The sequence below is a fragment of the Oncorhynchus keta genome, chromosome 2 (genome assembly GCF_023373465.1).
Source record: "Oncorhynchus keta strain PuntledgeMale-10-30-2019 chromosome 2, Oket_V2, whole genome shotgun sequence".
In the NCBI taxonomy this organism is placed as follows: Eukaryota; Metazoa; Chordata; class Actinopteri; order Salmoniformes; family Salmonidae; genus Oncorhynchus; species Oncorhynchus keta.
This window is the reverse complement of record NC_068422.1, coordinates 23,047,683-23,191,861: the sequence shown is the minus strand read 5'-3', so window position 1 is coordinate 23,191,861 and position 144,179 is coordinate 23,047,683. Positions and strand designations below refer to the sequence as shown.

Genomic DNA, 144,179 nt, shown 5'->3' with positions numbered 1-144,179 from the left:
ATATCATTGCAGACAAAAATGTAAACTTTGAATTTGAGGATTTACCGTTAATTTAGTGGTAGCACTTTACATTACAGTGCAAAATAAAGTGGTAATAGCACGGTAACAGACTACAGTTACTCATAATGAAAACATTATATGCCCAGATACCCCATCATTTATGTGTAAATATATAATTTCTCTGTCTGTTTGGTTAGATTGTAATGCTGTTCATGGGCTCATCACTCTTCCTCTTGGCGATTCCCATGAGAATGGATCCACTGGAGTCCTCTGCGGAGAATTTCACCTCTTTTTGGCTAGGAATCCTTGTATGCATTTCTTGCGTGTGTCTATATAAATCTATCATATTGACAATCCAAATGGCATACCATAACATCTAACTTACAGTAACACATAACAAGGAGTCTTAATGATATCTTTTTCCCATGACAGTTTGTGTTTTTGAATCTATAAACCCGCTCCCTCTGCTGTTTTGCAGTTCATCATCTGTGGGCTGTTATACGTGTTCACAGAGAAGAATACTTCAAAACAATTGGTGAGTAACATGAATTGGAATTCTGTGTAAAGGCATTACAGATGTAAGATCTTAATTTGATCACCCTGTTTCAGGATAACTTTCCTGCAGGAAATGTAATTCTCTTGAGTATAAGACGTTTGGTTTGAATTTTATGACCCCTTTAGGTATATATATCAAAATAAAATAATGATTTTATAAAATATTGAATTTGGACTTTAGTACCAAATCTCAGAGAAACGCATTGTATAACACATTCACAAATGGCAAAAAAGACTGTCAAAAAATAAATCATAAGGAATAAGGCTTTGAAGTATCTGTCCTAAATCTAGGCGATATAATAAAGTTTGATGATGCTGTGACACACCGCCCCAGACCATGACGGACCCTCCACTTCCAAATCAATCCCACTCCAGAGCACAGGCCTCGGTGTAACGCTCATTCCTTCGATGATAAATGCGAATCCGACCATCATACCTGGTGAGACAAAACTGCGACTCGTCAGTGAAGAGCACTTTTTGCCAGTCCTGTCTGGTCCAGCGACGGTGGGTTTGTGCCCATAGGTGACGTTGTTGCCGGTGATGTCTGGTGAGGACCTGCCTTACAACAGGCCTACAAGCCCTCAGTCCAGCCTCTCTCGGCCTATTTCAGACAGTCTGAGCACTGATGGAGGGATTGTGCATTCCAGGTGTAACTCGAGCAGTTGTTGTTGCCATCCTGTACCTGTCCCGCAGGTGTGATGTTCAGATGTACCAATGTACCTGTACAGGTGTTGTTACACGTGGTCTGCCACTGCGAGGACATTGCAATTTATTGCCCTGGCCACATCTGCAGTCCTCATGCCTCCTTGCAGCATGCCTAAGGCACATTCACGCAGGTGAGCAGGGACCCTGGGCATCTTTCTTATGGTGTTTTCGGTCCAACTAATCCCAAACCATCTGTTGATTGTGGAGAACCGGTCATCTGATGCAGCACTCCATCACTCTCCTTCTTGGTCAAATAGCCCTTACAGAGCCTGGAGGTGTGTTGGGTCATTGATAGTCCCAGATAGGATATCTGTCACGGCTTTCTTCTGTTGAAGGAGAGGCAGACCAAAATGCAGCGTGGTTATTGTGATACATCTTTAATCAAGATGAAAATAGAACAATATACAAAAACAAGAAACGTGATGAAAGAAAACAGCCCTATCTGGTGCAAACAAACACAGAGATAGGAACAATCACCCACAAAACCCAACACAAAACAGGCTACCTAAATATGGCTCCCAAACAGAGACAATGACTAACACCTGCCTCTGATTGAGAACCATATCAGGCCCAAACACAGAAACAGACAAACAAGACATCCAACATAGAATGCCCACTCAGATCACACCCTGACCAAACAAAACATAGAACATACAAAGCAAACTATGGTCAGGGTGTGACAATATCGTATCGTTGCAGAATGCTGTGGTAGCCATGCTGGTTAAGTGAGCCTTGATTTCTAAATGAATCACTGACAGTGTCACCAGCAAAGCACCCCCACACTATCACACCTCCTCCTCCATGCTCCATGCAATGGTCTATTTGCATATAGGCCTACTTCAGCTCTGATAGATTATGCCACGCAGGTCTGTGTAGAGTATGGCTTGTCAATGCAATAGAATCCTACTCCGATGCGTGCCTTGAAAGAGGCTTTGTCACAAAGTGCTTGCTGTTTTTTCACAATCTTCTTTGTTCTCACCCTCCAGGTGACAGCAAGCCTGGCCCTTAGTATCATCTCTATATTGGGGGTCACAGTGGCTTTCTTTGAATTCCTTAAAGGCATCCTGAACATGCAGTATTACCATTACCGCTATTATTATTCCTACTATGATGACATCACAAACTCTACCAGAGTTGATGTCCCCTGGCGTAAACATCATACGGTAAATGTTGTTGTTGTTGTTGTTTTTGTTGCTGTTGTTGTTGTGAAACTGGATCACTGCTATCTGGAAAAAGTATTATTGGCACTCGTCTCTTGGGTATTTGGTTTGTGACAATCTCTTTAAAATCACATCCAGTAAATGGAATAAAGAAAGAATAAACATCTTATAACACAGCTTTAAACTGTAAACTTTCTAAATAAAGATACACTTAATCTTGCTCTCTCTCCTGACAGGGCCAGTTGCTCAGCCTTGAGGCTGTATTCATGTATCAGAGCTTAGTGGGAATGGTGTTCCTAATAATGATGACAGCATTTGCCAGGGCTGCCTTGCGGTCCAGTAAGACACAGGTAAAGTACTGTGGCAGTGACAAACCTTATATTTATCCTAGCCTGGGGCTTGTAGACTGTGGTAAGTATGCCAGTGCAATTAATCAAATGCATTTAGATTTTTAAGTGCCCTAAAGAATCTGACATAATCTTATCTGTAAATTATGTTATTACAGTGTATGTTTCAGTGGAGGCTGGTGAGGGGAGGACGACTCATAATAATGGCTGGAACAGAGCAATTGGAATGGCATCAAACACAGAAACCATGTGTTTGATACTATTCCACTCAACCGCTCCAGCCATTATCCCAAGCCTGTCCTCCCCATCAACGTCCTGTGGTATGTTTGTACTGTACAGAGTGTACATAATGTTTTTTTGTCTTTCTCTTGCAAGGTGAATGCCTAAGATAAACTCTGTCCTTTTTCTTCTTTACAGGCAATTGTGGTAATGAACAATCTACCATCAGCAGACTGAATGAAGAAAAAGCAAGCCTTTTATGACTGTCTCTGCCATGATGGATGGATAGAAAACTTGCATTTATTGATATAAAATAAATGTATTCAATGTGTAGAACATTTCATTAAATCCGCATATAGAAATTGTCTTTGTATACACTTTACTTTGAAATGAATGTAATAAAATAACACATCCATGTAATACAATAAACAATTAACATGATCATTATATGCCACTCACAGCATTGTCATTTCATAGAACACTGTCAGCTTGTTTACTCATTATTGAAAAATCACTTTTTGCTCAAGTATGAGTAAAGCACTCAGTTAAGTGCATACAAATGTCCACTAGACATTTGTTTTGCTCATCTTGATATAATATCATTGTGTCACGTTCTGACCTTAGTTCCTTTGTTTTGTCTTTGTTTTAGTTTGTCAGGGCATGAGTTGGGTGGGCAGTCTATGTGTGTTTTTCTATGTTGGGGTTTTGAGTTCGGCTGTCAATCGTTGTCCCTGATTGAGAATCATACTTAGGTAGCCTGGGTTTCACTTTTGGTTTGTGAGTGTTTGGGCCACACGGTACTGTTTCGGTTTTCGGTTTGTTCACATCGTTTATTGTTTTGTGTTTCAGTGTTCAGTTCGTTTTGAATAAATCATCATGAACACTTACCACGCTGCGCTTCGGTCTGATCCTTCTTCCACCTCTGAATGCCGTTACACATTGTCTTTCTCTTATGGCAGAAACAAGAGCCAGAGAACTCTCTATCACTGCTTTTAGGTTTCTACAAAGGAGGTTACGTCACTCTACACACAATTTATAATGCCTCATTGCCTAGATATGCGATTTACAAAGACGTTCACTTGTACAGTATAAGTCCACTTGAATTAGAGTTGAAGAGAAATCCATCTTAATGATTCATGGTTCATTTATCTATCTATTAATATATAGTACAAATCTGAGTCGTCTTCACTTCATCAAACGACATTGCACAATAGACTAATGCCAAAAAGTGCTTTCCCAAATTCTTTTAGTGAGAGAGAACATCTGAAAGCATTTCCTTTTCATCAAATGGCTGGTAGCACAGACTGTATTACCAAAAGTGTTTTATTCTTATCAAATAATCGTGGCCAAGATTGAAATAATTAACATATGGATTATTTACCTGCAACAGAGCAGTCTGACTTAGATGATGTGTCCAGTTGGCTCCTTAATAAAGTCTGCTGTCGTTCCTCCATTTGCAAATAAGTAGTAGCTGCAGCAGAGAGAAGAGATCCATCCTGAACTGGTGGGGGTAGTGCCCCAATGTAGATCAATACCAACAAAGACCCCATAATTTCAGTGGAAGGGAATGGAAACAGCAGTCCAACAGTGTACCTTTACTAGGGAAAAGAGAAAAGAGAATCCAGGACGGGACTATAAACTGCCAGGACATTTTGTGGGCCAGATAGAGTTTCCCCGGGTTCAGATTTTGTGGAATCACACAGTCACAAAATATTTGCTCTATTCTCTGAAAAAATGGTTTCCTCAGCAGGGCCACAGCATGCGCCCCACAGCTTTCATCTAGGTTACAGTGTTTTAATTACTTGTTTTAATCTAACTCTTTAGAGTGTGGAGTCTTTTTGTCCAATATATGTGAAGAGATCTGTAGGCTAGCTAGACAATTGCAAATATTATGACAATATAAAACATTTTTCAATGATTCTAGAGGGCTTCTGTGCAACAATAAACACATTTCAAACCTGTAGAAATGATTTTGAGTTTCATGCACACAACAGGTCGATTTGGTCGATTTGACAGGTCGATTTGAAACAAGACAGAATAGCGACATTTTATAGGCCTGTCAATACCTAGATTGTAGACCTATTATTATAGCCTACATGACCAGCATTTGCATGAATTCACTCCAGTGGCAATTGTAGCATGTAGATATTGGTGGGGCAAAAAAGTTATAATTTGGGATGCATGCCAGCAAAGCCACAACACAACACTAAACAATACATTAATTGCACTATAAAGGTGGCAAAGGGTGGCCACAAAGTATTAGGGCCGACATAAAGCTATCCAAACAGCAGAGTCCCAACACCTTACCACAGCTACACCTGGCTATCAGTGGAGCTTTGTCTGGCAGCCGAAACAGTTTAATCTGCCTCATTTACTGCTTTTTACAAAAATATAGCTGATATGGCTGACTTGCTTAAACAAATGTGGTTTCTAATGACAATTGAGATGTACAAACTATGGCATAAGAGGGACGACAAGCGGATAAGAGGCCATCCGTAATTTGAATTAAGACATTAATGAGCGAGCTCGGATAGACATAGTCAATATAATTATTTGTTCAGCACTTTGAAATGTACAGCAACAGAATTCAGAACATGGGCCGTTCTTACATTGTTCTCCCTGTACACCAAGTCAGAGCCATAGGATAAATAAAGGGGGCATATAAGCAGACAATGAAAGCTCTTACAATATTAGATGATTATATTTCTCAAAAACAGGTTATAGGCTACATGTGCACCACCAACTCAGAACAGTAGGCGAAATTAAGAAGAGAAAATAAACAACAGTATTAGGGTGAGGCACATGGTCCACTAACAGCTTGCTACACAACATACAACATATTTCTTAGCTACATTATACATATCTCCCTTGCATATTACATCATTTATGCAGCACCATACACCATTTTGGACTCAACTTGTTATGCTGTGCTCACTTGAACAGAAAGGTGGGGCGGCGGTCCTGTGTGGACAAAATTTTGTCATCAAAGTCTGGCATTCTCTGGATTTATGGTTCTTTCAAGACAACTGGAAACTCAAGAAAAAAAAGTTGAATCATGATGACATCAGTGATCTTCAGGTCGTAGCTCTAGAAAGAGGCCCAAGTTCCAAATGTACAATTTCGAGTTGGATGAAAATTCAACAAGTATTTTCCCAGTCATAGCTCGTTTTTCCCAAGTTCCCAGTTGTCTTGAACTCACTAAAGTCAGATTTTGCAGTTCCGAGTTAACAGTTGTTTTGAGCGCGGCACAAATCATGCTTCATTGACAGCATGGCCAAACTAGGAAAAGAGACCATTAATCTTAGACTTGGGACCACACAGCCACTCCACTGAAAAGCAGGCTAATGATTGCTTTGCAATGCTTGCAGTTAGACACACTGATTCCTTCCAAACCACTCATTGTTGAATATGCGATTTCCAACTTGTTGTGTAATGTTTATATCCAATGGCCGATGAGCACCGATACGTTTTATCTATAATTTCTCTTCATATGACAAGGATTAAAAAGGATTTGTCAGTAGATTGTCGACTTAATTCATGATGATGACTGTTAACTAAGATTTTGAAAGGATGATGTTGACAGCGACTGTAGATATAACGTGATTTGACAACATTTTATCTGTGGCCAATTACCTTTAGCCTTCTTGGAAGGGCACTTCTGATGTAACTCTATGGCAGCACCCAAACGGCTCACATTCTTGATATCTACCCTTACTAAAGGTGGGTGACATAGTGTCCCCATGAGTGACAGAACACTGAGCCAATCACGGTGCAATGCTTCTATTTTCTGCTGTCTTGCCCCATCACCACAGAAAGCATGCGCTAGGCTTACACACCTGCATTTTGGAGCTGCCTTACTCAAGAAAACAATAAAGAAACCATGTTTGTATGCATCTTTATTAACTCAATGATATATGTATATGTTTTTACATTGTTTGCAAACTGATATGTGACTCATATTTTAATGCCAAAATAACATGTAAAGGCTCTACCCCATCTGCCCTTAATGACGGGTCGCCACTGATTCACTCAATAAACTGACTATTAAAAAATCAAAGTAATATTCAGAATGTACAGGTCTACTGTGATAAAGTTGGCATTTGCTGCAATAAGTGTGAAACACTGGATTAAATTCTGAAATAATTACATTTCACATTTTCATTAAGTAGGCCTATAGTTTTATATACTGGTTAATAGCATATAAGATCATCGAAAATCAATCAAATAAGACAAACTTATTGTGTTACATTCATCGTGAAGGCACTCTTCTTAAATAAGTGCATAGAATCCTTGCAAAAGTTACATTTAAATAGAAGCAATAAATCACTCAGGCAGTTGAACTTCTTTTTTCCCAGTTCCTGTCTACTTAACTGGGTGGGTCTCCCATCGACACCAAAGCAATTGGAGTTTGGTCTGGTCTACTTTTATTTTTACTAGGCAAGCCAGTTAAGAACATATTCTTGTGTTCAATGATGGCCTAGGAACAGTGGGCTAACTGCCTTGTTCAGGGGCAGGATGACAGATTTGTACCTTTACCTTCTTAGCTCATTGGGGCGGCAGCGTAGCCTAGTGGTTAGAGCGTTGGACTAGCAACCGAAAGGTTGTGAGTTCAAACCCCCGAGCTGACAAGGTACAAACAAATCTGTCGTTCTGCCCCTGAACAGGCAGTTAACCCACTGTTCCCAGGCTGTCATTGAAAATAAGAATATGTTCTTAACTGACTTTAACTAAAGTTAAAATTAAAGAAAAAAAAAAAATTGACTTTCATTGAACCAAAAAAATGAACAACAAAAAACAGCAAGCGCAGTGTCTCTGATAGAAATACCTGGTTTGTGTGCTTGTCGGAACAAAGGAAACTCTGACATTTCCGATTTGCTTACAGGTTGTAGTTAAACAGTGCTCGCCTTGGGTGCTGCTATGGTGACCAGTGAGGTGAGATGAGGCGGGGCCATTACCTAGCAAAGACTTGAAGACAGTGGGTTTGGCTATGAAGCGAGGGCCAGCCAATGAGAGCTGGCCCTCGCTTTGGTAACAAACCGGCTTTGGTGACAAAATGGATGACACTGTGATAGACCGCATCCAATTTGCTGAATAGAGTGTTGGAGGCTATTTTGTAAATTACATCGCTGAGGTCAAGGATTGGTAGGATAGTCAGTTTTATGAGGGTATGTTTGGCAGCATGAGTGAAGGATGTTTGCGAAATAGGAAGCCGATTCTAGATTTAATTTTGGATTGGAGAAGCTTAATGTGAGTCTGGAAGGAGAGTTTACAGTCTAACCAGACACCTAGGTATTTGTAATTGTCCACATATTCTAAGTCAGAACCGTCCAGAGTAGTGATGATGGACGGGCACGCAGGTACGGGCAGCGATCGGTTGAAGAGCATGCATTTAGTTTTACTTGCATTTAAGAGCAGTTGGAGGCCACGGAAGGAGAGTTGTATGGCATTGAAGCTCGTCTGGAGGCTAGTTAGCACAGTGTCCAAAGAAGGGCCAGAGGTATACAGAACGGTGTTGTCTGCATAGAGGTGGATCAGAGAATCACCAGCAGCAAGACCAAAGTTTACATACACTTAGGTTGGAGTCATTAAAACTAATTTTTCAACCACTCCACAAATTCCTTGTTAACAAACTATAGTTTTGGCAAGTCGGTTAGGACATCTACTTTGTGCATGACACAAGTACTTTTTCCAACAATTGTTTACAGACAGATTATTTCACTTATAATTCACTGTATCACAATTCCAGTGGGTCAGAAGTTTACATACACTGAGCTGACTGTGGATTTTAACAGCTTGGAAAATTCCAGAAAATTATGTCATGGCTTTAGAAGCTTCTGATAGGCTAACTGACATCATTTGAGTCAATTGGAGGTGTACCTGTGGATGTATTTCAAGGCCTACCTTCAAACTCAGTGCCTATTTGCTTGACATCATGGGAAAATCAAAATAAATCAGCCAAGACCTTAGAAAAAACATTGTATACCTTCACAAGTCTGTTTCATCCATGGAAGCAATTTCCAAACGCCTGAAGGTACCACGTTCAACTGTACAAACAATTGCACGCAAGTATAAACACCATGGGACCACGCAGCCGGCATAACGCTCAGGAAGGAGACGCGTTCTGTCTCCTAGACATTAACGTACTTTGGTGAGAAAAGTGCAAATCAATCCCAGAACAACAGCACCAGACATTGTGAAGATGCTGGAGGAAACAGGTACAAAATTATCTATATCCACAGTAAAACGATTCCAATATTGACATAACCTGAAAGGCCGCTCAGCAAGGAAGAAGCCACTGCTCCAAAAACACCATAAAAAAAGACAGACTACGGTTTGCAACTGCACATGGGGACAAAGATTGTACTTTTTGGAAAAATGTCCTCTGGTCTGATGAATCAAAAATAGAACTGTTTGGCCATAATGACTATCAATATGTTTGGAGGAAAAAGGGGGACGCTTGCAAGCCGAAGAACACCATCCAAACCGTGAAGCACGGGGCTGGCTGCATCATGTTGTGGGGGTGCTTTGCTGCAGGAGGGACTGGTGGACAACACAGTATAGATGGCTTCATGATGGAGGAAAATTATGTGGATATGTTGAAGCAACATCTCAAGACATCAGTCAGGAAGTTATAAAGCTTAGTTGCAAATGGGTCTTCCAAATGGACAATGACCCCAAACATACTTCCAAAGTTGTGGCAAAATGGCTTAAGGACAACAAAGTCGAAGTATTGGAGTGGCCATCACAAAGCCCTGACCTCAATCCTATAGAACATTTGTGGGCATAACTGACAAAGCGTGTGTGAGCAAGGAGGCCTACAAACCTGAATCAGTTACACCAGCTCTGACAGGAGGAATGGGCCAAAATCCACCCAACTTATTGTGGGAAGCTTGTTGAAGGCTACCCGATACATTTGACCCAAGTTAAACAATTTAAAGGCAATGCTACCTGATACTAATTGAGTGTGTGTAAACTTCTGACCCACTGGGAATGTGATGAAAAAAATAAAAGCTGAAATAAATCATTCGCTCTACTATTATTCTGACATTTCACATTCTTAACATAAAGTGGTGATCCTAGCTGACATAAGACAGGGAATTTTTACTGGGATTAAATGTCAGGAATTGTGAAAAATTGAGTTTAAATGAATTTGGTTAAGGTGTATGTAAACTTCCGAATTCAACTGTATGTAAATTGTATTTATTTTTCAATAAAGTGAAAAAAATCTATTTAATCTGTTTTGAATTTGGGCTGTGACACAACAAAATGTGGAATGTCAAGTAGAATGAATACTTTCTGAAGGCACTGTGTATCAGACAATATCCCATAGGTATGAAGCAAATCTACTTGTTTGCTGTTATATTCATGTTTGTAACCGATTTATAATTGCAGTAAGGCCGGTATCTGTTTTACATTTTTGGGGGTATATGGCCAATATACCTCACCCCTTCGTGCCTTATTTCTTAAGAATAGTTTTGTGGAGCGTATATAATATTTTGACCGGAAGGATTCTGGAACGCTTTATGTTTATCATTAACTGTTTCTCTTTTTTTTATAAAAAAAAAAATATATATATAGAAGGTTCTGTGCCTTGCTCCAACAAGAGAATTGGCTATTCAAGTAGCAAAGGATTTCAAGGACATGACAAAGAAACTGTCTGTTACCTGTTTCTATGGTGGGAGTTCCTACAACCCTCAACGTGAGTAGTGTTCCTACAAATGATCTGGTAAAAAAATTTGGCTTCATTGCAAAGTGCCTATTATTTACGAGTGGCTGCAGAACCCACCTTTCAGAACCTTTCTTCCCAACAGTTAAAGGTTCCAAAGTCTGCGCATGTGCCCGGACCCTCACTCCACACACACTCGTAGAGATAACGCTACTCTGGCAGATATTGCTTCTTCATTCAAGTTAGATCAAAGCTTAATAAAGATCTCATAAGTATTCTACATAATAGAACAGGATATGGTCCTTCTGTGGCTCAGTTGGTAGAGCATGGCGCTTGTAACGCCAGGGTAGTGGGTTCGATTCCCGGGACCACCCATACGTAGAATGTATGCACACATGACTGTAAGTCGCTTTGGATAAAAGCGTCAGCTAAATGGCATATATTATTATTATTATTATGATATGATACCACAGTATAATGTCAGTGTAAGATTTTCTTTTAAACACCACCCATTTCTTATGAAATTTTAAGATGACTGTGAATGGTCGCATTTTTCTCATGTGGCCACAACAGCGAGTGAGGCAAAATATGTGCTTCGATTGAAACTTAACATTGGTAGGCTATGCTACAGTTTGTTACCACCATCAAAATCACTTCCTTCACATAATTCAAAACAACATTGTAGGCTACTTCGAATTTGTAGCTTATAGCTAAAGTAGATCTAAGTGCATATCCCCATGAAACTGATTGAGATCAAATTATTGATATATAGATGCTGCGTGGATGTTTTACCGGTGAAATTTGAAGAACTATCATCCACGATTGAGAGTGAGAAACATGAAGTGAGGTTCTCTACGGCTAGAGCAAAAGTAGAGAATCCCACACATGCACATAAGCCACACGACCCCAGCCGCCAGGAAGCGGGGTCCAGAAAAGTCAGTGTGACAATACAGAGGCGGATGCAAGATGCAAGCAACGATGGTTTAATGAATACAGTTTACAACAGCAACAGGACAGACAGACTGTACTCAGACGGAATCCGACCCAGGGACTAGGGCGCATCTTCCAATGATAGCGTGCTGCGAAATCCAGGGGAGTGTGTCCGGATGGGTAGGAAGGAGCACAGCAGATAATCCACACAAGGGCGGCGAGAGAAGAGCACAGACACACCCTCAGGGAAGTAACAACGATCTGACAACAAGAAACACTGGTTACAGAACATATAAAGGGAAGATAAGTGGTTCCAGCTGGCGCAGACAATCAGGCCGAGATTGGGAACCACGCCCACACAAACACGGGAGAGAGAGAGAGAGAGAGAGAGAGAGGCAGTGGATTCATGAACCGTGACAATACCCCCCCCCCCTAGGAACGCCTCTTGGCGTTCCCAGGCGAATTTACCTGTCGATTGAAATCATCGATAAGGGAGTGATCCAGAATGTCCCTAGCAGGTACCCAACTTCTCTCCTCCGGGCCGTAACCCTCCCAGTCCACCAGGTACTGGAATCCGCGTCCCCTCCTTCTAGAGTCCAAAATCCAATTGACAGAAAAGGTGGGTTCCCCATCAACAAGTCGTGGCGGCGGGGAACCGGGACCGGCGGGTTAATGCGTGCCTGAAACACAGGTTTTATTTTAGACACATGAAAGGTAGGATGAATTCTCCTATACGCCGGAGGAAGCTTGAGCCGGACCGCCACCGGACTAATGATCCTGGTGACTCTGAACGGGCCGATAAATTTGGGGGCAAGTTTGTTCGAAACGGATCGGAGTGGAATGTTCTTAGTAGAAAGCCACACTCTTTGGCCAACGACATATACCGGAGGCTTCGACCGGTGGCGATCGGCCTTAGCCTTGGTGCGCGCCCCCACCCGGAGAAGAGTCTCACGGGCTCTGCTCCATGCGTGACGGCACCTCTGGATGAAAGCGTGAGCGGAAGGAACAGTGACCTCGGACTCCGTACTGGGAAAGATAGGTGGCTGGTAACCTAAACTACACTCAAACGGAGAGAGACCCGTAGCTGCCACTGGCAACGAATTGTGAGCGTACTCAACCATAGAGAGTTGTTGACTCCAGGAAGAGGGATTCTTAGAAACCAAACATCGCAACACTCTCTCCAAATCTTGGTTGGCCCTCTCCGTTTGACCGTTGCTCTGGGGATGAAACCCTGAAGACAGGCTGACACTCGCTCCCAGTAACCTACAAAACTCTTGCCAAAACTTGGACACAAATTGGGGCCCCCTGTCAGAAACTACGTCCATCGGCAGGCCATGTAAGCGAAAGACGTGATCCACGACAGCTACCGCTGTCTCCTTGGCAGATGGTAATTTAGGCAAGGGAATAAAATGAGCCGCCTTCGAGAACCGGTCCACCACGGTCAACACCACCGTCTTGCCCTGGGAGGGCGGGAGGCCGGTAACAAAATCTAGCGCGATGTGGGACCAGGGTCTCGAAGGGACCGACAGCGGTTGGAGTAACCCATCTGGGGGTCGATTAGAAGTCTTCCCAGTGGCACAAACCGAGCAAGCCAAGACAAAACTGTGAATGTCACGAGCCATCAGTGGCCACCAAAAGCGTTGCTTAACCAAAAGCTAGTGCGGCTGACTCCTGGATGACACGCTACGTTGGAGCAATGGCCCCACCGAATAACATCGGACCGACACCCCTCCGGCACAAACAACCGATTAGGCGGGCAACCGGGCGGAGGCGTTACCCCTTCTAAGGCCGTTTTGACCCTCGATTCAACCTCCCATGTGAGTGTGGATACCACTAGGGTCCCGGGTAGGATGTACTCGGGAGTGGATGGGCGTTCGGAATGGTCAAAAATGCGAGAAAGGGAATCGGGTTTGACATTCTTGGAACCCGGGCGATACGAGAGAGAGAAGTCAAAACGTCCGAAAAAGAGTGCCCACCACGCCTGTCTGGAGTTGAGTCGCTTAGCGGTTCTGATATATTCCAAATTTTTGTGATCGGTCCAAACTATAAAAGGTACCCCCGAACCCTCTAACCAATGGCGCCACTCCTCCAGTGCTAACTTCACTGCCAACAACTCTCTGTTGCCAATGTCGTAGTTGCGTTCCGCAGGTGATAACCGATGGGAAAGGAACGCACAAGGGTGCATCTTGTCGTCAGAAGAGGAACGTTGGGAAAGTACCGCACCTACCCCCACCTCTGAAGCGTCCACCTCTACTACGAACTGACGCGAGGGATCGGGAGCTATGAGGATGGGAGACGAAACAAAGCGGCTCTTGAGTTTGGCGAATGCAGCCTCGGCTGTATCGGACCACCTGAACGGCACTCTGGGGGAGGTTAAGGCGGTAAGAGGAGCGACTATCTGACTAAAGTTGCGAACGAAACGCCGGTAGAAATTGGCGAATCCCAGAAACCTCTGTAGGGCCTTACGGGAATCTGGGCTTGGCCAATCCACCACAGCCTTAACCTTGTCAGGATCCATGCGAATACCTTCAGTCGAGACGATGTAACCTAGGAATGGAACGGATTGTGCATGAAAAATGCATTTCTCCGTCTTGACAAAAAGTCCATTCTCCAACAACCTCTGAAGCACTCGTCTGACGTGCTGAACGTGTTCCTGGAGAGAAGAAGAAAAAATCAGTATGTCATCCAGGTAAACATATATGAACTGATCAATCATATCTCTCAGCACGTCATTGACGAGTGCCTGGAAAACCGCTGGGGAGTTGGATAGCCCAAAAGGCATGACCAAATATTCGAAGTGCCCTCTGGGGGTGTTAAACGCGGTCTTCCATTCGTCCCCCCTTATGCGAACCAAATGATATGCATTACGTAAATCCAACTTAGTGAACACGGATGCTCCCTGTAACCTTTCAAAGGCTGAGGACATCAACGGTAAGGGATAGGTATTCTTCACTGTGATGTTATTCAACCCACGGTAATCAACGCAAGGACGCAGAGATCCGTCCTTCTTTCCCACAAAGAAGAACCCCGCCCCGCTGGAGAAGAGGAAGGACGAATGAATCCAGATGCCAGAGAATCAGAGATGTATCTCTCCATAGCCTCCCTCTCAGGAACAGAGAGTGAATATAACTTGCCTTTAGGCGGAGACTCACCTGGCAATAATTCTATTGCACAGTCATAGGGACGATGCGGAGGAAGAGAAGCAGCACGGGACTTACTGAACACCTCCTTCAGGTCGAGGTATTCAACGGGCACGTTAGACAAATCCACTGCCTCCTCTAGAAACACAGAATCAGACACAGACGAACAGGCAGACACTAAACAGGACTCAAGACACTTGTTACTCCACATGGATAGAGTTATGACCCCAGTCAACTCTGGGGTTGTGTTGGGTGAGCCAAGGGTGGCCGAGAACTAATGGTGCAAGGGGTGAGTCCATGAGTAGAAATGATAGTGTCTCAGTGTGATTGCCAGAAGTGATGAGTGTGATAGGTTCAGTGGTGTGAGAAATGTTGGGGAGTTCTTGACCATTGAGAGCGTTGACGGATATCTTGTGCGTGAGTGAGGTGATAGGAATCTGGAGTTTGTGAGCGAGCTTGAAGTCCATGAAATTACCCTCTGCTCCTGAGTCCAGTAAGGCTTGGGTGTCGTGCGTGTGGGTGGCCCATCTTAGTCTTACCGGGAGGAGAGTAGATGATGAGGTCTTCTCTGTGGTGACACCACCCGATAGTAGCCTCATGTTTACTACCGGGCCTGATCTTTTACCGGGCAGGAGTGGATAAAGTGGCCCGCTCTACCACAGTAGAGACAGAGTCCTTGGGATCTCCGCCTCTCCCTCTCTTCCCGGGAGAGGCGAGCTCTCCCAGCTGCATGGGTTCGTGAGCGGAGGCTGAACTGGCCGTGTTCCCGCCGCTGGCATGCCCGCCCTCCGTGTCGTTATACGGTCTGTTAGGGCATGCTCGGCGGCCAATACGACTCAGACGAGCGTCGACCCTCAAGGCTAGTTCCACTAGTCCATTTAAACTCCTGGGAAGGTCCAGAACATAAATCTCCTTCTGGATCCGGTCCTCCAGCCCATGCAGGAACATGTCCCACTGCGCCTCCTCGTTCCACTGACACTCTGCGGCCAGAGTGCGGAATTGGATGGAGTATTCCGATACTGAACGGTCTCCTTGGCGAAGGTCAGCGAGTAGTCTGGCCGCCTCCCTACCCGCCACGGCCCGATCGAAGACCCTTCTCATCTCCTCGGAGAGTGTCTGGAAAGAGGTGCAGCATGGGTCCTGGTTCGCCCACACCGCCGTTCCCCAAAGAGCCGCTTTGCCTGATAGCAGTGTGAGTATGAATGCTACCTTAGACTGTTCACGTTTGAAGGTCCGTGGCTGCAACGAGAAATGCATGGAACATCTCGTAAGAAAGGCTCTGCAATAGTCAGGATCACCTGAATAACCCTCTGGTGTCGGTAGCCGTGGCTCTAGCTGGGAATCCGGCTCTGGCGGGGCGGGTTGAACTGCCGGTGTAGGTGGCGCAGCGGAACCCCTCAGATGTTGTAATTGTTGGATCAGCTGGGATACCTGCGTCGCAAGGGCTTGTACTGCCCGATCTGTGCTGGAGATGTTCTCCTCTTGTTGATCCATTCTCGTGATACTGCGGGAAATGAATTCGGTCAGACTCGTTGAACTCGCTGCATCCATGGTATGGTCAGATCGTTCTGTGACAATACAGAGGCGGATGCAAGATGCAAGCAACGATGGTTTAATGAATACAGTTTACAACAGCAACAGGACAGACAGACTGTACTCAGACGGAATCCGACCCAGGGACTAGGGCGCATCTTCCAATGATAGCGTGCTGAGAAATCCAGGGAGTGTGTCCGGATGGGTAGGAAGGAGCACAGCAGATAATCCACACAAGGGCGGCGAGAGAAGAGCACAGACACACGACACAACCTCAGGGAAGTAACAACGATCTGACAACAAGAAACACTGGTTACAGAACATATAAAGGGAAGATAAGTGGTTCCAGCTGGCGCAGACAATCAGGCCGAGATTGGGAACCACGCCCACACAAACACGGGAGAGAGAGAGAGAGAGAGAGAGAGAGAGAGAGAGAGAGAGAGAGAGAGAGAGAGAGAGAGAGAGAGAGAGAGAGAGAGAAAGAGAAAGAGAGGCAGTGGATTCATGAACCGTGACAGTCAGATCCTCAGCCTTATTTTTGGGGTGAAAAGTAATACTGTAAATTGCATATGGTGAAGTTGATCATATTTGTGTAAAATTGTTTTTTTCCCCCTCAGTTGATGCAATCCGCAGTGACATCGATGTCCTAGTGGGAACTCCAGGTCGTATCAAGGACCATCTACAGATCTACAGAATAACTGGACCTGTCACAATTGAAGCACGTTGTATTAGATGAAGTGGACCAAATGCTTGATATGGGCTTTGCAGAACAGGTGGAGGAGATACTTTCTGCATCTTACCAAAAAGATAATGAGACGTTTTCATATGGGATTGTTTGATTTAGGCCATATACTGTAGGTTTACCTTAGGTTGGATGGGAGGCTTTGATAGTATACCTCATCAGTAGTACTGAGTCAGACAATAGTAAATGCACACATCTGATCCAATGTTTTCTGTGCGCAGACTCTGAGAGCAATCCCCAGACCCTGCTCTTCTCTGCCACATGCCCACCATGGGTGTATGTTGTGGCAAAGAAGTACATGAGGCCAACTTATGAGCATGTGGACCTCATTGGCAAAAAGACCCAGAAAGCTGCCACCACAGTAGAGGTAACAAAGAAAAAATATGTTATGCTTTCAACAATTGATGTTTTATTTTGATTGACAATGGTTTCCACTTTGGTTTAAACATTGGTCAGACTTCAGATTAATTCAGATGAAAATGTTGACCTTTGAAATTTACATTTTAGAGTAACATGAAGCCACCAGGCTGCTATTAATACTTTTTTTCCTGGTCATGGAAATGTTGTTAATTTCTTAAGCATGATTCTTAAGAAATGTACAGCAAGCTTCTTAAATATCCTACTTGCTGAACCAGTTTCCTCTGGCTAAAGCTATGTGAGCTTTAAAGCTATGTGAGCCACATTTTTGCCACTTCTGACACTCACACGCAAACCAGTTTCCATATAGCAGAGATATTTAACCTGCCGACATGCCATCTACCTTATTCTGTGGTTCATGTCAATCTGGTAAAATACCACACAATACTGACTTGGCAGTCATTTAAAAATGTTTTTCGTTTGTTATGTTTGGTTCAGTTTTGTCGTTATCAGCTAATTATTATGTTCTCGGTCTCTTGCTCCCCACCCAGCACCTTGCCATTGCGTGTCACTGGTCTCAGAGGGCTGCAGTCATTGGGGATGTGGTCCAGGTGTACAGTGGCAGCCACGGCCGCACCATCGTCTTCTGTGAGACCAAGAAGGATGCCAACGAGCTGTCAATGAACACCTCCATAAAACAGGTAGCAGAAACCTGCATAGCGTTTTTATTTTATTTTGTTACACAGTGCATACAGTTGTGAGGTATGACATTGATACCAGGATCAGAGCCAGTCCTGACCTCCCAGGGGCCCTAAGCAAAATTCTGCTAAGGGGCCCTCCTGCCTGACCCGTGAGCCATGTAAACCATTTGCCATTGTCACACCTGACACCCCAGTGCTCCCACTACAATCCTCCCTCCTTTAAAACAGTTTGCTCCATCTGTCGGTCTAAGAATAAGTAGACCTATACAGAATGAGGAATAAACAAACAATATTTATTGAATATAATATTTCCTATAGAATCTTAAGATAAGTGAATATTAACATAAATAAGAAATTGTAGAAAATATAAAATTGAGAAAATAATAAAATATAACACTGAGCTTTGGCTCTGCTGCCTGGTAATTCGTCCAGTCCTCACAATATTATACAATTAGCTTTGTCTATACAATCTGAACATAAGCCTATAGACCATGGCTGCAGCTATAAGTATCAAAATAATAAAATAAAAAATATACAGCTGTGTGATTAACTTTGGTTCCATCTACAGCCTGGGCATTTTCAGTATGGACACCAGTCTATCTGGACTGTCTCGAAGAAATTAAGAAAATATGTCACATAGTTAGTTAAGCAGTCGTTTACATAAATGCACTTCTCCCATACAATCTTAAATGTTACTAAGTGTGTAAACATTTGAATGTTTGAATTAAAATCTTACCATAAAAATAATCCTCTTCTGCACTTTATTGAGGCAAAATCATCAATGATGTCATCATCATGATGGCCAAATGACTCAAACGTTCCTGTGACATGGAAGACCTAGGGTAGCTTTTTGATGAGCTTTAATTTTGAAAAGATCAGGTACATTCTGAATCTGGTGTGCCAGATCCATTCCACTGACGTCACAGTCATCTCTGAAGATTATAGTGTTTTCAACTTCCATGCAGTGAGCCTTTAAAGATCAACGGGACATCTGAGAGGCAGTGCTGAAGTTCAGCAGCACTCCATATTGGGTTTTCACTTGGTTGAGTGGATGTCCATGGATGCCACAGCAGAGTCGTCCACAATGTTGAAGTAGTTGACTTCAAGGTTTTTCAGTGCATCAGTCACTGGTTCATCAGGAGCCTCATAGCTGAAATGCCCCTTGCTGTTTCTCAGTCTACTCTCTTTCAGAATAGCCTCCATATTCATTTCTTCATAAATGCTTTTGGCTGTTGTCTGGGCCTCAGCGAATCCAGTTTCCCGGTATGTAGTGAGCGGGGCCTTTTCTTTTGAGATTAAATTCACTGCAATATCCAACTGCATAGAAGCGGATTGGAGAAGCTTGTTCACCTTGTTTGTCATTCTCATTATCTCACCATACGAAACAGTAAATCAAGAAGCAGTAGGACCTAACTTACTCTGCAAGTGCTTCTGCCTCCACTTTGGCCACAGGATTGTTGATCATCTGTCTGGCTTCCAGTAATGCCTCCCGAACCTCAGAAGCCTGATACCTGATTGCATGAACACTTTGGAGCCTACTCTCTCATCATGTCACTCCGTGACTTCACGGTTATGTTCACATGTTTCTTCAAAACACTCCCATCTTTGTGTGCCAGCTGAAAAGAACATTAAATGCTTTTGCATATGCCCAAAAAGCCCAACAGCATTTTTTGAAGATTTGGCAGCATCTGCAATGACAAGGTTTAGAGTATGTGCTCCACATGGGACGAACACGGCCCAGGGATATTTTTTGAGCAGTCTGGCTGGTACTCCTTGGTGCTTGCCCTTCATGTTGGCCCCATTTATCATAAGCTTGCCCTCTGTAATCTTCAAATGGAATCTTCAGCTCGTTCAGCTTATCTAAGATGATAGTGGACAGATTCAAGCCTGTTGTAACCTCAACATTCACAAAGCAAAGGAAGTTCTCCTTGATCTCTGGCTTTCCCTTTAAAGCCATGCTTCTCAGAATAATGAACATTTGCTCCTGGTGACTGTCAGGTGTACAGTCCAAGATAATGGAGAAGTTCTTTGAGTCTCTTACTTGAGTCACTATTGCTTCCAGAATCTTGTCACTCACAATCTGTACCAGCTCATTCTATGCGCACTTCCCAAGGTAATGAGCATGTGTTTCTCCATCTTTCATTTTGCTGAGATGTTTTTCAAATTTTGCCAGTAATTCAACCTCTTTTAGGAAGTTTCCGTTATCTGGTTGGAAGAGTTTGTCTGATGAACCGCCGAATGCTAGGTTTCTTTCAGCTAGAGACTGAGTGATACTTATTAAACGTGTAAGGACATCCGGCCATCTCTTTCTTTCAGCCTCAAATGGTAATTTGTATCTGGTCAAGAGTCTGTTCCCGACAGGCGCAGATCAAATTCTCTCCACTTAATCATATTATCTGTGTGTTCAAGACTACCCTCATGGCGTTTCAGAATGGCGTTGATATTTGACCAGACATTCAGGCCTTCCTTTATTTTGTAGTCTTTTAGAAAAGAGCTTACAGCAAAAACAATACACAGTGTAGTTTTTGAGTATGAAAGCCAGCTCCTGGTAATCTTTTCCCCATTTGACAGCTGTCTCTGTAATAAGCCTGAATGGAAACCTCTTCTGGACATGTCTTTAGGGTAAGAAAAATTCAGTCCTGGTTTGAATGGACCTCTGCACACTAAGTATGTTAAGACTGGGGGCCAATCTGCTGTGTAATTTGGTGGAGCAGCAACTGTTCTATTAGGGTCTGAGCAGCTTGTATCTGATACTCGCTGCATACCTCTGCTTGTGCTAGTACTGGCTGAGGCTGCCTGTACTTCACCTGGGCCTGTGTTAGTACTTGCTGAAGCTGCCAGTACTGGGTCTGTGTTAGTATTTGCTGAAGCTGCCAGTATTGGGTCTGTGTTAGTATTTGCTGAAGCTGCCAGTACTGGGTCTGTGTTAGTATTTGCTGAAGCTGCCAGTACTGGGTCTGTGTTAGTATTTGCTGAAGCCGGCTGTACTGGTCTGTGTTAGTACTGACTGAGGCTGTATGTGGATCAACAGGATGGATGGACTGAGTCTGTGCTTGAACTGGCTGATGATCCAGCATGTCCTCTACTGACAAACTTAAGCATAGTACCTGTCAATTATAGGTTAAATTAATAATAGTATTGTTATCAGCTGCATCAGGCCCATTCAAACTGGCTCCCCCAGATTTCCTTTTATACCATTTCAAATATAAAATACTGGCTGAATCTTTGATGGTTATTATTTACTGAGTGATGTGCATCCATATTGCTCAGTATGCCCAGCTAATCAACATTTTAAATTCAATATATAAATCAATGTCAATCCATGGCTTTCCGTCTTGCATTAGGCCAGAGTTGTAACTAAACTTTGACTGAGAGACTAGATAATCATTGTCTTGTTTTAAAATGATGTGCACCTATGAGGAGTGCCATCACGCCCATATATTGTCTGGATGGGCCCCACAGAGGTTTCTGCTGGAAAGCGCGAGTTTCATTTCGTGCACATGAATGGTTATCTTTTCCAAGCTGAAGTTTATAAACACCATTGCCCGTTGGCGTTTATCAAACTTAATAAATAGTTGTATTTCACTGTATTTCACTTTTGTCATGCACAAAGTTACAGGACACAGCCCTGGAAGTGGCTGGCAAGCAAGCAAGACAAAGACAGACCAAGTGATGCACTGCCCAGCGAGGTTAGCAAGACAGACAGACTAAAGAGAGATGCACTGTAAGCTAGCACATCAACTTAACATTCATGTTATTTGCTGACATCAATATTGGAGAGGAGAGAACACAAGTTTACCTGATTCCTGTTCCCTCAATTCACTCTCATTGTTTTGTTTCTTATTTTTTCGTGACCAGAAGGATAGTTCCGCTTCATCCTGTCATTGACGTTGGAAGCATTGACACCCACTTTGACACGAGGGGGAGGCGGGGCCCTTCCGTAATTTGCAGGGTCCTTCGCAAATTGCGTAGTGAGCATATAGGGCCACCCGGCTCTGACCAGGATAAACATGGAAGGTTAGACCTTGAGATGTAAATTACATTGAAAATGAAGTGAGGTAGTTGACTTTATTTCTAATGGGTTCATTGGCTGATTTATTATCTGACTGATTGTGATAAATGTTGAATGTTACAGAGTTCCCAGTCACTTCATGGGGACATTCCTCAGAAGCAGAGGGAGATCACATTGAAAGGCTTCAGAAGTGGCACCTTTGAGTTCTTGGTGGCCACCAACATTGCTGCTCGTGGGTTGGACATCCCAGAGGTAGACCTGGTCGTGCAGTGCTCACCCCCAAAGGTAGACAAATACTGTGATAACTGTTAGTTCTCTCTTATACCTGTGTAGTAACACTTTAATCGATCTAATAAGAACAATGTATTAAAACATGAACGTTGCTTTGACCCTCTACCAGGATGTGGAGTCATACATTCACCGGTCAGGTCGCACTGGTAGGGCTGGCAGGGCAGGCGTCTGCATCTGTTTCTACCAACGCAAAGAGGAAGACCAGCTCCGATACGTAGAGCAGAAAGCAGGCATCACATTTCAGAGAGTTGGAGTGCCCACTCCCAGTGACATCATCAAATCCTCCAGTAAAGACGCAGTGAGGTTTTTAGACTCTGTGCCTCCCCAAGCCATTGAGTACTTCCGTGTGGCTGCTACCAAGCTGATTGAGGAGCGTGGGGCCGTGGATTCCCTGGCTGCCGCCCTGGCACACATATCAGGTGCCACTGCTCTGGAGCAGAGGTCCCTCCTCAACTCTGACGATGTGAGTGTTCAGGCTCTACTAACTCACACATTCAGTGCCATTTATATGTATCAATTGAATAATGAATGGCATGTAAATGCCCTGAATGGTTTAAAATGAATCTTGAATGGTTTGAACTTATATTTAATGTTCATGTTTGTTGTTCAAACCTTCCAGGGCTACACCACAATGACAATGAACTACTCCCAGGAGCTGCACAACATTGGCTGCGCTTGGCGTGGTCTAAAGGAGCAGCTGGGAGAGGAGATTGACGATGTGATGGGGGATGACCTTCCTCAAGGGAAAAATGGTAGGCTTGTCATTTAATGTGCCTCAGGTCGGGAGGGGACAGGTGACGTCTCTGTTTTCACCTTTGAAATAAAACCACCCTCATTCAATGTTGGTACTATAATGACAATACTATTGAGACTGTAATTGACTTGCCTAATGTTAAGTGAAAATATGTATATTAAGAGTGAATTTTGTTTTGCAGGGAGTCTGTTTTGATGTTCCAGCTGACAAAGTAAAGGAGTACCAAGTAAGTAGAAAGCAGAGATACCTTTCCTCTTAACTGTGAGCAATTGGACACATGTAAAAGGCTTGGTGTAAGGTGATTCAAAGCTAAGAGGAGCAATTATCCAAGCCCTTTTTTCACACTGAATTTTCATTGTGTGCAGTTTGGAGTATTATTTCCCCAGCCGTACTGTCAAGCTTTGTATGAGTGATGCTACTCCTCAAATTTCACAACAAAAGCAATCCCTCATTCGTAAAAAACAAAACACTTAGATAATGTGGTTAGTAACACAGAGACACTATTGTACTTGTGGTGACCACTCCAGTTTTATTTTCCTCAGGATGCATGGCAGGATGGTAGGCGTTGGCAGCTGTCAATCGCCACAGAGCTCCCTGACCTGGAGGAGAAACAGTGCATGGGTGGTGACCGTGGATACGGACGCTCGTTCGGTGGATGTGGTGGTGGAGGACGGGGGGGTGGCCTTGGCTTCAGAAACGGCGGCGGTGGTGGTAGCAACTGGAGAGGAGGTGGAGGCAGTCATAAACGCAGTTTCAGCAGTGCATTTGATTATTAACCACAGACTTCCCGTTCTCTGGACTGATGACATGGCTGTCTGTTTCCTGCACAGCAAGCTGGTGGTTTTTACTGGTGTTTGTGAGACTGGCCATCCCTGGCTAACCTTGTGCCCGAAAGTATATCCCCAAAATATGTATGAGCTGATTGCTTTGCAATTATATATTTCTCTATCTCTACTTGTGTCATGCCTTGGTCTTAGTATTTTGTGTTTTCTTTATATATTTGGTCAGGCCAGGGTGTGACATGGGTTTATTTTGTTGTGTTTCGTATTGGGGTTTTGTAGGCATTGGGATTGCGGCTGAGTAGGGGTGTAGCATAGGTTTGGCTGCCTGAGGCGGTTCTCAATCAGAGTCAGGTGATTCTCGTTGTCTCTGATTGGGAACCATATTTAGGTAGCCGGGGTTTCACTGTGTATTTTGTGGGTGATTGTTCCTGTCTCTGTGTAGTTGTTCACCAGACAGGCTGTATAGGTTTTCACGTTCCGTTTGTTGTTTTCGTATTTGTATAAGTTTTTTCATGTATCGCTATTCTACATTAAAGAACATGAGTAACTACCACGCCGCATTTTGGTCCGACTCTCTTTCGACAGAAGAACGCCGTTACAACTTGATAAACTCATTCATTGGAATGAGATGTTTTTTCATTAAAGGTGGTCTGAGGAATTAAATGGTTGTCTGCTCTATTTTATTTTTTTATTTTGTATTTTTTTGTACCTGCTCCTTTTTATCCTAAAGAAAGAAATTCCTCCATGGACATTGCTTCATGCATCTCGAAGGGCATTTCCTGAGATACTGTGCTAATACTCTCAATTTAAGTTTCTAGAAGAGTTTGTAGTTATAATGAAAACAACTTTAAACATATAGGCCTTTTGTCAATTTAAGTTTAATAAAAAGGCAAACATTTTAGGGGGAAAAAATCTATTCTACAACGACAGTTCAGCTTAATGTGATTAACTCTTAACTTTTAATGCACTGTATGTGCTCTCAACTGCTTGGTCAGAGTCTTACAGTTCATCTGATTACAGCATTATAGAATTGGGCATGGCTTGGAAGAAAAATGTCTCCACCTATTTCAGGGATTTTAGCATGGCAGTCTGTTAGATGCATGTTGCTCCCACTCGTCTTATAGAAGTGGTCTTTGCTGTGCACTGTGTGTGTAGCAATCGGTCTGTACGGGATACCCCAAGTAATCCATATCCTCACCTGTAGAGTGGAGGATAAACATATTGAGAAGAATTTCCCACCCCAAAAAGTTAACCATATCTGAGGAAATTATTTGAAAAAGTTGTCCGTTGAGAGAGTAAAGAGAAAGTAGGCAGTAGCCAAGTGCCTTACAGTAACAGTCCACCCAGCCGGTGGCTGCTGCCCTCCAGCTTCTGTTTTCATTAGACTGGCTCCAGTGCTCTATGGTTTTTAGGTGATCAACTATCTGCAGGAGCACATGTCACTGGTTTAAAATTGTAGATGCATGGAATGTCATTTTAATTTGTGTATATTAAATATATATTAGCCATATTAACGAACTTACAAATGACAATTCTGAAATCACAGAAACTTCAACTGCTAGTTTACCTTGAATACAGCCTCTGCTTGCTCATTGTCGTCAGTGGTAGTATCAGATCTTTCTGTGTACGTAAAAATAAGGCCATGCATAAAGTTATTTCTAGAAAGAAAAAAAGTAATGCGCTTGAACTACTTTTGTATGTACATACATTGCCACTTTAGCTATATACATAGCAGCTCTTACCATGCACTTCAGGTGTTAAGGACGACTGGTGAGAGTAGGACTGTTCTGGTGACTGTTCATCCTTTATGGTGTTGTAGGGAGGGTAATTGTCATTGGCATGAAATATACCAGGGCTGTGACTGGCCTGCCCACCTCTATACTTCAGGAAAACCTCTATGGAAACAGAGGTGACAGATGCTTAATTAAACATTGAATATTTACAGAAGGCTTGATACCAAGAGAACCTAATCCATTGATCAACACGCCATAAGAGAATGCAGGACAGTGACTTTGCCAATACACTGTAGTTAGTTGTTCCTACCTGCAAATCTATCCAGTGGCGCACAAGAACCTGCGTGAGTTTCTGAGAGGGAGATCAGACTTTGTTTTATGGAAACATCTGACTCCTTTAGTCCTAGACAGCAACAAAGTAAATGGTAGGAAATAACATGACTGTCATTATTATCACTGGGCTATATTCCGTCATTGAGATGTTTACTCTTGATAGCTTTCTAAAGCTACTCACCTTTTCTTTGTTTGGTCATTTTAATAACAGGCAGCATCATGTAAACCCTGAAAGCATTACTGCCCTTCTTGATGCTCTTGTCTTGTAGCTCTTTCACATCGGGTAAAGAGTTCAGGGCACATCGGAAGTTGGCTTTCCATGTCTTCGGATCAGGTTTGTCTATTCCAGGTTTGTATCTGCCTTGAACCAAAGGGATACAATGAATTAATCTAAGGAAAACTGTGAACGGTGTCATTTTACATACAAGCAAGGATGAGCAAGTATTGTTTTATCCCAAAGGTTCTCACTACTGACTTGGAAAACATGCACAAATAGGTCAATTTTTTGCCCTTGTCAGTACAGATGATTTTTTTTTAGCAAATGATAAAATCATCCATATTTACAACAATGGAAATGCATTTTCCCATCCATAGATCTGAATACATCATAAAAATGTTGTTTGACTTGTGTGACGTGTTTACAGGCAGATGGCTTTTCAGTGTTTCAGTTGCTATGGCCATTGAACATTGAAGATGAGAATAAGGCTCAAATCTTTGATAAGGTTTAATCCACAAGGGTGATGTAAAAATGCAGAACTCTGTTCTTTAGGTCCATGAAGTGGATATTTAGTGCTGACCTGGATGTATTATAATTTATAATATCAAGTATCAGTGACAAATATTGGAGCAAGCAAACTGATACATTTGCTGCTATTCTAACTTGCTTTAGAGATGTGATAAATGCACTTTATCAGCAACGGACCATGAGAAACTTGGGTATACATAATACCTTCATACCATGGTGGAAGAGAGCTTTTCATGGTGCAATCAGAGAGCTTTGTCCATTGGTGTCTGAACTTGCTTCTTACCTGTGTGTATCGCCCAGTTTCGGAACAAAGTGGCGTCCTTGTCTATATTCCAACCATGTCGAGCCGCATGCTTCCAAGGAATCTGAAAAACTTGAGCTGTCTAAAGTTCAAAGCAGAGTAGTCCAAATGGTAAACCTTTTGTCTTTTCATATCTGGACTGTGACAAAAGCAGTATATTCCCAAAAGAAAGAAGTGAGACTTCTATTAGAAAGGGGACTTAAATTATATTGGTTATAACCAGAAAGATATTTCACTTGAGATATGAGACCTGTTGGATATGGACATTTTCTGGTGTGAGTGAAGTCTTACATAACAATCTTGCTTATGTTAGATATTTTGTATCAGACGTTGGACCTAAATGCATTTAAGTGTCCAGTATAATCATACTACAAATGTACAAGAACAAAAGCAATGACAATCTGGATTATGACATTTTTGTTGTAAAATTATTTAAACATCTGAAACCATGTTTTACCTCATCACGCCAGGTGACCCCTGGGTATTTCCCTGACTGTATCTGCTCCTCAAGCCAGGGTCGCAGTCTTAGACGACCTTGATGCATCTTCTAATGAACCTAGGGTTGCAGTCTGCCTTACTTCACACCTGACATTCAATAAAACACATTTTGTACCTAAATGTATTTGTATTATGTTCAACTATATCAACGTCTTGTCCAGTGGATTCAGCATTCAGAACTGTGCTTGATAAGTGAATATGTGTATGTTCTGGTGATTATAAAATGAGGTGAGGAATGACCCTAAATAGTCAGGTGAATCTCTAAAAGATTATAACAAATAGAAATAAATACTGCATGACAGCTTTTTTCTGAAACGATCCCACTCAACTAGTTATACTACTGACTCAATTCTGCAATCACCACACTGTTTAGAACATGCACGATTTTGTCCAACTAGACTGCTTTTCAGAAATGAACCAATAATAATGACTGATGTCTATGTTTTTTTATCCTTATCCTTTCATATTTGACTATAATTGATCCCCCAATTGATCCCCCCACTGTTTAGAATAATCCTGATAATAGCTATTTCACTAACCTGCGCATGGAATCCTCAAACCTCCTGTGTGCTCACACTGACAGGTTTCCTTAAACTACCGGTGCACACACTGACATGTAGCTCGGTTTCCTGAGAAGTGCATTGTAATTTCAAGGAAACTATATTACACCCACACAGCACCCTTTAAGGCCCCTCCTCTATGTACAGTGGAAAGAAAAAGTATGTGAACCCTTTGGAATTACCTGAATTTCTGCATAAATTGGTCATAAAATTAGATCTGATCTTCGTCTAAGGCACAACAATAGACAAACACAATGTGCTTAAACTAATAACACACAAATTATTGTATTTCTTCTTGTCTATATTGAATACATCATTTAAACTTTCACAGTGTAGGTTGGAAAAAGTGTGTGAACCCCTAGGCTAATGACTTCTTCAAAAGCTCAGTCAGGAGTCAGCTAACCATGAGTCCAATCAATTAGATGAGATTGGAGATGTTGGTTAGAGCTGCCCTGCACTATAAAAAGCACTCACAAAATGTGAGTTTGCTATTCACAAGAAGCATTTGCCTGATGTGAACCATGCCTTGAAGAAAAGAGATCTCAAAATACCTAAGATTAAGATTTGTTGACTTGCATAAAGCTGGAAATTGTTACAAAAGTATCTATAAAAGCCGTGATGTTGATCCATTCACGGTAAGACAAATTGTCTATAAATGCAGAAAGTTCAGCACTGTTGAAACTCTCCCTAGGAGTGGCCGTCTTACAAAGATGACTGCAAGAACACAGCACAGAATGCTCAATGAGGTTGAGCAGAATCCCAGTGTCAGCTAAAGACTTAAATCTCTGGGACATGCTAACATCTCTGTTGACGGGTCTACGATATGTAAAACACTTAACAAGAATGGTGTTCATGAGAGGACGTCACGGAAGAAGCCACTGCTGTCCAAAAAAAACATTGCTGCACGTCTGAGGTTCGCAAAAGAGCACCTGGATGTTCCACAGCACTACTGGCAAAATATTCTGTGTACAGATGAAACTACAGTTTAGTTGTTTGGAAGGAACATACAACACTGTGTGCGGAGAAAAAAAGGCACAGCACTCCAACATCAAAACCTCACCCCCACTATGAGCATCGTGGTTAGGGCTGCTTTGCTGCCTCAGGGCCTGGACAGCTTGCTGTCATCGACGGAAAAATGAATTCCCAAGTATATCAATACAATTTGCAGGAGAATGTAAGGCTATCTGTCCGCCAATTGAAGCTCAACAGATGTTGGGTGATGCAACAGGACAACAACAAAAACACAGAAGTAAATCAACAACAGAATGGTTTCAGGATAAGAAAATACGCCTTCTGGAGTGGCCCAGTTAGAGTCCTGACCTCAACCCGATTGAGATGCTGTGGCATGACCTCAAAAGAGCGGTTCACACCAAACATCCCAAGAATATTGCTGAACTGATATGATTTTGTAAAGAGGAATGGTCCAAAATTCCTCCTGATCGTTGTGCAGGTCTGAATGGCAACTAGAGAAAATGTTTGGTTGAGGTTATTGCTGCAAAAAGGAAGGTCAATCAGTTATTAAATTAAATTAATTCACATACTTTTCCCACCCTGCGCTGTGAATGTTTACACGGTGTGTTCAGTAAAGTCATGAAAACGTAACATTGTTTGTGTGTTATTAGTTTAAGCAGACTGTGCTTGTCTATTATTGTGACTTAGATGAAGATCAGATCACATTTTATGACAAATCTATACAGAAATCCAGGTAATTCCAAAGTGTTCAGATATTTTTCTTGCCACTGTACATTATATACAGAAATATGACTCCCACACAAAAAATACTGGGTTGTAACAACTTGTAGCCTTACATAGACTGAGTATACAAAACATGAGGAAAACCTTTCTAATATTGAGTTGCTATCCCTTTTGCCCTCAGAACAACCTCAATTTGTCGGGGCATGGGCTCTACAATGGGTCGAAACCGTTCCAAAGGGATGCTGGCCCATGTTGACTCCATTGCTTCAGACAGTTGTGTCAAGTTGGCTGGATGTCTTTTGGGCAGTGGTCCATTGTTGATACACATGGGTAACTGTTGAGCGTGAAAAACCCAGCAGCGTTGCAGTTCTTGACACACTCAAACGGGTGCGCCTGGCACCTACTACCATACTTAGTTAAATATTTTGTCTTGACCATTCACCCTCAATGGTGCACATACACAATCCATGTCTCAATTGTCTCAAGGCTTAAAAATCCTTCTTTAATCTGTCTCCTCCCCTTCATCTACACTGATTGAAGTGGATGCAACAAGTGACATCAATCAGGGATCATAGCTTTCACCTGGATTCACCTGGTCAGTCTTTGTCATGGAAAGAGCATGTTCTTAATGTTTTGTACACTCAGTGTATAACAGCGCTTTGGTCGGCGAAGCTTTATGCTAGAAACAAGCTGTAAAATACCCAGGACATGACTCCAATGCATATGGAGATATGATTGATTCATTTCTTTGACATTCAAATTCTGAGCTACAACCATAGTGGAGGAGACAAAAAATGCAATCTAATTCTGTCACCTTAAATTGATTAAGTTATTCACTTTCTGATTAAGCTATTCACAGGGTGGTGAAAGTGCAAATACTGCTCAGTGGCCAGGATGTGGACCATCAGACAAGACAAAGCTCTACGTGAGCATTTCTTAAATTTATGAAGATAGTTTGATTACTGGCATATGCATTGAGAAGAGAAAATACCATCTTGAGATATTATTTAAATTAATAGCTTGCATGAATGTTGTGTGATGAGGATGGATGGATACTGTGCCATGATATTGTTTGTTTACCTAATGGAACTTCAGTGTTGTGATAGAGTGTTGAGAGCTTGCAGTTTGGCTCATTGTGGCATACGACAAAAAACTGTATCTTGTCTCCATGTGTCCGCTTTCTGCTCAAGATTAATGGCCAGATTTAGTGGAGGCTGCTGAGGGGAGGACGGGTCAATACACTCGATTCTAGTCAGTATTAATCCAAATCAAATCAAATGTATTTATATAGCCCTTCGTACATCAGCTGATATCTCAAAGTGCTGTACAGAAACCCAGCCTAAAACCCCAAACAGCAAGCAATGCAGGTGTAGAAGCACAGTAGCTAGGAAAAACTCCCTAGAAAGGCCAAAACCTAGGAAGAAACCGAGAGAGGAACCAGGCTATGAGGGGTGGCCAGTCCTCTTCTGGCTGTGCCAGGTGGAGATTATAACAGAACATGGCCAAGATGTTCAAATGTTCATAAATGACCAGCACGGTCAAATAATAATAATCACAGTAGTTGTCGAGGGTGCAGCAAGTCAGCACGACAGGAGTAAATGTCAGTTTCATAGCAGATCATTAAGAGAATCTCTACCACTCCTGCTGTCTCTAGAGAGTTGAAAACAGCAGGTCTGGGACAGGTAGCACGTCCGGTGAACAGGTCAGGATTCCATAGCAGCAGGCAGAACAGTTGAAACTGGAGCAGCAGCACGGCCAGGTAGACTGGGGATAGCAAGGAGTCATCATGCCAGGTAGTCCTGAGGCATGGTCCTAGGGCTCAGGTCCTCCGAGAGAGAGAAAGAAAAAGAGAATTAGAGAGAGCATACTTAAATTCACACAGGACACCGGATAAGACAGGAGAAGTACTCCAGATATAACAAACTGACCCTAGCCCCCCGACACATAAACTACTGCAGCATAAATACTGGAGGCTGAGACAGGAGGGGTCAGGAGACACTGTGGCCCCATCCGATGATACCCCCGGACAGGGCCAAACAGGAAGGATATAACCACACCCACTTTGCTAAAGCACAGCCCCCACACCACAAGGGGGGATATCTTCAACCACCAACTTACCATCCCGAGACACGGCACAACCCAAGGGGGGCGCCAACCCAGACAGGAAGATCACGTCAGTGACTCAACCAACTCAAGTGACGCACCCCTCCTAGGGACGGCATGAAAGAGCACCAGTAAGCCAGTGACTCTGAGCTCCTGTAATAGGGTTAGAGGCAGAGAATCCCAGTGGAGAGAGGGGAACCGGCCAGGCAGAGACAGCAAGGGTGGTTTGTTGCTCCAGATCCTTTCCGTTCACCTTCACACTCATGGGCCAGACTACACTCAATCATATGACCCACTGAAGAGATGAGTCTTCAGTAAAGACTTAAAGGTTGAGACTGAGTCTGTGTCTGTCACATGGGTAGGCAGACCATTCCATAAAAATGGAGCTCTATAGAAGAAAGCCCTGCCTCCAGCTGTTTGCTTAGAAATTCTAGGGACAATTAGGAGGCCTGCGTCTTGTGACCGTAGCATACGTGTAGGTATGTACGGCAGGACCAAATCAAAAAGATAGGTAGGAGCAAGCCCATGTAATGCTTTGTAGGTTAGCAGTAAAACCTTGATATCAGCCCTTGCCTTAACAGGAAGCCAGTGTAGGGAGGCTAGCACTGCAGTAATATGATCACATTTTTGGTTCTAGTCAGGATTCTAGCAGCTGTATTTAGCACTAACTGAAGCTTATTTATTGTGAGCCGTCCTCCCCTCAGCAGCCTCAGATTTCATTTGTATGTGTGTAACAGTATTTATTTCGTCTCTCTGAGTGGAATCCTTTAAGAAACCCTAAAGCCTAATGCTGTTTTTGCCATTTTTCATGACCTTCACATTTTGGCTTCTACAGGCATTTATGTAATAGGCACCATCAACTGTTTTATGGATTCAGCACACTGTCAGTGTGACACTTACTGTATATGACTGATAATGTGCCATAAAGGCAAAAAAAATCTAAAAACTCATATTGAAATTCTTTGTTTTGTATTTGAAAAGCACTGCAAACTATAATGAACAAGATATCCAACACCAGATTGTGGTTCACCCAGGTCTTGAGTACATCTCTAAGTTTTAGGGGGGAAAAATTTCAAACAAACCAACAACTATTGTCCACTGTCCACAACTGCTGAATACTGTCTACATCTGCTTTTCAACAGAACAAAAATCCCAATCACACAGAATTGTCATGTCTTTCACTCACATGTTATGCCACAGTTGGAAGCCATTCCTAATGTCACATTGGGTCACCTCATTAGTGGGTCTAGTTCCCCATCTACTGGCCTTTCATGTGTATTGCGCCTTAGGGAAAGACTTTATAGGCATTGTTGTTGTATATGAAGTTGCAGCTGAATTTTGTTGTTGTTAAAGGGTCCTGTACCATCTCTTGGGGGGCACAGTGTAGTACCAAAGATTTTTACAACTACACCAAGATGGTGCTTCCGAGTGGTGCAGCAGCATGGTCATTCTTTAAAAGTAACTTCCTCACCATTTTAGATTTAACATTTAACATTTAAGTCATTTAGCAGACGCTCTTATCCAGAGCGACTTACAAATTGGTGCATTCACCTTATGACATCCAGTAGAACAATCACTTTACAATAGTGATAAGCATGCTCACTTCACAATAGTGATAAGCATGCTCCGTCCAAAAAATGCAGAACCAAGAACAGATACAGCCCTTGGTTCACTCCAGACCTGACTGCCCTCGACCAGCACAAAAACATCCTGTGGCGGACTGCAATAGCATCGAATAGCCCCCGTGATATGCAACTGTTCAGGGAAGTCAGGAACCAATACACACAGTCAGTCAGGAAAGCTAAGGCCAGCTTCTTCAGGCAGAAGTTTGCATCCTGTAGCTCCAACTCCAAAAAGTTCTGGGACACTGTGAAGTCCATGGAGAACAAGAGCACCTCCTCCCAGCTGCCCACTGCACTGAGGCTTGGAAACACGGTCTCCACCGATAAATCCATGATTATCGAAAACTTCAATAAGCACTTCTCAACGGCTGGCCATGCCTTCCGCCTGGCTACTCCAACCTCGGCCAACAGCTCCGCCCCCCCGTAGCTTCTCACCCAAGCCTCTCCAGGTTCTCCTTTACCCAAATCCAGATAGCAGATGTTCGGAAAGAGCTGCAAAACCTGGACCCGTACAAATCAGCTGGGCTTGACAATCTGGACCCGCTATTTCTGAAACTATCTGCCGCCATTGTCGCAACCCCTATTACCAGCCTGTTCAACCTCTCTTTCATATTGTCTGAGATCCCCAAGGATTGGAAAGCTGCTGCAGTCATCCCACTCTTCAAAGGGGAGACACCCTGGACCCAAACTGTTATAGACCTATATCCATCCTGCCCTGCCTATCTAAGGTCTTGAAAGCCAAGTCAACAAACAGGTCACTGACCATCTCGAATCCCACCGTACCTTCTCCGCTGTGCAATCTGGTTTCCGAGCCGGTCACGGGTGCACCTCAGCCACACTCAAGGTACTAAACGATATCATAACCGCCATCGATAAAAGACAGTACTGTGCAGCCGTCTTCATCGACCTCGCCAAGGCTTTCGACTCTGTCAATCACCATATTCTTATCGGCAGACTCAACAGCCTCGGTTTTTCGGATGACTGCCTTGCCTGGTTCACCAATTACTTTCAGACAGAGTTCAGTGTGTCAAATCGGAGGGCATGCTGTCCGGTCCTCTGGCAGTCTCTATGGGGGTGCCACAGGGTTCAATTCTCGGGCCGACTCTTTTCTCTGTATATATCAATGATGTTGCTCTTGCTGCGGGCGATTCCCTGATCCACCTCTACGCAGACGACACCATTCTATATACTTTCGGCCCGTCATTGGACACTGTGCTATCTAACCTCAAACGAGCTTCAATGCCATACAGCACTCCTTCCGTGGCCTCCAACTGCTCTTAAACGCGAGTAAAACCAAATGCATGCTTTTCAACCGATCGCTGCCTGCACCCGCATGCCCGACTAGCATCACCACCCTGGATGGTTCCGACCTTGAATATGTGGACATCTATAAGTACCTAGGTGTCTGGCTAGACTGCAAACTCTCCTTCCAGACTCACATCAAACATCTCCAATCGAAAATCAAATCAAGAGTCGGCTTTCTATTCCGCAATAAAGCCTCCTTCACTCACGCTGCCAAGCTTACCTAGTAAAACTGACTATCCTACCGATCCTCGACTTCGGCGATGTCATCTACAAAATGGCTTCCAACACTCTACTCAGCAAACTGGATGCAGTCTATCACAGTGCCATCCGTTTTGTCACTAAAGCACCTTATACCACCCACCACTGCGACTTGTATGCTCTAGTCGGCTGGCCCTCACTACATATTCGTCGCCAGACCCACTGGCTCCAGGTCATCTACAAGTCCATGCTAGGTAAAGCTCCGCCTTATCTCAGTTCACTGGTCACGATGGCAACTCCCATCCGTAGCACGCGCTCCAGCAGGTGTATCTCACTGATCATCCCTAAAGCCAACACCTCATTTGGCCGCCTTTCGTTCCAGTACTCTGCTGCCTGTGACTGGAACGAATTGCAAAAATCGCTGAAGTTGGAGACTTTTATCTCCCTCACCAACTTCAAACATCAGCTATCCGAGCAGCTAACCGATCGCTGCAGCTGTACATAGTCTATAGGTAAATAGCCCACCCATTTTCACCTACCTCATTCCCATATTGTTTTTATACTGTTTTTTTTATTTATTTACTTTTCTGCTCTTTTGCACACCAATATCTCTACCTGTACATGACCATCTGATCATGTATCACTCCAGTGTTAATCTGCAAAATTGTATTATTCGCCTACCTCCTCATGCCTTTTGCACACATTGTATATAGACTGCCCATTTTTTCTACTGTGTTATTGACTTGTTAATTGTTTACTCCATGTGTAATTCTGTGTTGTCTGTTCACACTGCTATACTTTATCTTGGCCAGGTCGCAGTTGCAAATGAGAACTTGTTCTCAACTAGCCTACCTGGTTAAATAAAGGTGAAATAAAAAAAATAAAAAAGTCTGAGGCACTGCATCTCAGTATCACAACCAGCTGTGATCAGGAGTCCCATAGGGCAGCTCACAATTGGCTCAGTGTTGTCCGGGTTAGGGGAAGGTTTGGCCGGGGTAGGCAGTCATTGTAAAATAAGAATTTGTTCTTAACTGACTAGCCTAGTTAAATGAAGGTAAAAAAAGTTATAATAATAATAATTAAACCTGTTGTTTCAAATAGGAACAAATGAGTCACAGTGGACAGAACAAGCAAGGAGGTGTGCAGAGCCAAGCAAGAGCTGGTGAGGTCCTTTTGGCGCGTTCTCGCAGACATTTGCTTATTTCCTTTAGGGAACGCCTACTCTGTGAAATGCGCATGAGTAATAACTCAATTCGCCTTTGCTCTGCTTCTAAACAAAAATGACTTTGGCAAGTGTAAAGTCTACAAAACGCAGTCCACTCTGTCCATAACAGAGTTTAGTTTTGTGAACAGAATAATGTACTGAGATCAAATGTTTAATTGATGAGAAAATTTGCAGAATGTTGGCCAAAATCCTTCTTGTTCCATCTTATTTGGTAGTGAGTGGAAACGTCAAGCGGATGCTTCAAATGTATACATCCGGTGAAATATCTGGCTCTTTGTTCTGTCTGTGGTAGTGCCCATCCACCTAGTGAAGAGGTGGTTGCCATCTCTGATCCACCTCAGTGGGGTGGTTGTTTGGTCTGGCTCATCTCATCTTCTTGACTAAAAGAAAAATTGATTTAGAAATGAGTTCTACATTGTAAAAATGTTGCCACATTTCAAAAGCAGAAAATCCTTCATTACCAACATATTTTTTTATGTGGTGTTTTTCCCCCTCCATTCAGCTCAGTGGTGTGAAGGGGATAATGTTATAACCTGCTCACCGAGGTAAAGATTCAGGTTGGATATTCCACGGATATTTGCCTGTAGATTTCCTTACATCCACCAACAGTAGGTAGGGACCATCAACATAGTGACAAATCAAAATGTTAAAATTTCAATAGCTCTTTAACCATTACTCCTAAAACATTCAAAACTGGTTGTAGCTAACCCGATGGCATAGACACACATTGCACACACTTTTTTATTTTATTTACATCTCGCACTATTTTAAATGATATATTTTGATTTTTGAATTTCAAAAGCTCATTGGTCATGTGACCTACTGACTTCACACAAGGTTCAGCATGTCCACTCAGTGGGCCTACACATTGCACACCCTTTAGTTTATCCATTTTCCTCTCACATGATTTTACATGAATTATTCTACATTTAAAATTTCAATCGCTGGTCATGTAACCAAAAGACTTCAAACAAGGTTCAGAATGTCCACTGACTACCCTTCTATATTGCACACCCTTTAGTTTGTCAATTTTAATCTCACAAGATTTTACATGAATTTTTCAAAATGTAAAATGTCAATAGCTCCTTGGTCATGTAAATAATATCAAATATCAATGCAGTATGACGAATTAGCCATTCATTGTGTTACATTGTAAATGGTCTTACATGCCGTCACTGTTGTCAAAAGATTATAAACATATTAAATATAGTTAATTACCCAGTCAGTCTTTGGGCCACATCCAGGATCTTTATCACACACATGAAGCAGTTTTTGGCTTTGTTGAACTCTGAAATCATAGGTATGAACTGAACATATGGCTGTCCCACTCAACTACATAAAAATAAAGAATTAGCATTAACTTAGAATTAAATGTCATTACAAAACAGCCATTGTTTGTGTTTTTTTAAAGGTTCTATATCAATTTGGGAGGGGTTGTTGGGGAAGTTCTGTGCAACTTCCTTGGTGACAGAGCCAGCAACCAAGAGTTTTTCACAGTATGTCATAAAAAATGATTACACTTATGAATGTATGTAAAATGCTAATATGCATTAGATCCAGTACAATGGAATAACTAAGACCTGAATTTGAATGCAACGTGTTCCGATTCCTCCTTCTCTTTCTGTCCATCAGGGTCAACCAAAAACACTTGGCCTGATGGTTCATACAGATACTGGGGAAGCAATATAGAATGTATTGATCCCTTAAATTATTTTACTATTAAATTACCCGTATCACAACCCTCATTCCTCTTCACAAAAATTTACCTAAATCAATTTTGGAAAAAGGATTTTACTCACAATGAACTTCCAGTGGTTCGGGTTCACATTTAAGAAACTCATGACATTGTAGTTACTGAAGTTGTACCTGAAATAAATATTTTCACATGCTTGCAACTAAGTCAAAAAATGTTTTATCAATAGTTAATCCTTTAAAATTCCACTAACAGATTATATTAGTACCGTTAGCAGACTTTGCTTGCGCACAAAACTTCTTTCTCCATTTAGAATGACTTGGGCTGAGTAGTGATTTATGATGTAAGTCTTTGTCCCGTGACTGCAGCTTGTTGTGGTTGTTTGAAAGTACCATTTGATTGTCTGTATAAGGAGAGAAAGTAAAACCACAATTGCTTGGAATGTGAAGAACATTATGCAAATAATTAAGCATAAACTAAAATACATAGACATTTCAGAGAATATGGGTTAGTTAGAATGATTGTTAATCGAGATTTAAAACAAAAGCAAATACATTTGCATTTGTTTTTATTTGTCTAATATATTCTGGCTACATGCAATTGAATGGGTCATTGTCACATACAGTTGAAGTCGGAAGTTTACATACACTTATGTTGGAGTCATTAATTCTTGTTTTTCAACCACTCCACATATTTCTTGTTAACAAACTATAGTTATGGTGTAACGGCGTTCGTCTGTTGAAGGAGAGTCGGACCAAAATGCAGCGTGGTGGTTACTCATGTTCTTTAATGAAGAATTGCGATACATGAAATAACTATAAATATACAAAACAACAAACGGAACGAGAAAACCTATTACAGCCTATCTGGTGAACACTACACAGAGACAGGAACAATCACCCACAAAATACACAGTGAAACCCAGGCTACCTAAATATGGTTCCCAATCAGAGACAACGAAAATCACCTGACTCTGATTGAGAACCGCCTCAGGCAGCCAAGCCTATGCTAGACACACCCCTAATCAACCACAATCCCAATGCCTACAAAAACCCCAATACGACAACACAATAAACCCATGTCACACCCTGGCCTGAACAAATAATTAAAGAAAACACAAAATACTAAGACCAAGGCGTGACATATGGCAAGTCGGTTAGGACATCTACTTTGTGCATGACAAGTAATTCACTGTATCACAATTCCAGTAGGTCAGAAGTTTACATACACTAACTTAACTGTGCCTTTAAACAACTTGGAAAATTCCAGAAAATTATGTCATGGCTTTAGAAGCTTTTTATAGGCTAATTGACATAATTTGAGTCAATTGGAGGTGTACCTGTGGATGTATTTCAAGGCCTACCTTCAAACTCAGTGCCTCTTTGCTTGACATCATGGGAAAATCAAAAGAAATCAGCCAAGACCTCAGAAAAAAATGGTAGACCTCCACAAGTCTGGTTCATCCTTGGGAGCAATTTCCAAACGCCTGAAGGTACCACGTTGATCTATACAAACAATAGTACTCAATAGTACTCAACACCACGGGTCCACGCAGCCGTCATACCACTCAGGAAGGAGACGCGTTCTGTCTCCTAGAGATTAACGACCTTTGGTGCGAAAAGTGCAAATCAATCCCAGAACAACAGCAACAGACTTTGTGAAGATGCTGGAGTACAAAAGTATCTATATCCACAGTAAAATTAGTCCTATATCAACATAACTTGAAAGGCCGCTCAGCAAGGAAGAAGCCACTGCTCCAAAACCGCCATAAAAAAAGTCAGACTACGCTTTGCAACTGCACATGGGGACAAAGATCATACTTTTTGGAGAAATGTCCTCTGGTCTGATGAAACAAAAATAGAACTGTTTGGCAATAATGACCATTGTTATGTTTGGAGGAAAAAGTGGGAGGCTTGCAAGCCGAAGAACATCATCCCAAACATGAAGCACGGGGGTGGCAGCATCATGTTGTGGGGGTGCTTTGCTGCAGGAGGGACTGGTGCACTTCACAAAATAGATGGCATCATGTGGGAGGAAAATGATGTGGATATATTGAAGCAGCATCTCAAGACATCAGTCAGGAAGTTAAAGCTTGATCGCAAATGGGTCTTCCAGATAGACAAGCATACTCCCAAAGTTGTGGCAAAATGGCTTAAGGTCAACAAAGTCAAGATATTGGAGTGGCCATCACAAAGCCCTGACCTCAATCCTATAGAAAATATGTGGGCAGAACTAAAAATGCGTGTGCAAGCAAGGAGGCCTACATTCCTGACTTAGTTACACCAGCTCTGTCAGGAGGAATAGGCCAAAATTCACCCAACTTATTGTGGGAAGCTTGTGGAAGGCTACCCGAAACATTTGACCCAAGTTAAACAATTTAAAGGGAATGCTACCAAATACTAATTGAGTGTATGTAAACTTCTGACCCACTGGGAATGTGATGAAAGAAATAAAAGCTGAAATAAATAATTGTCTCTACTATTATTCTGACATTTCACATTCTTAAAATAAAGTGGTGATCCTAACTGACCTAAGACAGGGAATTTTTACTCTAATTAAATGTCAGGAAAAGTGAAAAACTGAGTTTTAATGTATTTGGCTGAGGTGTATGTAAACTTCTGACTTCAAATGTATATACTGTATGCCTTGTGCGGGAGATTAAGTATCATACATAAGGTGTTATGTTGTCAAAAAAGTGTGTTATTGCTGACAATACTGTGTTTACATGATGACACATCTTCACTATTTACTTTAAAGTGACAGAATAAGGGCCATAAATATTCAAGTGTATGTCATCAAAAACATTCAACTACAATTCCAGTTAACTACATAATGATATTACATGTCCTTAGACTTGGTTAGGTGCACATCTAATGTACACATCTAATGTTCATCTTTCATACTGTATGAATTTTTTTACACAATATGTTTACAATTGTGATTCAAAAAATGCATATTGTCATGTTATGACTAGTATTTATTACCTCACCCATAAGCATTTGTGGGGCTGCAGAGTTTTAAACTCTGAATGATGGAGAAAGAAAGAGGACTTTTTGTCTGTAGACCTCACAACAGCAACCGCCACCTTGCAATTGTTTCTTCGCCCACAGAGCTGTGACCTGAAATATGCAAATGAAACACATTTAGAAGAGTTATTGTCCTCTTTAACGTGAACTGAAAACAAAATATCACAATCCTTTAACATTTGGGGGAAAATACATTGTCACTTTGTGCTTGCATGTCATCTGTCTAGTCCTCTAGAGTCTCTGCCTCACCTTCTGTCCCTCTGCCTCTGGAGTAATGATCTATTTGGTGTTGACTGAATTTCTGGCCATCATCAATATTTCCCTTTCCATTGTCATCTTTATTTGCCAGTTTCATGACACGCTCTGTTTCTAATGTGTTGTTAACTCTGGCATTTTGTTGTTGTAGTATGTTTTCTGTAATGACAATAACAAGTTAATTAATCACTATGTCGATACCTTTACGTCATTCAGAAATACAAAAAGCTATCAAAATGTAAGTTAATCACTGCACAGGAAAACTCTTGTTTCAACATGTAGTTGTTATACATTTTGGTGTGACACAAAATACATAGGAATTTATTTTTCCAGTTAGAGATAGTAGGCCATGCATTAAATAACTATTTTCATCTGAAAAGGGAACTCTCAAATGCACTATAGCATTTTGTAAGTTGTCTGCAGGTGGCTTGTTGTGAATGCACTCAAATATCAAGTCATTATCAAGTTATGTAAACTGCATGCTAATACTCACAGTAGAAGGATTTGTGTTAATGTGCAGTATATGAAAGTGAAGCTATGAAAATGATTTCACATTATCAAGCTCACTCTGACTGACAAATCCCTGCCTATTACTGTGATTAAAAAGGGCATATGAAACGTTGTTTTTCATGAGGCCTACCTGTGCGCCTTCCTTTAAGCACCTCTGCTTGAACACTGATAAGGGAATGTATATGTTTAAGGTAATGACTAAAGAATTCCACCCTGAAACATAATTATTAGATTATGTAACACGTATAAGAATAATTCGAATAAAGTAATTATTAGACTATGTCAAATGTATTAAGAATAATTAGACTAAAGTCCTATAAGGTTTGGTCGAGACAAGTAAGGGAAAGAAATGTGTGTGTGACTAAAGAAAACACAGAGGACAATTAAACTATACATGACCTGACCCCGTTGGAACTTTGAAAAACTTACGACAGTAAAGAGACACTGTCAAGGTCCCTCTAATCTCGGGAGGGACGGAACGGTATGGAACTGCCAGTTTGGTAGTGATAAACGAGGAATATGAACTGTGGGGAAAAATACATCCCACCAACTGTTTGTGTGTCTGTGTGTGTATAATCTCCCTACTGTTTGTGTCTGTATGTGCGTGTAAGTAGTTTGGGGGGGTTATAAAATGACATGTCTTTGCATATTTGGACTTTAGAACGTTCTCTGAATAAACTTTACGGACCTTTTGCTGAAGCTGAGTCTTTGCATAATTATTATTAAACCCAGGGTCTTACAAAATTCGGGGATTGGTCAAAGCTTAAATAATTGTTTAGTTATCATCATTAAGATTGAACATTTTTGTGACAGCTTGGTCCTTCGAGCCGGATCTCAATACCTGCTTCTGTCGTTCCATGGGGACACCGAAACCGTGCACGGGCGGATGAGATATCCGTACATTAAAGACCTGGCCCCAGTCTGAGGGTTCTTTACAGGCTGGTGGTGAACTGGTGCACAACAGAAACGGTGACAAGATCCAACCAACATTGAAACCTCAGCTGCAAATAATAAGGTCAGTGCTCTTTATTCACGGATTCAGGGATAATATCTGTATGATTGCATTAAATGATGTAAAGGATTTTAATGTACTCTGGGTGTTAGACTCTGAAATATACGACAGAGTTTATATCTGGTGACCTGTCTTTAGAATTTTGTGTGGAGAAAAAGGTTTTAAAGGTAACTAAGTATTCTGTGCAAATGGAAGATAGGAATTGGGTATAAATTCAACCAGGAGGAAGGGGGTCCGTAATGACTCCAGGTATCTATGGCCACTACCAATATAAACTAGCTAAATGGTGAGACCTAACACGTAAAATTGGTTAAAAGACATTGGCCGGAGAATGTAAATTGGAAGGCGAAATATAATAATAGAATTATGAGAGAGGAGGTCAGAGACATGATTATATTAATATAGGTCGCCTGTCTAAATACGCTCGCAAGGGGATAGTCAGATCTTTCGGAGACGCACATCTAGGTCTGATTATCCAGTCAAGAAGGGAAACCTAATATAGCGGTGTGAGATACGAGATATTAACCGAGTCAAAAGTCACAAGGAACAACGGAAAAATGGGCTGTTAACTAGGACCTTGCAACCTCTGGGAAATGGCTTATAGTTGTATACATGTGAGGCCTAATGTAACAGCATTCCTCCTCCTCTTCTGAGGAGGAGTAGCGAGAAGGATCGGAGGACCAATGCGCAGCGTGGTAAGTGTCCATAACGTTTATTATAAGATATAAACTGAACACTATGAAATATAAAACAATAAACCTGAACATGAACGAAAACCAAAACAGTACCGTGTGGCAACAAACACTCACACGGAAAAAACACCCACGACTCAAAAGTGAAACCCAGGCTATCTAAGTATGATTCTCAATCAAAGACAACTAACGACACTTTAAGGGAAAGGGACATAAGAGAGAAGGGAAAAAAATGGACAGGATCAGACAATAGAAAGTGTTTCAATTGCGATAAGACAGGACATTTCACCCGGGAGTGTAAAGATAGGCGCGACAATCGGGAGAGAAAGAGAGTACCGTAATTGCTGGACTATAAGCCGCTACTTTATTCCCACGCTTTGAACCTCGCGGTTTATACGATGACGTGGCTAATTAATGGATTTTTCCCGCTTTCACAAGATTCATGCCGCCAAAAAACTGAGCACCGTCACATAATGTGACGTAAAATCGAGCGCGCTCAAACTTCCCATCATTCTGATTACGGTAGTCATTTTGTCACCCTCATCATGGCAAAGACACGGAGAAATGCATATGATGCAGCTTTCAAGTTGAAGGCGATCGATCTGGCTGTTGGAAAAGGAAAGAGAGCTGCTGCACGGGAGCTTGGCCTTAATGAGTCGATGATAAGACGTTGGAAACAGCAGCGTGAGGAACTGACTCAGTGTAAAAAGACAACAAAGGCTTTCAGAGGGAAGAAAAGCAGATGGCCCAAAGTATTTGCAGCCACTCGACATCAGTGTAAATCGTGCATTTAAGGTGGCGCTCCTTGTTCAGTGGGAGTCTTGGATGACAAGTGGGGAGAAATCCTTCACTAAAACGGGCTGCATGCAAAGAGCAACTTATGGTCAAGTCTGCCAGTGGGTCCTGACAGCGTGGAGCATTGTCAAAAAATCCACTATCATCAACGGGTTTCGAAAGGCTGGACTGCTGCGTGTTGAAGGGGCAGCATGAGCTCAGCGGGGTATTTGCCTCCGGATGAAAGTGACGAGAGCGACAATGAAAACGATCCAGCATCGGATGAAGCAATTCTGAGGTTATTAATCTCCAACACCGAAGGAGATGACTTCAGTGGTTTCAGTGCACAGGAGGAGGAAGATAGTGACCAAGTTCATTTGTTTCAATGTACCGGTAGGCACCTGCGGCTTATAGACATGTGCGGCGTATTTATGTACAAAATACATATTTTTTAATAATTCAGTGGGTGCGTTTTATATTCAGGTGCGCTTAATAGTACAGCAATTACGGTAATGGGGCGGCAGCGTAGCCTAGTGGTTAGAGCGTTGGACTAGTAACCGGAAGTTCAAACCCCCGAGCTAACAAGGTACAAATCTGTCATTCTGCCCCTGAACAGGCAGTTAACCCACTGTTCCCAGGCCGTCATTGAAAATAAGAATGTATTCTTAACTGACTTGCCTGGTTAAATAAAGGTAAAATCATCGCTGCTTGGACCTTTAAAATTAGGACTATTTTCTGGGAATTGTCTCGGTAGTACGTGCCTGATTTTACGACTACAGACAATTTGAAAGAGGGTTATTTGCGGGGAGTCTTCATCATTTCATTAGTTTTTGTGGTTCAGTGGTAGAATTCTTGCTTGCCACACGGGAGGCTCGGTTCGTTTCCCAGCCTATGCACCAATGGACTAAAATCTGGGTTTCTGATTGTAATTCAACTATTGTTGTGTTTTGCCTAAAAAGATACGGGCGTTAGTATTTGTTTAAGATATAAACTGAACATTTTAATAGCTTGTTTAGTTTAAATTGAAAGACTACTTCATTCAAAATAATAGCGAGGCGATTCGATGTAATACGTTATCTGTTACCTCAATGGGCTGCTGAAATAACATTGAGAATGGAGTTGTATTTAAATAATTGAATCAAAGAAGAGACAGTTCTTGAACCTGAATCTAATGAATTCTAATAATAAGCGGATAGATAATTGCGATAGAGTTGTACCCACCGAAATGTGTTGTTTATTCTAAAAGGGTTGACTGATGTATTTGATAAATTTGGTGATTTACATGTTATTTTTAAAAGCCTGGACATTTGAATACAAGACATGCGTCAGTGTATTGCAATATATTTTTTTCCAACGCAGGGGCTCATGCTTTCTGAGAATGTGTCAGTGATTATAGCTATTGGCCTTCCTATTAAGCACTTTGAGAGCCTGTTCGCAGACAGACTGAATGTGTTTTAATGTTGTAAAGCAAGCCTAGGCCAAACTAGTCAGGTAGTATGTTAGTGGGGGAGTATCATAGATTTGAAGTACAGTTTGTTACCTCTGTAGTCAAACAATTTCATATGTTTTAGAAATTAGCTAGGTTGAATTTGGTTATTTGGGTTAACTTTTTCATTTGCTTTTTAAAAGAGAGTTTGGAATCAAGTATGAGGCCGTGGTACTTAAAATTGGACACCACCTGGGGCTCTTCCCCTGATACATAGACATCTGTCTCAGGGGCATCAGTTGTTTTCTTTGTTGTGAGTTCTTGTGTAGCTTGTTGTTTACTATATGCATGCATTTATCATTGTATCATCTGCATTCATTGGAACTTCAAACCCTATAGAGACAGAAGGAAGATCATTAATGTACGAGCTGTACAGTATGGACTTTTGGGGCATGCAAACATTGTAGCTAAAAATGTTTAGTCTTGACTCTTACGCTGATGAGACAGCACCAACTTTTTAAAGGTTTGAGATTTGTTCAACAACAGGATTCTTTCTTCCCAGGATAATTGTATATAAGGGTAGCACATGTTCAATTAAGTACATATAACCATTGAGGAAGTTTAAAACTAATGATTTGAGGGAGTACTTGTCGTTTTTTCTTTAATTTGTCTAATATAGTAAGAAACACTTCTTTGAGGGATTAGTACGAACTATGACCTTGTCATGCCCTGACCTTAGAGAGCCGTTTAATTTCTCTATTTGGTTAGGTCAGGGTGTGATTTGGGGTGGGCATTCTATGTTGTCTATTGCTTTGGTTTTGGCCGAGTATGGTTCCCAATCAGAGGCAGCTGTCTATCGTTGTCTCTGATTGGGGATCATACTTAGGCAGCCCTTTCCCCACTTTCTGTTGTGGGATGTTGAATTTTTGTGTTGCATGTGTTTGCACTACTAGCTTTATGTTCATTGAGTTGTTTCTTGTTTTTTGATAGAACATTTCAAATTAAAGGAAAATGTACGCCTACAACGCTGCACCGTGGTCTCATTCTAACGACGAACGTTACAGAAGATCCCATCACCAACGGACCAAGCAGCGTGGTCAAGAGGACTGGACCTGGGAGGAAATCCTGGAGGGAGCAGGACCCTGGACAAGGGCTGGGGAGTATCGCTGTCCGAAGGAGGAGATGGAGGCAGCGAAAGTGGAACAGCAACATTGTGGGGTTATACCAACAAAGCAAGCACGAGAGGCAGCCCCCCCCCCAAAAAAGAATGGTGTGGGGGGGACACGGGGAGATTGATGGTGTCAGGGTTTAGACCTGAGCCAACTCCCCGTGCTTACCTTGGGGAGCGGGTGACTGGTCAAGCACCGTGTTATGCGGTTCACAGGCCGGTGCGTGTGACAGGTCAGAAACCGTGTTATGCATTCACAGGTCGGTGCGCTCTGTGCCAGCTCCCTGCATTTGCCGGGCGGAAGTGGGCATCCAGCCAGGACGGGTTGTGCCAGCTCTACGCTCGAGACCTCCAGTGCGCCTCCACGGCCCAGTGTATCCGGTGCCTGTTCCACGTACCAGGCTTCCAGTGCATCTACCCAGTCCGGTGAGACCTGTTCTGGTTACACGTACCACGCCTCCATTATGTCTCCCAAGCCTGGTAAGCCCTGTGGCAGCTCCACGCACCTCAGTCCGGTGAGACCTGTTCCGGTTCCATGTACCAGGCCTCCAGTATGTCTCCCCAGCTTGGTAAGCCCTATCGCAGTCTCCAGCGACGGTCCGCAGTCCAGAGCCAACAGCTACAGTCCACAGTCCAGAGCCTCCATCAACAGTCTACAGTCCAGAGTCTCCAGCGACGGTCCGCAGTCCAGAGTCTCCAACGACAGTCCGCAGTCCAGAGCCTCCAGCAACGGTCCGCAGTCCAGAGCCTCCAGCGACGGTCTGCAGTCTAGAGCCCCCAGCGACGAGCTGCAGTCCAAAGCCTCCAGCGGGGGTTCCCAGTCCGGAGCCTCCGGCGACGATCTGCAGTCCGGAGCCTCCAGCGGTGGTTCCCAGTTCAGAGCCTCCGGCAATGATCCACGGTCCAGTTCCTCCGGCAACGATTCACAGTCCGGAGTCTCTGGCGACGATCCACGGTCCGGTTCCACAGAAGCGAAGGGATCCGTGTAGGGAGCGGAGGCTACGTCCCAAACCGGAGCCGCCACCGAGGGTAGCTGCCTACCCGGACCCTCCCCTATAGGTTCAGGTTTGCTGCCGGGAGTCCGCACCTTTGGAGAGGGGGTGGGCATTCCATGTTGTCTATTGCTTTGTTTTTTGCCGAGTATGGTTCCCAATCAGAGGCAGCTGTCTATCGTTGTCTCTGATTGGGGATCATACTTAGGCTGCCCTTTTTCCCACTTTCTGTTGAGGGATCTTGTATTTTTGTGTTGCATGTGTTTGCACTACTAGCTTCACGTTTGTTGAGTTGTTTCTTGTTTTTTGGTGGAACATTTAAAATTAAAGGAAAATGTACGCCTACCACGCTGCACCTTGGCCTCATTCTAACGATTAACGTTACAGACCTCTATCATGACTTTCCATTGTGGTTTGATCAACCTCATTGGGGAGCCATTTGGTTAATGAATTTAAGGTCATTTGTAATACTGATTTGAAGGTAATTTGTGTAATTTATAATTATGATGGAGTTTAAAGTTCTAAGACATATTTGTAATTTGAACCAATGAGAAGAAAGAAAGGGCATAGCCTTTGACTAAGGGTAGGCTTCCTTAAGTCTATCTTCCTATGACCAGAAGGGTACAATCATTTTTCAGAGTAGTGATTTGATCTGATTATGTTATTTGAAATCTTTTGATCTGTAGTAGTATTTTTATAAATTACCTAGATACGTTTTATTTTCCCTTAGGTAGTTAGCTGTTGTTGTACATAGATGATATCTTTGTGTGAAATTTAACGCCACATTATATTTTTGTGTTAAATTTAACACAAGAAGGCGTAAAATTGACATGATAATATTATCGTATATATTTTTTATTGAATAAGGTCATAAAGTTAGTAAGAATAAGTTTTAATTATGGTAGACTTATAATAAGTATTTAGGACATATTTTAAGCCTGAAGGAGTAAGAATAAAAATGGGAAAAGATTTTGGTCGTTCAGCTTCCGCACATTAGACAGTGGAAAGACTGTCTGCTCCATTGGTTATAAAACATGAGATGTCGGGAAGGCAGGCATGCATTCCAGTCCTTAACTCCAGGTTATGTCCAGTTAATCTGTTGAGAAGAGATAGTTGAATGTGGCCGTCACCCCCACAGAAAGCCAGAGGCTATAAAAGAGATTACTCCCACCTTTGAGGACTTGGTAGAGGGGGGTGCAATTAGAGAAAGAGATGCACAGTGCAATTCTCCAAGGTTTTGGCAAAGAAAGCAGACCCAATTGAGAATTCTGCCACAGAGGTATGGTAAATACCTCTGGGAAACCTATTACACATGCTCAGTTGATTTCGAATCTATTAGATGCTGTACTTTTGCCAGAAAAGTGAGCTATTTGTAAGTGTGAGGCTCATAATAAAGGAACAGATAGTATCAGCCTACCCAAGTCACTGTTTAGATATGCGGCAATATTGACACATGGGCAGAGCCATGTGTCAACAGGGAGGAAGGATGGTAGAGCAGGGGGTAGAGCAGGTTAGGAAACACTGCAGGTTTGGAAAGACTTTGTGGCCTATGGGATAACGAACTACTTAAAAAACATTTTTTTTTATAATAGATAAATATAGCAAATGGGGAGAAGCGTTCCCAACTTGGCGGACACGATTATGGTAGCTAAAATATTAGGTTTATTATCCCTAGAGTTGGTTTACCATGATCTATTTCTCTAAACAATTGATTACATTTAAGCTAATCAGGTAGACCATATAGAATGCCAGAGTTAGGGAGACCAGAACAGGTAGACATAGAAATAGAAAGATATACTAGCAGAACACATGAGAAGACTTTTTGTTAACCAAACCCGTATGTCCAAGATTTTGTGACCAACAGGTGAATTACAGGAGAAAGTGATTCACTCAATCCAACCAGGGGACTGGGTGTGGATCCAGTCCCTGAGGAGAAAAGACTGTAAGCAGCCCCGTTGGGTCGGCCCATACTAGGTTCTGTTAACTACAGTCTTTGCCATTAGAATAGCTGAGCGAGCAAGAAGGAGAGTCACTTAGGTCCACGTTACCCACTGCAAGAAGGTATGTACACATACTGTATAAGCACTGCTGATCACACACAGAGTTAGCAGAAGAACCGAGAACCAACAGGGTCCGGGGGTTACCTCCTTAACGAAGATTCCCTATCCCGACCGTTCATCACTGTGTGTGCTCCTAGAAGTGTGAGTATGGGGTGGTACCTAGCAAGGGCAGGAGAGGGTTGGCGGTTTTTGGGAATATTAGGGACTCTGAGCTGCATCATAGTCTTGGTAATCTTTCTGATACATTCAGATCCACCACCTTCCGGTACTAATTATATGATTCTGTTGTCATTGATAAGAAGTAAAAGACAAACAATATAAAATACTGACCATCAAGGATGAATGACTTACAGAATAAGGAGGCAAAGAAGGTCAAGATGTAGGATCTAAGATAAACATTAAACAATTTCCTCTGAAAGCAAATAACTTCACAGGTATTGGGTTGGCCTGATTGAAGTACTCGGCCAACCCACCTCGGTTCACTTTAACTCCTGATGAGTACCAGTGTTATAGATACAAGAAGGGCACCTAGAACTTAGGTGATTTTAATGGCTGTAAGGCAATTGTTAATGTGACTGACTTAGGTTTGGAAGTACAGGTGAAAATTCTTAACCTCATAGGACCTATAACTGATGTATGGTGGGCTTGTACCAGCAAATTGGTCCAACCAGTTTGAGTTAGTCATCAGCCAGTTATAGGCACAGGAGGAGTAGCCTTGTCTAGATGGATGCTATTTTTTTTATTTTACTAGGCAAGTCAGTTAAGAACAAATTCTTATTTTCAATGACGGCCTAGGAACAGTGGGTTAACTGCCTGTTCAGGGGCAGAACGACAGATTTGTACCTTGTCAGATCAGGGATTTGAACTTGCAACCTTTTGGTTACTAGTCCAACTCTCTAACCACTAGGCTACCCTGCCGCTATTGGCATCTCCAGGGAAGTTCAAGATGAATACAAAGCTGTGAATTAAATTAGGTGAAGGCTTTACCACTATGTTATTTTGGTGGTTGACAATAAATAAAAATGTGGATTGGATTAATTACATCTATTATAATCAACAGAGATTCATGAATGAAACCGGGGATGCAGTAAAGGGGTTCTATGACCAATTATCCGCCACCTCCCTCATGACCTGGCAAAATAGACTGGCTCTTGATATGTTATTGGCAGAAAAGGGCGGGGTATTTCGAATGATAGGGGTTCATTGCTGTACGTTTATTTTTAATAACACAGCTCCAGATGGATCAGTGACCAAGGCCCTGGTTGATTTAACCACATTAGCTCATGAGTTAGCAGAGAACTTTGATTTTGTAATTACCGTATTGTGGGCTGCTTTCACCTGTATGAGTGTGTTGGTGTTGTGTGGATGCTGTTTGATCCCATGTGTGAGAGGTTTCAATCACCAGGACTCTAGAGAGGTCGATGACGCAACAAATGATGAGGTATGGACCGATTCCGAGCTCCGATCAGAGGGATGACTACTTCATGCCTCCAGGCCTAGTAGATGGCTCCGTTTCTTTCAACCACAAGGAGCCCATGTTGTATGACACTATCTTCAATGTTTAGACAGACTGTTCATTTCATGAAAATTATAATGAAAATCCTAAAAAGAAGAGTTATAATGGGATATAGGCATAGAACAGTCATTGATGAGAATCTGATGTAAATACATGTATTGGTTTTGTTTGCTTTTGTGTAACATTTATGATTCCATATGACGGTTGACGCATCAGTGTGTAATATTTAGTCAAAGGGTGGATTGATAAGGGAATTTATATGTTTAAGGTAATGACTAAAGAATTCCACCCTGAAACATAATTATTTTATTATGTAACACGTATAAGAGTAATTGGACTAACTTAATTATTTGCCTATGTAAAATGTATTAAGAATAATTAGACAAAAGTCCTATAAGATTTGTTTGAGACAAGTAAGGGAGAGAAATGTGTGTGACTAAAGAAAACACAGAGGACAATTAAACTAATCTTGGGAGGGAGGGAACGGTATTATTATTACGCGATTAAACTGATTAATCATGTAACTGTAATTAACTAGGAAGTCGGGGCACCAAGTAAAATATTCCGATTACAAAGTTATAATTTTCCTAATATAACTTTTCAGATATTTTCAGATCTGATCAATAGTCTTCTGATTAATGAATTCTTCTTTAGCTCATGTTAGTCTCATTCCAAATGTCGTAAATTGCACGAACCCAGTCTTCACTATGAGTCATCCATACATTAATTGTCTTAAATCATTTATTTATTAACTAAATAAACAATCACAGAAGTGCACACACAAACAAACAAAGTAAATATGGTTACAAGAAATTATAGGGGAAAGTGGGCTAAACTGGCATGGCGGCTTGTTAGACAAAAGAGGAGTGGGGGTCGACTGAGATAAGACAACAAACAGTTGATAATTATAACAATTGAAATGCTAATCCTTTGCACATGAATGCTTACTCATTCGGGAAAAAATGCAATCAATATATATATTTACCCTCAGCGTGGATCGTCGGGATCTCTGTTGAAAAGTTTGTTTCTGTTGGAGAGTTTGTCCGCCCTCTCTGTTATGGTTAGATTGGTTAGTTCAGAGTGACATTCATTCATGTCGTCATAGAATAGATGTTTCGGCGGTTGTCGGGCTTCGCGTTCAATGATACCGAATTCCTAGCTGCAGACTAATAATTAATATCAAATACTTGTTCTTATTCTGTCGGTATCGATAGTCTAAGAGTTTAACCAAGTGGGATGGTTAAAAGATTCAGCAGTCTGGTCTCAAACCTTGGCCCTCTCGTTATCGAGGTAAGCTGGTCTGCAACCTTTGTCCTCTCGTAATTGAGAGCAACATGATCTGTTGAGAAATTCTCACGGTGGGGTTTTTATTCGGAATTGCAGAAAAGGGCCTGTCCCAGGATGCCCGACCATAACTGTGCTCATGGGTGGTCCTCTGATTTAGTTCAACTCCAAAGGGAATAGGAGTTTCCTTCATTAAACAGTCCAAAATCACATTACATAATTTCACAAACAGTATCATCCTCATTCATCTTATACAACAATTAAATGTACGCCTCATATCTGAGGCTATTATATAAACAGCGTTATGGTAATGTAGCCGTATTGTCTCCCATGAGTTTCACAAAATTGTACCAAACGGACTAGTTCATAGCTGGATTCTTCACCGATCTTTTATACCCTGTCCAGAACATAAATGTTGTTCGGTTCTCCAGTTCTCTGAGGTGGAAGAAATTCCTTTGTTCTCACTATGAACCTTTACTCTCTCTCTATACTGTGGCCATGAGGAGATAATCTCCTCCAGGAATTTATGACATCTCTCTGACCACAGCAGCCTGGGTATAGGAGACAGGGGGAGGGGTATGGGGCTTGCTGTACCTTCATAGATATTCATAGATATGTACATTCTGAACCTTGTTTGAAGTCATTAGGTCACATGACCAAGGAGCTATTGAAATGTTCAATTTAGATCTCGGACGAAACGAAAGAGAGGTTGAACAGACTGGTAATAGGGGTTGCAACAATGGTGGCGGATAATTTTAGAAAGAGAGGGTCCAGATTGTCTAGCCCAGCTGATTTGTATGGGTCCAGGTTTTGCAGCTCTTTCAGAACATCTGCAATCTGGATTTGGGTGAAGGAGATGCTGGGGAGGCTCGGGCAAGTAGCTGCGAGGGGTGCTGAGCTGTTGGCCGGTTTTGGGCTAGCCAGGGGGAAAGCATGGCCAGCCGTAGAGAAATGCTCATTAACCTCTCTGCGCACTGAACCCATTAGCGGGATTAAATTCGACAACATACGGTGATTGCTACATAAATAGTCATATTAAACATTCATGAAAATACAAGTGTCTCACATGGTTCGAAAGACTATAATCTTGCTAATCCAACTGCGTTGTCAGATTTAAAAAATTATTTATTGCGAAAGAATACGCTGCGATTATCTGAACACTGACCCCCATATCAAACTACTTATTCAGCCAGCACTTGCGTAACAAAATCACAGATTGCATTGAAATAAATAGTTTATCTTTGAAGATCTTGCTCTGGTTGCAATCCCAAGGCTCATTGTTACACAATGAATGGTCTTTTGTTCAGTTAAATCAATTTTTTATAGCCTAACAGAAAGCATTTTGTGAACGCTTATCTTCGTTGAATTTCGTGTCATTCAATTTTCGACGTAACATCCAACGTAAAATGGACAGGCTTTCCCTGACTTTATCCGGTCATGTTAAGTTTCCTTGCAATTAACTGTTTGTTTGTAACACAACCAAAACTGATGGGTCATTTTGCGGGATGTATTGACCCGGAAAAAAAACGATTGGAAGACAACAAGTGACGAGCCCATCGTGCACCAATTATATGACCACTGTCTTGTTGATTGACTGTCTTTTAACCCAATGACCACTGATCGTCTTGAAATCTAGCTGGGTAGATAGCCAATGAGCAGAGGTAAACGACAATATCCCATGATTCTTTGTTGTAAGACAAACCTTTCCATTGAACTCTGGCGTAAGGACGGTTCTTTCGCCATTGCCAATTCAACCGTGAAGGAGCAAAGCTTATCACACACAGCAGTATTTCGGTGACTTGCATCTTCAGCTGTTTATTTATCCAACATCATGGCGAATAAGTCAAGGACAGCTAATTCTAAGACTAGATATACGAATGTAGAAACAATTTTAGAGGATATTCATCGTGAAAGTGAGACAGATCTGCTTTTTGAAGACTCCATTTTGAAGACTGAAACTGAGGCATATATTTTGAACGGGGAGGACATTGTTTTGGACTGGTAAGTTGCTCTCATGCTATTGCCGTTGTTTGAAATTAATATAAAATGTTATTTGTGATTGTTTTTACATTTTATTTGCAATATATACAGATGTAATGAAATGGGTAAAGTATACGTTAGCTAGTCATTGTGAGTGAGGGTCTGTTTGTTTGTATGAGAACGACCATAGCCTATGTCTGTGTGTGTGTGTGTGTGTGTGTATATATATATATATATATATATATATATATATATATATATATATATATATATATACAGTGGGGCAAAAAAGTATTTAGTCAGCCACCAATTGTGCAAGTTCTCCCACTTAAAATGATGAGAGAGGCCTGTATAATGTTCATCATAGGTACACTTAAACTATGACAGACAAAATGAGAAGAAAAAAACACAGAAAATCACATTGTAGGATTTTTAATGAATTTATTTGCAAATTATGGTGGAAAATAAGTATTTGGTCAATAACAAAAGTTTAGCCACCGTGCTTCTACACCTGCATTGCTTGCTGTTTGGGGTTTTAGGCTGGGGCTATATAAATTGATTTGATTTGATAGAGGACTGAGGGTCTTCCAAATATTGAAAGTGTGTAAATAGTTACCCATGTTATTTAGTAAATGTGTATATATATATATATATATATTTTTTTTTTTCATGTATTTTTTTATCAATAATTATTTTTTTAGGGGGGTGTTATAATACCATTTGGTATTTTGTATATAGTTATTTGTTTCAAAATGTATACCTTCACCAATTTGGCCACCTGTGTACATTTGGGCTACTTGTGTGGAACACCTGGGTGACTTCATGATAAATGTCATGAAGCACACTCATTTTGGAAGTTATCATTCTAAAACTTTGCACAAGTACTGTTGCCCTCATATCTTTCACTGAAATTGTCCCCATCATCCTATCTGAATGTTTGTTTTTTCTTGTTCATTTTAAAGATGATGATACAAAAATAAAAATAAAAATAAAAAACTTGTTTTTTTTCATTGTTTTATCTAAACCAGATCTATTGTGTTATATTCTCCTACATTCAATTCACATTTACACAAACTTCAGAGTGTTTTCTTTCAAATGGTACCAAGAATATGCATATCCTTGGTTCTGTGCCTGAGCTACAGGCTGATTTGGGTATGACTTCAGGCGGAAATTGCACAAAGTAGGGGGGAGCTCTAAGAATTTAAAATGTTCGATTATCATGGATTTATCGGTGGTGACCGTGTTGCCTAGCCTCAGTACAGTGGGCAGCTGGGAGGAGGTGCACTTGTTCTCCATGGACTTTACAGTGTCCCCAAACCTTTTGGAGTTAGAGCTACAGGATGCAAATTTCTGTTTGAAAAAGCTAGTCTTTGCTTTCCTGACTGACTGTGTGTATTGGTTCCTGACTTCCCTGAACAGTTGCATATCGCAGGGACTATTCGATGCTATTGCAGTCCGCCACGGGATGTTTTTGTGCTGGTCAATGGCAGTCAGGTATGGAGTGAACGAAGGGCTATATCTGTTCTTAGTTCTGCATTTTTTGAACGGGGCATGCTTATCTGAGGAAATTACTTTTAAAGAACAACCAGGCATCCTCAACTGACGTGATGAGGTCAATATCCTTCCAGGATAACTGGGCCAGGTCGATTAGAAAGGCCTGCTCGCAGAAGTGATTTAGGGAGCGTTTGACAGTGATGATGGGTGGTCATTTGACCGCGGACCCATAGCGGATGCAGGCAATGAGGCAGTGATCGCTGAGATCCTGATTGAAAACCGCAGAGGTGTATTTGAAGGGAAAGTTGGTCAGGATAATATCTATGAAGGTGCCCATGTTTACGGATTTAGGGTTGTACCTGGTGGTTTCCTTGATAATTTGTGTGAGATTGAGGGCATCTAGTTTAGATTGTAGGGTCACCTAACAGAACAAACTCTGAAGATAGATGGGGGGCAATCAATTCACATATGGTGTCCAGGGCACAGCTGGGAGCTGAGGGGGGTCTATAACAAGCGGCAACAGTGAGAGACTTATTTCTGGAGAGATTCGTTTTTAAAATTAGAAGTTCGGACTGCTTTGGCATAGACCTGGAAAGTATGACAGAACTTTGCAAGATATCTCTGCAGTAGATTGCAACTCCTCCCCCTTTGGCAGTTCTATCTTGACGGAAAATGTTGTAGTTGGGTATGGAAATCTCAGAATTTTTGGTGGCCTTCCTAAGCCAGGATTTGGACATGGCAAGGACATCAGGGGGTGCGGAGAGTGCTAAAGCATTGAGTAAAACAAACTTAGGGAGGAGGCTTCTGATGTTAACATGCATGTAACCAAGGCTTTTTCGATTACAAAAGTCAACAAATGAGAGTGCCTGGAGACACGCAGGGCCTGGGTTAGCCTCCAAATCACCCGAGGAACAGAGGATGAGTAGGATGAGGGTACGGCTAAGGGTTAGCAAAACTGGTTGTCTAGTGTGTTGGGGACAGAGAATAAAAGGAGCAGATTTCTGGGCATGGTAGAATAGATTCAGGGCATAATGTGCAGACAGAGGTATGGTGGGGTGCGGGTACAGTGGATTTATTTATTTATTTATTTATTATTTATTTATATTTACTATTTTCTACATTTAATCAGAACAACAGTTTTCATCTGTGCTAACATAGTTGTGAAAGGGTTTTCTAATGATCAATTAGCCTTTTGATAAACTTGGATTAGCTAACATAACATGCCTTTGGAACACAGGAGTGATGGTTGCTGATCATGGGCCTCTGTACGCCTATGTAGATATTCCATTAAGAATCAGCCGTTTCCAGCTACCATAGTCATTTACAATGTCGACACTGTATTTCTGATCAATTTGATGCTATTTTAATGGACAAAAAAACACGGAGAAATGTCCTTGTGACCCAAACTTTTGAACAGTAGTGTATGTCTGCATCATTTCCAATCCCTCATATATTTTGGGGGTAAATATACAGTACCAGTCAAATGTATGGACACACCTACTAATTCCAGGGTTTTTCTTTATTTTTACTATTTTCGACATTGTAAAATAATAGTGAAGAAACAAACTATGAAAAAACACATATGGAATCATGTAGTAACCAAAAAAGTGTTTAACAAATCAAAATATATTTTAGATTTGACATTCTTCAAAGTAGCCACCGTTTGCCTTGATGAAAGCCTTGCACACTCTTGGCATTCTTTGCACACTCCATTGCTTTTCCAACAGTCTTGAAGGTATGGTGGTAGGGTATTTCTTTATTTATTTTTCAAGCAAACTATAAGAGAGTTGTACTCCAGTCTAGTAGGTGGCGGTAATGCAACATATTGGATGCCAACCACCGTTAAACCTCGTCGAAGAAGACCACTCTCTTTGACTTCTCAAACCCCAGCCTGGTCTATTTGGTCTGTTTCGCAAGCATTCCCAGAAGTGTTGCGATGTTGCGCATCTGTGTTTAGAAACTCTGTGACTTAACGCTCATGCATGTTTTCTGTTGCAAAACGCATTGCTACCGTGTGCCCTAATCGAAAGACCCAACTACTGGACCCTGCTTGGGTTTTACAGAAATAACTAACATGGCTTCAACATACAGTAATGAATGAAGAGCAGTGTGTGACATGTTTTGTAATGCTCAAGATCTCTCTGAAGTAGAATCAAGAAAAGACCCAGAAAACGATCGAAGTATAAGGCAAGTGAGCTTTTAGGAGAGATATACTGCTCCTTGAAGAATTTCGATGTCGGTGAACACGAGAACGTCAATGATGAAGCAGACCAGCGCCCGACAGATCAGCCTGTTGACAGAGGAAGTGAGGAGAGCTTTGGGAGAGGCCACTGTGGAGACTCCCCAGATGGATCAAGAGCAGCTAAACTCGGGACGGTGGAGTATTATCTTAGTGTAAACCATGTTGAAACAGAAGAGCTGTCTGCTGGAGAGGAACATTTTATGAATTGCATGACATATATATATATTTATTTTTAGAATCAACTGGGCATTCTGTGGGCTGGTGGGGATGAAATTGAGAGAACCCAAGGATTTTTGGAAACTGCAGAAACAATGTATATTGTAGGCATGAGACTGTCTATGTGCAATTTGCCTACATTATAATTTTCTTTCTGGGGGAAGAGCAAGCAGCAGCATCATCATCATCATCATCATCATCATCAGGCCTTATCATCTGTCATCTGGAAGGCCAGCTGCGGTGCATTCTATATGGTTTACTGTCCCGGCAGACTGAGTCCTATGGCATCTGTTTAAATGTGACCTTGACAATTCAGCGTGGATAATCTTTTTCTTTTTTTTCACAACATCGGATGATGGGCAACCCCCAATGGACCTCACTGAGTTCTTTGTGGCAGAGGAAGATGCATTACCACAACAGGAGAGGATAAAGAGGTAGGGAAGTCATTCTTGTGTAGAGTCTTTCATAAATGACAGAAAGAAGTGACGTTGTTCTTTTAACTAACTTTTCACTCTCTTCAAACCGATTTGAAATGGCCTACACCCATACACTGTACTATCTTGCACAAATGTACAATAACTTGGAGCTGTATGAGAAAGCTGGGGGCTACTGACACAGCACTCTTCAGAGACAGCTGGAATTCAACCAGTTCATTCCTCTGGAATGGGCCATGAACGCTGCCACGTTATCGCAAGATTACATCACCAAGGTAAATTATACACTGTATGTAATCTCTTCATCAAGATGAATTACTTATCATTTCTTTAGTGCGTAAATGACTTGATTTCTTTATAATGATATTTCTACAGATGAATCTAACACATTTTTCTCTTCCCACTACTTTGTCTGCCAGACCCTCTACATGGAGGGCAGGCACTGTCTATCTGCTGCCATTGTCATAGCAGGCCTAGCTGGAGAGGTCCCCTCAGAAGCCGCTGCCCAGGCGAGTAAGTTCTCACTCTAAAGTCATATACTCAGCCTTGACTGTATATGTTCATTCTGAAATGTTATCAATCATTCTGTACTCATTAACCCACATCTCAAACCTTTGTGTTTAGGTGAAGATGAGGCTGAGAAATGAGACCAACCAAGACAGAAGAGAGCCGAAATTGCAAGGTGTTGGATAAAATAGTGTCTTAATTTGTTGCAAGATGCGAAGAACTTCTCAAGGCAATTTCGACATCTTCAAACAATACGTAATTTCGTAGATGATTAGCCTATATTGTGAGACAATATCTCATTTGTATGCCTGCTGCTCTGTACAGGACAACATTGGAGAGCTAAAGGTGGATTGACAGGTGGAGCTGAGAGCGACACAGCTACAAGAGGAGGAGGAGGAGAAGGAGAGAGGAAGGAAGAGTGCTGTTCTGTTTGGTTCCATTGACACCATTGACTCCATCTTTTGACTCCACACCTTTGACTCCATCCCGTCAACTTTGAGGATGCCCGCGCCATCTTTCTGATTGGCCAGGCCTACGTAAACCAAGCTAAGGAGTACTTTGAGATGGATGGCCAGGTCACAGATCACATTGAGATTCTGCAGGACCACAGCACTCTCTTCAAGGCCCTGGCATTCTTTGAGGAGGACCTGGAGCGGCACTGCAAGATGCACAAGCGGCGGTGATGGAGCCCATCTGCAAAGACCTGAACGCCCAGTACTACCTCCTCATCTGCCGCCAGCTGCAGTTTGAGCTGACCGAGGACCTACTACGAGATGATGGATCTGAAGCTGGCCATGGCCAACAAGCAGGACGACCTGGACGTGCACACGGTTAAGAAGTTTAACCACCTCTGCTCCTCCTCCACCAGGTTCTACCAGATGTTCCTCGACTGAGTACGCTCACTAGAGGGCAAGTGGCCGGATAAATTGGAGGACGAGGTACTGAGGCCGGTCCTTGTGGTTAAGTTCCGGGTGGCTCGTCTCCACAGCAGGCTGATCTCGACCAGCACAACCATTCAGCTGGAGAACCTGAACCGCTCCCTGGAGTGCTACAACTTTGTGGTCCAGTACTGCAAGGACAACCCAGAGGCCAAAATCGCCATCGAGACAGAGCTGGAACTGAGTGAAGAGATGGCCAGCCTTCTGCCCCTCAAGATCAACCGACTCAAGGCAAAGTTGGCCTCCTCTAACTGAATCTGAATGTGCCCTAAACAAAGCCTGGTTAAACACACCTATCATATATTAAATGTCATTCTCCTCAATCCCCATTTGATGTTCTACCATGAAATGCTTAAGAGCCCCTTTCCAATAATGCAGAGTTAAAAAGTAAAAATAGATTAGCAAAAAAAGTAACACAATAAAATAATAACGATGCTATAAACAAAGAGTACCGATACCAAGTAAATGTGCATGGGTATGAGGTAATATGTACATGTAGGTAGGGGTAAAAGTGACTAGGCAATCAGGATAAATAATAAACAGTAGCAGCAGCTTGTGTGAAAGTGTGTGTTGTGTGTGTGAGTGTGTTGGAGTGTCAGTGTAGTGTGTGTGGGTTGAGTCCAGTGAGTGTACATAGAGCCAGTGCAAGAATGTCAGTGCAAATAGTCCCCAATTAGGTTGGTTATGACAATCTTTTTCTGTACTTGACAGCAAGTGACAATTGTGTTTTTAATACAGTATCAAATCGTATCTATGTATTAAAGTTCCAAGCAGATTTGTTGCTGCAAAAGAACGATCAGTGTGGCCCACGAAACTGAAGAGGGTGCTGTTACTCATCAAATGGCTTCTAGGTTATAAAATCCATAGGCAGATAATAAAGTGGAAGTTATTTATTTCTCTAGCTACTTACTTATTTTAGTAGTTCTATAAGAACTTTACTTGATTGTCAGTACTATACTAATGAGAAACATAAATATATCCAATGCTCCCAGGCAAGTATAGCCATAGATGTTTTACCCTATCATAACCCCAAATCTAAGACTCTTCCGGTGTTTATGTTTTTGTAAAAATGTGAGTGTTTGTAAACAAACAACATATATATTTAAAATTGATTCAAAACGTATTATGGATGTCCTTGCGTCCATAGCTGTCGTTGCGTCCATGAATTTGAGTGTGGTTACATTTTCTAAGCCCCATCCCTCAGTTTACCAAACAAAGTGGTAGGGTCAGGCTGTTAAAATAACAGATTGTGCCTCAGTTGGAAATGACCCTTATGATATGTGTATTAGCAGATGTGACTATGACTAGTATGTATCACTTCATCTTTTCCTCTGATAACCCCCCCTCCTCTCCTTGTCATACACACACATCCTTAGCTCTCAATTACAAAGTAGTAGATTATATGTTTAGATGAACAAGCCTTCACTGTGTTGATAGTTGAAAATAAAAACATCTGATAAGCTTCATCTATTGATCTATCTACTAGTTCCTCACAGACAAGTTACCAGGATGACATTTTGTTTGGCAGGTCATTATGCAATGTCAGTCTATTGGTAATCAGTTTAAAAAAAATCCTAATCACTACAGGATACTGCAGAAACGTACCTTTATCTTAGTTCCCCTTTGAAAGGCTCACAAATGCTTCATGTGTATGAATATTTATTTTATTTTATAAAGGAAACATTTTATTGTAACATTCACACAAAAATGTAATACATTTCTTAAATAAGAAAAGATTGCCATTGATAAATGGACCATAAAACAGCTTAGACAGACTTAGATGTACATAATTGTAACTTTCAGGTCCTGTGAGTAGTTAATTACAGACCTTTATTGTTTCAATTTTAAGAGGCATATATGTGTATCTGTGCCAAGATGTATTACCACTTCAGCTCTAAATATACTTTGAATGCAAAACCATCCGAATGTGAATTCTCTAGAGTGACACGTAAACAGAGCTGGGGATAGCATTTAGCTCGTCTTGGTATGACTTGGCAGTAAGATGAAACCTCAGCCTGACAATGACAGTGCAGTCTTCAAAACCCCAATGAAGAGGTATTTTCCTTTCTCTGTGTGTGCTAAAGAGAGATTACAGACCGCAATGACAGCTGACGAGCCTGCATGTTATTTTATAAACATTCCAAAATAGTAGCTAATACTTATTTTTATTAAAGCAAAAGCTGTTTTCGGTGGCAAGGTGGAGAATCATTGTTTTTGTGGGTCAAAAATGTGAATTTCATATATTTTACTAAACAAAAATGGCGTCCACAATAACAAACTAAAAGAAACAACAATATTATAATTGAAACATGCTTTCTCACTGCCCTAGAAAAATGACTGGTTTAAGACATTTAATTTACTAGGTCATCAAACTGCACATATAACACTTCCAATTTGGCTCAGCTATGTTATTTTACTCCCACTGATATTTGAGACAGACCGGCAGCAAATAATTTAGATTACCTCATTCACTGTAGTTTTAATGGTAGTATCGCTAGGAACTTGTCTAAGCAGAAAATAAAATGTCTGAAATATCTACCTTTTTCCAGAAAATCTTATGTTTGCATAGGTGCTCATCATAATGGGATGGTTTCCTGCAGACACAGATTTAGCCTAGTCCTGGACAACTATTTTCTTTTAACGGATATGATCCATTGAGCTGGCTTTTTATTCCAGATGAGGATTGATCTGAAAAACAGCATGAGTTCAAGTAAGATAAACAAACACTTGATTATCAGTCATAAAATGTATAGTGGTATTAGTAAAGATAGTCCAATAGTTGAAATATCCCAAGAAATGTGTTTTCATGGGATATGTGGTTGAAGGGTAAAGTATAATGGAACCCTCATGAAAATTGAGGAGATTCCCACATCTGGATGAATGTAACCTTTATTCTGACAGCAGGTAGCAACAGGAAGGTGGAGATAAATATGGAGCAGACATAAGGGGGTGGAAGACCAGACAGCATACTCAACACAAGGAGAGGATGAGGCATAATGGCATCTGCAGATGCAGTTGAAACAGTTCAGGAGAGAGAAAGAGTCTGAATTATCAGATGACTGCTTAGAAGAAATGAGAGGATTCTCATGTAAAGGTCTCCAGTGCAATCTTCTCTGAAGAGGACAGTTTGGCAGAGGTTTATGTTTAGACCCATAAGAACAGTTGCAGTCAAATATATTGGCACCTTAGCACAATTCACTCATTTTAAAATAAGTTGAAATTGAAAAAACGTTGTCTTAACACATGTATTTGTTTGATTTACAACTGCACAGGACCAAGAAAACAAATCTAATCTGAAATTGAGATTTTATAAAGTTATGAGTTGCAGTAGTGGCGTTGGATGTCTCAATGAAAAGATTGAAATGTAATTTCCTGAGAAAAGATAAAATGGCCCGATACACCCACATCCTGTATCATCTCACAGATGTGCATCAGCTGAAAACAAGCGTTCATACACATCCACATCACCCTTTCAAAATATGCATTTCAAGAGAACAATTAACATGAAAGAGATCAATCATCATACTTTACAGTACAATGTAAAAAAAAATCTAGCTGGTCCAGCTCAAGATCTTTTAGTAAGTAGTTCCACAGCCTTTTTGAAATAACTAAACTTTTTGGAGGAGTGTTTCATAAACTTCACATGAGAGTAAAGGACTGTCTTGCTTAGCGAGCAGTACTGCTGCCTCCTGATTTGGCTCATACCAGGACCACTGCCTCACAAACATTTACATTTACATTTAAGTCATTTAGCAGACGCTCTTATCCAGAGCGACTTACAAATTGGTGCATTCACCTTATGACATCCAGTGGAACAGCCACTTTACAATAGTGCATCTAAATCTTTTAGGGGGGGGGGGTGAGAAGGATTACTTATCCTATCCTAGGTATTCCTTAAAGAGGTGGGGTTTCAGGTGTCTCCGGAAGGTGGTGATTGACTCCGCTGTCCTGGCGTCGTGAGGGAGTTTGTTCCACCATTGGGGGCCAGAGCAGCGAACAGTTTTGACTGGGCTGAGCGGGAACTGTACTTCCTCAGTGGTAGGGAGGCGAGCAGGCCAGAGGTGGATGAACGCAGTGTCCTTGTTTGGGTGTAGGGCCTGATCAGAGCCTGGAGGTACTGAGGTGCCGTTCCCCTCACAGCTCCGTAGGCAAGCACCATGGTCTTGTAGCGGATGCGAGCTTCAACTGGAAGCCAGTGGAGAGAGCGGAGGAGCGGGGTGACGTGAGAGAACTTGGGAAGGTTGAACACCAGACGGGCTGCGGCGTTCTGGATGAGTTGTAGGGGTTTAATGGCACAGGCAGGGAGCCCAGCCAACAGCGAGTTGCAGTAATCCAGACGGGAGATGACAAGTGCCTGGATTAGGACCTGCGCCGCTTCCTGTGTGAGGCAGGGTCGTACTCTGCGGATGTTGTAGAGCATGAACCTACAGGAACGGGCCACCGCCTTGATGTTAGTTGAGAACGACAGGGTGTTGTCCAGGATCACGCCAAGGTTCTTAGCGCTCTGGGAGGAGGACACAATGGAGTTGTCAACCGTGATGGCGAGATCATGGAACGGGCAGTCCTTCCCCGGGAGGAAGAGCAGCTCCGTCTTGCCGAGGTTCAGCTTGAGGTGGTGATCCGTCATCCACACTGATATGTCTGCCAGACATGCAGAGATGCGATTCGCCACCTGGTCATCAGAAGGGGGAAAGGAGAAGATTAATTGTGTGTTGTCTGCATAGCAATGATAGGAGAGACCATGTGAGGTTATGACAGAGCCAAGTGACTTGGTGTATAGCGAGAATAGGAGAGGGCCTAGAACAGAGCCCTGGGGACACCAGTGGTGAGAGCGCGTGGTGAGGAGACAGATTCTCGCCACGCCACCTGGTAGGAGCGACCTGTCAGGTAGGACGCAATCCAAGCGTGGGCCGCGCCGGAGATGCCCAACTCGGAGAGGGTGGAGAGGAGGATCTGATGGTTCACTGTATAGAAGGCAGCCGATAGGTCTAGAAGGATGAGAGCAGAGGAGAGAGAGTTAGCTTTAGCAGTGCGGAGCGCCTCCGTGATACAGAGAAGAGCAGTCTCAGTTGAATGACTAGTCTTGAAACCTGACTGATTTGGATCAAGAAGGTCATTCTGAGAGAGATAGCGGGAGAGCTGGCCAAGGACGGCACGTTCAAGAGTTTTGGAAAGAAGGGATACTGGTCTGTAGTTGTTGACATCGGAGGGATCGAGTGTAGGTTTTTTCAGAAGGGGTGCAACTCTCGCTCTCTTGAAGACGGAAGGGACGTAGCCAGCGGTCAGGGATGAGTTGATGAGCGAGGTGAGGTAAGGGAGAAGGTCTCCGGAAATGGTCTGGAGAAGAGAGGAGGGGATAGGGTCAAGTGGGCAGGTTGTTGGGCGGCCGGCCGTCACAAGACGCGAGATTTCATCTGGAGAGAGAGGGGAGAAAGAGGTCAGAGCACAGGGTAGGGTAGTGTGAGCAGAACCAGCGGTGTCGTTTGACTTAGCAAACGAGGATCGGATGTCGTCGACCTTCTTTTCAAAATGGTTGACGAAGTCATCTGCAGAGAGGGAGGAGGGGGGGGGACGGGGAGGAGGATTCAGGAGGGAGGAGAAGGTGGCAAAGAGCTTCCTAGGGTTAGAGGCAGATGCTTGGAATTTAGAGTGGTAGAAAGTGACTTTAGCAGCAGAGACAGAGGAGGAAAATGTAGAGAGGAGGGAGTGAAAGGATGCCAGGTCCGCAGGGAGGCGAGTTTTCCTCCATTTCCGCTCGGCTGCCCGGAGCCCTGTGACTGCCCCCCTGAAGTGTATTTGTCACGTTCTGACCATAGTTATTTTGTGTTTTCCTTGTTTTAGTGTTGGTCAGGACGTGAGCTGGGTGGGCATTCTATGTTGTGTGTCTAGTTTGTCCGTTTCTATGTATGGCATGATATGGTTCTCAATCAGAGGCAGGTGTTAGTCATTGTCTCTGATTGGGAACCATATTTAGGTAGCTTGTTTTGTGTTGGGGTTTGCGGGTGGTTGTTTCCTGTCTTTGTGTTCACTGCACCAGATAGGACTGTTTTGAGGTTTGCCAAGTTTGTTGTTTTGTAATTGTGTTCATGTTTAGTTTCTCTTATTAAAAACCATGAACTCTAACCACGCTGCATTTTGGACCCCCTCTCATTCAGCGGAAGAAAGCCGTTACAGTCTTACCCAGTTGCGCCATCGAAAAGCTACCTATTTGGCAGCGCAAGTGGAGACACTCTAGGCTGAGGGGTTTCACAGATCCCCATCTGCTACATTCACGCCCCCCCCCTCAAAACTCACTCAACAGCGCAACTGCAAACTTAATTAGCTAACTTAATTTTCCTAATTAAACTCAGAGCACATTCAGAATTTTTCATAAATGTATTAAGATTCTCTATGACTTAAGGTGACCAAAATAGGTAAAGTGCTTAGATTGCTTGTCAGATGCATCTAATTCTAATATTCTCACCCGTGTACATTTTGAGTATGGCTTGAAATGTACCAAGTTGTTTGCTGTTTTCTACAGTTTTATATTCCAGCAGTCATTTGTTTTTCGACTCAAACCACATCCAAGATGGTGACTAACCACACTTCAACATTTCACTTGTTACCAATAACATCTGTAAAATATAGTATCCATACAGACACCACAATATACACTATTGTTCAAAAGTTTGGTGTCACTTAGAAATGTCCTTGTTTTTGAAAGAAAAGCTCATTTTTTGTCCATTAAAATAATATCAAATTGATCAGAAATACATTGTAGCATTGTAGACATTGTTAATGTTGTAAATGACTATTGTAGCTGGAAACGACAGATTTTTGTCACGCCTTGGTCATAGTGTTTTGTGTTTCGTTATATATTTGGTCAGGCCAGGGTGTGACATGGGTTTATTTTGTGGTATTTCGTATTGGGGTTTTGTAGTTATTGGGATTGCGGCTGAATAGGGATGTTGCAAAAGCTTGGCTGCCTGAGGCGGTTCTCAATCAGAGTCATGTGATTCTCGTTGTCTCTGATTGGGAACCGTATTTAGGTAGCCGGGGTTCACTGTGTATTTCGTGGGTGATTGTTCCTGTCTCTGTGTAGTGTTCACCAGATAGGCTGTAATTAGGTTTCACGTTCCGTTTGTTATTTTGTATTTGTATACGTTTTTTCATGTATTGCGATCTCTTCATTAAAGACATGAGTAACCACCACGCTGCATTTCGGTCCGACTCTCTTTCGACAAACGAAGAACGCCGTTACAGAATCACCCACCACACACGGACCGAATGGCGTGGTAACAGGCAGCAGGAGCAGCGAAGGGAGGACGTTATGGACAGCAGAGGTATGGAGTATACTACGTGGGAAGAAATAGACAGGTGGGCGGTCGACCCAGAGAGAGTGCCGGAGCCCGCCTGGGATTCGCTGGAGCAGTGCGAAGAGGGCTATAGGAGAATGGAGTTCGAAGAGAAAGACACGGCGGCGCAGAAAGAAACCCGAAAGTCACCCCCAAAAATGTATTGGGGGAGGGCTCAGGGAGAGAGTAGCAGAGTCAGGAGTCAGACCTGAGCCAACTCTCCCTGTTAATCGTGAGGAGCAGCGATCAAAGGACTTCTGGACTTGGGAGGAGATATTAGACGGAAAAGGACCCTGGGCTCAGCCTGGAGAATATCGCCGTCCCAAGGAAGAACTGGAGGCGGAAAAGCGGAGAGGCGCTGGTATGAGGAGGCAGAACGGCGACGCGGATGGAAGCCTGAGAGTCAGCCCAAAAAAAATATTGGGGGGGGGCTTACAGGGAGTATGGCTATGCCAGGTAGGAGACCTGCGCAAACTCCCTGTGCTTACCGGGGGGCTAGAGAGACCGGGCAGGCACCGTGTTATGCTATGGAGCGCACGGTGTTTCCAGTGCAGGTGCATAGCCCGGTGCGGTTCATACCAGCCCTTCGTATTGGCCGGGCTAGAGTGGGCATCGAGCCAGGTAAGGTTGGGCAGGCTCGGTGCTCAAGAGCTCCAGTGCGCCTGCACGGTCCGGTCTATCCAGAGCCACCTCCACACACCAGTCCTCCGGTAGCAGCTCCCCGCACCAGGCTTCCTGTGCGTGTCCTCGATCCAGTATCACCAGTGCCAGCACCACGCATCAGGCCTACAGTGCGCCTCGCCTCTCCTGTGCTGTCGGAGTCTCCCGCCTGTTCAGCGCAATCAGAGCCTTCCTACTCTACAGCGCTGCTAGAGTCTCCTGTCTGTTCAGCGCTATCAGAGCCTACCTCCTCTACAGCGCTGCCGGAGCCTCCTGCCTGTTCGGAGCAGCCTTTGCTGTCAGTCTGCATGAAGCAGCCAGAGATGTCAGTCTGCATGAAGCAGCCAGAGATATCAGTCTGCATGAAGCAGCCAGAGCTGCCAGTCTGCAAAGAGCTGTCAGTCTGTAAGGAGCTGCCAGTATGCAAGGAGCTGCCAGTCTGCAAGGAGCTGTCAGTCTGCATGGAGCAGCCAGAGCTGTCAGTCTGCAAGGAGCTGCCAGTCTTCAAGGAGCTGCTAGTCTGCAAGGTGCTGCCAGCCTGCATGGGGCAGTCAGAGCTGTCAGCCTGCATGGAGCAGTCAGAGCTGTCAGTCTGTATGAAGCAGCCAGAGCTGTCAGTCTGCATGAAGCAGCCAGAGATGTCAGTCTGCATGAAGTAGCCAGAGCTGTCAGTCTGCATGAAGCAGCCAGAGCTGCCAGTCTGCAAGGAGCTGTCAGTCTGAAAGGAGCTGTCAGTCTGCAGGGAGCTGTCAGCCTGCATGGAGCAGCCAGAGCTGTCAGTCTGCAAGGAGCTGCCAGTCAGCCATGATCTTCTAGATCTGCCAGTCAACCAGATTCTTCCAGATCTGCCAGTCAACCAATCTCTTCCAGATCTGCCAGTCAACCAGAATCTTCCAGATCTGCTAGTCAACCAGAATCTTCCAGATCTGCCAGCCAGCCAGGATCTACCGGAGCCTACTACCTGCCTGAGCTTCATCTCAGTACTGGGCTTCCTCTCAGTACTGGGCTTCCTCTCAGTACTGGGCTTTCTCTCAGTACTGGGCTTCCCCTCAGTCCCGGGCTGCCCCTCAGTCCCGAGCTGCCCCTCAGTCCCGAGCTTCCCCTCAGTCCCGAGCTTCCCCTCAGTCCCGAGCTTCACCTCAGTCCCGAGCTGCCTCAGTCCCGAGCTGCCCCTCAGTCACGAGCTGCTCCTCAGTTCAGTGGGGTTCTGGGTGAGGACTATTAGGCCATGGTCGGCGGCGAGGGTGGATTATCCCAGGACGCGAAGGGGAGGAACTATGACATTAATGGAGTGGGGTCCACATCCCGAGCCGGAACCGCCACCATGGACAGACGCCCACCCGGACCCTCCCTATGGTTTTGAGGTGCGTCCGGGAGTCCGCACCTTAGGGGGGGGTTCTGTCACGCCTTGGTCATAGTGTTTTGTGTTTCGTTATATATTTGGTCAGGCCAGGGTGTGACATGGGTTTATTTTGTGGTATTTCGTATTGGGGTTTTGTAGTTATTGGGATTGCGGCTGAGTAGGGGTGTTGCATAGGCTTGGCTGCCTGAGGCGGTTCTCAATCAGAGTCATGTGATTCTAGTTGTCTCTGATTGGGAACCGTATTTAGGTAGCCGGGGTTCACTGTGTATTTCGTGGGTGATTGTTCCTGTCTCTGTGTAGTGTTCACCAGATAGGCTGTAATTAGGTTTCACGTTCCGTTTGTTATTTTGTATTTGTATACGTTTTTTCATGTATCGCAATCTCTTCATTAAAGACATGAGTAACCACCACGCTGCATTTCGGTCCGCCTCTCTTTCGACAAACGAAGAACGCCGTTACAATTTTTATGGAATGTCTATGTAGGCGTACAGAGGTCCATTATCAGCAACCATCACTCCTGGTGTCCAATGGCACGTTGTGTTAGCTAATCCAAGTTTATAATTTTTAAAGGCTAAATGATCATTAGAAAACCCTTTTGCACAGCTGTTAGCACAGCTGAAAACTGTTTTGCTGATTAAAGCAATAAAACTGGCCTTTAGACTAGTTGAGTATCTGGAGCATCAGCATTTGTGGGTTCGATTGCAGGCTCAAAATGGCCATAAAGACCTTTCTTCTGAAACTCATCAGTCTATTCTTGTTCTGAGAAATGAAGGCTATTCCATGAGAGAAATTGCCAAGAAACTGAAGATCTTGTACAACGCTTTGTACTACTCCCTTCACAGAACAGTACAAACTGGCTCTAACCAGAATAGAAAGAGGAGTGGAAGGCCCCGGTGCACAACTGAGCAAGAGGACAAGTACATTAGAGTGTCTAGTTTGAGAAACAGATGCCTCACAAGTCCTCAACTGGCAGCGTCATTAAATAGTACCCGCAAAACACCAGCCTCAACGTCAATATTGAAGAGGTGACTCCGGGATGCTGGCCTTCTAGGCAGAGTTGCAAAGGAAAAGCTATTTCTCAGACTGGCCAATAAAAAGAAAAGCTTAAGATGGGCAAAAGAGCACAGACACTGGACAGAGTAAGTTTGGAAAAAAAGTGTCATGGTCAGACAAATCTAAGTTTGAGGTGTTCAGATAACAAAGAAGAACATTCGTGAGACGCATAAAAAATTAAAAGATGCTGGAGGAGTTCTTGACGCCATCTGTCAAGCATGGTGGAGGCAATGTGATGGTCTGGGTGTGCTTTGGTGGTGGTAAAGTGGGAGATTTTATAGGGTAAAATGGATATTGAAGAAGGAAGGCAATCACTCCATTTGGCAATGCCATACCCTGTGGACGTCTCTTATTTGGAGCCAATTTCCTCCTACAACAGGACAATGACCCAAAGCACAGCTCCAAACTATGAAATAATTATTTATGGAAGAAGCAGTCGGCTGGTATTCTGTCTATAATGGAGTGGCCAGCACAGTTACCGGATCTCAACCCTATTGAGCTGTTGTGGGAGCAGCTTGACCGTATGGCATGTAAGAAGTACCTATCAATTCAATCCAATTTGTGGGAGGTGTTTCAGGAAGCATGGGGTGACAACTAGAATGCCACTCATCTGCAAGGCTGTAATTGCTGCAAATGGAGAATTCTTTGATGAAAGCAAAGTTTGAAGGACACAATTATTATCTCAATAAAAACCCTTATTTATGACCATTTCAACATCTTGACTATATTTCCTATTCATTGTGCACCTCATTTCATGTATGTTTTCATGGAAAACAAGGACATTTCTGAGTGACTACTATGTAGTCACTATTGTATTATCTATTGGGTCAAAGAGAGACTTTTGATGATTCAAATGATGCTATGTGTCAACAGATTATGGTCTACTGCAGTTTTACAGTGGGACTACCAATTTTTATAGCCGTTGAATGTTCAGATATACTGTATTAATCATCTTTATTTAGGCTATATCTACGTTATTAACTCAATGTTGTGAACGTCGGCATGCCATATATGGAAGACAATAACTTTCCACTGCAGATGTTAAACTTACGAAGACGTCTGGTTTCAGGAAATAATGACGCATAAATGGGCAGGGTTTGGAGACATTCAACAGCACGATTAAGTGTATTTAAGAATATTCACACAGAGGTCATTCTTTAAAGGATATATTGACGTCTCCTCATTACAAAGGAAATAATGAAGATACTGAATTTGAAGATCTGTCTGACACTGGCTGTCATTCTCTTTCTCGCAGATAACGGATTTGGTAAGTAGCCTAATCAAATAAATAATAGGCATTATCAAATGTTTGGATTAGCCACATGTTGGGTACTACAGTATTTAATTGTTGAGAAAAGTAAGTAGGTGTAGTTACGGATTTGTAACAATAACATTTATGTTGATTAATTCATGTTGAAAACGTATCTGCGCTTCTGCAATCAATGTGATGTCTGCGTTTGGCACGCTTGACAAAATACCCTTGCTGACAAGATGTCACGAAACCGGGTCTGTGTATTTTGTCTACACTTGTCTGTATTTTCTGTCTGGAGGACTTATTTTTCACAACCAGAATAAAGTATGAGTGAGAGTATTAAAACATTTGACGAACCACAAATGAGAACAATGCACATGTTGCTCATAACTTTAAATTGTAATTTATAAAAGGGGTGGTTGCATAAGTGAAAGTGTAATTTGATCGGTAACGCTTTATTTTAAGGGGTCCTTATTACAGTGTAATTACATATGTAATTAATTAAACTAACAATTATTGTAATTACTTGTAATAATTAACTGTAATAACAACATGTAACTGTGCGTATCTGCAGTCTGTAATTACAGAGGTATAACAATGAATGCATGTTACCATGCTTGTTACACATGTTCAAGTTTTGTGATAGCACCATATTGCTCAGTGCTATCCGGAATCCGTGGGACATTCTTACCCTAAACTTAATCCCTACCCTACCCTACCCTAAACCGAACCATAACCCTTACGTAACCCTAACCCTTAGCTTAACCATTTTAAATATCAACTTCAGTGGGGTAGGGACCTCCCAAGGATCCCTGATAGCACGCACCGCATCATAATTCAGCTCATTGACATACTTGCAATAAAGGGCTCTAGGGTCTGATTTGCAGGCCTAATGTGAAAAACAGGTTCACATATAAAAAAAAATCTTAGAATTGGTCATTCATTTAAGGGTGCATTTTTCATCTGATTGTCAAACAATCACTTCAAAAAGGCGCTCCTGTAGCCTGTAGGGTACCCGCGCACGTTCGTCCACGCATTGTGCTCCTGCAATTTGATGAATGGAAAGAGACATCCGTTACAAAACACTTTGTGTATTGTAAACGGTGTGTATTGTAAACGTGTATTTTAATGACATTCTGCAACAGCTGTCCAAGCGCGTCTCGGTCGTTGCCACTCATCTCCGCTTGTCAAAATGTACAATTTGTAATGTGGCTGACATGCGGTAGTGTTAATAAATAATGGTGTAAAATAGCCTATATTTTCATGTCATTTTGTGTTAATTATTGTGTTAGGCTCACGTTTTACCGGTACAGCATACCCCCAATATTTATTTTTGCCGGGATGCTGTACAAGACCATACCGACTTACTTTCACCCCTGGTTATGGTTAAACTTGTGAAATAGTCAATCGTTAATTGCCAAATTGTAAGCCTATTAAGCTTGGTTGAATAATGGTTTATAAATGCACTTAAAATGATCATAAGACAAACTCGTATTCCACCATGTAACCTTGCAAGGGTTTCACTGTTGAGGAGCATTCTCACTTTTTAATGGGATGCATTGGTGCAATGATTTATTTATCCCAGGAATTAAGGCATCAAGTCAAGATCTGCCTATCTGTGCAACACGCTCTAAATAAGAATGACCTCGAATATGCCCACCTGTTGACACTAGCGTCATGTGACAGTGCGCAGAGAATATGGTCGAGTAGGTCAGTGTGCAAATGCCACTTTCAAAACAACTCGGAAATCTCCGGGAACTCGGGGAAAAATGATCTCCGACTGGGAAAATAGTTTTGAAAGGTCATCAAACTTAGAATTACAAGTCGGAAACTCTGGCGTCTTTCTAGAACTCTGACTTTCCGACCTGACGTCATGATTTGATCTGTTTTTTTTTTTTCCGAGTTCCCAGATGTCTTGAAAGCACCAAAAATCCAGACATGAAAGAAACAAAGTGTTATAGGTGAAAAACATCAACATGGGAGAGAAAGTATGGTCTCCATGCAATTTATTTCGCTTTTTTGGAAACATGAATTCTGCTGGATGATTTTGCATAGGTAGTTAGCTTGCTAGCCTAATGTTAGTTAGCTAACTGTTACTAGCTAGCAAACGTCAGCTCATGTTTTTGTTTGACCTACCAACTAGGCTAGCTAGCTACCATCTAATATAGTTTTTTGGGGATTAGCTAGCATGCTAACCTTGACTAACTAACTAGCAAGCTAAAGCTGGCAATTATGCTATGGTCGCTCCTTGCTAGATTAACTAGCTAACGTTAGATTGGCTCGATGCTCTTCCCTGAACCTTGGGTAAAACGTGAGACACACCCAGCATGTTAGCTAGCTAGGTACTTGAGTAACGTTAGTGCCTTTTCAATGTAGCTAATAATTTAACACTATATCATTCATCAGAACAGTGAGACAGATATTTCACCGGATGTATAAATGTGAAGCATCCAGTTGGCGTATCCACTCACTACCAGTAGCCAGAAGTGGGAGAAGATTGATTCTGGCCGACATTCTGATAATTTTCTCATCGATTAAACATTTGATCTCCATACAGTTTTCTGTTTCCAAAACTAGAATCTGTAACAACCAGATTGGACAGCGTTTTGCCAATGTTTAACAAATTGCGTTTAGAATGAGTGCAAGGGTGAATTGAGTTATTGCACACGCGGACTTCACAGAGTAGGCGTTCCCTAACGGAAATATGCAAATAAATGCTAGAATGCGCCAATAGGATCTCACTAGCTTGTGCTTGTTCTGCCCTCTATGATTAATATGCTCCAATTGGAAACGACAGGCTCTGATCTATCTCGGGATAGATAAACAAGTCTTTGTTATTTGTGTTAGCAAGCACTAATATGGCGAGCGGGATATCACAACAAACTAGCTAGGTAGTTATGTAGGCCAAGCTACATAATGAAGATAACCAGAGGTAATAGTGTCTATGCTAAATTGTCATATATATTCTTCTTCTCTACCCAGTTACCTACAATTTATTTTTTTTTTAAAAATTGTATCACCTTCATTTAACCATTTCGACACATACAACAACACAGGCGGCAGCGTAGCCTAGTGGTTAGAGCGTTGGACTAGTAACCGGAAGGTTGCGAGTTCAAACCCCCGAGCTGACAAGGTACAAATCTGTCGTTCTGCCCCTGAACAGGCAGTTAACCCACTGTTTCCAGGCCGTCATTGAAAATAACTGACTTGCCTGGTTAAATAAAGGTTTAAAAAATAAAAAAAAACAGGAATAAACAAACATACAGTCAATAATACAGTAGAGAAAAAAAAGTATATAGTATGTGCAAATGAGGTAAGGTAATTATGATATAGCAATTAAACACTGGGGTGATAGATGTGCAGAAGATGAATGTGCAAGTAGAGATACTGGGGTGCAAAGGAGCAAAATAAATAAATACAGAATGGGGATGAGGTAGTTGGATGGGCTATTTACAGGTGCAACAGGTGAGCTGCTCTGACAGCTGGTGCTTGAAGTTAGTGAGGGAGATAAGAGTCTCCAGCTTCAGCGATTTTTGCAGATCCAACCATAATATCAAGGTCTCTGCTTACAAGAAATAAACAGATGAAGACAACGACAGTTGTGTAATGTTAAAAAGGGAAGACAGACAATCCGTTTTTTCTAAATTCGCTGTCTAGGCCAGTGTTTCCCAACTCCAGTCCTCGAGTACCCCCAACAGTATTTAAATTGTTTATTGAAGCCCCGGACAAATACACCTGATTCAACTTTTCAACTAATCATCAAGTCCTCTACCTCCCTCAGTTTCACACACTATATATAATGTTTTATTGTATTATTGACTATGTTTGTTTATTTCATGTGTAACTCTGTGTTGTTGTTTGTGTTGCACTGCTTTGCTTTATATTGGCCAGGTCGCAGTTGTTAATGAGAACTTTTTCTCAACTAGCCTATGTAACGGATGTGAAACGGCTAGCTTAGTTAGCGGTGCGCACTAAATAGCGTTTCAATCGATTACGTCACTTGCTCTGAGACCTTGAAGTAGTAGTTCCCCTTGCTCTGCAAGGGCCGTGGCTTTTGTGAAGCGATGGGTAACGATGCTTCGTGGGTGACTGTTGTTGATGTGTGCAGAAGGTCCCTGGTTCGCGCCCGGGTATGGGCGAGGGGACGGTTTAAAATTATACTGTTACATTGATGCTGTTGACCCGGATTACTGGTTGCTGCGGAAAAGGAGGAAGGTCAAAAGGGGGTGAGTGTAACGGATGTGAAACGGCTAGCTTAGTTAGCGGTGCGCGCTAAATAGCGTTTCAATCGGTTACGTCACTTGCTCTGAGACCTTGAAGTAGTAGTTCCCCTTGCTCTGCAAGGGCCACGGCTTTTGTGGAGCGATGGGTAACGATGCTTCGTGGGTGACTGTTGTTGATGTGTGCAGAAGGTCCCTGGTTCGCGCCCGGGTATGGGCGAGGGGACGGTTTAAAATTATACTGTTACATTGATGCTGTTGACCCGGATTACTGGTTGCTGCGGAAAAAGGAGGAAGGTCAAAAGGGGGGTGAGTGTAACGGATGTGAAACGGCTAGCTTAGTTAGCGGTGCGCGCTAAATAGCGTTTCAATCGGTTACGTCACTTGCTCTGAGACCTTGAAGTAGTAGTTCCCCTTGCTCTGCAAGGGCCACGGCTTTTGTGGAGCGATGGGTAACGATGCTTCGTGGGTGACTGTTGTTGATGTGTGCAGAAGGTCCCTGGTTCGCGCCCGGGTATGGCCGAGGGGACGGTTTAAAATTATACTGTTACACCTACCTGGTTAAACAAAGGTGAAATAATATATATATATTTTTTTAAATGACAAAAATCTATGGTTCTCACCACACTGAAGGCTACAGATTTATGTTATTGAGTAGGCCTATATCTTTGTTTTGTCCAATTAATAAATGTATTATTATTATTTACCAGTTAAGGGACACCAAACCATTTTTGATGTACTCAGAGGACCATTATTAGCATGTTTTAACCACTCCAATAAAAATGGCAGATTATCAGATACTCAACAAGGTCTGATTTCATTATTACTGACACAGGACCCAAGTGGTAAATATATTATCTCCAATGTATCGTCCATGTAAAAAAAAACGGATTAGGTAAGGGGCCTCCAATATGCCAATCGAAATGTTAGATGTTTAAAATCAGATCCAACAATAATACCAAAGGCCTGGAAATCCAGGTCTTAAAAACAATTTGGATCCCTCCTCAGCCTCACAGATTATCTAGATACCTTTTCTAACGTCTCTGGATTACAACAACATTTATGATATGTTTACAATATTAAGTATTGAATCACAAAAAATGACAACTTTTACATTACCGTGCAGTTTACCAATAAAATGATCTGACAGTGAAGTGGACATCCTCGGTATCCACATCCCGAAAGAAAGAAATAGTCTCATTACAATACATTTTGATAGAAAGTTTGTAGAAATAGATAAGATCGTGCAACCGTAGAATGGAAAATACCTGTCTATTTGTTGAAAAATCACCCTGATTAACTCTTTAGTCATATCCCAGTTTACCTATTTGCTTATGGCCTTGCCTACACCTAGCGACTTGTTCATCTCCACCCCGCTGATCCTCAACACTGGGGCCCCACAAGGGTGCGTTCTGAGCCCTCTCCTGTACTCCCTGTTCACGCACGACTGCTTGGCCATGCACGCCTCAAACTCAATCATCAAGTTTGCGGATGACACTACAGTGGTAGGCTTGATTACCAACAACGACGAGACGGCCTGCAGGGAGGAACAACAACTAGACGGCCTACAGGGAGGAGGTGAGGGCCCTCGTAGTGTGGTGTCAGGAAAATAACCCCACACTCAACGTCAACAAAACAGAGGAGATGATTGTGGACTTCAGGAAACAGCAGAGGGAGCACCCCCCTATCCACATCGACAGGACAGTAGTGGAGAGGGTAGTAAGTTTTAACCAGAAGGGGACTAGGGTTCCAATTTTGGAACCCCCCCCCCCCACGTTCAGCTGGAAGGTGGCGCATGGAACGCAAAAATATTCCTACAAATATTTAACCTCCACACATTAACAAGTCCAATGGCTCAAATGAAAGATAAACACCTTGTTTATCTACCCAGCAAGTCAGATTTCTAAAATGTTTTACGGCGAAAACATAGCACATATTTATGTCAAACCACCATCGAAGACACAGCTAATTTGCATAGCCAAGTTGAAAAAAATATGCAATCAACAAACGCAGGATTAAAAGAAAAATAATGCACTAACCTTTTGAAATCTTCATCAGATGACAGTAATATAACATGTTACACAGTACATTTATGTTTTTTTCAATAATATGCTATATATATATCCATAAATCTCTGTTTACAATGATGCATCGTTCAAAAAATGCTACTCAAATGTCCTGAGAAATGACGATAGCTCCGGCAGATAACGTCAGCTAACAAGGAATACACATCATAAACTTTGACTAAATATGCATGTTCTACATATATATAGTTAGATACACTTCTTCTGAATACAATCGCTGTGTTACATTTATTTTTAACGTTACAGGTTTCGTTCACTAGGCTATATTATGAGTCGGCGCTCAAAAAGTAGCATTATGGCTCCTCTATCTTGGAGTCCACAGAAACCCAAATTTACCACATAAATAATATTCCCTTACCTTTGCTGTTCTTCCATCAGAAGACCTGGAAGGAATTATACTTACCAAAAACAGCGTTTAGTTTTGCAGTCTGTGTCTTTCGGTTCTCAAACACGACACATTTCGGTTGAATTGTAGCCAAAAGTCAAGTGGATGCGCACCAAAACGTCGAACTTACATATTATATGTCGACTAAACTTATCAAACTAAGTTCACAATCAAGCTTTAACATGTTATAAAGGTGTACAGCAATCGTGAGGACGAACAGAAACGCATGCATTGTATAATCGATCTTGGAAAAAAGACAGGACCGGAGCAGAGCGCGCATGAATGTGACCTGTTTTTTCGTGACCGAAAGGTTTCGGCCCGCCAAAACTCTCGTGAGCGGCGATTCTCACAATGAGAATCCCCATTGAAAGCTGAGATCGCGCTGAAGACAAAGAGACTGTTCCCAGACCTGTAGGTGCTTGGGAAGGGTGGGGGCGATGACGTCAAAATTGGGCCAACTTTTCTGATGACAAGAGAGAGTTTGGGAGAATGACTGCCCTGAGAGTTCTGCTTTACATACAGACATAATTTAAACGGTTTTAGAAGCTTTAGAGTGTTTTCTATTCAATAATATTTTTTATTTGCATATATTAGCAACTTTTGACAAAAAAAATTATGTTTACTATGGGCACGCAATTACTCCAGCGGGGGCAGTAAACAGCCCTATCCCCAAGAGGTTTAAGTTCCTCGGCGTACACATCACGGACAAACTGAATTGTTCCACCCACACAGACAGCGTTGTGAAGAAAGTGCAGCAGCGCCTCTTCAACCTCAGGAGGGTGAAGAAATTTGTCTTGTCACCAAAAGCACTCACAAACATCTACAGATGCACAATCGAGAGTATCCTGTCGGGCTGTATCACCGCCTGGTACGGCAACTGCTCCGCCCACAACCGTAAGGCTCTCCAGAGGGTAGTGAGTTCTGCACAACGCATCACCGGGGGCAAACTACCTGCCCTCCAGGACACCTACACCACCCGATGTCACAGGTAGGCCATAAAGATCATCAAGGACAACAACCACCACCTGAGCCACTGCCTGTTCACCCCGCTATCATCCAGAAGGCGAGGTCAGTACAGGTGCATCAAAGCAGGGACCGAGAGACTGAAAAACTTCTATCTCAAGGCCATCAGACTGTTAAACAGCCACCACTAACATTGAGTGGCTGGTGCCAACACACTGACTCAACTCCAGCTCACTTTAATAATGGAAATGGATGGAAATTGATGTAAAAAATGTATCACTAACCACTTTAAACAATGCCACTTAATATAATGTTTACATACCCTACATTACTCCTCTCATATGTATATACTGTACTCGATACCATCTACTGCATTTTGACTATGCCGTTCTGTACCATCACTCATTCATATATCTTTATGTACATATTCGTTATCCCTTTACACTTGTGTGTATAAGGTAGTAGTTGTGGAATTGTTAGGTTAGATTACTCGTTGGTTATTAATGCATTTTCGGAACTAGAAGCACAAGCATTTCGCTACACTCGCATTAACATCTGCTAACCATGTGTATGTGACAAATAAAATGTTATTTTATTTTAAATGATATGTACAAGAAATATTCCATTTTATTAGGAACGGCAAGCCAGACAAAATTAAACAGCCTATTTATATAATGAACATGAATTCAGTGGGCAGAAATGATTAAACATTTAAAAGAATGACTAACTAAAGGCAACAGTCATTCTGGTCGCAGGTTCAGGAATGGTTGAAGAATTGCCACATTTACTTGGAGCTAAATCTGCAAATAGCACTGCTGGGTTAAAAAGTCATAGTCAAGGGCCTCCCAAGTGGCACAGCAATCTAAGACACTGCGTCACTACAGATACCGGTTCGATCCCAGGCTGTGTCGTGGCCGACCAAGAGACCCATGAGGCGGCGCACAATTGGCCCAGCGTCGTCCAGGTTAAGTGGGGGTTTGGCCGGCCGGGTTGTCCATTTGTTTGTAGGTATTTTCACTTGGTAATGAGTAATAAGTCATTACATACAACATTGTGTGGAGATTTTGAAGAGTGCATTCATGGGTTGGTAATTAGAGGCTATTTATCTTCCAACCTTTGTAATCTCTGACACCCAGTGCATCTACCAACAAGAGATTACAACCTTGGGACAGTTATTACTGAATCAGATGCAGCTGAGAAGAAACTTAACACGAAATTGGTGAATTTAGTGGAAACTTGCCCATTTGTAACAAACATGGTAACAAGCATTTTTTTTTTACACATTTTTTTATTTTTTTATTTCACCTTTATTTAACCAGGTAGGCTAGTTGAGAACAAGTTCTCATTTGCAACTGCGACCTGGCCAAGATAAAGCATAGCAGTGTGAGCAGACAACACAGAGTTATACATGGAGTAAACAATTAACAAGTCAATAACACAGTAGAAAAAAAGGGGAGTCTATATACAATGTGTGCAAAAGGCATGAGGACATCTGTAATTACAGACTCCAATTACCACCAGTTACATGTTGTTATAGCAGTGTAACTATGAGTTATTAGAATTAACTACAATACATGTTACAGTGTAATTACACTGTAATTATGACCCCTTAAAATGAAGTTGTACCTTTTTGGTTTAAAAATCCAAATAAGTTCACCTATATCAATTGTCGAATGCAGTAATGGTCCTGTCCAACAAAGACTTAAGCTGTAGGCTAGCTATTATTTGTATTTTTTCAAAAGCAATCATTTACTCACAGATTGCAAGAGCAAGCATCCTAGCAAGAAATGGGCAAGCGTTTCAGAGTAGGAGTGCTGATCAGGTCCCCTCTGTCCACTGTGGTCTTAAAGGCAAAACTGATCCCAAATCAGAACTCCTAGTCTGCTTGGTACAAAAGGCCCTTGAACAGTTTAGATAGAGCACGTGTCAAACTCATTCCACTAAGAGTCGAGTGTCTGCGGGTTTTCGCTCCACGCTTGTACTTGATTGATGAATTAAGGTCACTAATTAGCAAGGAACCTCCCTCACCTGGTTGTCTATAGGTCTTAATTGAAAGGAAAAAACAAAAACCCGCAGACACTCGGTCCGCCGTGGAATGAGTTTGACACGCCTGCCCTAAACCTTTTCAGGCCTATTGATTATGCACAGGCTTCAGGCATTATTTTGGGGCGGCAGCGTAGCCTAGTGGTTAGAGTGTTGCACTAGTAACCGAAAGGTTGCAAGTTTGAATCCCCGAGCTGACAAGGTACAAATCTGTCGTTCTGCCCCTGAACAAGGCAGTTAACCCACTGTTCCTAGGCTGTCTTTGAAAATAAGAATTTGTTCTTAACTGACTTGCCTAGTTAAATAAAGGTACAAATAAAAATAAAAATTATAATCAGCATCCAGATGCATCCAGATGTATAGAAATGAATAACCTTAATGTATGTACAGTAGATGACAATACCCTTTCAAGCACAAGTACAACTTGAGAGCTTCAAGTTCCTTGGTATCCATATCATCAACAAACTAACATGGTCCGAGCACACCAAGACAGTTGTAAAGATGGCACAACAAAATCTATTCCGCCACAGGAGACTTAAAAGATTTGGCATGAGTCCTCGGATCCTCAAAAGGTTCTACAGCTGCACCATTGAAAGCATCCTGACAGGTTGCATCTCTGCCTGGTATGGTAACTGCTCGGCCTCCGACCACAAGGCACTACAGAGGGTAGGGCGTACGGCCCAGTACATCACTTGGGCCAAGCTTCCTGCCATCCAGGACCTCTATACCAGGCGGTGTCAGAGGAAGGCCCTAAAAATGGTCAAAGACTCCAGCCACCCTAGTCATAGACTGTTCTCTCTGTTATCGCATGGCAAGTGGTACTGGAGCGCCAAGTCTAGGTCCAAAAGGCTTCTAGCTTCTACCCCCAAGCCATAAGACTCCTGAACATCTAATCAAATGGCTACCCAAACTATTTGCACCCCCCCCCCCTTTTGCGCTGCTGCTACTAAACTGTTATTATCTATGCATAGTCACTTTAATAACTCTACCTACATGTACATTTGACCTCAATTACCTCGACTAACTGGTGCCCCCGCACACTGACTCTTTACCAGTTCCCCCTGTACAGTATATAGTCCCGCTATTGTTATTTGACTGTTGCTCTTAAATTATTTGTTACTTTTATTTATTTTTTGTAGATATTTTTCTTACAACTGCATTGTTGGTTAAGAGCTTGTAAGTAAGCATTTCACTGTAAGGTCGACACACCTGTTGTGACAAAGGCATCAAATAACATCAAATTTCATTTGATGTTACTCAGGAACCATACCTGGAAGCACCTGCTTTCAATATACTTTATATCCCTCATTTACTCAGTTTCATTTGTTTGGCAGTAACCTGTATTTCATATTCAATAGGAATATTGTCCATGAAGATTCTCTGTCACAAATTAGTTATGTTTATATGTTGTTATTCCCTTATGAAACACAGGTGCTCCAGCAAAAGGTAGATATATGTGGGTTAAGTGCAGGCCAGACGCCACGAATCCCAACTGTGAGACACAGAGGGGTCCATGGATGGACTTGCCTGGGCCTCCTGGCAGACTCCCTGCATTTGCAGTAAAGGATATGTAAGTATACGTCATCGCCAATGAATTTATCCAGAGACCAAAGCTTGATGGGCTATTGAATTTCAGAATTGAGCATAATGTGACAGAATTGTCCTGACTAACTTCTTTGCTTCATTGTTTTTGATGAGATATGTCCCCATAAAGAATTGCAATAATAGACTTGATCAATAACATTTCAGAATTTTCATGAAACACTATACAATTTCCTGTAGTAGGAAATGTTTTTTTAATGACAGAATCAGTCTGGTAGTTGCGTACTGTGACTTGAATGGCCTCTGATATTCTTTCTCATTCCAAGAGTGATGGTAGCATACAAGAAGTAAGCACTTTATTGACTTACTACTATGAGTTTAAACTACACTCTATGGTTCTAGATTATCCTGCTGAAAGTTGAGTGTTTAAACTACAAGCCATATGAATTAGGTGATCTAATTATACATGGGTGAAGGAGCACCCAAGCATTAATATCTGCATTCATTATATTACAGCAGACAGAAGAGAACAATATGTACTCAGCTCTGTTAAACATTTTCACTATTGAGGAAGCTAAACAATTGCTATCATAAGGACATTTGCTCTCAAATGGCCTAAGACACCGCTTCCCATTTAGTGGTTTAAGTCCTCAGCAAGACATTGTATCAGTAAGAAAACATCAGGACCCAAAAGGGTTGGATCTCACGAAACCCTCTTCCCTATACTGTAGGTCGCACAGAAAGGGATTATCATTATAAATTCCCTCTAAGCATGTTAAAAAAAACATTGGCAAAAAGTACCATGCAAACAGAAGCATTGGTAAGTTTACTAATACCTAATATCTGTACTTTACTATTTATATTTTTGACAACTTTTACTTTTACTTCAGTACATTCATAAAGAAAATAATGTACTTTTTACTCCATAAATCCCTGACAACCAAAAGTACTTGTTACATCTGGAATGCTTAACAGGACAAGAAAATTGTAAAATGCACAATCTTTTCAAGAAAACAACCCTGGTCATCCCTACTGCCCTTGATCTGAAAGATTCACTAAACACATGCTTCGTTTGTAAATGATGTGTGAGTGTTGGAACGTGCCCCGGGCTATCTGTAAATTAAAATAAACAAGAAAATCTTGCCATCTGGTTTGCTTAAAATAAGGAATTTGAAATTATTTATACTTTTACTTTTCATACTTAAGTATATTTTAGTGATTACATTTACTTTTGATACTTACGTGTATTTCAAACCAAATACTTTTAGACTTTTACTCAAGTAGTATTTTACTAGGTGACATTCACTTTTACTTGAGTCATTTTCTATTAAGGTATCTTTACTTTTACTCAAGTATGACAATTGGGTACTTTTTCGACCACTGTTACTATGTAACAAATCCAATGTAGTGACTGGAGTAATAAGTGTTTCTTCACAGGTATTAGAGCAACTTTTTAATGTTTTACAACAGATGAATCTAAATGTGTTTATTTTATAATTGACTTAGTTGATAATGTAAGCAAAGGAACACTATTTCAACAATATATTTTCTTCATAGAACAGTTTTAGAGTTATCACTCAGCCTTTCTTGTTAATCACTTTGTGAAATATTGTTGATTCAATGCACAATTCAACTGAATACGACTTAAGGCTCCCAGACAAACGAAGCAGGGATGATGGGAGTGTAAAGACGCCCCAGCCTGTGCTGTAGTGAAAAATCATAGGAAGAGCTTAGAGGATGTAGACTGTAATGGCTAATGGTCTTGTGCTTCTGTTTTTCTTCCAGAGTGCTGGAAGAGGATGGCTCAGAGCTAGAGCAGTCAGGTGAGGGTTCTGACACTGGAATCCTCTTCACTGAGCAGGGCTCTGGCGACCAGTTGGCCAGCGCAGATGTGGACGGGATTGACTACTCTAACTTTGTTTACCCACAGAAAATGACCATGGATCAGGCTCTGCCTCGTGCTCGGGAATTGAAAGAGGATCACCTGATCCTGTAGCCTGCTAGAATGCAAAATATTGAAATGTTGATGTTAATCCGTTTGTGTAAAAAGAATAGGCTCTTGCAACCTCTCAAGATTACAGTAGCACATGCTTTTTGACCCAGTTATTGATGCTTGGCTGTGTAAAATTGTATTTCATCTGATTTAGGTAACTGAAGTTTAGTTATTTTCCCATGGAACCAGAGATTAAATTAGTCTTCCATGTGTTTTTTTTCTGTATTTTTATTATTATTTATAATACCAGCCAAGAATGTTAATAATTTTATTTTTAAACATGATTTTCATGGGTATATCATGCTTTTATTGTTTTACATTTGAGTAATTTAGCAGACACTTTTATCCAGAGTGATTTACAGTAGTGAGTGCATATATTTGTTTACATATTAGCACTGGTCTCCTGTGGGAATCAAACCCACAACCCTTGCATTGCAAGCACCAAGGTCTACCAACTGAGCCACAATGAAAACTATAAGATATATTGTGAAACACTCCGTTTTCAAATATACTTTATTCAGAATTTCCACGATGGTCACAATCTAACATGATATCATTCCGCACTTGTATTTTCTCACCCGAGCAAAATGTTTTGACAATTTGAAGGATTAAATAAACATATGTTTTAATCATCCAATGATTTATAACTCAAATACTGTTTTAGAGAGGATATGAGCTCCCTATGCTTCTGTAGCGGACATGAGTCGGGCTTATGGTCTTGTGATGACGTAGCCCTGCCTGTGACTTCAGAATCAGTCACACTCAACACCACATGGTATTATTCCCTGTTAGTCTAATGTCAAATACATTGGTTTCTCCTGTGGGAGACCATGGTTTAGATCCAGTAGCAGTGGGTGCCGTTTAAGATGAGGGAGAACGATTATTTTTCTTATGAGCGTGGCCTTATTTCAATTACATTGGATGACTGTCATTCATATTCCATTCACCCAGCTCAAAGTAACATAGATAGGTTTAGGCTACTACATGAAACTCAAATTTTCTCTACACCCATCAGACGGATGCTACAAATGTTTCACTATTTAAATTTGAAAGAAATTCACTGAGGATGGTCCTCCCCCTCCACTGTTCAGATCCCCACATGACACTTCCACCACACTGTGTCATTTCCTGAACTGCCCATAGTCTGTTATCACACCCTTGTGTTGAATATTTCCCTGAGCTTCGTCTGTAGAGTTTCTCATGACTTAGAAAACCTCCTATTACAAAATATATTAGCCTGTCTTGAGTTAGTAAGCGTCAAACGCACTTGCCTCTCTTTAGCAAAACTTTCCAGATGAGAATGCAGGATTAAAACACTAGACTGTATTGTTCTTTTTAGTACACACATAGTAGTGCTCAGGTTTCACTAGTGTTTTTGTATCTTTAGCTTAAAGCTATATGTCAAACTATAATTTTGATCTCACAGACTGTCAGTCTTTGCATTCATAGATCCATCTTTGAATTTGAGAGTGGTTACATTTCTCCAGGCTGAATAAGGAATTAAGGATTGTGCATTTAAAGGTGCAAGCCCACTCCACCTATCCATATGACTTTAGGTCACATGATAGCTCATGGATTTTAAAGTGTGATGTTTGCAACAAGAGGATTTACAGTGCACATTTCTCTGTCAAAATAAAAGTTTACTGAGTAACGCTGGATGGTCACACAGTGCTATATGTATCAGTCAAGTGATATGAATAGGGATAATCTAAACCTCTTCTAAAGAAAGTTACTGTAAACAATAGAGATATTGCCAAAACCTTCAGAAATGTATTGTCATCCGCAAACAGTGCGTGTTAATTTACATATATTAATGTTCTTGAATGCTCCTTTCCAGGTGAAAGTGATTTTTAGCCTATGCAAGCTGCATTGTTAACATTATTTTCATACTCTGGCGACACTTCGAAAAGAGATCTCATTCTCAATGTGCAATCAGGATAGATAACAAACAGAGTAGCAGCAGCGTATGAAAGAGTGTGAAAGTATGTGTGTGTGCATTGTGTGTATGTCAGTGTAGTATGTGTGAATGTGTGGGTGGAGTCCAGTGAGTGTTCATAAAGTCGGTGCAAGATAGTCAGTACAAATTAAAAGGAGTCAATGCAAATAGTCAGGGTAGCCATTTGATTAACTGTTTGGCAGTCTTATGGCTTGGGGGTAGAAGCTGTTTGGGAGCCTTTTGGACCCAGACGTGTGTTCCAGTACTGCTTACCGTGTGGTAGCAGAGAGAACAGTCTATGACTTGGGTGTCTGGAGTCTTTGACAATTTTTAGTACCTTCCTCTGACACAGCCTGTTATAGATGGCAGAGAGCTGGATGGCAGAGAGCTCAGCCCCAGTGATGTACTGGGCCATACGTACTACCATCTGTAGCGTCTTACGGTCGGATGCCAAGCAGTTACCATACTGTGATAAAGCCAGTTAAAAACTTCTTAGGGATTGGTGTCCCTTCCACAGGATGGTTGAGCTAACGTAGGCAATTAGCATGAGCTTGTGAGTAAAAATACAATTTCCCAGGACATAGACATATCTGATATTGTCAGAAAGCTTACATTCTTGTTCATCAATCTGCACTGTCCAATTTACATTAGCTATTACAGTGAAATAATAGCATTCTATTGTTTGAGGAGAGTGCACAATGTTGAACATAATGTTATTAATAGATCATTTAGGCACATTTGGGCAGCCTTGATACAACATTTTTAACAGAAATTCAATGATTCATTGGATCAGTCTAAAACTTAGCACATACACTGCTGCCATCTAGTGGACATAATACATTTTTGCCTTTCTCTTGCATTACAAAGATGGTACGAAAAAAATACAAAAGAACAGTTGTTTTTTTCTTCGTATTATCTTTTACCAGATCTATTGTGTTATATTCTCCTACATTCCTTTCACAGTTCCATAAACTTCAAAGTGTTTCCTTTCAAATGGTACCAAGAATATGCATATCCTTGATTCAGGGCCTGAGCTACAGCCAGTTAGATTTGGGTGTGTCATTTTAGGTGAACATTTAAAAAAAGGAGCAGATAAAAATAAAAAAAAAGTTTTAAGATGCTGTCAATGTTGCAGCTGTTGAACATTGTGAGGACCTGAGGGCCCATGCCAAATCTTTTCAGCCTCCTGAGGGGGAAGAGGTGTTGTCGTGCCCTCTTCATGACTGTGTTGGTGTGTTTGGACCATGATAGATCCTTAGTGTTGTGGACACCAAGGAACTTGAAGCTCTTGACCCGCTCCACCACAGCCCCATCTATGTGAATGGGGGCGTGCTCGGCCCTCCGTTTCCTGTAGTTCACGATCAGCTGCTTTGTTTTTACTGACATTGAGGGAGAGGTTGTGGTCCTGGTCCCGAGCAAAAAAAATGATATGACTAGACATGGGACTTTTATTTTGAAATTTCTGTGTTGCCACTATTACTGCTCCTCTCGTTTGTATCGTCACAGGAATTAGCAACACGGAGGCTAGATAGCTGTCTACAACTGTTTAAACAGCTGAAATGGTGAGTTCAAAATTAAAGAAGAAGTAGCACGTAACTATTTAACTTATACACAAATAGAGATGTACTAAAGCCAAGGTATTGTCATCCTCTGGCCCTTTCGTTATTTCTTCTTCTATTTCTTGGCTAACGGCTAGCTAGCCTAGTATAACGTTATCAGCACAGGTCGGAGGCCCTGGCTGGAACCCCACTGTTCTTCCTAGCTTGGTAGATAGTTTTGATTCGTGGCAATTAGCTAGCGTGGCGGTTATCTCGTTTCCCACTGTGACTATTATCCCCGAAAGCTGAAAATGTAGTTACACATAAAGCATTAGCTAGATGGCGAATGTTAACTAGTTACTGGCTCATCGTCTTGTCTGGACGTCACGAGAAATGTTGACTGCTAAACGTTAGCTGTGAAGCGTGCGATTTGCCTTTAGCCCATGGCACTTCTAACGGAATTAATCTTCACTGTAGCATGTTTCATGACATTATGTTATTTAGCTAACTAGCCAAAACACCCATCTGTTAGCTAGCTAAGTAATTATCAAAGTCCCATAACCTAACGTAGCCCCATGGGAAATATATCTGACACGGTACCTACTGGGGTAGTTCTTGCAGAAACTATTTTAAAAAATAGCTCCGCCATTTCTTGGTTGCAAAAACATTATAATAGTTCGCCTAATTTCAGTTTGTGACAAAACAAGCCAAGTATAGTGTAGAGAGTCATTGTAAAACGTTGTAAATATATTTTCCATATCCAAAAATATAGTATTTTCAGCTGTTTGAAGCTGGTGTACAAACCCGAAAGTAAAATACGCAAAAACAAAACTTGACGGGGAAGCATAGAAATAGCACACACAGAACAGATATACAGCTTCTTAAACTTGCTTTCAATGCGAATGACAGATCTATTACAGACGTTTGCTATGTGAATTTGGTTGGGTCGCCCCAAAGTTACATAGTGCAGTTAACACATCACTTGTGGTATGGTTTTGGAAGCATAAGGACCTTATCTTGCGGTACCAGAGCACCAAGTCTGGGACCAAAAAGGCTCCTTAACAGCTTCTACCCCCCAAGCCATAAGACTGCTGACCAGTAAATCAAATGGCTACACATGCTTATTTTCTTTGCACTGACTCTCTTGCACAGGTTCAATGTACACACTGGACTCTAACCGCACACTCACACATACTATACTGACACTCCAACGCACACATATGCATGCATATTTACGCCACATACGTATACATTCACATTCCTTCACACTCTTCACATAAGCTGATGCTACTCTCAAATCAAATTTGATTGGTCACATACACGTGTATAGAAGATGTTATTGCACATGTAGTGAAATGCTTGTGTTTTTATCTCCAACAGTGCAGTAATATCTAACAGTTTCTCAATACACACACTACATTAATCTAAAGTAAGGAATGGAATTAAGAATATATAAATTAGAGGTCGACCGATTATGATTTTAACACTGATACCGATTATTGGAGGACCAAAAAAAGCCGATACCAATTAAATCGGACGATTTTTATTTATTTATTTGTAATAATGATAATTACAACAATACTGAATGAACACTTATTTTAACTTAATGTTAATACATCAATAAAATCAATTTAGCCTCAAATAAATAATGAAACATGTTCAATTTGGTTTAAATAATGCAAGTGTTGGAGAATAAAGTAAAAGTGCAATATGTGCCATTTAAGAAAGCTAACGTTTAAGTTCCTTGCTCAGAACATGAGAACATATGAAAGCTGGTGGTTCCTTTTAACATGAGTCTTCAATATTCCCAGGTAAGACGTTTTAGGTTGTAGTTATTATAGGAATTATAGGACTATTTCTCTCTACGATTTGTATTTCATATACCTTTGACTATTGGATGTTCTTGTAGGCACTTTAGTATTGCCAGTGTAACAGTATAGCTTCCACCCCTCTCCTCGCCGCTACCTGGGCTCGAGCCAGGAACACATCGACAACAGCCACCCTCGAAGCAGCGTTACCCATGCAGAGCAAGGGGAACAACTACTTCAAGTCTCAGAGCGAGTGACGTTTGAAACGCTATTAGCGCTCACCCCGCTAACTAGCTAGCCATTTCACATCGGTTACACTAGCCAAATCTCGGGAGTTGATAGGCTTGAAGTCATAAACAGCGCAATGCTTGAAGCATTGGAAAGAGCTGCTGGCAAAATGCACGAAAGTGCTGTTTGAATGAATGCTTACGAACCTGCTGGTGCCTATCATCGCTCAGTCAAACTGCTCTATCAAATCATAGACTTAATTATAACATAACACACAGAAATACGAGCCTTCGATCATTAACATGGTCGAATCCGGAAACTATCATTTAGAAAACAAAACGTTTATTCTTTCAGTGAAATACGTAACCATTCCATATTTTATCTAACGGATGGCATCCCTAAGTCTAAATATTGCTGTTACATTGCACAACCTTCAATGTTATGTCACAATTACGTAAAATTCTGGCAAATTAGTTCGCAATGAGCCAGGCGGCCCAAACTTTTGCATATACCCTGACCCTGCGTGCAATGAATGCAAGAGAAGTGACACAATTTCACCTGGTTAATATTGCCTGCTAACCTGGATTTCTTTTAGCTAAATATACAGGTTTAAAAATATATACTTCTGTGAATTGATTTTAAGAAAGGCATTGATGTTTATGGTTAGGTACACGTTGGAGCAACGACAGTCCTTTTTCGCGAATTCGCACCGCATCGATTATATGCAACGCAGGACATGCTAGATAAACTAGTAATATCATCAACCATGTGTAGTTATAACTAGGGATTATGATTGATTGATTGTTTTTCATAAGATAAGTTTAATGCTAGCTAGCAACTTACCTCGGCTTCTTACTGCATTCGTGTAACAGGCAGGCTCCTCGTGAGGCAGGTGGTTAGAGCGTTGGACTAGTTAACCGTAAGGTTGCAAGATTGAATCCCTGAGCTGACAAGGTAAAAATCTGTCGTTCTGCCCCTGAACAAGGCAGTTAACCCACCGTTCCTAGGCCGTCATTGAAAATAAGAATGTGTTCTTAACCTGTTAGAACTCTAGGGGCAGTATTTCATTTTTGGATAAAAAGACGTGCCCGTTTTTAGCGCGATATTTTGTCACGAAAAGATGCTCGACTATGCTTGGAATTGATAGTTTTGGAAAGAAGACACTCTGACGTTTCCAGAACTGCAAAGATTTTCACTGTGAGTGCCATAGAACAATATCTACAGGCAAAACCAAGATGTTTGAGTCACCAGGAAATCAACAGGATTTCTGAAGGCACGTTTTCCAAGATCTCCTTATATGGCTGTGAATGGCACAGGAATCAACGGACACTTCCTATCGTTTCCCCAGGTGTCTGCAGCATTGTGACGTATTTGTAGGCATATCATTGGAAGATTGGCCATAAGAGCCTACAATTACCATGTGTCCCGCATGGTGTCTGCGTGGAAGTTGGTGCGCAAAAGTCAGGTCCCAGTATTTTTCCATCCGAATCAGAGAAGAATGCACGCTTCTAGGACTGGCATTTCAATGAAGAGATATATGACAAAACACCTTGAGGATTGATTCAAACAACGTTTTCCATGTTTCAGTCGATATTATGGAGTTAATTCGGAAAAAAGTTCGACGTTTAGGTGACTGAATTTTCGGTTAGTTTCGGTAGCCAAATGCATAGTAACAAAACGGAACGTTGTGTCCTACACAAGCATCTTTCAGGAAAAACTGGACATCTGCTATGTAACTGAGAGTCTCCTCATTGAAACATCTGAAGTTCTTCAAAGGTAAATTATTTTATTTGATCCCTTTGCTGGTTTTTGTGAATGTTGCGTGCTAAATGCTAACGCTAAATGCTAAGCTAGCTATCACCACTCTTACACAAATTATTGATTTTCTCTGGTTCTAAAGCATATTTTGAAAATCTGAGACGACAGGATTGTTAAGAAAAGGATAAGCTTGAGGACAGGCATATTTATTTCATTTATTTTGCAATTTTCAGAAATCGCTAATGTTGCGTTATGGTAATGAGCTTGAGGCTGTAGTCACGATCCCGTATGCGGGATGGGGCGGCCTAAGAGTTAACTGACTTGCCAAGTTAAATTAAGGTGTAAAAAAAATATATATCAAAGTCGGCATCCAAAAATAACAATTACCGATTGTTATGAAAACTTGAAATCGGCCCTAATTAATCAGCCATTCCGATTAATCGGTCAACCTCTAATATAAATATTTGGATGAGAAATGTCAGAGCAGAATAGAATACAGTATATACAGTTGAAGTCGGAAGTTTACATACACTTAGGTTGGAGTTATTAAAACTAATTTTTCAACCACTCCACAAATTTCTTGTTAACAAACTATAGTTTTGGCAAGTCGGTTACGACATCTACTTTGTGCATGACACAAGTAATTTTTCCAACGATTGTTTACAGACAGATTATTTCACTTATAATTCACTGTATCACAATTCCAATGGGTCAGAAGTTTACATACACTAAGTTGACTGTGCTTTTAACCAGCTTGGAAAATTCCAGAATATGTCATGGCATTAGAAGCTTCTGATAGGCTAATTGACATCATTTGAATCAGTTGGAGGTGTACCTGTGAATGTATTTCAAGGCCTACCTTCAAACTCAGTGCCTCTTTGCTTGACATCATCGGAAAATCAAAAGCCAAGACCTCAGAAAAAAAATTGTAGACCTCCACAAGTCTGGTTCATCCTTGGGAGCAATTTCCAAACGCCTGAAGGTACCACGTTCATCTGCACAAACAATAGTATGCAAGTATAAACATCATGGGGCCATACAGCCGTCATACTGCTCAGAAAGGAGATTTGTTCTGTCTCCTAGAGATAAACGTACTTTGGTGCGAAAAGTGCAAATCAATCCCAGAACAACAGCAAAGGACTTTGTGAAGATGCTGGCGGAAACAAGTACAAAAGTATCTTTTTCCACAGTAAAACGAGTCCTATGTCGACATTACCCTAAAAGGCCGCTCAGCAAGGAAGAAGCCACTGCTCCAAAACCGCCATAAAAGAAGCCAGATTACCGTTTGCAACTGCACATGGGGACAAATATCATACATTTTGGAGAAATGTCCTATGGTCTGATGAAACAAAAATAGAACTGTTTAGCCATAATGACCATCGTTATGTTTGGAGGAAAAAGGGTGAGGCTTGCAAGCCGAAGAACACCATCCCAACCGTGAAGCACAGGGGTGGCAGCATCATGTTGCGGGGGTGCTTTGCTGCAGGAGGGACTGGTGCACTTCACAAAATAGATGGCATCATGAGGGAGGAAAATTATGTATTGAGATGTTGCTTTAATATCCACATCAGTCAGGATGTTAAAGCTTGGTCGCAAATGGGTTTTCCAAATGGACAATGACCCCAAGCATACTTCCAAAGTTGTGGCAAAATGGCTTAAGGACAACAAAGTCAAGGTATTGGAGTGGTCATCACAAAGCCCTGACCTCAATCCTATAGCAAATTTGTGGGCGGAACTGAAAAAGCATGTGCGAGCAAGGAGCCCTTACAAACCTGACTCAGTTACACCAGCTCTGTCAGGCGGAATGGGCCAAAATTCATCCAACTTATTGTGGGAAGCTTTTGGAAGGCTACCCAAAATGTTTGACCCAAGTTAAACAATTTAAAGGCATTGCTACCAAATACTAATTGAGTGTATGTAAACTTCTGACCCACCATGGAAATGTGATGAAATAAATCATTCTCTCTACTATTATTCTTACATTTCACATTCTTAAAATAAAGTGGTGATCCTAACTGACCTAAGATAGGGAATTTGTACAAGGATTAAATGTCAGGAATTGTGAAAAACTGAGTTTAAATGTATTTGGCAAGGTGTATGTAAACTTCCGACTTCAACTGTACATATGAGATGTGTAATGCAAAATATGTAAATATTATTAGTGACTAGTGTTCCATTATTAAAGTGATTGCAAGTCTATGTATATAGGGCAGCAGTTTCTAGTTTTCTAGTAATGGCTATTTGGCCTTGAGATGGAAGCTGTTTTTCAGTCTCTCGGTCCCAGTTTTGATGCACCTGTACTGAACTTGCCTTCTGCATGATAGCAGGGTGAACAGGCAGTGGCTCAAGTGGATGTTGTCCTTGATGGTCTTTTTGGCTTTCCTGTGATATCGGGTGCTGTAGGTGTCCTGGAGGGCAGGTAGTTTGCCCCCGGTGATGCGTTTGGCAGACCGCACCACCAACTGGAGAGCCCTGCGGTTGCGGGTGTTGCAGTTGCCAAACCAGGTGGTGATACAGCCAAACAGGTTGCTCTCAATTGTGCATCTGTTAAAGTTTGAGGGTTTTAGGTGTCAAGCTGTTTATTATCTATGTATAGCCACTTTACCCCTACCTTCATGTAAATATTACCTCAATTACCTTGACTAACCGGTACCCCTGCACAAGGACTCTACCAGGACTGTGTTAAAATGGGTTTAAACAGTGTACAGTTAGTGTGTATTTTGCATTTGTGAAATTATTTTCATGTAGTATGAAAGTAGAGGGATTTATATTTCTAGAGAATTGAGAATCAATTGAGAATCAATTGAGAATCAATTGAGCATCAATTGAGCATCAATTGAGCATCAATTGAGCATCAATTGAGCATCAATTGAGCATCAATTGAGCATCAATTGAGCATCAATTGAGCATCAATTGAGCATCAATTGAGCATCAATTGAGCATCAATTGAGCATCAATTGAGAATCAATTGAGAATCAATTGAGAATTGAGAATCAATTGAGAATCAATTGAGAATTGAGAATCAATTGAGAATTGAGAATCAATTGAGAATTGAGAATCAATTGAGAATCAATTGAGAATTGAGAATCAATTGAGAATTGAGAATCAATTGAGAATCAATTGAGAATCAATTGAGAATCAATTGAGAATTGAGAATCAATTGAGAATTGAGAATCAATTGAGAATTGAGAATCAATTGAGAATCAATTGAGAATTGAGAATCAATTGAGAATCAATTGAGAATTGAGAATCAAATGAGAATCAATTGAGAATTGAGAATCAATTGAGAATCAATTGAGAATCAATTGAGAATTGAGAATCAATTGAGAATCAATTGAGAATCAATTGAGAATCAATTGAGAATTGAGAATCAATTGAGAATCAATTGAGAATTGAGAATCAATTGAGAATCAATTGAGAATCAATTGAGAATTGAGAATCAATTGAGAATCAATTGAGAATTGAGAATCAATTGAGAATTGAGAATCAATTGAGAATCAATTGAGAATCAATTGAGAATCAATTGAGAATCAATTGAGAATTGAGAATCAATTGAGAATCAATTGAGAATTGAGAATCAATTGAGAATCAATTGAGAATTGAGAATCAATTGAGAATCAATTGAGAATTGAGAATCAATTGAGAATCAATTGAGAATTGAGAATCAATTGAGAATTGAGAATCAATTGAGAATTGAGAATCAATTGAGAATGAATTGAGAATCAATTGAGAATTGAGAATCAATGAGAATCAATTGAGAATTGAGAATCAATTGAGAATCAATTGAGAATTGAGAATCAATTGAGAATCAATGAGAATCAGTGAGAATCAATTGAGAATTGAGAATCAATGAGAATCAATTGAGAATTGAGAATCAATTGAGAATCACTGAGAATCAATTGAGAATCAATTGAGAATCAATTGAGAATCAATTGAGAATTGAGAATCAATTGAGAATCAATTGAGAATCAATTGAGAATCAGTGAGAATCAATTGAGAATCAGAATCAATTGAGAATCAATTGAGAATTGAGAATCAATTGAGAATCAATTGAGAATTGAGAATCAATTGAGAATCAATTGAGAATTGAGAATCAATTGAGAATCAATTGAGAATCAATGAGAGAATCAATTGAGAATCAATTGAGAATTGAGAATCAATTGAGAATCAATTGAGAATTGAGAATCAATTGAGAATCAATTGAGAATCAGTGAGAATCAATGAGAATCAATTGAGAATTGAGAATCAATTGAGAATCAATTGAGAATTGAGAATCAATTGAGAATCAATTGAGAATTGAGAATCAATTGAGAATCAATTGAGAATTGAGAATCAATTGAGAATCAATTGAGAATTGAGAATCAATTGAGAATCAATTGAGAATTGAGAATCAATTGAGAATTGAGAATCAATTGAGAATCAATTGAGAATTGAGAATCAATTGAGAATTGAGAATCAATTGAGAATTGAGAATTGAGAATCAATTGAGAATCAATTGAGAATCAATTGAGAATCAATTGAGAATTGAGAATCAATTGAGAATCAATTGAGAATTGAGAATCAATTGAGAATCAATTGAGAATCAATTGAGAATCAATTGAGAATTGAGAATCAATTGAGAATTGAGAATCAATTGAGAATTGAGAATTGAGAATCAATTGAGAATCAATTGAGAATTGAGAATTGAGAATCAATTGAGAATCAATTGAGAATTGAGAATCAATTGAGAATCAATTGAGAATCAATTGAGAATCAATTGAGAATCAATTGAGAATTGAGAATCAATTGAGAATTGAGAATCAATTGAGAATTGAGAATCAATTGAGAATTGAGAATTGAGAATTGAGAATCAATTGAGAATCAATTGAGAATCAATTGAGAATTGAGAATCAATTGAGAATCAATTGAGAATTGAGAATCAATTGAGAATCAATTGAGAATCAATTGAGAATCAATTGAGAATTGAGAATCAATTGAGAATCAATTGAGAATTGAGAATCAATTGAGAATTGAGAATGAATTGAGAATGAATTGAGAATGAATTGAGAATGAATTGAGAATCAATTGAGAATCAATTGAGAATCAATTGAGAATCAATTGAGAATTGAGAATCAATTGAGAATTGAGAATCAATTGAGAATGAATTGAGAATTGAGAATGAATTGAGAATCAATTGAGAATCAATTGAGAATGAATTGAGAATCAATTGAGAATCAATTGAGAATTGAGAATCAATTGAGAATCAATTGAGAATTGAGAATCAATTGAGAATCAATTGAGAATTGAGAATCAATTGAGAATCAATTGAGAATTGAGAATCAATTGAGAATCAATTGAGAATTGAGAATCAATTGAGAATCAATTGAGAATTGAGAATCAATTGAGAATCAATTGAGAATTGAGAATCAATTGAGAATCAATTGAGAATCAATTGAGAATCAATTGAGAATCAATTGAGAATCAATTGAGAATCAATTGAGAATTGAGAATCAATTGAGAATCAATTGAGAATCAATTGAGAATCAATTGAGAATCAATTGAGAATCAATTGAGAATCAATTGAGAATTGAGAATCAATTGAGAATTGAGAATCAATTGAGAATCAATTGAGAATTGAGAATCAATTGAGAATCAATTGAGAATCAATTGAGAATCAATTGAGAATCAATTGAGAATTGAGAATCAATTGAGAATCAATTGAGAATTGAGAATCAATTGAGAATTGAGAATTGAGAATCAATTGAGAATCAATTGAGAATTGAGAATCAATTGAGAATTGAGAATCAATTGAGAATTGAGAATCAATTGAGAATCAATTGAGAATTGAGAATCAATTGAGAATCAATTGAGAATTGAGAATCAATTGAGAATCAATTGAGAATTGAGAATCAATTGAGAATCAATTGAGAATTGAGAATCAATTGAGAATCAATTGAGAATTGAGAATCAATTGAGAATCAATTGAGAATTGAGAATCAATTGAGAATCAATTGAGAATTGAGAATCAATTGAGAATCAATTGAGAATTGAGAATCAATTGAGAATTGAGAATCAATTGAGAATCAATTGAGAATTGAGAATCAATTGAGAATTGAGAATCAATTGAGAATTGAGAATCAATTGAGAATTGAGAATCAATTGAGAATCAATTGAGAATTGAGAATCAATTGAGAATCAATTGAGAATCAATTGAGAATTGAGAATCAATTGAGAATCAATTGAGAATTGAGAATCAATTGAGAATCAATTGAGAATCAATTGAGAATCAATTGAGAATCAATTGAGAATTGAGAATCAATTGAGAATCAATTGAGAATCAATTGAGAATCAATTGAGAATCAATTGAGAATTGAGAATCAATTGAGAATTGAGAATCAATTGAGAATCAATTGAGAATTGAGAATCAATTGAGAATCAATTGAGAATCAATTGAGAATTGAGAATCAATTGAGAATCAATTGAGAATCAATTGAGAATTGAGAATCAATTGAGAATCAATTGAGAATTGAGAATCAATTGAGAATCAATTGAGAATGAATTGGGAATCAATTGAGAATCAATTGAGAATTGATTCTCGTTTAGTTGGGAGTATTTGGCTGTTTTGGCTTCCAAAGTCAATTCAACCTTCAAGTAGAACATGTAACGCCCTTGGACTAAGGAGTAATGTTAAGCTCCTTTAGTCCATTATTGAGAGTTATTTCTGATTCAATTTGCCTTTGAGTTTATTTTAAATTCTTCCTGTTTTTCAGAGTTTCCTGGGTGGTTTATTTGGTCCTGTGTGTGAAATTGATGTCCTACTCAATGATGCAGAGACTAGGAAGACAGCAGAACTCAAGACAGAGGATGGGAAAGTGGAGAAGAACTATTTATTTTATGACGGAGAATCGGTCTCTGGGAAGGTGAGCATTGCACACAGACACACATTAGGATTTCCGTTAGGACATTGTCAAACATTTGCCAAAATACGGAAATCTAGGAAATATATAGTCGGCTATGAATAATATGGATGAGAACTCTCTTGGTAGATAGTGTGGTCAACAGATTATCATAAGGTACTCTACCTCAGGTAAGCAGAGTAGCCTAGTGGTTAGAGCGTTGGACTAGTAACCGGAAGATTGCAAGTTCAAACCCCTGAGCTGACAAGGTACAGATCTGTCGTTCTGCCCCTGAACAGGCAGTTAACCCACTGTTCCTAGGCCGTCATTGAAAATAAGAATTTGTTCTTAACTGACTTGCCTGGTTAAATAAAGGTAAAATAAAAAAAATACCTCAAGACTTCTTTAATATTAGACATCACGCACCAGCTATTATTGACAGACACACACACCCCCACCCCTCATCTTACCAGACGTAGCTTCTCTGTCCTGCCGATGCATGGAAAATAACGCCAGCTCTATATTAACCGTGTCGTCGTTCAGCCACGACTCGATGAAACATAAGATATTACAGTTTTTAATGTCCCTTTGGTAGGATAATCTTGATCGTAGGTCATCCATTTTGTTCTCCAATGATTGCATGTTGGCCAATGGAACGAATGGCAGTGGATGTTTACTCACTCGCCTACGAATTCTCAGAAGGCAGCCTGACCTCCGTCCCCTTTTTCTCCATCTTTTCTTAACGCAAATGACGGGGATTTGGGCCTTCGCGTTGGATTCTTTAAAGAAAAAATCTTTGTCCAGTTCGAGGTGAGTAATTGCTGTTCTGATATCCAGAAGTTATTTTCGGTCATAAGAGACGGTAGCAGCAACATTATGTACAAAAAAAAAAGTTACAAACAACACGAAAAAACTAACAAAATAGCAAAGTTGGTTAGGAGCACATAAAGCGGCAGCCATCCCCTCCGGCGCCAGTTCGTAGCCGTCTATTTACCACCAAAAACCGATGCTGGAACTGACTGCACTCAACAAGCTGTATAAGGCCATAAGCAAACAAGAAAAAGCTTGTCAGATGATGTGATGCTAAACTACAGGACTGTTTTGGTAGCACAGACTGGAATATGTTCCACGATTCCTCCAATGGCATTGAGTATAATACCACCTCAGTCATCGGCTTCAACAGTAAGTGCATCGACGACGTCGTCCCCACAGTGACTGTACGCACATATCCCAACCAGAAGCCATGTATTGATTACAGGCAACATGCGCAGTGAGCTAAAGGCTAGAGATGCTGCTTTCAAGGTGCAGAACACTAATCCGGACGCTTATAAGAAATCCCGCTATGCCCTCAGACGAACCATTAAATAGGCAACGCGTCAATACAGGACTAAGATTGAATCCTTCTACACTGGCTCTGAGGCTCGTCGGATGTGGCAGGGCTTGAAAATTGTTACGGACTACAAAGGGAAACCCAGCCGCGAGCTGCCCAGTGCCTCACTTCAAGGCAAGCAACACTGAAGCATGCATGAAAGCACCAGCTGTTCTGGATGACTGTGATCACGCTCTCGGTTGCCGATGTGAGCAAGACCTTTTCAACAGGTCAACATTCACAAAGTTGTGGGGCCAGACGGATTACCAGGACGTGTACTCAAAGCATGACCAACTGGCAAGTGTCTTCACTGACATTTTCAACCTCTCCCTGAGTCTGTAATACCAACATGTTTCAAGCAGACCACCATAGTCCCTGTGCCCAAGGAGGCGAAGGTAACATGCCTAAATGATTACCGCCTCATAGCACTCACGTCGGTAGCCATGAAGTGCTTTGAAAGGCTGGCCATGGCTCTCATCAACAGCATCATCCCAGATACCCTAGACCAGCTATTCCCAAACTGGGGTACGTTTGCGCAATGCCGTCGGGGGTACGCCAAGTAAAAGTTTTTTTTTCTCCATGTTTTCAAGCAGTCCATTTATATTTTCCAACACGGCTATACATTTTGGTGAGTTTTCTTTCTTGCCTGGGTAGCCTCGTTTCACTGCCAAAAATACATGTAACCATCTAGTGTTCAGCGAAGTAACAACACAATGGCAAATACAGGTATCCTTGTGAAATAATTAACATCCAATCACATTAACCGTTACTCTATCCCGGGAATTCCACTAATGGTCCGTATGTAGCCAAACGTAGCTGCTTCTCATTCCGTTTGCTTGAAAATGTATAAATGGTTTTAAAAAAAAGTAAGGACCGTGTCCATAGACACACATACCAGCTCTACTGGTAGTACTGCTAATACCAGCTCAACTGGTAGTACTGCTAATACCAGCTCTACTGGTAGTACTGCTACTACCAGCAGTACTACACCTGCACCTATCGACGACACAAGTTGTTCTGCTTCCACGAGCACATCCAATGCTAGCATCAGTAATTCTACATTTATTGTTAGGCCAGCTAGCATGGACACTGACAGTTGTGAATCTGATGCAGTCTAAGAGCTACTGCCCCCTTACCCGGTAAAGCACCGAAAAACAGACCGGGACGTTGGACCATTGAAGAGGTGCAAATATGATGAGAACTACATTGTTTTGGGGTTCACTTATATTGGGAGTAGTGCCTTTCCTCAGCCACAGTGGGTTATATGTGCAAAAGTACTATCTCACAACTCAATGAAATCTTCACTCTTGCATGGACATTTAGAAACAAAACAATTTCAAAAATAATTCACAAGTTTTTTGAGCAAGAAAAATACTTCCGAGTAGTAAGACATGTATAAAAGAAACAGATACCATTAATAAGAAGGGTCTGGAAGCGTCTTATATGGTGAGCTACCGAGTGGCTTAGACAGGCAAGCCCCATACTATTGTGGAGGACTTAATTCTTCTTCCTGCTGCTGGGGAAAAAGGCCCAAAAAACTACACAAACAATGCCTACATCAAACAACACTTTCACGACGCATCTGTGACATGGCAGGAGATGTTTTGAAACAATTACTGCTTCGCATACAAGCCAGTGAATTCTTTACGTTACAGCTGGATGAGTCAACAGACGTGGTGGGCATGGCCCAGCTCCTGGTATATGCCCATTACATTTATGGGGGTTCAATTAAGGAAGACATCCTCTTATGCAAGCCACTGGAAACCAGGACAACAGGAGAGGATATTTTTAAAATATTGGACAGCTTTGTGACATCAAATAGACTTTGGTGGTCAAGATGTGTTGGTATCTGTACTGATGGTGCAAAAGCCATGACAAGGAGAGGTAACGCGCGTGCAAGCAGTTGCTCCCTACGCCACTTGGGTACACTGCAGCATCCACAGAGAAGCTCTTGCTGCCAAAGGAATGCCTGACATCTTCAAAGACGTTTTGGCCACAGTGAAAATGCTTAACTTTGTTAAAGTTGTGTAAATGAACTCATGCTTAGGGACAATGTCAAATGTGATATAGCGAAGCACCTGAGTGAGTTGGGAGTGCAATTACTCAGTGCATTCCTGAAACAGATGACACAAACAACTGGATTCGATATCCCTATCATGCCCTGCCTCCTGTCCACTTACCGATATCTGAACAAAAGAGCCTCATCGAAATTGCAGCAAGCGGTTCTGTGGAAATTGAATCAGAAGCCACTGACATATTTCTGGATTGGGCTGCGCTCAGAGTATCCTGTCTTGGCAAATCGCGCTGTTAAGAGACTGATGCCCTTTGCAACCACGTACCTGCAGTGGGGAGAACAAGTATTTGATACACTGCCGATTTTGCAGGTTTTCCTACTTACAAATCATGTAGAGGTCTGTCTTTTTTTAAATTATAGGTACACTTCAACTGTGAGAGACGGAATCTAAAACAAAAATCCAGAAAATCACATTGTATGATTTTTAAGTAATTAATTTGCATTTTATTGCATGACATAAGTATTTGATCACCTACCAACCAGTAAGAATTCTGTCTCTCACAAACCTGTTTAGTTTTTCTTTAAGAAGCCCTCCTGTTCTCCACTCATTACCTGTATTAACTGCACATGTTTGAACTCGTTACCTGAATAAAAGACACCTGTCCACACACTCAATCAAACAGACTCCAACCTCTCCACAATGGCCAAGACTAGCGAGGTGTGTAAGGACATCAGGGATAAAATTGTAGATCTGCACAAGGCTGGGATGGGCTACAGGACAATAGGCAAGCAGCTTGGTGAGAAGGCAACAACTGTTGGTGCAATTATTAGAATATGGAAGTTCAAGATGACGGTCAATCACCCTCGGTCTGGGGCTCCATGCAAGATCTCACCTCGTGGGGCATCAGTGAACATGAGGAAGGTGAGGGATCAGCCTAGAACTACAGGGCAGGGCGTGGTCAATAACCTGAAGAGAGCTGGGACCACAGTCTCAAAGAAAACCATTAGTAACACACTACGCCGTCATGGATTAAAATAAATCCTGCAGTGCACGCAAGGTCCCCCTGCTCAAGCCAGCGCATGTCCAGGCCCGTCTGAAGTTTGCCAATGACCATCTTGATGATCTTGAGGAGGAATGGTAGAAGGTCATGTGGTCTGATGAGACAAAAATAGAGCTTTTTGGTCTAAACTCCACTCGCCGTGTTTGGAGGAAGAAGAAGGATGAGTACAACCCCAAGAACACCATCCCAACCGTGAAGCATGGAGGTGGAAACATCATTTTTGGGGATGCTTTTCTCCAAAGGGACAGGACGACTGCACCATATTGAGGGGAGGATGGATGGGGCCATGTATCGTGAGATCTTGGCCAACAACCTCCTTCCCTCAGTAAGAGCATTGAAGATGGGTCGTGGCTGGGTCTTCCAGCATGACAACGACCCGAAACACACAGCCAGGGCAACTAAGGAGTGGCTCCGTAAGAAGCATCTCAAGGTCCTGGAGTGGCCTAGCCAGTCTCCAGACCTGAACCCAATAGAAAATCTTTGGAGGGAGCTGAAAGTCCGTATTGCCCAGCGACAGCCCTGATACCTGAAGGATATGGAGAAGGTCTATATGGAGGAGTGGGCCAAAATCCCTGCTGCAGTGTGTGCAAACCTGGTAGAGAACTAGAGGAAACGTATGATCTCTGTAAATGCAAAACAAAGGTTTCTGTACCAAATATTAAGTTCTGCTTTTCTGATGTATCAAATATTTATGTCATGCAATAAAATGCAAATTAATTACTTTAAGAAATCATACAATGTGATTTTCTGGATTTTTGTTTTAGATTCCGTCTCTCACAGTTGAAGTGTACCTATGATAGAAATTACTGACCTCTACATGCTTTGTAAGTAGGAAAACCTGCAAATTCGGCAGTGTGTGAAATACTTGTTCTCCCCACTGTATGTGAGAGTGGATTCTCGGCCCTCACTAGCATTAAAACTAAATACAGGCACAGACTGTGTGTGGAAAATGATTTAAGACTGAGACTCTCTCCAATACAACCCAACATTGCAAAGTTATGTGCATCCTTTCAAGCACACCCTTCTCATTAACCTGTGGTGAGTTATTCACCATTTTTGATGAACAAATAAGGTTTTATATGTAAGATGTCAAAATGATTGATTATTATTATTTGTGCCCTGGTCCAATAAGAGCTCTTTGTCACAACCTGGCTCATGGGAAGTGACAAACTCTCACTCATTCTTTTGCTTAATAAACTTATCGTATAGGGTGTGTGTGGCAGGCTTACATTGATGGCAAAAAAAACAACAATTGAGAGTGCCTTGACCCTGGTGGTAGAGGGGATACGCAGCTTTAGGTTGAATGTTTGAAGAGGTACGGGACTATAAAACGTTTGGGAACCACTTCCCTAGACTCACTCCAATTCGCTTACCGCCCCAACTGATCCACAGATGACTCAATCTCACGCCACATTGCTCTTTTCCACCTGGACAAAAGGAACGCCTACGTGAGAATGCTGTTCATTGACTACAGCTCAGCATTCAACACCGTAGTGGCCACATCTCATCACTAAGCTAAAGACCCTGGAACTAAACACCTCCCTCTGCAATTGGATCCTGGACTTCCTGACGGGCCGCACCCCAGGTGGTAAGGGTAGGCAACAACACGTCTGACACGCTGATCCTCAACACTGGGGCCCGTCAGGGGGACGTGCTTAGTCCCCTCCTGTACTCGTCCTTGTGGCCAAACACAACTCCAACACCATCATTATGTTTGCTGATGACACAACATAGAGAGGACAACAACCTCCCTCAATGTGAGCACGACAACGGAGCTTATTGTGGACTACAGGAAAAGGAAGGCCGAATAGGCCCCCATTAACATCGACAAGGTTGGAGCGGGTCGAGAATGTCAAGTTCCTTGATGTCTGTATCGCCAACAAACTATCATGGTCCAAACACACCCATTTTCTTTTATTTTACCTTTATTTAACTAGGCAAGTTGTTTAAGAACAAATTCTTATTTTCAATGATGGCCTAGGAACGGTGGGTTAACTGCCTTGTTCAGGGGCAGAACGACAGATTTTTACCTTGTCAGCTCGGGGATTCGATCTTGCAGACTTTCGGTTACTCGTCTCACGCTCTAACCACTAGGCAAACTGCCGCCCCACCAAGACAGTCGTGAAGAGGGCATGACAACACCTTTCCCCCTCAGGCGACTGAAAATATTTGGCATGGGTCCTCAGATCCTCAAAGTTCTACAGCTGCACCATCGAGAGCATCCTTACCGGCTGCATCTCCGCCTGGTATGGCTACTTCTCGGCATCTGACCGTAAGGCGCTACAGAGGGTAGTGTGTACGTCACTGGGGCCAAGCTTCCTGCCATCCAGGACCTATATACTAGACCATCAGAGGAAAGCCCAATAAATTGTCAAAGGCTCCAGTCACCCAAGTCATAGACTGCTCTTTCTTCTACCGCGCGGTAACGGAGTGCCAAGTCTAGGACAAAAAGGCTTCTTAACAGCTTCTACCCCAAAGCCATAAGACTTCTGATCAGTTAATCAAATGGCCACCCGGACCCCCCTGTTTTTACACTGCTGCGACTTGTCTTTCATTATGTATGCATAGTCACTTCACCCCTACCTACATGTACAAATTACTTCGACAAACCTGTAGCCCCGCACTTCGACTCTGTACCGTTATTGTCACTTTATTGATATTCTTTTAGTTTTTACTTTTGTTTATTTGGTAAATATTTTCTTAACTCTTTATTGAACTACACTGTTGGTTAAGGGCTTGTAAGTAAGGTCTACACCTGTTGTATTTTGCGCATGTGACAAAGTTTAATTTGTAGTGCTGATTTTGGGATGTTTGATTTCTGGTTGTCTTAGTCACCACGTCCACCACTAATAAGCTGAGCTTCTCAGTACTTTTTTCTTCACCTCACACAGTAAGTCAATGAAGTCTTTTTTTTAACATCCATTGCGAATGACAGGCCTACTGTGAGGAACTATTTGGCTATTTGAAAAATCTTTCCAACAATCAAATCAAACTTTATTTGTCACATGCACCGAATACAACAGGTCTACTAGACCTTACCGTGAAATGCTTACTTACAAGCCCTTAACCAACAGTGCAGTTCAAGAAGAGTTAAGAAAATATTTACCAAATAAAATAAAGTTAAGAATAATAAAAAGTAACACAATAACATAACAATAACAGGGCTATATACAGGGGGTACCGGTACTGAGTTGGTGTGCGGGGGTACATTTACATTACATTTACATTTAAGCCATTTAGCAGACGCTCTTATCCAGAGCGACTTACAAATTGGTGCATTCACCTTATGACATCCAGTGGAACAGCCACTTTACAATAGTGCATCTAAATCTTTTAAGGGGGGGGGGTGAGAAGGATTACTTTATCCTATCCTAGGTATTCCTTAAAGAGGTGGGGTTTCAGGTGTCTCCGGAAGGTGGTGATTGACTCCGCTGTCCTGGCGTCGTGAGGGAGTTTGTTCCACCATTGGGGGGCCAGAGCAGCGAACAGTTTTGACTGGGCTGAGCGGGAACTGTACTTCCTCAGTGGTAGGGAGGCGAGCAGGCCAGAGGTGGATGAACGCAGTGCCCTTGTTTGGGTGTAGGGCCTGATCAGAGCCTGGAGGTACTGAGGTGCCGTTCCCCTCACAGCTCCGTAGGCAAGCACCATGGACTTGTAGCGGATGCGAGCTTCAACTGGAAGCCAGTGGAGAGAGCGGAGGAGCGGGGTGACGTGAGAGAACTTGGGAAGGTTGAACACCAGACGGGCTGCGGCGTTCTGGATGAGTTGTAGGGGTTTAATGGCACAGGCAGGGAGCCCAGCCAACAGCGAGTTGCAGTAATCCAGACGGGAGATGACAAGTGCCTGGATTAGGACCTGCGCCCATGTTTCATGATCTGAAATAAAAATCCTGGAGATTTTCCATACGCACAAAAGCTTATTTCTCTCAAATTATGTGCACAAATTTGTTTACATCCCTGTTAGTGAGCATTTCTCCTTTGTCAAGATAATCCATCCACCTGACAGGTGTGACATATCAAGAAGCTGATTCAACGGCATGATCATTACACATGTGCACCGTGTGCTGGGTAAAATAAAAGGTCACTGTTGCAAGAGAATTTGTTAATTTCTCTACCATATGCCACCTCCAACATCGTTTTAGAGAATTTGACAGTATCACCAATTGGCCTTAAAACGGCAGACCACGTGTAACCACGCCAGCCTAGGACCTCCGCATTTGTCTTCATCACCTGCGGGATCGTCTGAGACCAGCCACCCAGACAGCTGATGAAACTGAGGAATATTTCTGTCTGTAATAAAGCCCTTTTGTGGGTAAATAGTCATTCTGATTGGCTGTGCCTGGCTCCCAAGTTGGTGGGCCTGTGCCCACCCATGGCTGCGCTCCCGCCCAGTCATGTGAAATCCATAGATCATTAGGGCCTAATACATTTATTTAAATTGACTGATTTACTTTTATGAACTGTAAATCAGTAAAATCGTTAAATGTTGCGTTTTTATATTTTTGTTCCGTATACATTGTTTAAAGCACGCTTTTACAAGCCTCAGTCACAAATTATATCTCCAATAAACCCCCTATGGTGAGCAACATGTGAAGGAGAGGCTTGTAGAAGCATGACTTTCTTGTTTTCAGTTCATTGTTAGCAGGTGTGGGGTCCTGCATGCTCTGACTCAAATGAACATAAATGAGTCAAAAGATTTGTTCATAAACGAGTCAAAGATCAGAGACAGTAAAAAGAGCCAAACTTCCCATCACCTATGCCAATACCCGACAACTTGTTTGTTTTCTTTTAAGGTGAATCTCAATGTGAGGCAGACAGGCAAGAGACTAGAACACCAAGGGATTCGAATTGAGTTTGTTGGGCAGATTGGTGAGTTTGTGTTTATTTATATTTTGATATTATAACCTTGCAGCAGCGCCCCACCTCAAACACCAGCCATGCGTTGTTTATTGGTTCACAAACCAAGTGCACTGTCGGTCTCATTTAGGCTAAACGGCTTAGCAAACCATGTGCTTGTCATGTGAAAACTACAGTGGACTACACTCCACACCACAGACCCTGGCCGGGTGGCAGTGTTTCTGTGAAGACTCCTTGACCATTACTGAGGGTTCAATGTTGTCAAACCAACTGAGGAAGTTTAAGGGAAGCCTTCAAATAACACACTATTTTCTCTGAACGTCTGATCATAGGACAAAAATTTAAATCTGAATATAGGACAATCTAGGTTATTAGATTCAGGCCTACTTCCTTATTTATACATTTGTTCAAATTAATGTGTCCCTCAATACAACAGATTTGCCTATTGGAAATATTAGGTTCCTGTGTGTGATGAACCTAACATAAGTGTTTAAACTTGTGCTCTGTCTTTCAGAGCTTTTCAGTGATAAAAGCAACACGCATGAATTTGTGAACCTGGTAAAAGAGCTTGCCCTGCCAGGGGAGTTGACTCAGAATCGAAGCTACGACTTTGAGTTCATGCAGGTGGAGAAGCCATATGAGTCTTACGTTGGAGCTAACGTCCGACTGAGGTTAGCTCACAATATTCTCTCATACATACCCAGATATTCTCTGCATTGTCCCTGAAACCAACCATTCTATTCACACAGCTTGAGATGATCAGTGAAACTGCATTAGATGGCTTCTTGTCATTGCTATAGCCACCTTGTTATGAATTTATGCACTGTCATTTGAAGTTAATTTGCATTGTAAGCCAGCCATAACTCCTATTGTTATTTCCTACAGATATTTCCTCAAAGTGACAATAGTGAGGAGACTGTCTGATCTGGTGAAAGAGTATGACCTCATTGTCCATCAGCTGGCCACTTACCCTGATGTGAACAATTCCATCAAGATGGAAGTTGGCATTGAAGACTGTCTACATATAGAGTTTGAATACAACAAGTCCAAGTAAGATGTGTACCATGATGAGACATTAATGCATTCAAACACCTTTTAAAAAACATAGCATAGTAGCGCATTCGCGTGTCAAAATCTCTAATCATATTCAGAATGATAAAAATGTAACTTAATTTCAACCTGACCCTAATCTGTCTTCTCAGATACCACTTGAAAGATGTCATTGTGGGTAAAATCTACTTCCTTCTTGTGCGAATCAAAATCCAGCACATGGAACTTCAGTTGATCAAGAAAGAGATGACTGGAATAGGTGAGATGACGCTTACTTGGGGAGAGAGTTCACTTAAAAGGCATAAGGTGTTGCTTTTTCTTTATATATATATATACTTTTTTATTTTAAATGATTGAATTCCATAGTTTTCTAATTTTTGTGAACCTAAAACTGTCCCTGTAATCTTGGCTTTTGTTTTAAGAACAGTGTGAAGTAGATGTATTTAGTCATGTGAAATTCCTTTCCCAGGTCCTAGCACAACTACTGAGACGGAGACTGTTGCCAAGTATGAGATTATGGACGGAGCCCCTGTGAAAGGTGGGCACAATATAGTGTTGGTGTGAATGTCCCAATATTATGATTTTATCTATTTTATTTTATGTTATTTGACCCCACCAAAACAGCATAATGTTTTCAGGACTTGTAGCGTACATGGAAATCTCGCTCTTCTGCCATTTACCATGTAACTTTCAACTTTCAAAATCCTCTTTATGTCTGTTCTTTCCCTCTTAGGAGAGTCTATTCCCATCCGTCTGTTTTTAGCTGGCTACGACCTCACAGCCACCATGAGGGACGTCAACAAGAAGTTCTCTGTGCGGTACTTCCTCAACCTGGTGCTGGTAGATGAGGAAGACAGGAGATACTTCAAACAACAGGTACAGAACCTGAAAGCCAACCTCCATTTACCTACCTGTCTGTCGTACACGGAGTGTACAAAACATTAAGAACACCTTCCGAATATTGAGTTGCACACCTCCCTTTTCCCCTTAGAGCAGCCTCAATTTGTCAGGGCATGGATTCTACAAGATGTCAAAAGCATTCCACAGGGATGTTAGCCCATGTTGACTCCAATTGTCAATTGTCTCTAGGTTAAAGAAGGATTTTTAATCCTGTCTCCTCCCCTTCATCTAGGCTGATTGAAGTGGGTTTAACAAGTGACATCAATAAGGGATCATAGCTTTCACCTGGTCAGTTCGTCATGGAAAGATCAGGTGTTCTTAATGTTTTGTACACTCAGTGTGTCTGGTAGAAACATTACAGCAGTTAATTATTACAGTAGTTTGAATTAGGCCATTATTATTGAAAGCAATCATCTTCTCTCAATATGAACATTTTATAATAACTTGAGAGGATCAATCTGACTCTGGTTGACTCTATTACCAGGAGATTGTTCTGTGGAGGAAAGCTCCTGAGAAAATAAGGAAACGGAACTTCCACCAACGCTATGAGTCTCCTGAGCCACGGCCGACCCTTACTGCTGAGCAACCCGAAATGTGAAGACCACTGGAAACAGATAATGCTGAGAATGTTTCTGATTATGCTTAAAGCAAACAAGGGGGCGCAACTCGACACATGCAAGGTGAAATTAAAGCGCCAGACAGCCATTTAATAGAACTACCTTCTGCAAGGTTACAGTCTCTTGCTGCTACACCTGAATGGGCTGGGTCTACTCTGCTGGCTGCAGCAAGCACTCTTGTTAGCTTACTGTATGGACTCATCTGTTTGACACACAATATAAAGCACTGGAATGGGAGCTACCATGTATTTTATATTGCAAAAACGTTTGACCTACCCTTCCTGTAAAATATGCACTTGGTCAGGCTCAACACTGGGGACATGACGTACAATCATACACTACTAGATATTTCAAAGGACGTTCCAGTGCATGTAGGCAGGTCAAATTGAATATGATGGGTTAATGTTGTGTTCAGCGTTGGCTGTAAGGTCAAGCTGTAAGACAATAGGCATGCTTTGAGCTCAAAGGGTGCCGTATTCATAATTCACTGAAAGTGGGCTTCAAAAGTATTGGGACAGTGACATTTTTGTTGTTGTTTTGGCTCTGTGCTCCAGCACTTTGGAAATTAAATGATACAGTGACTGCGAGGTTAGTGCAGGCTGTCAGTTTTAATTTGAGGGTATTTTCATCCATAGCAGGGGAACCGTTTAGAAATTACAACACGTTTTGTACATACTTATGTGTATTAAAGTAGTCAAGTTTAGTATTTTCTTATTCTTAGCAGATTATTTTGTGCCCAATAGAAATTAATGGTAAATAATGTATTGTATCATTTTGGAGTCACTTTTATTGCAAATAAGAACATAGTGTTTCTAAACACTTCTACGTTAATGTGGATGCTACCATGATTACGGTTAGTCCTGAATGAATCGTGAATAATGATGAATGAAAAAGTTAGACACATCTTACCCCCCACAAAAAAATGCTAAGAGGTTAGCATGTCTTGGGGGTATGATTTATGCATCTAACTTTCTCATTCATAATTTTTCGATTAATTCAGGACTATCTGTAAACATGGTAGTATCCACATTCATGTAGTGTTCAGAAACATTCTATTCTTATTTACAATAATAGTGACTCCAAAATGGCACAATACATGATTTACCATTCATTTCTATTGGGTACAAAATCTGAAACGCAACCAAAACAAACAGCAAATGCATCCAGCAAGTTTGTAGAGTCACAAGCTTCATGTAATCATTGCCTGCTAGGAATATGGGACGAAATACTAAACTTTTGACTACTTTTAATACATAAGTGAATTTGGCCCAATACTTTGTCCCCCCCATTTTATGGGACCATGTACAAAAAGTGCTGTACTCTCTAAACGGTTCACCTGATATGGATAAAATACCTTCATATTAAAACACTAACCTCATAGTCATTGTATAATGTCAGATCCAAAGTGATGGAGTACAGAGCCAAAACAGTGTGTCACTGTCCCAATACCTTTGGAGCTCACAGAATGTAAAATATTTCTATCTCCTAAGTTATTTAGTGTATAACCTGTAGTTTTGTTCTTTTTTTTCTTTATTTCACTTCTTGTATTTTGTGCTTTTCTTTTTCGAAATACAAATATACTGTATATTAATAAATGCTTTTGCAAGTGTCATTGGATTGAGGCACTACAAAATGCTGTTTAAATAAAATTATTTTGATCAACGGTTAGGTCCTACATGTATATCTGTATGTCCTGTTCGATGATGGTTGAATGGGTACTTACATTTATTGTGGTTTTGTCTATATTTAGAGAAGTGCCACTTTACATTTGCATAAGGATACATATTTAAGCTCAGATGGGGCTGTGCTACAATCACGTAACAATGTTATGTCTTCATTTCTGAATACTATACAGGCAATATTATTTTTATTTTTTTAGTTAATTGCCTGTAAGGTCATGAAGAAACTTATCCCAAATACTGGCCTGACTCACCATTGCATGTTCACCACATTTTATACTGTGTTCAATATGTATCTTACTTGTGTGGACGTTGAACATGTGTATATTATCTAGCCTCAGTCTATATCCATCATCAATTAAATTAAATGCAAATTTATACTTATGTATTGGAGTGAGGTCTTTAATACTTTCTCTGATGACTTATTTCAAAGACGATATCATGCCGTTTACCATTGAAAGAAATGGTCACAGTTCCAGTCTAGTTAAGGGGTGGTTCTCCCATAGACACCAATGCAATAGCAGCTGGGTCTGGTTTACTTACATTGACACGTGATATACAGTCAAACTTAATTCCATGGAGGGCTGAGTGTCTGCGGGTTTTCACTCGGACCCTGTAATTGATTTATGAATTAAGGTCTCTAATTAGTAAGGAACTCCCCTCACCTGGTTGTCTCGGTCTTAATTGAAAGGAAAAACAAAAAACCTGCAGTTATTCGGCCCTCCGTGGAATGAGTTTGACGGCCCTGCTTGTATATGAACTCGGGGGAAAAAGGGGGAAGTGGGATGTCTCGCTTCATGTTCTGTCTCTGCTTTTATTAGTGTTTCCAATTGGTCCGTGCTATTCAGGATCATTAGGACATCTCCATTGATGTTTGAATGTAAAATGGTTGAGTTTAGTTACGGGTTAGGGTAATCTCACGTTGCCATACCTCCAAAATCAAGTCAGGTGAACCAGTATATGTGCGTTAGTAGTGATGGGCATTCTGAGTCTTTTGGGTGAGACGGCTCATTTGGCTTTGTTCATGTTAACAAACCGGCTCATTTGTCCCGTAACGGCTCTTTGTTCAAAATCGATATACAACTGTGAAAAAATGGCAAATCTCCAATGTAAAGCCCAAAAGGTAGGCTACCATTGTCAGATGGTAAAATTCCAGTTCAAATAAATGTTTATCTGGCCAAGTTATTCAATTTTTTTCTTGCACAATGGATCAGATTGACACATTCTCCACTATTGTTTCTGCAGTGAGGATTCACTCTTCAGAGAATTATTTGTGCATACTGCTACTACTATAGCCGTGGGAAGTAGGGGGTGCGGAGGGTGCTGGAAAATATTTTTCTCCCTCATATAGGAGCACTAAAGGCCTAGTTTCATATTTTGTTTATCAGTGGGTGTTGCAGCACCCCTACTTCCCGCGGCTATGGTAGCAGCAGTATGCAAATCAGGGAGCCAAATGAAAGGCTCTTTCACCGATGTGATTCAGTTCGCGATGTTCACCAAAAATATCTGGTCAAAAAGAGACTTTAGTTCGCGAACGACGCATCACTATGCGCTAGGTTTTAATGTATATGGTTAGAGATCTCTAACGCCCAGAAAGCTCCGATTCCAAATCATATTCACCAGCTACGCAAGAGTTATAATATCAAAATACATTCGTTCATCACCAAATAGGGGTTCGCTTAGCAACAATCTTAATTTACTCCCTTTACAACCGGTATGTACTTCCAAAAAAGGTCTAAATAAAAATGTACAAGCAACCTAAAAAAATGCCAATTCGGCACCTCCAAGGTATAATGTTGGTAAATGGGAGTTTGAACCGGACCTTTATGGGCGTTAGAGGACTCTAATGCACGGGTTAAAAGGGTAGGGATCCCAAGGATTCTGGATAGCACTTACATTTTCAATTCTGGTTTTACCTACAATCTGGTTATATGCATTCAAATAAAAAATGTTTCACAATATTGTGTGCCACTGATCGCACTCAAGTGCTGAGTCATAATAGGCATTCTATTTTCGTGATTGAAATGTCAACTTGCAGCTAACATTTGTTCAGAGTTTCTAAACCCAGAGGCAGAACATCACATGACGTCGCACAAGTGTTATCGGGGATTTCTTTGGGAGAAGCAGTTTCTGCCTATCTTTATGCTGTACTGTCTTTGATTAGTTTTCTTTTTTTTTCTTGCTTGCACTTTGACGTTTTTGGGGTCCGTTTGGTTTGTGCCATTCATTTTTGTCCAATACAGGGGGGTATTCCCTTACTTTGATTAGTTTTCTTTTTTTTTCTTGCTTGCACTTTGACGTTTTTGGGGTCCGTTTGGTTTGTGAAATTTATGCACTACAGACTTTCCAGAAGTATTATCGGTAGAATTGTGCTGCTATAATACATGTATTATTTGAATGTATCATCAAGTAATTTCTATAGAAACAGTTTGTATATTTTTTAACTAAAGCACTGCATTTTGTGAATTAATACAATAACCAAATTTAACAAATCGCTGCAGGCATATTTCTGGACTTTACAATCCAAACAAGGGTCCTCCTGCACGTTGTATCACAGAGAGAAGCCGATGTTGACCGTCCTCTGCTGCAATACTGTGCAAAGTTTTACCAGGGAAAAGATTGATAAACTGCAAAATGGGACATTGAAAAGTGTTTATTGACACACCAGACAAGGCAACATAATCGCGGACAATATCTAGCAACTGAGAATGTCAATAAACCGCTGTATGCTTCTGTTCTCACGAGTACAACACAGAATATGCGCCATATCTGTACGAAACACAAATGCTCTGATGGACAGTCGTTGTGTACACTCTGGATCTATAACGTTCTTGAAAGGGTCCTTGTCTGATTCTGTGTCCACCAGACAAGGTGTTTCTTCAAACAGTTCGTCGCGACCACCAGACACCTCACTATTTGTGCCTCTCAGCATCAAGAGTGATGTCGGCAGTGATGGGGCTGTGGGAGCTGAGCTCACGCAACCTTTGGACAAAAGTACTGTACATCCATATTGTAGTGCTAACTGTTAATGTTGATTGCCATCTACACAGATTAGCTGTCAATAGAAAACTGTCAGTATATCTGTAGCTGACTGCTATTAAACTGTTGATGATATCCTCCACTTAGCTGTCATCAACAGGCTAACGATGGCCCTGAGACATGGCTGTATTCTAACTATATACTATAGAGTCTACAGCCATGACTCAGTCGTAGCTAGATAAAAGCTAGCTATGAATCTGAGACTTTTCAAGATCTTATGAACTGTTGGACAAATTTCCTGTCAATAGATATTTTGTAAACGTGTTCGCTGTGACTTGCTTTCTATAATGTCTAGCCTATAGCTTTAAGAATAGGTCTACTGTATGGCAATTTTACCAGACGCATGTGGTTTCTCCTAACAGATGAACTTCTCAAAATGTTGAACAAGTTCTACAAAAGGAAAGAGATGCAAAAAATTGCAGCTGATCAAGGTCTCGATGGTGAGAACAACTTAATCGTTTCAACTGGCTGGCATAACGGTCTGGTACTCTCATCAAATATATATTTTTTGTGATGATACTTCTCCAGCTTATGGTCATACTAATACATTGATCTATCCATGTCAGCTCGCCTCTTTCACCAAGCCTTCATCAGTTTTCGGAAGTATGTGCTAGAAATCTCTATGCTCAGTGCAGACCTTCATATCATCTTCAATGACATATGCTGTGGAGCAGGTGAGTTCAACACTGTGCTTATCATTTAAGGAATCAAGTGATTTAAAGCAACTGCAAGTTGAAACTTAATTCCAACCCCTCACACCCTGTCAACTGATGAGTGTTTTTGCTTGTGCTCGTCAGGCCACATAGATGACCTTTATCCTTACTTCATGAGACATGCCAAGCAGATTTTTCCCATGCTGGACTGCATGGAGGATCTACGCAAAATCAGTGATCTGCGTGTACCAGCTAATTGGTAAGTATCACACGTCATCTTCAGGTGACCTCAACTATATACACATTTTTCATTTTGAAAATGCTCTTCCATTCATTCATTTTCAACTTGAAAAATGTGTATATAGTTGTGTATGTATATAGTTGAGGTCACCTAGTGCCGTGTTCCCGCAATACTCCACACAATTGTCTTTCAGCCATCCACTTGAATGTTTCCCAGGTACCCTGAGGCTAGAGCCATCCAGAGGAAGGTGATATTCCATGCTGGCCCCACCAACAGTGGAAAGACCCATCATGCAATTCAGAGATACCTGGCTGCCAAGTCTGGAGTCTACTGTGGACCGCTGAAGCTGTTAGCCCATGAGATCTTTGAAAAGAGCAACAATGCTGTTAGTATAACCCCTCATTCACTAGTTTCCCCTTCCATAAAGAGAATACGTAATTTAGAAGGCTTTTTGCATACTGTGGCAAATGGGCAATTCCATGCTAATGGAATTATGCTGAGACTTTTTACTTTAAAATGCCAAACAGAAACCATTGATTTCAAGGTTTACCAAACCATACAACTATAAGAACAATGACTAGTTTAAACAATTTACACAATACATACATTTTCCGTGGAAATTGTTGAAATTGGGCCTTGTGAATAGAGTTCCATGGTTTGTTCAACTTTTAAATCAATGTTTTTTGTTTGGTATACTTTTTAAAGTGAAAATATGAGTCTCAGCGTAATTCCATTACATGGAATTGCCCTTTTACCTTGAAAAAATGGAAGTAAAATTTGTTTATCTAAGTGTTTCTTACCAATAATTTCCTAAATGTTTTAAGTTCATTCTCAGAGCACTATGTCAAAGGAAGATGTTAAATTTACTTTTCGCTTCTCCCAGGGTGTGCCATGTGATTTGGTGACAGGAGAGGAGAGAACATTTGTGGATGAGGAGGGGAGACAAGCTGAGCATGTGGCCTGTACTATCGAGATGTGCAGTGTCACAACACCATGTCAGTATCTTACCTTATCGCTCAACTTGTTAAACATATTTAATGTACAGTAGGGTATTTTATCACTACCATTCAAGTTAGGGGTGTCAAACTAATTTTGCCCTGGGGGCAGCATTCTATCTTCAACGAGGTCCAGAGGGCCGCACTGAAAATCGGTTATATTTCCTCGCTGTCAAAATTTGCCAAAAATGGTCCTCTATCTATTGTTTTGGGGATTTCCGATGCTCCCTGACTTTCCAGCTTTCATTCAGGTGATTATTGGCGAGCTGGACACAGTCAAGAAGCTGTAGGAGTGTAGGTCCATTATAATTTCAAAACAATTTCAATTTGTTTTTAGTAATTTTAAAGTATACCGTTTGTTTGACACCCTTGATTTAAGTATTTGATTCATTTCTGATAGAGCTCGATTGCATTTGACGTTTCTTATCACCATCTGAGTGTTGACTAACATGTGAAATGTGTCTTGTGTGTTTTGTCTAGATGAAGTTGCGGTCATTGATGAGATCCAGATGATCAGAGACATATCAAGGGGATGGGCCTGGACAAGGGCTCTGCTTGGTCAGTAACTTCACTGTGACAGTTAGGACAAACTACAGGCCATTGTAAGATCACAAAATCTGAATATTTGGTTGCACTTTGTTATGGTACATAAATAACAAGCTATTTATTAAGTCAAAAATAATAAGGTAAAATTATGATTTCACAGTAATAACTAATGGATTGTTCTTTTTCCGCTTTCCCTCTTATGCCTTTACTTTGTGTCCCGGGAATAGGTTTGTGTGCTGAGGAGATCCATGTGTGTGGAGAGCCTGCAGCTATTAACTTTGTCACAGAGCTCATGTACACGACAGGGGAGGAGGTGGAGGTGAGTCTGGGAAATCTAGTGAACATTAGTGTGTTTGGCTTCTAATGAGACTGTTCCAGTCATCATGTCATTAACATGATTATACTGAATATCAACAGTCTCATCCTATGAGAATATAAACTTGGGATTCCAGACCGACTCCCAAAAAATACTTGCGACTTCAAGTGTCTTACAGTTGACCCAATCTACTGGCAGGTTCGTAACTACAAGAGACTCACTCCTTTCTCAATCCTGGACCACGCTGTGGAGTCTCTGGATAACCTGCGACCAGGCGACTGCATCGTATGCTTCAGCAAAAACGATATTTACTCCATCAGTAGGCAGATCGAGATCAGAGGCCTGGAGTGTGCGGTCATCTACGGCAGCCTTCCACCTGGTACGGTTGTTTTTAGATGTCAGTGATTGAGGTGATGGAGAGTGAAAAATGTAAAATACAGACATTCAACTTGTTCAGGTGCTGGACGGACAAACAAATAACTGATATACTCCCGCTGTGACATTACTCATCCTTAAATGTATCATTAAAGCACTGTTAATTATATGGTCAATAGGCACCAAACTATCTCAAGCAAAGAAGTTCAATGACCCAGAGGACCCGTGTAAGATCCTGGTTGCAACAGATGCCATAGGGATGGGACTAAACCTGTGAGTTGAACATTGAAACTGATTTTGTTAGCATATTGTTGAAGATTTTTTAAATTTTAATTTATCGCTGACAATACATATTACGTTTGAAGTACATTGTTCTACAGATTGTCATAAAAATACTTAACAGAAAATATATACACATTTCTTGCATGATTAGTTGATTTTTGGTTTGCTGTAAAGTTGTAGTTGTTGCCTCTATAAGCGTGCTACCATGTCCCTCCCACACTAGGAGTATCAAGAGAATCATTTTTAACTCACTGGTGAAACCTAACATCAATGAGAAGGGTGAGAAGGAGCTGGACACCATCTCCACATCTCAGGCTCTCCAGATCGCCGGGCGGGCCGGACGCTTCAGCTCCATCTTCAAAGAGGGCGAGGTCACCACCATGCACCGCGACGACCTGCCAATTCTCAAGGAGATACTCAGCAGGAACGTCGACGCCATAGAGGTGAGGAACAGCACATGGGCCATTTCTGAATTTTGACCTTCTGTTCGGACTATTCAATATCCTTTATTTTACTTAATGACAATCAAGTATGACATGATGTTAATTTCCTAATTCTAGACAGCTGGGCTGCACCCCACAGCAGAGCAGATTGAAATGTTTGCCTACCACTTACCTGATGCCACCTTGTCCAATCTGATAGTACGTTTCTTTACTTCATTGCAATTTACTCTGTAACGAGAATCAAGATTTACGGTTGGACAATTTACAGATTAATATTGAATTATTTGTGTTCATTTAAAAGTAACCCATTTTCTTTCTACCCCCAGGATATATTTGTGAGCCTCTCCCAAGTTGATGGCATGTACTTTGTGTGCAACATTGACGACTTCAAGTTCCTGGCTGACATGATCCAGCACATTCCCCTCAACCTGCGCTCTCGATATGTGTTCTGCACTGCGCCCATCAACAAGAAGCAGCCCTTTGTGTGCACCTCCTTCCTGAAGGTAAGAGCAGAAACCTGTTTACAGCAGAATCCCTTTTCCATTAGCAACACTTGTTTAAACATCTGGGCCCGCATTCAGAAAGTATGAGTAGGAGTGCTGATATAGGATCGGCATTGCCTTTAAGATCATTATGAATAAGATTGTATGGACAGGGGGAACCTGATCCTAGATCAGCACTACTACTCTGAGACACTTTGTGAATACAGACTTTGACCTCTGACTGAATTTAACTGGTTAACACCCTAATTTCATGTTATTCAGGAATAGGTCCACCATTTGGAATATAGAATTTGTCATAGGCAGCACATGTCCTTGCTTGAGTCACGCCATTGATTAATATTCTGGCATGACGTTGCCAGTTTGCCTCTGATATGAACCGTCTTACTGGAACTATAACAGCATTGATAAGATTTTATTGTTGGTTGTTGAGCTTTAAGGGACGTGATATGAGTGGTATTCAGGCAACAGTATTGATAAGATCTGTTGTGAATTGGATGAATGACATATTACTGTGACTATGGTCTAAGTGTAATCCCATTGATAAGGTTTATAGCACTATAGTGTTTGGAGCTGGATGATGAGACTGATTGGGAGAGTGTCACATCACACACAATCTCTCCTTGTCCAGTTTGCCAGACAGTTCAGCAGAGATGAGCCCCTGACCTTTGACTGGGTGTGTCGGCATGTCAGCTGGCCGCTGGTCCCACCCAAGAACATCAAGGACCTGGTACACCTGGAGGCTGTCCATGACGTGCTAGACCTCTACCTCTGGCTCAGGTGATTCCATCTCTACCTTACCAATACCAAACCATTCACCAAGCCAAATTACCTATTGCTCTTATATTAATAGTCATCACAGAATTGAGTAACACAATGTGTATAATGAGATCATTAATTGTCTTTATTGCAAATAATCTGAATTCGATAGTAATAATCCTCTCCACATGTCGCCAGCTACCGCTTCATGGACATGTTCCCGGACGCCAATCATGTCCGAGAGATCCAGAAGGAGCTGGACAGCATCATCCAGGTGGGTGTGCGTAACATCACACGACTCATCCGAGCCACGGAGACAAACGCCCCCCCGGGGACAAACCCGCTGTCCAACCAGAGGAGGCTGGGGCCCAGCCCAGTATCCCCAAGGAGGGTCCGAGGGGCCCCCAAGGCCCAGGACAATGGAGTAGAGGGTTGGCAGCTGGACAAGTCCCTAGGTTCCCGCCTGGTACAGGAGGGATTACTGACCCCTGACCTCCTAAGGCAACTGCAGAAGGAGTGGTCCAAAGTGCACCGACAAGAGGAAGAAGGAGTCAAACTGGTTGCGGGGAATAATAAAACAAAAGGGAATAAGAAGAAAAAGAAGTGACCGTCCCAGTTTCTGCCTTAGGTCCTAACTAAAACCTAGCAGGTTTTGTCTCCTTTTGACTGGACTTCATACCAGGCGGTGTCATGCATTTTCAGTGGCTAAAGATGTGATTAATTGTATGTGTAGGTCCCAGCTCCTGCTCAAAAACAGATCATCAGTCATTTTATGGGCCAAAAGGTGACGTAAAAATCCAAAGTAATATCTTATCTTATTACGCAGTCATTTTGCTGTAATCTTTTTATCACTTGAAAAGTAGAGTGGTTGACTGCATCTTCACGTAGACGGATAGTCTGTCTCGCGCAGCAAGTTATGACAATGTTACACTATGTTCCCATCACATGCTTGGGCTAGCCTAGTGTAACTGCTGGAAACTCAAATGTTACCACCACTGATTTATATGCCCCTGTGTATGATTTAAGGAATTGAAATAGCATAAATGAAAAGGTCATTGATTAAAAAAATTGTAATAATATTTTGGTTTTGATGAGGCCTTTTGTATTCATTTGATGTGAGACATAAGGTGGCGAATGTCTCTAATAATTTGACACCTTACTCTGTAACGACAATGTTGTAGACAATGTTGTAGACCTGTCATACAGCTTCTTAACGTATCAACAAATGTTAAATGGTTGTAAGATATGTCATGAAAATGATTTTCTTGCCTTTTGACACTGCTTATAACACCTTAATTGTGTCATGAACATTTCATAGCCCATGTGACAAAGGTCATGAGACACTTTCAGGCCATGTGCTGCTTTCAAAGCATTCTCTGCACTGGGATCAGTTTTAGCCACTTCCAAAACACAATTAGCCTGGTTGACACGACCCACCTGATTCAGTGCATGGAGAGTTGTGGCCACACTGGTCTGGAAGGGAGGCAGTTTGTTAATGCAATATTCTCTCAGAAATTGTACAACAGGTTTGATTGATTCACTCATGTATTTTGTGGCTTGGGGGTTGAGACCTGTTGTTAGGATTTGAAAATCCAACTGTTATAATGGAAGGGGGTGACACTTGGGAGCTGTGTGTGGCTTTGGGTGCTTGAGTGAAAAAGACGAAGAGACAATTAGCCCCCTTCATTATCAACACATTGTGCAGAGTCCAACAACATCAAAAAGACATTCCAGACTTTGAGGACTTTGAGAGTTAGGTGTTTGCCAGACTAACTGGGAGTGGGAATGGGGCCAGAATTTCCTTATTTACTAATTTGATACAAAATAATCTCAATATTTGTGAACTGATTGAAGCTGTTGTTTAGAAGTTTGGATATGATGATGACGTTTCAACCTTCTGAATAGTTATTAATGGAACCAGTGAGCCCCCTTATACTGGGCCTAATATAACCCTGGATCTTCCTACCAAGGTACCCATTAGAAAAACATGGCCTTGATATATTGATCTAGGTTTCCATTTCTATTGTTGTCTTTTGAATTAGAAATGGTAAAAGACCCCATGGTTCCAAAGGAAAGTGATCTTTGGAACTGAGCCAAGGCATTGCTAGGAGAGATCCAAGAAGTAGACCAGTAAGAGAGAGAGCTACGGCTAGGCTATTAAGTATTGAGCCAATGGAAGGGCTGGCTAAGGCTTAACTCGCAAAGTCAGGGAGAGGTGGAAAACAATCACTGGGGGAGAAAAAAAACACTCATACCGCACTCATATTGGAGCTGAGGGGACAGAGCAACAAGCTCAAGGATTGAAACTGGACAGCTTCAAGAGAGGAAAACTGATCATATCTATGAGATTGTTCTGATTCAGCTTGTATTGCTTTGAGCAGAGACATTAGTTGCAGGATATAACTTACAGGTAACAGAAGTGAAGATGTTTGCGGTGCACTTGCTCTCTTTCTATTTCTCCAAGCTGCAAGAGGACCAAATCAAGAAGGTGAGACATTTCTGAGATGTCAAGTGTTGTATTTGATCAGAAGCTTGCTTGTTTTGGTTATGTATACATACTGTAAGTAGCCTAGTTACTATAGAAATACAGAATTTGGTGATACTGTAATCATGTCAGTTGTGTGTAATGCATGGACAGGATTACTTTTTTTGTATTTACTCCAACTTGTTTGTGAATTACAGCGCAAAGGATGGTTTACAGTTTCTAGAGAGAGAAATATTTGGCTAAAATGTAAGTTTGTAGAAATTAAATAATATTTGCTGGAGTTTCCAAATAGTTCATAGCAGTATTTACTGCAATCTACAGGATTACTGTAAATGTATTTAATTTATGCCTGCATGTGAAATGTCTGTTTGAGTCAGTTGAAGCCTTTTGATGAGGAGGCCCTTCATTCAGGTATGCAATCCTGACTGGTGTGGTGGCTTAATGGGGCTACATTTATTTCACAATGTTGCCTAAGGAATGATTAACCTTCTTGTTGCATTACTCATTTCCATGGATAGATAGTAGGGATTGCAAGACAAAAGGGGACCTTGTCCTCTGAAACCATGTTCATTGGAAAGGGATTTGTCATCACAGTTTGACAGCTTTAGATATGCAGTGCATTCGTAGAGTATTCAGACCCCTTCACTTTTTCCACATTTTGTTACGTTACAGCCTTATTCTAAAATTGATTAAATGCATTTTCATCATAAATCCACACACAATTCCCCATAATGACAAAGTGAAAACAGGTTTTTAGAAATGTTTGCAAATGTATAAAAAATTAGACTTGAAATTGAGCTCAGGTGCATCCTGTTTACATTTATCATCCTTGGGATGTTTTTACAACTTGATTGGAGTACACCTGTGGAAAGTTAAATTGATTGAACATGATTTAGAAAGGCGCACACCAGTGTGTATAAGGTTCCACAGTTGACAGTGCATGTCAGAGCAAAAACCAAGCCATGATGTCAAAGGAATTGTCCATAGAACTCTGAGACAGGATTGTGTCAAGGCACAGATCTGGAGGAAATCAAGCACCGCTCATCACCTGGCCAATACCATCCCTACGGTAAACCATGGTGGTGGCAGCATCATGCTGTGGGGATGTTTTTCAGCAGCAGGGACTGAGAGACTAGTCAGGATTGAGGGAAAGATGAACGAAGCAAAGTATGGAGAGATCCTTGATGAAAACCTGCTCCAAAGTACTTAGGACCTCAGACTGGGGTGACGGTTCACCTTCCAACAGGACAACGACCCTAAGCACACAGCCCAGACAACGCAGGAGTGGCTTCGGGACAAGTCTCAATGTCCTTGAGTGGCCCGGACTTGAACCCGATCAAACATCTCTGGAGAGACCTTAAAATATCTGTGCAGCGATATTTTCCATCCAACCTGACAGCTTGAGACGATCTGCAGAAAATAATGGGAGAAACTCCACAAAAACAAGTGTGCCAAGCTTGTAGCGTCATACCCAAGAAGACTCGAGGTAGTAATCGCTGCCCAAGGTGCTTCAAGAAAGTACAGAGTAAAGGGTCTGAATACTTATGTAAATGTCATATTTTATACATTTGCAAAAATTTCTAAACCTGTTTTTGCTTTGTCATTGTGGGTAGATTGGGGAAAAACGATTTAATCCATTTTAGAATAAGGCTGTAATGTAACAAAATGTTTTAAAAATGAAGGGGTCTGAATACTTTCCGAATGCGCACTGTATGTAGAGAGTTTAATGTATTATATTCCATGTTTTACTTTCAAGTAGTCAGCTGTGTGGTTGTCATCAGGGGTTGAATCCGTATTCGGGGATGAAAACTATCCCCATAATTAATGACTTTGGCATGATCATTTAAAACCAAAATATTCAATTCCTTTCCCACCGCATTAGTAACAGTTAAATCCCATGTGTCTTAGCCTCTTTTTTAAAACTCTTTCTTCTCATGCTCTGTATTAAACTGTTTGTTTGGTTTTGTTTGAAGTGTGGATACAGGAAACTAGAAGACAACTTTTTATTTTTTTACACAGATGGGCCTCTGAGAAAGCATGGAACAGATTTGATTTTGGATTATAGGAGTTGTTTCAGGCATTATTCTGAATCCTTCACACTTGCAAGGCTAACTTTACAATATTTATGTTTGGCCTTGGAGATAGTCAAGTCATTCTATAGGTAGGTTCTTTGTAAGTTATTTGGCTAAAGATCAGTTGCACAGTGACTCTCCTACTCTTCCCCCCCAGGTGGACAGGTTCCTGTATGCCATGCGTCTCTCCGATGACCAGTTAGTGGACATTTCAGCTCGCTTTCGTGCAGGGATGGAAAAAGGACTGTCCAGTGAAAGCAACGCTACAGCCGCGGTCAAGATGCTGCCCACACATGTCCTCTCAACCCCTGATGGATCAGGTGCTGACATGTCACCGATGACATTAATTAGTGAAACTACTGCTTTTGTCTGTCTGACACCATATACAGTGCATTCGGAAAGTATTCAGACCCCTTTGCCTTTTCCACATTTACAGCCTTATTCTAAAATTGAATAAATAATTTTTCCCCCTCCTCAATCTACCCACAATACCCCATAATGACAAAGCAAAACAGGTTTTTAGACATTTTTACAGATGTATTAACAAATTAAAAACGAAAATGTACTCAGTACTTTTTTTTAATCACCTTTGACAGAGATTACAGCCTCAAGTTTTCTTGGGTATGATGCTACAAGCTTGGCACACCTGTATTTCGGGAGTTTCTCCCAATTTTCTCTGCAGATCCTCTCAAGCTCTGTCAGGTTGGATGGGGAGCGTGTCTGGACAGCTATTTTCAGGTCTCTCCAGAGATGTTTGATCAGGTTCAAGTCTGGGCTCTGGCTGGGCCACTCAAGGACATTCAGAGACTTGTCCCAAAGCCACTCCTGCGTTGTCTTGGCTGTGTGCTGAGGGTTGTTGTCCTGTTGGAAGGTGAACCTTTGTTTCTCATGGTCTGAGAGTCCCTTAGATGCCTGTTGGTAAACTCCTGCCATGTGCCTTTTAGGACTAGCTTCCGTCTGTCCACTCTACCATAAAGGCCTGATTCGGTGGAATGCTGCAGAGATGGTTGTCCTTCTGGAAGATTCACAGATCTCCACAGAAGAACTCTTGAGCTCTGTCAGAGTGACCATCGGGTTCTTGGTCACCTCCCTGACCAAGGCCCTTCTCCACCGATTAGCCTCGGCTCAGTTTAGCCTCGACACAATCCTGTCTCGTGTGCCCTTCCAAATCATGTCCAATCAATTGCATTTACCACAGGGGGACTCCAATCAAGTTGTAGAAACATCTTAAGGATGATCAATGGAAACAGGATGCACCCGAGCACTATTTTGAGTCTCATAGCAGTGTCTACATATAAACAAGGTATTTCAGTTTTTTATGTTTAATTAATTTGCACAAAAAAATGTCAGCATGGTATTGTGTGTAGATTGATGAGGATTCTTTATTTTTATTTAATCCATTAAAAGGCTGTAACATAACAAAATGTGGAAAAAGTCTAGGGGCCTGAATACTTTCCAAATGCACTGTATACAAAAGTATGTACTCTAGACACCCCTTCAAATGAGTAGATTTGGCTATTTCAGCCACACCCGTTGTTGACATGTATAACAAATCAAGCACACAGCCATGCAATCTCCATAGACAAACATTTGCAGTACAATGGCGTTACTGAAAAGCTCAGTGACTTTCAACATGGCACCGTTATAGGATGCCACCTCCAACTCGGTTTGTCAAATTTCTATCCTGCTGAAGCTGCCCCGGTCAACTGTAAGTGTTATTGTGAAGTGGAAAAGTCTAGGAGCAACAACGGCTCAGCCACGATGTGGTAGGCCACACAAGCTCACAGAATGGGACCTCCAAGTGCTGAAGCACGTAACACGTAAAAAATAATCTGTCCTGTGTTTCAAAACCTACTCACTACCGTGTTCCAAACTGCCTCTGGAAACAACGTCAGCACAATAACTGTTTGTCGGGAGCTTCAGGAAATGGGTTTCCATGGCTGAGCAACTGCACACAAGCCTAAGTTCCCCATGCGCAATGCCAAGCGTCGACTGGAGTGGTGTAAAACTTGCCGCCATTGGAATCTGGTGCAGTGGAAATGCGTTCTCTGGAGTGATGAATGACACTTCAGCATCTGGCAGTCCGACAGATGAATCTGATGCCCGGAGAATGCTACCTCCACAGATGCATAGTGCCAACTGTAAAGCTTTGTGGAGGATGAATAATGGTCTGGGTATTATTTTTCATGTTTCGGGCTAGGCCCCTTCGTTCTAGTGAAGGGACATTTTTAACGCTACAGCATACAATGACATTCTAGATGGTTCTCTGCTTCCAACTTTGTGGAAACAGTTTGGGGAAGGCCCTTTCCTGTTTCAGCTTGACAATTCCCCTTGCACAAATTAAGGAAATGGTTTGTCGGGATCGGTGTGGATGAACTTGATTGGCCTGCACAGAGCCCTGACCTGAACCCCATAAAACACCTTCGGGATGAATTGGAACGCTGACCGCAAGCCAGATCTAATCGCCCAAAATTAGTGTGCGACCTCACTAATATAATAATAATATATGCCATTTAGCAGACGCTTTTATCCAAAGCGACTTACAGTCATGTGTGCATACATTCTACGTATGGGTGGTCCCGGGGATCGAACCCACTACCCTGGCGTTACAAGCGCCATGCTCTACCAACTGAGCTACAGGACCACCTTTCACTAATACTCTTGTGGCTGAATGGAAGCAAGTCCCTGCAGAAATGTTCCAACATCTAGTAGAAAGCCTTTCCAGAAGAGTGGAGACTGTTATAGCAGCAAAGGGGGACCAACTCCAAGCCCATGATTTTTGGAATGAGATGCGGTATCCACATACTTTGTGGTCATGTAGTGTATTAAACAACATGTTAATCATGTCTTTTCTTAATACATTCCGTTTTATGTGACAGGAGGTGTAGTGCTGTTTTATGAACAGGTGGTCAGTCAAAGTTAAAATGGTGTTGTCTCCACAGAGAAGGGAGAGTTCCTGGCTTTAGATCTGGGCGGCTCCAAGTTTAAAGTGCTCCAGGTGAAGGTGTCAGAGAATGGGAAGAGAAGGGTGGAGATGGAGAGTGAGACATACCCTATCCCAGAGGAACTCCTGAACGGTAGAGGGACTGAGGTGAGTAGAATGCAGGGTTGGGGAGTAACGGATTACATTTAATTTCAGAAAGGTTTGCGAAAAAATCTTTGACACTTTTCCGTTTTCTCAAAGACATTCAAATCAGCATTGAAAAGAGGCGCACGTTTCAGTATACCAGCAGCATACCACCCTGCATCCCACTGCAGGCTTGCTGCTCTGAAGCTAAACAGGGTTGGTCCTGGATGGGAGACCAGATACTTTTGATCAACTTAAAGGGGCAGTTTGTAGTTGCTACATCCATTAATGGACTTATACATTTTATTTATAAAATGTATATCTCCATTGATGAGCTTAGTTCAACTGTCACACTCCATGAGAACCCAAAATATAAGCTTGTTTTTCGCCAATGTTTGTAAACATTGTAAATGTCAACAAACACTGTACAGCCTCATAAACATGGTTAACACAATAATGTTTATCATGGATGGTCAGTCCTTGCATCCATAGCTCTGTCTATTAATCTGAGAGTGGTTACATTTCTCCTTACCTATCCCTCAGCTTTTTTACCAAAACAGAGGTGGGGCGACTGTATTGTTATTGTTTCATCTGTGGATTTGCCCTTGAAACAGCTGCATATTATCAAGATATCCAAGTGTCACAAAAAGGTAAACAATAGGCCTATAGCAAATACATCATATGACATTCATTTTTCACATGTAAATAGCACTTTTCAGTAGTCATGCCATTCCATGAGCACAGCATTTATTTTTTATTTTAGTAGCCAGTAGGACTGAGTCTTTCATTTTGGAGATATGCTCAGGTAAAACAATTTGGCTAATCTATACTTCTATATTTGAAGATCAAGGGGTATGACATTTATTAGAATGACTGGAAATCTGATAGTCTTTGGTTTTTAATGTAAAGATACAATTTAATCGTATTATTATATGTAGTAGAAAGTGATGGGTTAGAAGAATCCTACATAACCAAACCATAAAGTAAAATGTAACATCCATATATGGCCAGCTATGTAACCTTTAACATGGATTTTTCCTGCAATAGATGTCATTCAATTGGGAACATACATTTTTGTCTTCTTCTAATGCCTCTTAAGGGGAAAGTAATCTAAAAGTAACTGAATATAATCAGATTACGTTACTGAGTTTGGGTAATCCAAAAATTACGTTACTGATTTAAACAGGTAAATGTAATGGATTCCATTTAGAAAATAACCTACCAACTGGTAGAATGACAGGAGATGTTGTTATACAGACAGACATAAACTGTTTAAAAATGGGAATCGTTCAAACCTGCACAGTTTATTATATTTTTTTAACTTTTTGTTTTTTAACAGTAACTTACAGGTAACTGGCTGCCAGTAAATAACCATAGTTTATTATATTTTTTTAACTTTTTTATTTTTAACAATGGTTATTTACTGGTAGCCAGTTACCTGTAAGTTACTGTAAAAAAAAAAGTGCAGTATGTTACCATACATTTACCATACATTTCAAATAAACTTTGGTTTAACAATGCATTACTGTAAAGAAAGTTCTTCTTTACAGTAAAGCACATATTTACAGTAATGTACTGGAATTTTTGAAAAAAAATCTGGAATGTATGATAATATACTGTTCAGCTAAAATAGCGTAAACCTCTTTAATCAAAATGGATGAGCTACAATCAAGACTATCCTACCAACGGGACATTAAAAACTGTAATATCTTATGTTTCACTGAGTCATGGCTGAAAGACGACATGGATAACATACAGCTAGCTGGGTTTTCGGTCCATTGGCAAGATATAACATCTTTCTAGGCCTATGTCGCCAAATTTGATCTATGATCTATGCTATCATTCATGTTTTTTTGTATATTATTTTTATATCTAAAAATTAACCATCAAGCCATGATTAGACACCTGTGTGTGTCCTTTGACACTATATAAACAAGTGACCCGTGTTTGTCATTATAACCTGATGAAAACAGCTTGTCTGTTGAAACGTTAAATATTAGGTTATTAAATTGCATTAGAGGTCCTAGAGTGTGTGGCTCCCCTTTTCTTTTTTAAGATAGAACAGCTGCCTCCTGTAAGACAAGGGGTGCAGTCTATGTATATTTGTAAACAACAGCTGGTGCACAAAATCTAAGGAAATCTCAAGATTTTGCTCGCATGAGGTAGAGTATCTCATGATAACCTGTAGACCACACTATTTACCAAGAGTTTTCATCTATATTCTTCGTAGTTGTTTATTTGCCACCACAAACTGATGCTGGCACTAAGACCACACTAAATGACCTGTATACGACCATAAGCAAACAGGAAAATACTCATCCAGAGGCGGCGCTCCTAGTTGCCGGGTACTTTAATGCAGGGAACTTAAATCCGTTTTAAATAATTTCTTCCAGCATGTTACTTGTGCAACCAGAGGGGAAAAAAACTCTAGACCACCTTTACTCCACACACAGAGATGCGTACAAAGCTCTCGCTCACCCTCCATTTGGCAAATCTAACCACAATTCTATCCTCCTGATTCCTGCTTACAAGCAAAAACTAAAGCAGGAAGCACCAGTGACTCGTTCAATAAGAAAGTGGTCAGATGAAGCAGATGCTAAGCTAAAGGACTGTTTTGCTAGGACAGACTGGAATATGTTCCTGGATTCTTCGATGGCATTGAGGAGTACACCACATCAGTCACTGGCTTCATCAGTAAGTGCATCGATGACATCATCCCCACAGTGACCATATGTACATATCCCAACCAGAAGCCATGGATTACAGGCAACATCCGCACTGAGCTAATGGGTAGAGCTGCCGCTTTCAAGGAGCGGGACTCTAACCCGGAAGCTTATAAGAAAGCCCACTATGCCCTCCAACGAACTAACAAACAGGCAAAGCGTCAATACAGGACTGAGAGTGAATCGTACTACACCGGCTCCGATGCTCGTCGAATGTGGCAGGGCTTGCAAACTATTACGGACTAGAAAAGGGAAGCACAGCTGCCCATTGACACAAGCCTACCAGACAAGCTAAATTACTTCTATGCTTGCTTCGAGGTAAGTAACACTGAAACATGCATGAGAGCATCAGCTGTTCCGGACGACTGTGTGTTCACACACTCCGTAGCCGATGTGAACAGATCAACATTCACAAGGCCGCAGGGCCAGACGGATTACCAGGACATTTTTTATTTTTCCTTTATTTAACTAGGCAAGTCAGTTAAGAACAAATTCTTATTTTCAATGACGGTGTGTTAACGGCCTGTTCAGGGGCAGAACGACAGATTTGTACCTTGTCAGCTCGGGTATTTGAACTTGCAACCTTCCGGTTACTAGCCCAACGCTCTAACCACTAGGCTACCCTGCCGCCTGTACTGGTATGTCCAGCGCATGTACCAGGACATGCACTGATCAACTGGCAAGTGACTTCACTGACATTTTCAACCCGTTCCTGACTGAGTCTGTAATGTCAACTTGCTTCACCATTTTCCTTGTGCCCAAGAACACTAAGGTAACCTGCCTAAATGACTACCGACCCGTAGCACTCACATCTGTAGCCATGAAGTGCTTTGAAAGGCTGGTCATGGCTCACATCAACACCATTATCCCAAAAAGCCTAGACCCACTCCAATTTGCATACCACCCCAACAGATCCACAGATGATGCAATCTCTATTGCACTCAACACTGCTCTTTCCCACCTGGACAAAAGGAACACCTATGTGAGAATGCTATTCATTGACTACAGCTCAGCGTTCAACAACATAGTGCCCTCAAAGCTCATCAATAAGCTAAGGGCCCTGTAACTAAACACCTCCCTCTACAACTGGATCCTGGACTTTCCGACGGGCTGCCCCCAGGTGGTAAGGGTAGGTAACAACACATTTGCCATGCTGCTCCTCAACACAGGGGCCCCTTGGGGTGCGTGCTCAGTCCCCTCCTGTCCTCCCTTTTCACTCATAACTGCATGGCCAGGCAGGACTCCAACACCTCCATCAAGTTTGCTGATGACACAACAGCCTGGTCAACGATGAGACAGAATATAGGGAGGATGTCAGAGACCTGGCCGTGTGGTGCCAGGTTAACAACCTTACCCTCAACATGATCAAACAAAGGAGATGATTGTGGGCTACAGGAAAATGAGGACAGAGCACACCCCTATTCTCATCGATGGGGCTGTAGTGGAGCAGGTTGAGAGCTTCAAGTTCCTTGGTGTCCACATCACCAACAAACTATCATGGTCCAAACACACCAAGGCAGTTGTGAAGAGGGGCACGACAAAGCCTATTCCCCCTCAGGAGACTGAAAAAGTTTGGCATGGGTCCTCAGATCCTCAAAAAGTTCTACAGCTACACCATCGAGAGCATCCTGACTGGTTGTGTCACCGCCTGGTATGGCAACTGCTCGGTCTCCAACAGCAAGGCACTACAGAGGGTAGTGCTTACGGCCCAGTACATCACTTGGGCCAAGCTTCCTGCCATCCAGGACTTCTATACCTGGCAGTGTCAGAGGAAGGCCCTAAAAATTGTCAAAGACTCCAGCCACCCTAGTCATAGACTGTTCTCTCTGCTACCGCATGGCAAACGGTACCGGAGCGCCAAATCTAGGTCCAAAATGCTTCTTAACAGCTTCTACCCCCAAGCCATAAAGACTCCCGAAGTCTGAGCCATACAGCTCGGAAGTCACCTTTCACTGAGAATGGAAGCTTTTCCCTTCTGTTCTAATCTATTTGAAATTTCCAAATTGCCAAATTTTCTGTCATTGGTTGGCTTCCCACGGATACTTTTTTTAACCAGAAAAGTCAGACCCCCACTTTCTGAGAACTGAATCATCACACATTTCATCAGGATCTTTGTGTCAGGACATTTTTGGTTAGTCAACACAGCTCCATTCTGTTCATTTCCCAAGCACTGTGATGACGGACATGACAAATCAGCTGTTTTCTTAGTTGAATCTCTAGTATCAGTGGAAACAAGTACACTAACATTTACCTGTCTATCTCTTGGAAACACAGATCTACGCATATAAATATACAATCAAATAATGATTATGGAGCTTGACAGGGAAGCTGATCTTTCAGCAGGGATGCCATTTCATCAAGAAGATGCAGCAGGCATCTGAGCTAGCATTTTCCCAATGGTGCTTGCCAGTTCTGTGGGCAGAGTTCGAGAGAACTAATAGGTCTACAGCATAAAGGAGGCCAATACTGCATGGCAAATCTAGGAAGTAATCTAGGAAGTAATTCAGAAGGAATCAGAGTACTTTACTCATTTTGAGTAATTACATTACTGTAATTAGTCACAGACTACATGTTGTAAGTAATCTGTCCAACCCTGTCTCTTTTACAGATGTTTGACCATGTTGCAGAGTCTCTGAAAGACTTCCTGCAAAAGAAGCGCATCAACCAGAAGAGGAAAGCTTTGGGCTTCACCTTCTCTTTCCCTTGTGGACAGTCCAAAATAGATGAGGTATTTACGCAATATGGCATGAGAGGGTGTGGTATATGGTCAATATACCACGGCGCAACGGGGAGTGCCTGGATACAGCGCTTAGCCCTGGTATATTGGCCATATACCACAAACCCCAGAGGTGCCTTATTGCTATTATACATATATATTTTTGTTATATTTTGAATTAAAAAAAAATAATAACTTTTATTTAACTAGGCAAGTCAGTTAAGAACAAATTCTTATTTACAATGATGGCTTAGGGACAGTGGGTTAACTGCCTTGTTCAGGGGCAGAATGACAGATTTTTACCTTGTCAGCTCGGGGATTCGATCTAGTAACCTTTCAGTTACTGGCCCAACACTCTAACCACTAGGCTATAAACTGTTTACCAACGTAATTAGAGCAGTAAAAATAAATGTTTTGTCATACCTGTGGTATATGGTCTGATATACCACGGCTGTCAGCCAATCAGCATTCAGGCCTCGAACCACCCAGTTTATAATTAACACTACAGCCTAGGTTATTGATTAAATTTCTCTTTACTCTAGATACTCACATTAAGATATGATTCCCATTGTATTATCACTCCAAAAATATCAGATGGGCTCCAATTGATTATCAGTAAAAACCAGCTACCTGCAAGCCACTTTCATATGATGTAACAGTAGGTGTGACAACTTGTTCATTGTGTGACTATCTATTCAGAGTGTAATCCTTGCTTTCTTTCAACAATCAAAACCTGTTTCAGGGAGTGCTGTTGTCATGGTCAAAGAACTACAAGGCCAGAGGAGTCCTGGGGACCAATGTGGTGCAATCCTTGAGACAGGCCATTGATAGAGTCGGGGTATTAATGGAGATCTTATTCACTACTTATTATCACTCAGTTCATTTTTTTCTTGCATTTCTGTATTTACTACAGTATATATAAGAAAAGGAATTCAATGTCAATTAAAACACCAGCCAACACTGTTTATAGGGAATCAATGTGGATGTCCTGGCCCTTGTTAATGACACAGTGGGAACCATGATGACCTGTGGCTATGACGACCAGTGTTGTGAAGTGGGGGTCATCATAGGTCAGCCTGATATTAATTTGCACCCTTCATTCAGAATGGTCATTTCATTGTCAGTATTATTAGCCTACAAATAGTCGTTCTCACCATCGCTATGTAATCTCAGGCACAGGTACTAATGCTTGTTACATGGAGGAGCTGAGACACATTGACCTGGTGGAGGGAGACGAGGGCAGGATGTGCATCAACACAGAGTGGGGAGCCTTCGGGGACGATGGGACACTCGATGACTTCATTACACACTTTGACCGAGAGATTGATGCTGCTTCCACCAACCCAGGGAAGCAACTGTAAGCACAGAAATCCATAACCAACCATATTGGAAATACATTAAGTATTAGATATCATTGTAAACATTCTGAGTAAACCAACGATATGGTTTCCCTTTATTTACAATTGACGGAATAGGAATGTAAATAGACTGTTAACACGAGTTTGTTGCTCTGGCAGGTTTGAGAAGATGGTGAGTGGGATGTACATGGGGGAGTTGGTGAGACTCATTCTGTTAAAGATGGCCAAGAAGGGACTACTGTTTGATGGCAGAGTTTCCGATGCTCTACGCACCAAAGGGAAATTTCAGACCAAACACATCACTTTAATTGAACAGTAAGAGCATTTTCCATGAGTCTTAATGCTCACGCTATTATTATTTTCACAGACATTATTCAGGGAAATGTATGTTACACTGTGATAACTATGTCAGGGCTATACTTCCAGGTACAAAGACGGGCTGAAGAACACCAGGGAAATCCTTACGGAGCTCGGCCTGTCTCCCTCAGCAGATGATTGCCTTGCCGTCCAACACGTCTCCACCATCGTGTCCTTCAGGTCAGCTAACCTCTGCGCCGCCGCGCTGGCTGCCATCCTCACCCGCATCCGCGAGAACAGGAAGCTGAAGAGCTTGCGGATCACTGTTGGGGTTGACGGAACTGTCTACAGAACACATCCACAGTATGTAGCCATAAGTCACGGAAGGTTTCTGCTCAGAGTGGCAGTTTTCATCTTTGCCTGTGAACGCTGACAATAAACTCTCTCTGTCTCGCTCTCTCTTTCTCTCCCTCCCAGGTACCCCAAGAGGCTCCACAAGGTGGTGCGCCAGTTGGTGCCAGAGTGCCATGTGCGCTTTGTGCTGTCTGAGAGTGGTAGCAGTAAGGGGGCTGCTATGGTAACAGCTGTGGCTCAGAGGCTGGCGGCCCAGAGGAGGGAGATCAACGACACTCTTGCTCTACTCAGCCTGAGTCCAGAGAACCTCCAGCAGGTCAGGGACAAGATGAGAGTGGAGCTAGAGAGAGGCCTTAGGAGGGATTCTCACAGAACTGCCTCTGTTAAAATGCTGCCCTCCTTTGTGTACAGGATACCTGATGGGACAGGTGAGAGGACTGGCTACAGATACAGCTATGCACTGGATCTAAAGGTTTATCTTGTTGTTCATAATGCGGAACTTTATCATGTTATAACCATGCTATAACCCATTATTATACTTTATTCTGTACTATCACTTAAACAGTTTATGAAATGTTGCTGTCTAAAATCACATCATTAGGTGCAAGTTGTTTCATTTAAAGTCAAGTGATTACAAAGTTTATTATTGCAGAGCGAGGAAAGTACTTGGCGTTGGACCTGGGAGGAACTAACTTCCGGGTGTTGGTGGTGAAGATCCGGAGTGGAATACGCAAGTCTGTCCGCATGTACAACAAAATCTATGCCATCCCTCTGGAGATCATGCAGGGCACAGGAGAGGAGGTGAGCCCCCCCCGCTGACTACTAACTAGGTCCCCAATCCCATTAGCCTGACAAACTCTTTGTTTCAGCTGTTCGACCACATTGTCCAGTGCATCTCAGATTTCCTGGACTACATGGGGATGAAGAACACTCGTCTCCCGCTTGGTTTCACCTTTTCTTTCCCCTGCAGACAGACAGGAATAGATAAGGTAAAAGTACAATCGTCATGATGAAGAAATCATCTTCAATGCCAAAGAATGGCAGTTATTTCAATGCCCGGTGTGCTTAATCAGGGTAAGTCATTCCATGATTAAGTATGTTACCACTCTCCATTGTAATACTTCCTTCCTCAGGGAAGTTTGGTTAGCTGGACCAAAGGGTTCAAAGCCACAGACTGTGAAGGAAATGATGTTGTGGAAATGCTCCGAGAGGCTATCAAAAGACGGAATGTGAGTGAAATGGAACAAGACCAACTGTTCTCTGGAATAGGTAGTCTGGAAAACATATACTATTGCCCATTATGAAAGTGTATATATACACTACCGTTCAAAAGTTTGGGGTCACTTAGAAATGTCCATGTTTTTGAAAGAAAAGCAATTTTTTTGTCCATTAAAATAACAGAAATACAGTGTAGACATTGTTATTGTTGTAAATGACTATTGTAGCTGGAAAAGGCAGATTTTCTTTTAAATCAAATCAAATTTTATTTGTCAAATACACATGGTTAGCAGATGTTAATGCGAGTGTAGCGAAATGCTTGTGCTTCTAGTTCCGACAATGCAGTAATAACCAACAAGTAATCTAACCTAACTATTTCACAACAACTGCGTTATACACACACAGAAGTGTAAAGGGATGAAGAATATATATGCACATGAAAATATATGAATGAGTGATGGTACAGAATGGCATAGGCAAGATGCAGTAGATGGTACAGTATATATGTACATATGAGATGAGTAATGTAGGGTATGTAAACATTATATTAAGTGGCATTGTTTAAAGTGGCTAGTGATACAGGGGGGCAAAAAAGTATTTAGTCAGCCACCAATTGTGCAAGTTTTCCCACTTATGAAGATGAGAGAGGCCTGTAATTTTCATCATAGGTACACTTCAACAATGACAGACAAAATGAGAAAAAAAAATCGCCATAAAATCACATTGTAGGATTTTTAATGAATTTATTTGCAAATTATGGTGGAAAATAAGTATTTGTCAATAACAATAATAACAAAAGTTTATCTCAATACTTTCCCCTTTTTGGCAATGACAGAGGTCAAACATTTTCTGTAAGTCTTCACATGGTTATCACACACTTGCTGGTATTTTGGCCCATTCCTCCATATGCAGATCTCCTCTAGAGCAGTGATGTTTTGGGGCTGTTGCTGGGCAACATGGATTTTCAACTCCCTCCAAAGATTTTCTATGGGGTTGAGATCCGGAGACTGGCTAGGCCAGTCCAGGACCTTGAAATGCTTCTTACGGAGCCACTCCTTCGTTACTGATGGTAGGCTTTGTTACTTTGGCCCCAGCTCTCTGCAGGTCATTCACTAGGTCCCCCCGTGTGGTTCTGGAATTTTTGCTCACCGTTCTTGTGATAATTTTTATGCCACGAGGTGAGATCTTGCGTGGAGCCCCAGATCGAGGGAGATTATCAGTGGTCTTGTATGTCTTCTATTTCCTAATAATTGCTCCCACAGTTGCTTTCTTCAAACCAAGATGCTTACCTATTGCAGATTCAGTGTTCCCAGCCTGGTGCAGGTCTACAATTTTGTTTCTGGTGTCCTTTGACAGCTCTTTGGTCTTGGCCATAGTGGAGTTTGGAGTATGACTGTTTGAGTTTGTGGACAGGTGTCTTTTATACTGACAACAATTTCAAACAGGTGCCATTAATACAGGTAACGAGTGGAGGACAAAGGAGCCTCTTAAAGAATAAGTTAAAGGTCTGTGAGAGCCAGAAATCTTGCTTGTTTGTAGGTGACCAAATACTTATTTTCCACCATCATTTGAAAATTAATTAATTAAAAATCCTACGTGATTTTCTGGATTTTTTTTCTAATTTTGTCAGTCATAGTTGAAGTGTACCTATGATAAATTAAATATTTTTAAGTGGGAGAACATGCACAATTGGTGGCTGACTAAATACTTTTTTGCCCCACTGTACATTTTTTTACATCAATTTTTCCATTATTAAAGTGGCTAGAGTTGAGTCAGTATGTTGGCAGCAGCATCTCAATGTTAGTGGTGGCTGTTTAACAGTCTGATGGCCTTGAGATAGAAGCTGTTTTACAGTCTCTCGGTCCCTGCTTCGATGCACTTGCACTGACCTCACCTTCTGGATGATAGCGGGGTGAACAGGCAGTGACTCGGGTGGTTGTTTTCCTTGATGATCTTTATGGCCTTCCTGTGACATCGGGTGGTGTAGATGTCCTGGAGGGCAGGTAGTTTGCCCCCGGTGATGCGTTGTGCAGACCTAACTACCCTCTGGAGAGCCTTACGGTTGTGGGCGGAGCAGTTGCCGTACCAGGCGGTGATACAGCCCGACAGGATGCTCTCGATTGTGCATCTGTAAAAGCTTTTGGTGACAAGCCAAATTTATTCAGCCTTCAGAGGTTGAAGCGCTGTTGTGCCTTCTTCACCACGCTGTCTGTGTGGGTGGACCAATTCAGTTTACTACTCCCTTCACAGACCAGCCTAAACTGGCTCTAACCAGAATAGAAAGAGGGGTGGGAGCCATGGGGGACAACTGAGCAAGAGGACAAGTACATTAGAGTGTCTAGTTTGAGAAACAGACACCTCAAGGCCAGCATCCCAGACTTGCCTCTTCACTGTTGACGTTGAGACTGATGTTTTGCAGGTACTATTTAATGAAGCTGCCAGCTGAGGACTTGTGAGGCGCCTGTTTCTCAAACTAGACACTAATGTACTTGTCCTCTTGCCCAGTAGTGCACCGGGGCCTCCCACTCTTCTTTCTATTCTGGTTAGAGACAGTTTGCCCTGTTCTGTGAAGGGAGTAGTACACAGCGTTGTACAAGATCTTCAGTTTCTTGGCAATTTCTTGCATGGAATAGCCATCATTTCTCAGAACAAGAGCAGACTGACAAGTTTCAGAAGAAAGTTCTTTGTTTCTGGCCATTTTGAGCCTTAATCGAACCAACAAATGCTGATGCTCCAGATACTCAACAAGTCTAAAGGCCAGTTTTATTGCTTCCATAATCAGCATAACAGTTTTCAGCTGTGCTAACATAATTGCAAAATGGTTTTCTAATGATCAATTAGCCTTTTAAAATGACTTGGATTAGCTAAGACAACATGCCATTGTAGTGATGGTTGCTGATGGTTGCTGATAATAAGCCTCTGTACACCTACGTAGATATTCCATTAAAAATCAGAAGTTTCCAGTTACAATAGTCATTTACAACATTAACAATGTCTACACTGTATTTCTGATCAAATTTGATATTATTTTAATGGACAATAAATGTGCTTTTCTTTCAAAAAGAAGGACATTTCTAAGTGACCCCAAACATTTGAACGGTAGTATAGGTCAAAAGTAATATTTTGTTTCCTGTAGGAATTTGATCTTGACATTGTTGCCGTGGTGAATGACACAGTGGGCACAATGATGACATGTGCATATGAAGACCCCAAGTGTGAGATAGGACTCATTGCTGGTACGTAGGGCCTATTCTCAGCCCTGGTGGGTTTTCATTGTACTATAGAGTGACTTATGTATGATCTTAGTGTGAAATGCTGCCCCCTAGGAACGGGGAGTAATGTGTGCTACATGGAGGAGATGAGGAACATTGAGATGGTGGAGGGGGACGAGGGACAGATGTGTGTGAACACAGAGTGGGGCGGTTTTGGCGAGAATGACTGCATAGAGGACATCCGGACCAGGTTTGACAGAGAAGTAGATGAGGGGTCATTGAACAACGGCAAACAAAGGCAAGTTGTTAACATCCAAACATCCTGACTGACTACTTCCTGTACCACTACAGGACACATCCAGACCTGATTGACCACTTCCTGTACCACTACAGGACACATCCAGACCTGACTGACCACTTCCTGTACCACTACAGGACACATCCAGACCTGACCTACCACTTCCTGTACCACTACAGGACACATCCAGACCTGACTGACCACTTCCTGTACCACTACAGCTGACCTATCACTTCCTGTACCACTACAGGACACATCCAGACCTGACTGACCACTTCCTGTACCACTACAGGACATATCCTGACTGACTACTTCCTGTACCTCTAGACGACACATCCAGACCTGACTGACCACTTCCTGTACCACTACAGGACATATCCAGATGCCAGGGATTGTCATTCAATTATTTTATTTTCCATAGCTCAGTCTAATCTAATGAGAAATTCAAGCATGCTAAAGGGAGATGCTTAATTAAAGCTTGTGGACACTGTCCGATAATCAGGTTTGGTCAAGGTTCTACAAGTATCTACATGATAAATGCTAAATATTAGTTCTGCAACTGTGCAAAGAGATATGCATTAATTTTCCCTAACACATCATCTTTTAAAAAGGCTTTATTAAAATTATGCTTGACCATGTTTTGGTTAATAGGAGGTCTAGACTATTGGCGCAGTGAAATATTGAATAATTTAAGCTGTTTTGCATGTTGACTATTTCATGTCATATCCTGTTGCCCCAGGTTTGAGAAGATGACAAGTGGTATGTACTTGGGGGAGATAGTGAGACAGATTCTCATCGACTTAACCAGGAGAGGTCTTCTGTTCCGAGGCCACATCACAGAGCCTCTGAAGACCAGGGGCATCTTCGAGACAAAGTTTCTGTCCCAAATAGAGAGGTACAGAGTTGTATAAATGATCACGTAGTACAGCAACTCAGGCCTGTAATAGTAGACAGATCGAATGTAAATCTACATGGGATTTAGGATTACTAATATGAATATTTGAACATGTGCTTTTAAAGCTGGTTGGGAATACTTAAGTATTTACAGTTGCATGAATAGGCTTTTATACTATGGTTTCCCGAAATGTAACAAAATGTTTTGCAATGGGAACCGTTTACTCCAAACGGAAAACATTTTGCAACGAAAACTAGAGTTTCTATTGGGCAAATTCAGGTGGATCCCTCCCTGTTTTGTACTGTTTGCTTCTGTTTGCTCTTCTGTTTGCTTATGAATGCCTCTGTTTGGTTCCTTCGGTTCTGAGTCCCTGCCCATCTTCCAAAAACATTTTAAAAACGTACCTGTTCACAAAGTATCTTGATTAATCCCACAGGACCCCTCACCCCTAGCCTTGTGTTTCTCGTGCTTGTCTTTTCTTAATAGCACTCACTTTGCTGATAGCTACTTTGAGGAAAAAAATGATTTACTATGACTGATTTGTGGTTGTCTCTCCTAGCTAGCTACCTTAAGATGAATGCACTAAATGTAAGTCGCTCTGGACTAAAATGTAAAATGTAGTGAATACACCCCAGGTGTACAAGAATATCAAGTGTGTGACTCTATCTCCACCCAGTGACCGGTTGGCGCTACTGCAGGTGAGGTCCATCCTGCAGCAGCTGGGTCTGGACAGCACATGTGATGACAGTATCATCGTCAAGGAGGTGTGTGGTACAGTGTCCCGCCGGGCGGCTCAGCTCTGTGGAGCCGGAATGGCCGCCATTGTCGACAAAATCAGAGAGAACCGTGGGCAGAACCAAATTAACATCACCGTGGGGGTGGACGGAACACTCTACAAGCTGCATCCACAGTGAGTAGCCACCAGGGGCAAAGGATATTTAGATTTAACAGGGTTATAATTATTCTTCTCAGACGGCAGAGTTTTGTTTATGTTGTTTATGTCGAAGGGGAGATAGTATTTCCGGTCAGATGAGAGTGCAACACAGCAAGGAAATCAACGCCTCTAAGGGCAACATGTAGCCAGGAGTCAAATTAAGCCCTAGTTCAGACTTTGGCACAGTTTTAAAGCACAACACATCTAACACAGTACCTCTTGAACTGTGCAGCTTTTCCAGAATCCTCAAGGACACGGTCAAGGCTCTGGCGCCACAGTGTGACGTGGAGTTTGTCCTATCAGAAGATGGCAGTGGCAAAGGGGCCGCCCTCATCACAGCTGTGGCGCGTGGAGAGAATTAACACAAAATTAGACCTCGTTTATGCACAATTCTTTTGTGCCAAACACACAAAGGAATTGGTAACCTTGTGGTTCTTCCTCATCGTCATCTGCCATTGTAAATGTAATGTATGGAAGGTGTGATGCTGTGCAATATTCTCTGGCCATAGTACCACTGCAATATAATCAAATAGCTACTGTTAAAATTCTGTCTGTATTGGGATTCTCCACCTCTACACTGCTAAAACCTATCTAGACCCTCTTGCAAAACATTGAATGGGTTAGGGCGAAGGGGAAGAGGTAGGGAGCAGATTGAGACTCGCTGCTACTATCTAGATGTGTTATTGCTTTGTTTTGAAATGGTCCTCATGCTCTCAGCAGACAGGGACAGCAATGGGAGTGGGCCAGAGCAGAGGGTGTTGGAAAATGGAATGGATCAGACTGTAATGTCATAACAACACTATTCAGCATTGTGATGATCTGGTGGGTGAAGTCTGAGGAAGTTAAACTTTCAAATTTGTTCAAGCTCTCCATATGCAACAGAGTATGTTGTGTCAACTTGTGTGATGCTTTTTTATTTTAAATATCAACAGGACTAATTCCACTTATATGAATATATTAGTACTGAAGGAAATCCCTATCTCCATGTACAGAATGTACCCATTAAAGGTATGTGTATTCAATAAACTACTCCAAATAATACAATTGAAATGCCAAGTTTGTGGAATGTATCCCTTCTCTGTAGAGATTCTAGCATGTGTTGAGTGAGACATATTGGCATGATCAGTGGCTTATAGCTGTTTCCAAATCTATATTCAGTTTTCACATCGTGTAGAATTCAATTACACAACCACATTAATAATTTTGAGTCATATCCTGGGTTACAACATTGGAATGCCCCCTCTTATATTGGCTAAATTAAGCCCCTAGTGGGATTAAATGGAAGGGTTAAACCAGGGCAGCTGCATGCTTCGTCAACAGACCATGCGCAGTAGTAGAGGGAACCTCACTCACACTAATCCCTCTCTATCCTAGCAGTGATCAGCCTCC

The 144,179-nt window shown here is 41.6% G+C and overlaps 8 protein-coding genes across 12 annotated transcripts in view; 7 read left to right on the top strand and 1 right to left on the bottom strand.

Annotated features, from left to right (window-relative positions):
* LOC118361551 (membrane-spanning 4-domains subfamily A member 4A-like) overlaps positions 1-3,873 on the top strand; it is a 5,720-nt gene extending 1,847 nt beyond the window's left edge. For both annotated transcript variants that reach the window (XM_052473845.1, XM_035741573.2), the window contains exons 3-7: positions 198-308; positions 479-535; positions 2,247-2,423; positions 2,657-2,770; positions 3,185-3,873. In XM_052473845.1, the coding sequence (XP_052329805.1) occupies positions 198-308; positions 479-535; positions 2,247-2,423; positions 2,657-2,770; positions 3,185-3,223 (498 nt within the window). In that variant the 3' untranslated portion in view covers positions 3,224-3,873. The remainder of the gene's footprint in view (positions 1-197; positions 309-478; positions 536-2,246; positions 2,424-2,656; positions 2,771-3,184) is intronic.
* Positions 3,874-7,903: 4,030 nt separating this feature from the next.
* Positions 7,904-24,664, top strand: LOC118361076 (nucleolar RNA helicase 2-like). The gene is given in 12 exon segments (XM_035740824.2): positions 7,904-7,918; positions 10,565-10,685; positions 16,873-16,952; positions 16,954-17,072; positions 17,229-17,364; positions 17,906-18,055; positions 22,191-22,352; positions 22,468-22,821; positions 22,978-23,081; positions 23,083-23,110; positions 23,294-23,338; positions 23,655-24,664. Coding segments are annotated over 12 exon segments (1,548 nt in total). The 3' UTR covers positions 23,889-24,664.
* Positions 24,665-24,756: 92 nt separating this feature from the next.
* Positions 24,757-28,129, bottom strand: LOC118361542 (interferon regulatory factor 1). The gene is made up of 9 exons (XM_035741560.2): positions 28,044-28,129; positions 27,464-27,591; positions 26,989-27,088; positions 26,142-26,321; positions 25,938-26,030; positions 25,637-25,789; positions 25,462-25,514; positions 25,225-25,318; positions 24,757-25,092 (listed from the first exon to the last, which is right to left on the bottom strand). Exons 2-9 carry the CDS (start codon positions 27,548-27,550, stop codon positions 25,013-25,015), a joined length of 840 nt encoding a protein of 279 aa, XP_035597453.1. The 5' UTR covers positions 27,551-27,591; positions 28,044-28,129; the 3' UTR covers positions 24,757-25,012.
* Positions 28,130-58,168: 30,039 nt separating this feature from the next.
* On the top strand, positions 58,169-60,686 carry kifbp (kinesin family binding protein). Its single transcript, XM_052470176.1, is given in 10 exon segments — positions 58,169-58,265; positions 58,268-58,667; positions 58,903-58,984; positions 59,076-59,261; positions 59,406-59,499; positions 59,611-59,718; positions 59,813-59,974; positions 59,977-60,171; positions 60,174-60,253; positions 60,255-60,686. Coding segments are annotated over 10 exon segments (1,836 nt in total).
* Positions 60,687-71,937: 11,251 nt separating this feature from the next.
* srgn (serglycin) lies at positions 71,938-85,960 on the top strand. Its single transcript, XM_035793304.2, has 3 exons — positions 71,938-72,108; positions 83,220-83,358; positions 85,116-85,960. Exons 1-3 carry the CDS (start codon positions 72,039-72,041, stop codon positions 85,324-85,326), a joined length of 420 nt encoding a protein of 139 aa, XP_035649197.1. The 5' UTR covers positions 71,938-72,038; the 3' UTR covers positions 85,327-85,960.
* A 2,698-nt stretch (positions 85,961-88,658) lies between these two features.
* On the top strand, positions 88,659-113,396 carry vps26a (VPS26, retromer complex component A). Its single transcript, XM_035793279.2, has 9 exons — positions 88,659-88,821; positions 99,341-99,490; positions 108,703-108,778; positions 109,281-109,437; positions 109,652-109,816; positions 109,969-110,075; positions 110,286-110,354; positions 110,550-110,692; positions 111,201-113,396. Exons 1-9 carry the CDS (start codon positions 88,819-88,821, stop codon positions 111,312-111,314), a joined length of 984 nt encoding a protein of 327 aa, XP_035649172.1. The 5' UTR covers positions 88,659-88,818; the 3' UTR covers positions 111,315-113,396.
* A 1,606-nt stretch (positions 113,397-115,002) lies between these two features.
* On the top strand, positions 115,003-122,240 carry supv3l1 (SUV3-like helicase). Of its 3 annotated transcripts, none has more exons than XM_035793237.2 (16): positions 115,003-115,159; positions 115,879-116,006; positions 116,414-116,491; positions 116,618-116,725; positions 116,849-116,963; positions 117,162-117,330; positions 117,829-117,940; positions 118,421-118,498; positions 118,714-118,805; positions 119,001-119,181; positions 119,357-119,450; positions 119,683-119,902; positions 120,020-120,100; positions 120,229-120,405; positions 121,034-121,182; positions 121,360-122,240. In XM_035793237.2, the coding sequence occupies exons 1-16, from the start codon at positions 115,095-115,097 to the stop codon at positions 121,766-121,768; spliced, it is 2,256 nt and encodes a 751-aa protein (XP_035649130.1). In that variant the 5' UTR covers positions 115,003-115,094; the 3' UTR covers positions 121,769-122,240. The 3 variants fall into 3 exon arrangements, with proteins under 3 accessions (XP_035649130.1, XP_035649139.1, XP_035649122.1); XM_035793246.2 differs by lacking the exon at positions 115,003-115,159 and adding an exon at positions 115,311-115,329; XM_035793229.2 differs by lacking the exon at positions 115,003-115,159 and having other exon boundaries at positions 115,422-116,006.
* A 129-nt stretch (positions 122,241-122,369) lies between these two features.
* On the top strand, positions 122,370-143,834 carry hkdc1 (hexokinase domain containing 1). Of its 2 annotated transcripts, none has more exons than XM_035793212.2 (18): positions 122,370-123,649; positions 125,876-126,038; positions 128,661-128,809; positions 134,117-134,236; positions 134,967-135,062; positions 135,195-135,294; positions 135,398-135,581; positions 135,742-135,897; positions 136,009-136,242; positions 136,357-136,661; positions 136,886-137,034; positions 137,103-137,222; positions 137,367-137,462; positions 140,588-140,687; positions 140,778-140,961; positions 141,701-141,856; positions 142,533-142,766; positions 143,023-143,834. In XM_035793212.2, the coding sequence occupies exons 1-18, from the start codon at positions 123,587-123,589 to the stop codon at positions 143,150-143,152; spliced, it is 2,739 nt and encodes a 912-aa protein (XP_035649105.1). In that variant the 5' UTR covers positions 122,370-123,586; the 3' UTR covers positions 143,153-143,834. The 2 variants fall into 2 exon arrangements, with proteins under 2 accessions (XP_035649105.1, XP_035649110.1); XM_035793217.2 differs by lacking the exon at positions 122,370-123,649 and adding an exon at positions 124,800-125,132.
* The last annotated feature ends 345 nt before the right edge of the window (positions 143,835-144,179 follow it).

What these genes read in the sequence shown, in the direction of transcription:
- LOC118361542 (XM_035741560.2), bottom strand. Translation starts at nt 27,550, where the DNA reads ATGCATCAAGGTCGTCTAAGACTGCGACCCTGGCTTGAGGAGCAGATA. An exon ending in GCCACTGGATAGATTTGCAG is followed by an intron (nt 25,790 to 25,937) that starts GTAGGAACAACT and finishes CTGTTTCCATAG; the next exon opens with AGGTTTTCCTGAAGTATAGA. An exon ending in CTTAACACCTGAAGTGCATG is followed by an intron (nt 25,515 to 25,636) that starts GTAAGAGCTGCT and finishes TTACGTACACAG; the next exon opens with AAAGATCTGATACTACCACT.
- srgn (XM_035793304.2), top strand. Translation starts at nt 72,039, where the DNA reads ATGAAGATACTGAATTTGAAGATCTGTCTGACACTGGCTGTCATTCTC. An exon ending in TCTCGCAGATAACGGATTTG is followed by an intron (nt 72,109 to 83,219) that starts GTAAGTAGCCTA and finishes TATGAAACACAG; the next exon opens with GTGCTCCAGCAAAAGGTAGA. An exon ending in GCATTTGCAGTAAAGGATAT is followed by an intron (nt 83,359 to 85,115) that starts GTAAGTATACGT and finishes TTTTTCTTCCAG; the next exon opens with AGTGCTGGAAGAGGATGGCT.
- vps26a (XM_035793279.2), top strand. An exon ending in TGAGTTTGTTGGGCAGATTG is followed by an intron (nt 108,779 to 109,280) that starts GTGAGTTTGTGT and finishes TCTGTCTTTCAG; the next exon opens with AGCTTTTCAGTGATAAAAGC. An exon ending in TTTGAATACAACAAGTCCAA is followed by an intron (nt 109,817 to 109,968) that starts GTAAGATGTGTA and finishes CTGTCTTCTCAG; the next exon opens with ATACCACTTGAAAGATGTCA.
- supv3l1 (XM_035793229.2), top strand. Translation starts at nt 115,721, where the DNA reads ATGTCAATAAACCGCTGTATGCTTCTGTTCTCACGAGTACAACACAGA. An exon ending in CCACCTTGTCCAATCTGATA is followed by an intron (nt 120,101 to 120,228) that starts GTACGTTTCTTT and finishes TTCTACCCCCAG; the next exon opens with GATATATTTGTGAGCCTCTC. An exon ending in GACCTCTACCTCTGGCTCAG is followed by an intron (nt 121,183 to 121,359) that starts GTGATTCCATCT and finishes ACATGTCGCCAG; the next exon opens with CTACCGCTTCATGGACATGT.
- hkdc1 (XM_035793212.2), top strand. Translation starts at nt 123,587, where the DNA reads ATGTTTGCGGTGCACTTGCTCTCTTTCTATTTCTCCAAGCTGCAAGAG. An exon ending in CACATCACTTTAATTGAACA is followed by an intron (nt 135,898 to 136,008) that starts GTAAGAGCATTT and finishes CTATACTTCCAG; the next exon opens with GTACAAAGACGGGCTGAAGA. An exon ending in AGGCTATCAAAAGACGGAAT is followed by an intron (nt 137,463 to 140,587) that starts GTGAGTGAAATG and finishes TGTTTCCTGTAG; the next exon opens with GAATTTGATCTTGACATTGT.